The sequence below is a fragment of the Musca domestica genome, unplaced genomic scaffold (assembly GCF_030504385.1).
Source record: "Musca domestica strain aabys unplaced genomic scaffold, Musca_domestica.polishedcontigs.V.1.1 38, whole genome shotgun sequence".
Taxonomy (NCBI): domain Eukaryota; kingdom Metazoa; phylum Arthropoda; class Insecta; order Diptera; family Muscidae; genus Musca; species Musca domestica.
This window is the reverse complement of record NW_026712324.1, coordinates 4580079-4724257: the sequence shown is the minus strand read 5'-3', so window position 1 is coordinate 4724257 and position 144179 is coordinate 4580079. Positions and strand designations below refer to the sequence as shown.

The window sequence follows — 144179 nt, the reverse complement described above, 5'->3', positions numbered from 1 at the left end:
TGACAGCTCAATATATTGTTTACAAGCGTAAAAAGTTAATCGTGATGGACTTTAAGCGTGATAGTGTAATTTCTTTATATTTGGCTGAAAACCCACAAGTGGCTATCGTTAGAGGACTCCAGCATTTAAATGTAAATAAATCTTTTGTGTCTCGTACCATCGCTCGTTACCGTGAAACTGGTAGCTGGACGGAAGAAAACATCAACATCAGCAGAAATGGTTCGAAAAGTTTAGAAGCGACTTGATCGAAACCCGCGTCGCAGTGGCCGAAAAATGGCTCGTGAGCTGAACATATCGCAATATTCCATTCGGCAAATATTGAAAAATGAGCTCGGGGTAAAGCCATTGAAATTCCAAAAAGTGCAAGAACTTACACCGCAACAGAAAGGAAATAGACTCAAAAGAGCTAAAGAGTTCTTTCGCTTGGCCGACAGTGGTGAACTGCCGAATTTGGTTTTCTCCGATGAGAAAACATTCGTTGTCCAGCAATTTGTAAACAAACAAAATGATCGTGTTTACTTGCCAAGCTGCTGAAAATGTGCACCTTCGGTTGGCCACCATGGCGATGGTGTGTGCCGCCATAACAGCCGATGGTCGCTCTCCGCTCGTATTAGTCGACCGTGGTATCAGAATAAATGGTAACGTAGCCCGACGTCAAGGAAGTGGACGGAAGAAAACAGCAAAATCAGCAGAAATGGTTCGAAAAGTAAAGAAGCGACTTGATCGAAACCCGCGTCGTAGTGGCCGAAAAATGGCTCGTGAGCTAAACATATCGCAATATTCCATTCCTCAAATATTGAAAAATGAAATTCCAAAAAGTGCAAGAACTTTCACCGCAACCGCTACACAAAGAAAATAGACTCAAATGACCTAAAGAGTTGCTTCGCTTGGCCGAAAGTGGTGAACTGACGAATTTGGTTTTCTCCAATGAGAAAACATTCGCTGTCTAGCAGTTTGTAAACAAACAAAATGATCGTGTTTACTTGCCAAGCTGCTGAAAATATGCACCTTCGGTTGGCCACCAGAACTCAAATGCCGGTCATGGTGATGGTGTGGGCCGCCATAACAGCCGATGGTCGCTCTCCACCCATTATTAATCGACCGTGGCTTCAGAATAAATGCCGAATATTATCGCGAAAATATTCTGGAGGTTGTATTAAAGCCTTGGGCACGCAAACATTTTGGCCGCAGAACTTGGACATTCCAACAGGACTCAGCACCATCGCACTCAGCACGCGCCACCCAAGAATAGTTACAAAATGAGGTTCCTCGCTCCACAATGACCAGCGCACAATGACCAATAAAAAATTTCGGGATGCCAATCCGTTGGACTATTGTGTCTGAAGTATTTTTAAAAGCAAGGTTGGTACTAAAAAAAACACAAAGTCTCGATCATCTCAAGCAAACGCTTCGCCGAGAATGGGCCAAAATACCGCAGAGCAACATTTGGGCAGCATATGACGTTCTCATTGGCCGTTTGAAGACCATAATTCGTACCAAATGTGACCGACTCGAACAAATCTAAACTTATTCTAAAATTTGATCCTATTTCCGACATTTTTTGCTTTCATTGAAAAAAAAAATGTAAAAATTATGGCGTTTGACTTTGTTGCAGTTTTTTTTTATTTCACCCTGTATGTATCCTTCCGTCCGCCTGCCCATATTAATTTGTAATCATGCTACAAGTCGCAATTATGGACCTATCCTCACGAAATTGAAAATGGCGTTGAGGTTTGGGTCAGAATAGAAGACTATTGTTTTTGGAGATGGTCGGAAAATATTAAGGCGTTAAAATTGACCAAAAACAGAAAAATGAAAAATTTCCCGAGTTTGATGTTGTTCTACAGGCCACAATTATTAACCAATCGACGCATAATTGAGCATGGAGTTAGATTTTGGGGCTGGGCAGGAGCCCACCAATTTGGAGGTCATCGCACCAGATTTAGCGGCCATAACTTTCATTCAAAAAAATACAAAATTGTCTTTCAAAAAAATTGTCCACTAAACTACGAATATTTTTAATCCCGGGAAAATCACAAACGTTTTAAAGAAAATAATGGATCATTTCAACTTTTATTTGAAATAGTAGATTTTTAGGAATTTCTCTCCATGTTCTCCAGCTGACTCTCATTAAAACTTTACCCAAATATTGTTTTTTGTTTATGGCTAATTGGATTTCTGAACTCTTCGTTGAATTTAATTCCAGGAATTCTAAATGTGTTTCCAACTAAATTCCCTTTACATGTATGCATACGTATTTGTGCTGTGACGTAGTTTAAAGAAGTGAGATTTCATTAGATGTCAATAACTTCCGCTTCGCCTATGTTCGTCATTACAAATAGGCAATTTTTGGCTTTTAGCCTATAAAGCCAAAACATCCGAAGGGTAAGTACATCGTACATGCATGCAACATACTCACACCCACTCTCACACTTATGTATTTTAGGTCCTAACAAACATTTGCGATTAGATTACGCACTCACTTTGCTCGCTCCCGAATGAATGAATGAATTTTCGTCACTAATACATATTTCGGAAAAACGGATGTGTGACGTTGTCACTTGGTCTATTTTGAGTTAGATATCGAAATTGCCAAGCTGGTGGATAATAAGAATAATAATAAAGAGGGGAGATGGGTGGCGGAGTCAAATTTTTGTGATGCCACTCTGATTTTTCATTCAATCACTGCTTTTGTGTTTGTCGCCAGCCTAAAAGGTTGTCCATAAAACAATTGACGATATCTGGCTGTTTGTTTTATAGACAGGCAGGCCTACTTGTATGTATGTATGTGTGTGTGTGCGAATGCCGTGGTGTGATTCAATTAAACAGTCACTTTCAATTCAGGCCGATACGACCAAGAGGCAGACACAGACACTAATGGTGATGAACATTAAATCAGCAGACTGAGAAATATTTAATTAACACCGACCGATACCTGTTCATATTTAACATTCGATTAAACCAAAGTGACAAGGAGTAGGGATATCTACGGGTGTGTGTGTATGGGCTATATAATTTCATATGGAATGGTGTCAACCATTTAAGTGCACCAAAAAAAATCAGGGAAACTCATTATTAAGGCGTTAAAGTGATTATAGATAAACTTTAATAGAGTGGTAGGAAAAAAGTTTGCATGTAGGGGGGAAGGTATTGAAATCATTAGCATAATCAATAGATATTTATTTAAGAGGTAAATTTTTTATTAAATTACATTCTTTAAGTGTACATATATTTTAATACAGTCTTAAAACGAATGATAAAATATTATTATAAATCAATAAGAACTTTGTTGGGGCATAAAATATATTGTTAAAAATTACGATATTCTTAAAAATCCTCTGCAAGTGCTAATGGAAATTTGAACAAATATGCCTAAAAAACCATCTTCGTATGGTCCCCACTTGGGTAAAAAATGTTTTTTTTTTTGTCATAGAAGTGATTTTTAAAATAACTTCTGGGGAGAATATCCCAGGCAGAAAACAAGGGAACTGATGGGGATTGGTTGCTCTTTTCGAAACCTAGGTATTCCCTGCCTTACCCCCTGGTAAACATTACCATCTATCTCCACTAATAAACAAACGTTGTCTTTATAAAAACAACAGTAAAGGGATAAAGCCTGACCATTTTGCAACAACAAAATTCATTTTTTTTTTCTAATCGAGAATTTTTAAGAATATTTTCAAAGCCATGTGGAATCCAAATGCTGGATTATTTTACTTTCTTTTTTTTCTTATTTTGAAGTATTTTAGTGTTTTTTTCCTAACCTTGGGTTTCTAAAAATTGTCAATAATTCGATTAAAAAATATAAATTTGTTCAATTGTTCTGCCATAAAAGTGGTGCATATTACGAACCATAAACAGCAAGTTCATTATAAATTTGTTGAAGAAAGTAACTAAAATTATTAAAATACCGAATACTGGAAGATATCGGGAGCTACATAGACATTTCTATGCAAGGTTGTTGCTTACATGCTGTAAACACCTTAAATCTGGCAGTACAATGGAACTAAACCAAAACGTGGACCAACTTGGCTCATTTACAATACTAAAAGTCCTGGCGACATAAAATACATCTGAGTAAAATTTAATCAACCTACTTAATTCTGATCAAAAGCGAATCATTATCTAGAAAATTTAAATTTTCATATTAAAATTAATTTAGGGAATTATCTTAAATTGTCAACATAGCCAATGTAAACGTAGCTAAAGGCATTATAATTTATAGAGATTCGCAAGCAACTTTTCTATTTTCTCTCATATATGTCATGTACCATGACAGAAGAATACAGGTAGATGCATAAACGCTTGGGAGCATTGATATGTCAAAAAAATTTGAATGTTTTTTCAAATATAAGTAGATTTTTATATGTTTTCTTATACAACGTCATTCGGAGGCTTTTATAATTCGCGTTTTTCAACAATTTTTACAAATTTAAATAATTTTTCATTCAACATTTTCAATTCCAAAATTGGTTTGACAGTTCATTGTCCCAACAGCTGTGTCGACGCGTCTACCTATATTCTTCTACCATGTCATGTACTAACTATTTCGTTTAACAGTGGTGTAAACCCTACGAAAATAAACGCATCAACTTTACACCGATAAATGCAATCCACATTGTTAATCGGTTTTCGATTACAGTGAATTATCGATTAGTGCAACATTTTTTTTTTTGGCACTAGACAAGACAAATCAACCATCAGCGGCAGCTGTCATCACTAGCGTAGAAAACACCGACGAGACGCGAGTGAAACATATTTTTGAGTAAACAATTTCTCGTAAAAACTCAAGCCAACACCAACAAAGTTATCAATAACAAAAGCAACAGTAATAAAGTTTATGAAATAAAGTTAACATTAACAAAAAACTAAATCAGAAAAGCTATAAAATAAGTGTCAAATTTCATTGATAAAACTCATTTCGTTGTGGCTTTTTATCGTCTTTGTAAAGAAACATGTAGAAAAAATTGGGAAAATTGCTAGAGTGAGATAGAAATAGATGGACGTTAAGCCAACACACCGGTGTGGAGTGTGTGATTGTGAAAGAGATGCCAATATAGACGTGTGAAGGACGTGTTTTGTGTCGTTTTTGTTTTATTTCTGGTTCGTCTGCTGTGTTTATTTTATTTGCTTTCAAAGAAGAAACAAGAAGTTTCTTCCTTGGTTGAAATTGTGGATGGCGCGTTAAAAGTAAATGACAAAGAAACAAGTTAACATAAATGTAACTACAAAAACAAAAAAATAAATAAAAACAATTTTGTTATGAAAGAAGACTGTGTTAACTTAAAGTAAGGCGCATAGATATACTATGCAAAAATAATAAACAACGTAAAAAAGAAGTTGAAAGATATCAAAAACAACACAAATATTTGCCAAATTAAAAATAAATTGTGTTTGTATTTTGTGCACGCAATATTATTGCCAGTGCTAATAAGGAGATAAAAAGTGATTAAAAAACATTTATCTGGAGCAATAGTTGATTTAAAGGCTTCAAACTGGATAACATTATGGGCAGCTCAGATGATCGCGTTTACGCTGCGGAGCGTATTATACAAAAACGCATTAGAAAGGTAATGTAAACAAATTGAAATAAAGGTGTTTTAAAGAATATAAAATTATAATTTTTGCTTTTAATTTAGTTATGCCAAGTATTGGCTGATGAAAAGTACCTTTCTCAAATATCTACCTTGTAAAATTTCATGACATTTGTTGTCCTTCAGTTTCATAAATGACTTTGGAGTCCTTGTTGCTTCTTTCTGTTTACTGGTTAAAACACCCAAGGCATTGACAACAATAACAACAACAAAATCATCAGCAACACCACCACCACCATCATCATCATCGCCAACCAAACAACCAATTTGCCCTGCCAACTGTAATCCTCTTAACATCTGCTGGCAGCTGTTATTTTTTCCTTGCTTGTTCCTGTTTTGTGTTCATTCACAAAATTGCCCATGAACCGATGGAAGACAGCGACAACATGTAGGTTCTCCACCATGCCTGTATTCCTTCCTTATTTACGCATTACGTTACATGGTGTGTGTGTGTGTGCGTGTTGTCTCGTGCTCGAATTTTGTTGTTATTCTTATTATTGTTGCCTGTATGAAATTATGTTTTCTTCATCGTCATCTGCTATCATTTTAGTCGTTCGTTTTTACCTTTTTTATAATTTTTATATTATTCAAAATTAGTTTATTTTTGCGGTAAAAAATGCAACAATTGTCTTATCACTTTTGGAAATAGAGATAGTTAGTTATATGAAAGTAATGCTATTGCACAGTGGTTCGTTCCATATGAAATTTAGGTTTTGAGAATTTCTTTTTAACCGAACTTGCTGAGAAGGTCTGTACGCCGTTTAGGTTGATAAAGTTACTGTAAATCACTTTTGTTCTCCTGAGCTCAACAAAAAATTGTCTAGAGATTTGTTTTTTTATAGGTAATTAGAATATTTTAATACATGAATGTGTGATTTAGTTTGATGTAAAATATCCCCTATTTCCAATTTTGGTAAACGTCATTAAATAGTATAAAATTCCTATTTTGGTACTTTTATTCTTAAGAAGTTCGCAGCAAGGACAACTGAAAAGCAATATGAAGATATCGTAAAGTAAAATTCTAAGTAGAAAGCTATAGACTAGTCACTAGAAGCATATTGGAATGGTACAGAGTTGTAAGCTAATGTAGAAATTTTAAATCTCTTGAGGTGTTAATCCGATGCACCTATATTCTCAAGATTTAAAGAGATTCTTGATAGTTTTATGGCCATAAGAATATTATCCATGGTGTAGGGGTCATTCTGTACTTTCTTTTTTAAGGCGTAAATCATTTAGTTTTGAATTCAAATTAAATCCCATCCGAAGAAAATGCGGTCATGTTCCTTGTAAAATATTAACACAGAATTATATTCCTTGCAGAGTTTAATGCACCGTTATTTCTTCTTCCCTGGTTATGGAAGTTTGATTTTTGTTATCCATGTCAGATAGCACTAGCTATGGATTTCATGGCGAATATTTTTATATTCTGTAAAAGGGAGAATGAGGGCGCCTCTATAGTCGTTATTTGGTAATGTACCACCTTGGTTGTTCCTGTACCAGCTCGAATTGCTTAGGTCTAATCGGGATCTTTTTCCAACTCCAAGTTCAAAAATATACGACCTGTATGAGCTTGGTACATAACGATACTCTAGTTAGGTGAGAATGCGTAGCTTGACAGGTGTACTGTGAACTACTATAAATTCGGACCCTATTGGTTGCGAATGATCTCTGAGGATCACATACACTCTGTATTTCTTCATAACTTCTGTTTCCGATATAATTTTCTTGATGGTTCTATTGATTGACAGGGTCTCTTATATATCCGTTCCTTTCTCCCTAGATCATGAAGGTCTTTCCTTACAAGCCTGGGGAGAGGTTGCTTGTTCAGTAGATGGTGAATGTTATGAAGTGTTGCATCAGCAAACTCACGTAGATGGTCGATAGGTATCATGAGGATGCACCCTGTTGCAGTTCTAAGTGCGTCATTTTGACGGGACTGAATATTTTTCCATTGCGTAGCACTAACATGGACTGACCCCACCGGCGCCGCATAGTTACCATACACCTAAGACCTTGAGGTAGTTGGTGGCCAACTTGTCGTTGATACTTTAGCAGCTGAACTTACTACGGCAGTTAGATCTATGCTCAGGAACGACGTGGGGTCAATCCGGCCAGAATTTGAAGAAAGGAGCCCTATTTCCACAGGGAAAACGAACCGTGCAGTCACCCTGCTACAGCAACAACAGAGCCAGCGGTGCCATTTTTTTAATCAAGTTGAACTCGGAAAGTTGTTACTAACCAGCGGCATGTGACTAACTTGAAGTGACTAGATTTTAAACACTCTCTAAAGACGGTATGCCTGTCCTTTGCAGAGTTTTCTGCGCCCACTTTTCAATTAGTTATTCATACACGCAAAGTCTCCATACCTGATATAAATTTGGAGGCCTTCTTACTTGTCTTTTAATGGACCTAATTTATTTCTCGTCACCGAACTTCCCACTAACATGTACATACTGGGTTGGCAGCCGCTGGCCGAAACTGGGATCTTGATTGTTTCGGGTCAATCCGGTATCGTAGAACCCGCTGCCGTGGGATTGCTCGACCCCCCATCCATTGCAGCTGAAGAACGTCAGCTGCCTAGACAAAGTTTTGGCGCAATTACGTCCAGGATGGTGTAGTCGTCTCAATTCGTATTGGGCACGAATTGATGAAGATGTGCGTGACGCCTGCCCGGCGTGCGATACAGGCCCGCACAATACGCTACACCTCTTTAATTGCACAGCCAAACCTACCCAACTCACTCCAGAAGATCTCTGGCTACAGCCTGTTAAAGTAGCCGAATTTCTAAACCTGGAGCTGGAACCAGATTAGCAGAACGCAAACACATATATGTACTACTGCTACAACAACAACAACTTCCCACTGCACTATGGCCATTAATCCTACTTTTTAGGGTCAAGCATTCTCGGTTGCGCCATATTTTCGTCCACTATTACCCAAAAGCTGACAAAAATGGAGCACAATGCTAAAGCTAGTGGAAATTTTGCATTTTCAAACTTTAAATCCCGCTCAACTAGTTGTATTGTAAAATATCTTCGAATCTGCCACTCTGAGCCCTAAATCCAGGCTTATGTCTTATCATTGATTTTCCAGTTCATTTTCAATAATTTACTCTTACCAGTGTCTATATTCCAAACATTAAGATTAATATTTTTTATTTATATCCCCATATTAGTATTAGCGTTCTATATCAATTTCACAACTCTAATCCTGTGACCTACGTTTGCCAATTGTGGCTCGGTTATGAAAGTTTTTTGGAGTCGGAATGTGAATCGAGAAAATACAAAATTAATACATTTGAAAAGTACCAGTCAACATTTTACCCCCATTTTATGTATACATCTTAAACTCATTCATTTCATTTTTTAGTTTGAAGAATATCATAATTTCCTCTTATCGATGCGTTGAACATATTTTCCCCGACTGCAAATATTTGCACATTGTAGGGCAACTAATCCCCCCCATGCAACTAATTTGCTAGGTACGAACCTACCCATCAGCAAATAAACCTAAAGAATTTCCTCTTGTCTGTTTAGATAGTGTGTGTGTGTGTGAATGTGTGTTTGTATGCATTTAAGCCGTAGTATGTCCTTGAGCACGCATTGTCTAAACATTTGCTTAAACTGATCCCTATTTTTCTTCTTTAAATTTTCTCACTTTGATCCCAGGCTAGTAGGACGTTTCGTGTTGTTTGTACGATACCTGACAGTGTTTCATTTGAAGTGTACATTTACACAGCTAATGAGTTATTAGTTCTACCTCTATATATTTGCTTGTTATGCCATTTGTGTTGCGTTGTTTTGTGGTACATTTTTGTGTTTTTCGTTATTCATCATACAGCTGTTGTTGTTTTTTTAGTGCCTTATTTTAATAAGCATCCTTATTGTTTGGGCTCGCTGTCGACATTTGTATCTGCTTCTATTTGTTCCCAACCACCAGACACATTTTGTGTGTGCTGCACGAAAGTCTTTAGGTTGGCGACAGAAGAAATTACTTTTTCCAACTTCTGGTGTTCCGCATCATTTGTTTTCCAGCTCCTCCCTACAAACATATCCATCCCTACATCTGTAAATGCTGTAGGCACGTTCTATTTCATCGATGTATAATTTATTTTCTGTTTAAAACATTTGTTTTCCCCGCTGCCGACATTTCATTTTCGTTTTCGAATACGTTTTTATGCTGGCGTATGTTTTTGTTTTATTACCACCTTTCCCTTGAGATGTCCTGTTATCCTGATGTGTGTTTTGCTCAATATTAGTCGCATTGTTTCGATTACATTGGCGCCATTTTCAAAATTCAAATGCTATGTCTTCTTCGAAATTTCTGGAGAATTTATGTGGACTAATGAAGATGTTGCTGAAATGTCTTACCTGCGTAATAATTGTTACAAATTCCTGGTTAATGTAACCCTTATATTTGAAACGTTTCTGTCCTGCAATATATTTGTGGCACACGATACAAAAAAACTATCTGGCAAATAAATTTATAATACAAAATAAAATTGACTTCAAAATGTTAGCTTTTTTAACAATAAGACATAAAAGACTTGAATAATTTATATTGTACTTTCTACAAATTAAATACTTTATTTACTTCATTTAAAAATATACTGTGTTGTAAAGAATACATTCCGTAAGATCTTGTTTTTAGTAAGACTGCTTGATAGACGTATTCATGGATGGAAGACCCCATTAGCCCTTTCATATTAACAAAAATTTTTCCTATAGGATTTCTTTAAACAAAGACCCATTGATTTTCTGTGAATGGACTGAATTCTATGAACAGAAAAAGTAAAAATAATGTTGATAGGTCTTTGGGTAAAAATATCTTCTACAGGTCATTTATAAATAGAAGACTTTGCATGACCATAACTAAGTACCTTCATTAGTCCACGAATGGGGATATAAATGTTAGAATTTCTTTGAATTGACTCTCTTTTATAACATACCTAAATATTCGTCGTAGACCCCATGAAGTATATACAGGGTGAAATGAAAAAACTGCAAAAATGTTGGAAATAGCATCAAATTTTAGAATAAGTTTAGACTTTTTCGAATTGGTCACCTTTGGCACGAATTATGGCCTTCAAACGGCCAATAAAACCGTCACACGCTGCCGAATGTTGCTCTGCGGTATTTTGGCTCATTCCCGGCGAAGCGCTTGCTTGAGGTGATCAACACTGGTATTTTTTAGTGCCAATCTTGGTTTCCAAAATACTCCAGTCCAACGGATTGTGCGATTGTGCGCTGGAAATGAAGCGAGGAATCTCATTTTGTAACAATTCTCCTGTTGGAATGTCCAAGGTTTGCAACCAAAATGTTTGCGTGCCCAAGGCTGTAATACATACTCTAGAACATTTTCGCGATAATATACGGCATTTATTCTGATGCCACGGTCGATTAATACGAGCGGATAGCGAACATCGGCTGTTATGGCGGCCAACACCATCACCATGGCCGGCGCTTGGGTTTTGGTGGCCAACCGAAGGTGCAGATTTCCAGCTGACCTCTTTGGCAAGTAAACACGATCATTTTGTTTGTTTACTCGTCGGAGAAAACCAAATTCGGAAGTTCATCACTTTCCACTTGAATTCCATCACGAATAACTTTTTTCTGCAAAATTCTCACCAAAATGCTTTTGTACGCTTGTAAACAATATAATGAGCTATCACTGGAATAATTTTAACAGCTGTCGGACGAGTGGCTTAGGAATGATAGCAGTCTGAAGTTGGTTGTAGTTTTTTTCATCTCACCCCATGTAGTAGTCCTAGGTGTTAGGATTAGTTTGAGTTGACTTTTTTATAGACCCAAAGGTTTTCTCTTGATCCACACTTCTGTAGGTCTTTATAGACTGAAGCCATAGGCCTTCGACATTCTTTAAGCAGATTATTTTTTTGTGCATATAAGAAAATAAGACTTTCACTATATCCATGAAGGTGCACCAAAGGTCTTTTTTATAAGGAATCTACAATTGGCCTTCTATAAATTCTTCTGTTGGGTCTTCTATAGGGTAGAAACCTATTTTTTTTATAAAGAAAACCTAACATGGTATTTTTTTCTCGTACAAAACAAATAAAATCTTTAAAATATTGCCTATCATTTTCTAAATCGTCATAGAAACAAATTCACAATTTTTCTCTTAATTCCAGGGCGTTGTGGAATATCGTGTAAAATGGAAAGGTTGGAATCAACGCTACAACACATGGGAACCCGAGGTAAATATACTTGATCGCAGGCTCATTGAAATCTATGAACAGGGCAACAAGTCGTCAAATACACCCTCCAAACGGGGTCCCAAAAAGAAGGAAAAAGAACGTGACCCTGAACCAGAATCTGAAGAGGATGAATACACGTTCAATGATGATGATGGTCACAGCAACAGTCATGTGGGAGCATCATCAACGGGCCCGGCAAACTCCTCAGTGTCACAATCGATATCGGCCAGTTCAGCTTCACCATCAACATCTGCCTCAAATGATGCCACTCAACAGCAGCAACATCATCGCCATCACCATCACGAAAAGGACAAGGAAAAAGATAAAGAGAAAAAACATCATCATCATCACCACCATCATCACCACAAGGCGGAACGTTCTAATAGCCGGCGGTCAGAATCACCTCATACCCATGCGGAAAATAAACGACAGAAATCCGTTGAACATGCCGTTACAAATAGCACAAATTCCTCCTTGGCCTTTATACCAGAAGCTGATTCCAACTCGTCCAGCTCAGAGGACCAGCCATTAAGCCGAAAAGAAGTTGCGGGCACAAAGCGTAAGGCTGAAGTATTAAAAGAGTCGGGTAAAATTGGTGTTACAATTAAAACTTCGCCAGATGGTCCACCCCCTGCCAAGATCCATTGCTCAGTTGATACCGCAACACCGATTTCCACACCATTGAAGGCAGAAACTGAACCCCTCTCACCGGAAACACCAGCCTCAAGGCCTGAACAGGCAACCCCCTCAGAAAAACCTCAGCAGTATAATGGACATCAACAACAGCAGCAGCATCATCACCAGCAGCAAGATGATGATGACGATGAATCCTCATCACAGGCTGACAGTCAACATGAAGCGGAAAACAATCATCTGCCTTTGATTAACAACAACATTAATTCCAACAACCATAATCATCAGCAGCAACAGCAAAACCACCAGCACCAACATCGTCAGCAACAATTAGATGCAATTTTTGAAAACTCCCCTCCCAAACAAAAGTCAACCCCACTAACACCATTGTCGCCGCCAGCGTTACCACCACGCTTTTGGCTACCCAGCAAATGTAACATTTCCAATAAAGTTGTTATCACCGATGTGACAGTGAATTATGAGACGGTCACCATAAGAGAATGTAAAACTGAGAGAGGCTTTTTTCGTGAAAGAGATATGAAATCAAGTGATTCGGTAGCCTAATTGAATACCCTCACCTCCCTCCCCCTCGGAACCCAGAGCCAAATAAAACAGCGCTAGATGAAGATTGAAATGAAATTCACCAAGTAAAGGGATAAAGAAAACTTCCTATGAGGCACTCCATGAGACTAAAAAAACGTAACTGAATGTAAAGCAGGACTTTAAGTCAAGATTTGCTACAAACATATATCTACATATATTTTTATATACAAAAACAAACAAACAAAGAAACCCATACGAAAGAATGCTAAAAGGAACACACTATTTATTTTTCTATAAGCAAATTTTGACCCGAAAAGGGAGACATTTAATGGCGTTTTTCCCGAGAGTAATACACAACAAGCTAAAAGAAAAGAAGAAAAACATAAAACAATATAATGTAGTATTTGTTGCTTACTTAGATTGTATATAAATATTAAAAAGAAAAAATGGAAAACATAAATAATGTAGTAGTATCTATATTATGACGGAATTATTTACAAATTAAATATTTATGCAAAGAGAATACATTTAAACACAATAATATAGAATGAGAAATTTACGTACGCGTGGTATATATTATTGTCATGATATATTTTCTTTTGGATTGTAGTGCTTGATGAGATATTCAATACTAAAAGAAAACACTCAATACAAATTTGTAGAATATTTTTTAAAAATGATAGAATACCTTGTGCAAAAGAAATTGTAGAATTTCTGTTCCTCAAAATCAATTTTTTCTCGACAACATCAAAGAAAAGATTGCTGGACGATCAGGAGGTTTATCAGGCCGAAGGTCGGCTGATTTAATGGTAGCTGATGAAAAATATATCTTGGATACATTTTATTAGTCATTCTTACATGGTAGCCTTTATTTCTTACTTGGGTATCTAAGAGAGTAGTCGCTTTTAATGTGAAAACCTTCACAAAGGAATAAAGTCTCGGATTTATCTACTTCCGACAGTCACAAATTCAAAGTATCGCAATTTTTCAACTCAGCCATTAAACGTTGACCCAACAAATGTCTCATTTTCCGAGTTTAGCACAGTATTAATTTGGTCTAAAAGTTACAACTAGAAGGTTACCATGAGTACTTTTAGAAATAACCTTTCTGATTTGTTACACCAAATCTTTAAGTACTATTTGACGTTGTTGAAAAAAAAATGATTTTTCAAACATTCAAACTGAAGCCATTTAACTTAGAAACTTAATTTTATGCCAAATGGAACAAAATTTCCATATTTTAATTGAAGAAAAAATCGGATTATTCCGGGAAGATATGGGAACAATTCGTGAAATTTTTCCTTGTTTTTTTTTCTATAAAATTTTCTGAATCTCCAATGAGATTCACTCACAAAAGTTCCAAAATTTTGAAATCAAACGGAACTATGCATAATTTAAGGACTTGTTTTTCTATGAGGATATGAATTTAATTGCAGAAGAAAAACACCATTCCACATGAGTTTTGATGGAATTTTCTATTTTTGGCAGCCAAATTTAAATGTAATTAAGACCAATTTCCACATTCAATACCGAAAACATTTTAATCGAAATGAATTTGGGAATTTTGAGCTGAGGAAAATTTAATTTTTTGTTAAAGGAACTGGGGGTTAATCCAAACATTTGATATTTGGTTGTTTCTACCGAAATTTTCAATTTAATCGAGCTAACATTTACAGTGTGAGATAAAAAAACTGCAACAAAATCAAATGCCTAAATTTTACATTTTTTTTTTAATTTTATTGACTGAAAGCAAAAAATGTCGGAAATAACATCAAATTTTAGAATAAATTTAGATTTGTTCGAATTGGTCACCTTTGGCACGAATTATGGGCTTACGGCCAATGAAACCGTCACACGCTGCCCGAATGCTGCTCTGCGGTATTTTGGTCCATTCCCGGCGAAGCACTTGCTTGAGGTGATCGACACTTTTGTATTTTTTAGCTCCAAACTTGCTTTCCAGAATACTCGAGACACAATGGTCCAACGGATTGGTATTCCGGCATTTATTCTGATGCCACGGTCGATTAATACGATAATTTTGTTTGTTTACTGGAAATTTCTCACCAAAATGCTTTTGTACGCTTGTAAACAATATATTGAGCTGTCACTGGAATAATTTTAACAGCTGTCGGACGAGTGGCTCAGAAATGACAGCAGTCTGAAATTGGTTGCAATTTTTTATCTCATCTTGTACATATTCGAATTCCTTCCGGTTCGAATTTTTTCGATATTGAATACGAGAATTTAGTTTCTTTTTTTCAATCGTTCAACTTAACCGAAACGTATTGCCTATACAATTACAACTTTTGTTCCATTTGCCATAGCATGAATCCTATACAGCTTAGAGATTTGCACAGGAAGTTGTTTACTTTATTATTTCAAATATTTATTACAAAATTTATTTAAGAGAAAAATATTTAATTTCGTATATTATAATATAAATTTCCCAAAACAACACTATATCTCATTTATATGACAACTTGTAAATATATTCATTAAAAAGCTAATACATAAAAATACGTATCTCTTTTGAATTTGTATGGCAGCTATGAGTTGCCATATTTATTTAGACATTCTTCGATAATTTCGTAATAATATACAAACAAATGAAAAACCCTAAAGATATTGATTAGAAGCCCATTTTTCTTAATAATACAACAAAAAGAAGAAAAAAAAAACGGCACAAAAATCATTTGTTTTTAAATTGAACCAAAAATTATTTCTTAAAATCAATCTACAAAAATAAATACTTAAATAAAATACAAAATTTAAATTTATTATTATTAATAATTTAGATGCAGAGTGAAAAATAATTATTTTAGCTACATTTATTCATTGGAGATTATTTTAGTGCATTCATAGCATGTCTACAAGAAACGCAAATTACATTTACAAAACCCCAAAATTTGTAAATTTTATCTATATTTAAAACTAAGACAAGTAACAAATGCCTTATTTCATGTTTTAACTAATCTGCTGATAAATTTTTAAATATTTGTTTCTTATATTGTTTGCCTAGAGGCAGTATATAGAATATTGAACTTCTAAAAGCATAACTGAAAAGAATTAGAAACAGCCAAAAAACAAACTGTCACAATAATAATAAATAAATGAAATCCATTTAAAACTTAAACATATGTATGTATAAATGTATGTATATGGCATTGTTTAAAAGCATATGGAGTCTACCAATATAGGTAGATTCGCGTAGAAAGTATTGAAATCGTTCAAAACAAAACAGTTGGCCATTCAAAGCTTGAAACACGTAACATTTAATTTACAAGGGTTTTGAAAATATGGCATTGTGATGATTAGCATAAGGGCGTTGAAGGGAAGAATACCCTTAGGACGATTTAATAATTTTTCTTATCAATTTTACGAATCGACGAATCACAATTTCAAATCGGTCGCACAACGTTTGATAAGCTTTTCAAAAATTCACATTTTATTTTTTTCCGACCATGTGATATCCTACAACACTACAATATAAGCCCCCTTATGTCTAAATCCAAATTGGAACATTTCGCTTTTGAAATTATGTCAAAGAGCCCTGTCCCGATGTTATCCTTAGCATTTTGATCAGGGAAATTTGCCCAATATTTACGCACTCCGTCGTGCTGTAAGTTGTTGTGGTCCATTTTACAGCTAAATATAATCCAATGGTCATCCAAAATGCTAGAATACTTCCCTGTCCTTAACTCTCTTTCCAGGCGTGTCGATTGGCTTCAATTGTGTGATCAGGATTTTTTTTGTTTTTGGTTCATCTACAAAAGCAAGAGGTCCCTCTGTATCTCCATATTTAGACTCATTTATGTGATTTGCTGTCTACGATATTTGGCAATATTCGTCAACGAAATCAGCATAAAAAGCCAGAAGTTTGCCTTTATGTGTATTTTGGATATCGCCTGTAAGTTCTTTTCGGCGTTTCGGTAGAATGGAAATGTTGGTATTTTTTTCACACAATTTTACCCGCTGTCCTAAACTTTGTTTCTGTTGTTGGTCTAAGTTGTTGGTCCATTTCAACCTCTAAATATATTGCGGACATTTTTGAAAACAATAGGCCTATCCTTACCCTTGTGAAAATTTTCGTGATAATTGGACGAAAATTGTAATCTGTATATAATAACCTCAACCGGTGTTGTAAAGTGCCAAGAGGGCATTCTGAATTGACAAAATTTTTCAAAATCAGTCCAGCCATTCTAATATTTGCTCTGTTCCAGAACCTGCAATAATCTACTAGTTTTGAAAATTTTTCGATATCACAAAGGACAAATCGGTTGTAGTAGTAAGAACATTCTTGTCAGACCAATTGTCATTGGTGCAAATGTATTTTCAATAAATTTAGTGTAATTGAGTCTTGGAGAATATGAACCCTCCCTTCGGACAATTTTTTTGGTTTAGGCTTTGGCGTTTAAGTGTTAGTCTCTAATTCTTGGTATTATAAAGGTCCCAGTCTCATTTTTTTCCAAATGAATTACAAATGATCTGTTCCAGTACCTGTAAGAATCTACTATTTTTGCAATTTTCTTCGATATCATAGAGGGAAAATCGGTTATCGTAGTATGAACTTTTACATTCTCGCAGTTCTGGAACAGACCAAATTTTGTTTTTTAGGCTCGTAAGGGGAAAAATAATTTTAGAACTTTAAATTCTTTGGGCAAACCGAATTTGCAATAATTTGAAATTTCGAAATTTCAATTTTGGTGGGTAGATATACTTTTGGAGGTAGGGATCATTTTAGCACCAGTTTTGCAAAATTTGGCATTAGTGAATGGATGTTCTATTAATAGTAGACCTATGAATGTTTTTTTTTCATATAGAATTCTAATAACCCAATCACTGCGACGGCTCCAAACGGTACTATTTTTAGCCATATCTACTAATAATCTGCAGGCCAAAATTGGTGGGTGTGTAATGGTTAATTAAAATCGAAAATAAATTTTTACCGTAGTATGGAAGTTGTATTCATTTTTGATTTTTACTCTGTAATCGGTCATGTGGAACACCATAAAGTATATATTGTTAATCGAAACAAAATTCTAAGACGATCTCGCATTGACCGTCTGTTGTAATGAGTTTCCGTAGGAAATGAGGTATGGAAATTTTTTTCAAGGTACCTTCCAATATTAGTTTTTTTGACTACTTAGGAAAGATTTTCAACGGAGTTATTTGAAAATTGTTATCTGCAATTCGTAATGAGTGCCTTCTTTTTCATTTTCGTACACCTCCAATACAACAGCGCTCCCGACATTTGGTATTTTGCAAATTTTTTGCTACCTATTCCAACGAAATTGTGTGGCAGTAGGTATCATTACGCCTGGTAGAAAATTGTCCATATAGTTCAATGTTTTGCTGTATCGCTCCCGATTTTAGTTGTTTTTTCCGAACAAATTACAATGAAATTGAAAATTTGGTATTTAAAGTTCATAGTGGGTTCCAACATCTCTGAAAACTTTTCAAATGTCCATGCTATTATGGAATATTAGATATTTGGATGTCATAACGCTATTTTTAAGTGAAATTATTTGAATTTTAATATTTGATGTTCATGATGAGCGTACAAGCGTATTGACATTTAGGATTGTTATTAAGCAAGAGGTTATGTTGCTGTAATTTAAATCGAATCGAGGGGGAAAGTATTTGATGATCCCCTTAAAATAGTTAGGTTAATGAAAAACATTTCTAAAGTAAAAATTTATTCTTTCGTTGCTAATATTCAATAATCTCAATAACAATCAACTTAAAAGAAAATTCTATTTTTTAGAATGTCCATTGCAAATTTTATTGTACAGACCAACGTTTTCTTCGTAGAAACCAAATATTTCTAACCCTCATTGAAAGCCTCAATTTTCTTTAAAAAGACTGGTTGTTTGTTTTCTGAAATAGCAATTTGAAGTCTTGAATTGTCTAACAGGGCTTTTCTTGATGATTTAAAATTCATGTTTACCTTAAGAAATAGAAATCCTTCAGGCTTAGGTTTTGTTTTGTAATTTGCGTTTTATGTAGTTTTGATTTTGAAAACCAAAAGCTTAATCAATGCTTTTTTTTAGAACACAACAATAATTAATTAAACCTATGCTAAAGCAATATATTAAGGTGTCTTATTTAAACTGAAAAATCATAAATGTTCTAATTTAAAACAAAAGGACAAATCATTTTCAAAGAGTTTTAAGAAGCACCTTAGCATATAATAAATGATATAAAAAAAAACTAAAAAAACAATCTTGTATCAAAACAAGAAATGAGCTACAATTGTTGATTTAAAAAATAACACACATTACACAAAGCTCTATATACACCAAATAAATAATTATAAATAAAAACATTAATTGTTAATACTCTAAATTTTAACGTGAATATTCTTACGATATTCACTAGTGGGATTCTCTAATTAATTTTTTAATTACCGACAAAAATCGTCAAAAATCCAAGTTTTGTGTTTCAAAGTTACCGATTTTTGTCGGTAACTGAAAAAAATTAGTTGGAGAATCCCACTATCGAGAGAAATCCACTACAGGTATGTGATGATGAGCGAATTGATACTTTTACAAAAAAAAAAAAAAAAAAAAAAAACAATTTCAAAGGAGTTTTTGTTATATTTTAGATGTTTTGAGTTATTTTTAAAATTTTAAAACAGCGTCCCTGGAATAGTGTTTTTCTTCGTATTCATCATACAAAAACATGCCCTCAATATCAGTTGAAATAAAAGGGTTTCCAAATTTGATCTGAAATAAATCGACTTGTGAATGAAACGAGACATTTTTTTCCACCCCATACCTAATGTGTTCCCTATTTGGAAATTTTTTGTATTTAATATGCAGGGTGAGATAAAAAAACTGCAACAAAATCAAACGCCATTATTTTTTATTTTTTTTTTAAATTTTATTGAATGAAAGCATGAAAGCAAATGTCGGAAATAGCATCAAATTTTAGAATAAATTTAGATTTGTTCGAATTGGTCACCTTTGGCACGAGTTATGGAAACCGTTACACGCTGCCGAAAGGTTGCTCTGCGGTATTTTGGCCCATTCCCGGCGAAGCGCTTGGTTGAGGTGATCGACACTTTGGTATTTTTTAGCGCCAACCTTGCTTTTCAAAATGTTCCAGACACAATAGTTCAACGGATTGGTATCTGGAGTTTTTGATGGCCATTGTGCGCTGGAAATGAAGCGAGGAACCTCATTTTGTATCGTGCTGAGTCCTGTTGGAACGTCCAAGGTCTGCGGCCAAAATGTTTGCGTACCCAAGGCTTAAATACACCCTCCAAAATAATTTCGCAATAATATTCGGCATTCTGATGCCACGGTCGATTAATACGAGCGAAGAGCGACCATCGGCTGTTATGGCGGCCCACACAATCACAATGGCCGGCGCTTGAGTTCTGGTGGCCAACCGAAGGTGCACATTTTCAGCTGACCTCTTTGGCAAGTAAACACGATCATTTGGTTTGTTTTCAAACAGGTGGACAACGAATGTTTTCTCGTCGGAGAAAACCAAATTCGGCAGTTCACCTCTTTCGGCCAAGCGAAGCAAATCTTTAGCTCAATGGCTATACCCTGAGTTCATTTTTAAAAATTTGCCGAATGGAATATTGCGATATGTTCAGCTCACGAGCGATTTTTCGGACTTCGATCAAGTCGCTTCTTTACTTTTCGAACCATTTCTGCTGATGTTGCTGTTTTTTTTTCGTCCACTTCCTTGGCGTCGGGCTACGCTACCAGTATCACGGTAACGAGCGACGGCACGAGACACAAAGCTCTAACGATAGCCACTTGTGGGTTTCCAGCCAAATATAAAGAAATCACACTATCACACTTGAATTCCATCACGAATAAATTTTTTCCCGGAAAATTCTCACCAAAATGCTTTTGTACTCTTGTAAACAATAAACAATGAGCTGTCACTGGAATCATTTTAAACAGCTGTCGGACGAGTGGCTTAGAAATGACAGCAGTCTGAAGTTGGTTGTAGTTGTTTTCATCTCACCCTGTATATAATAAATAATTACAAGTATATATAAAAATCCAATGTTTGATAAGAATATTCACGTTAAATTTACAAATGAAATCTACTTATCAGTTTTAATTACAAATATCTCAAATGGAAACAAAACGTCAGCATATTACTACAAATGAAACTACAATGAATTTTGCAAATAATTGTGTCAAAATTAAGTACTATATATTGAACAAAAAGATAAAAATCACAATGAAAAACATTCCTTTGAACCACCCTGGGAATCTTCATATTTATTGATTATTATTACATTATTAATTAAGCAATGAACTATAATTATATATATTTACATCATAATCTCAAACAAGGAAATACACAAAACAATCGTTCATCAAATAAAAAAAAAACACCAATTTAAAAATTGTAACGAAAATAATACAAAGAAAACAAAAACGTATCCTATTGTCTGTCTGTCGTAAATTACAAGGAAAATCGTTTAAGAGGCATACATACATACATGAAAAAAAATCCCATTTTACATACCTGCTGCTTAATTGTTAAACATTGATTAATGTTTATTATTATTAGAATTATTAAGATTGTTGTAAATAGTTTATTTATAATTATATTATATATTATACATTTAACAATAAAGAAAACTCCCACAATTATAACGAGAAGAATTAAAAGAAATATATTTCATTCTCTGAAATAAAACCAAAAAACTTTAGAATTTGTTAAAGTATTTAAATTTAGGTTTTGTAAGCTTGGCGATATTTGCTTTTTTTTACTTTTACAGGAAATTTGAAGCAATTCAATTTCAAAGCTTCACATTATTCAAAAAAATTGAGATTCAAGACTCAGCCATATAGCTAGAAAGGGATGGGGTATATATCATTTAATACGGCCAAAACCTGCCTCACCGAAATAATGGTTTAGTGGATCAAATTCGCTTCAGGACATTTGGAGTCGATCTTGCGATGTCCGTCCGTCTGTCTGGCTAGCTGGTGTGCACGATAACTCCCGATGGGAAAATCCGATTTGGTCCAAACTTGATACATTTTAATATTATTATCAAACTTAGATCGAGTTCGGAGATGGACAACATCGGTCCACTCCTTCTGGTACATCACCCACAAAAGGTCGAAATTTTCGAAAAAAAAAAAATTACTGCACAGAAAGAGATTGCATAATTCGAGCTTGCTACATCCTTGCAAATCCTTATATTTGCATCAATTCTAGATCAGGTGCGAAAATGGAAAATATCGGTCCACGCCATCAAGTACCTCCCCCACAAAGGGTCAATCAATCCCACGGCAGCGGGTTCTACGATACCGGATTGACCCGAAACAACAAGATTCCAGTTTCGGCCAGCGGCTGCCAACCCAGTATATACATGTTTGTGTTTGTTTATTTTTCTGCATTGGGAGCAGCATATCCCGGAATGCTTGCTCCGGATTTTATTGGTCCGTGCCGGGATTGAGGAAAACCCCGGACCTTGGTTCTGCTCGGTTTGTCAGAACGTCATCCACCACAGATCTGTCTCGGTGCGATGTAATGGATGCAGAGAGTGGGTGCACTTCAAGAACTGTTCCGGATTAAGGCGTTTGCGAGACTACAGCGAAAGGGATTATGTTGCGACTTGCTGCAGTAACGTAGTCCCCAGCGAGTCCTCTTCTTCGTCGTCCTCGTCAGAGACGTCGTCGGAGTATGGCACTCCACCGCAGTCTCCAGAACAGCAACCAACACCGCAGCACCTAACGCCACATGTTGCTGTTCCAACTCCGGATTGTGCATCATTCTTGCAATTCAATTGCAACGGACTTCGAGGCAAAATAGATGAGATAGTGGAATTTATGAGTCGGAGGAATATTAAGATCGCAGCGGTGCAGGAAACCAAGCTGAATGAAAATTGCAGCCTACAACGTTGTTATGGTTACAACGTACTAAGGAAGGATCGCACCAGAAGTGGAGGTGGGGGATTAGCGTTCCTGTTACACCATTCTGTTCAGTACAGACCTATCTCGCTTGAGCTAGTCTCTAGTGACCCATACATGGAATGTATGGGGGTAGCAGTCAAGTGTGGAACTGCCGAGGTAGAGGTGCTTAATGTGTATATCCCGCCGATTAATAGCTGTGAACCGCGTTATTTGCCTGATATTAGCCCATTATTGGTAGGCAATAACCGCCTGGTACTAGGGGATTTTAATGCCCACCATGAGTTGTGGCATTCCGTCCTAGGTAATGACCAGAGGGGATCAGCGCTGGCAGAGCAGATTGACTGCTCCACATTTTGCACGGTTAACGAGGATGCCCCCACCCGAATAAGAGGAGAGTGTCACAGTTCGCCAGACTTAACCATAGTGTCACCCGGTCTGATAAATGACGTGACTTGGCAACCCGTCATTTCTCTTGGCTCAGACCATCTCCCGATAATCGTCTCCATAAGCAGGTCGCCCGATTTCATAACCTCTGAACGCCGCACTTTCCTTAACCATGGGAAAGCTCACTGGCCAGAGTTCAGAGAATTCACCAACCGCCGCTTCAGAGAACTGCCCAACCCTTCTGATGTTCGGGTAGCAGAAAGGATTTTCCGAAACATCATCAGAGCTGCAGCCGCTCGCTATATACCTGCTGGTCGAATACCCGAGATAAGACCAAACTTCCCAGCAGAGGCAGCGGGATTAGCAAACGAGCGTGATGATCTCCGTCGTACCAACCCTACTGATCCTAGAATCAGTGATTTGACAGTTGAAGTCAACCGGTTGGTACAGGAGCATAAGAGGAAAAAGTGGCTAGACCATCTGAAGTGCTGCAACATTGGAACCGATATGAGTAAGCTGTGGGTAACGGTTAAGTCGCTCTCGAACCCTGGAAAAAAGGATGATAGGACCTCAGTCACTTTTAACGACGTAACGGTGACTGATCCGAAGAGGTGCGCGGAATATTTTAACCGACAATTTGTCGAGCACCCCGAGAGTGATAGGGCGAAGCGAAGAGTACTACGTCGTATCAGATCTCTTCCCGCCGAGGAGGAACCACCACAGTTTACGATGGGTGATGTTGCAAATGTCATCCGTAACGCTAAGTCATCCAAAGCGTTGGGCCCGGACGGAATCTCAATGGTAATGTTGAAGCAGCTGGATACGCCGGGAGTCGAGTACTTAACAAAAGTTCTCAATTTGTCGCTAGCCACCCACATAGTGCCCGAAACCTGGAAAATGGGCCGGGTGGTCCCGCTACTGAAGCCAGGCAAGGATGCCAGTAAAGGCGAATCGTACAGGCCGATTTCGCTTTTGTCGCCAGTAGCAAAGACTCTTGAGGCTTTACTCCTCCCCAGCATTAGAGGAAGCTATGCAGTTGCCAACCACCAGCATGGATTCCGTCCACAACATAGTACCACAACAGCATTACACGCCATTTCCACACATATTAGTAGAGGACTAAACCAGAACAGGCCGTGTGACAGAACAGTGTTGGTAGCCCTTGACCTATCAAAGGCATTTGATACGGTCAATCATGCCACACTGTTTGAGGACGTACAGAGAACTACCCTCCGGCCAAGTTTGAAACGTTGGATAATCAACTATATGTGTGGACGCCAGTCGTACGTGGAATTCCGGAACAAGAAGTCCAAAGCCCGTAGAGTGAAACAGGGAGTTCCCCAAGGCGGGGTGATATCTCCGGAACTGTTTAACCTCTACCTTTCCGGAATTCCTCGCCCTCCAGACGGCATTGAGATCGTAACGTATGCGGATGATTGTACGATCATGGCGTCGGGTCCAGTGGTCGATGACATATGCGAAAGGTTGAACCCCTATCTCGCGGAGCTTGCCGCATACTTCCACGCGAGGAATATGAAAATATCCGCCACGAAATCAACGGCCACACTCTTTACCACATGGTCTGCGGAGATGAGAACACAGCTGAATGTTCAGGTCGAGGGGAATCTAATACCGACCACGAACTACCCCAAGATTCTTGGGGTAACGTTCGACAGCATGTTCAAGTCGTCCGCGCAAGCCACAGCTATCTGCGACAAGATGAAAAGTAGGAACAAGGTCCTCAAGGCGCTAGCCGGCAGCTCTTGGGGTGCGGACAAAGAAACCTTGTTGACCTCTTATAACGCGATAGGTCGGTCTGTGGTCAACTATGCGGCTCCAGTGTGGTCTGCGAATACTAGTGCTACGCAGTGGAAGAATATCCAGACCTGCCAGAACGCTGCCCTGAGAACTGCGACAGGGTGCCTCCTCATGACACCAGTGGACCATCTACATGAGGAGGCGAAAGTCCTTCCCTTACGTCAGCATAATCATATGCTTTCGTTGCAGTACCTGCTTGGGTGTTACCGCGAGAGTCATCCCAACCATCATATGGTGGATAACTCTCCCCCACCCAGGCGTGTCAGGAAGGACATACATGATCTAGAGAGGGAGGTCCAGCGCTACAAGAGAGAGCCTCTAGATCAAGAAGCCTATCAGGCAGGTCTGAGTGGCATTCACACCGATGCAGTCGCGGATGCTATGAGCAGTTATAAAGTGAATGCCGTCCTCGGAGTCCACCCCCCATCCATTGCAGCCGAAGAACGTCAGCTGCCTAGACAAACCAGGGTAGTTTTGGCGCAATTACGTTCAGGATGGTGTAGTCGCCTCAATTCGTATTGGGCACGAATTGATGAAGATGTGCGTGACGCCTGCCCGGCGTGCGATACAGGCCCGCACAATACGCTACACCTTTTTAATTGCTCAGCCAAACCTACCCAACTCACTCCAGAGGATCTCTGGCTACAGCCCGTTAAAGTAGCCGAATTTCTAAACCTGGAGCTGGAACCAGATTAGCAGAACACAAACACACACATGCACTACTGCTACAACAACAACAAAGGGTCAATATATTGATGAAATTACACAGATCACAATATTTTTATTAACCCAAGGTCTGGTGTGAAGATGAAATATATATCGGTCCACTTCTTCTAGTACCTCAACCACAAAGGGTCAAAATTTTGAATATCAATGAAGCTCATAAAACGCGAAAATAACATCCGATTTCATACAGACTTTGTACATCTTAATACTTCCATCAACACAAGATCTGCTATAGAGATGGTAGAGATAGGACCATTTTTTCTGGTACCTCCCCAACAAAGGGTAAAATTTTTGAATAATCAAAACAATTATAAAATCCGAGATAAGCATCCGGTTCTCTTTATATTTCACACATCCCATTATTACTACTAAAACTAGATCTACTTTGAAAATGGGATATATCGGTCCACTCCTTCTGGTACCTCCCCCAAAAAGAGTCAACATTTTGAATATTCATGAAGCTCATAAAAAGCGAAATTAACATCCGATTCCATTCCGACTTGGTACATCTCAATATTTCCATGATCACAAGATTTGATATGAAGAAGGTAGAGATCGCACCATTCTTTTTGGTACCTCCCCCACATAGGGTTTCAAGATTTTGAAAAACAAAACGCCCAAAGAAAGCGAAATAACTTAAATTTCGCTTTCACATGCCAAAATTTTTGCTAACAAAATATCTGTTCTGAAGATACTATACATTTGCGAAGCCCTTCTGATACCTCACCCACAAAGGGTCTCAATTTTCAATACTTTTGTCTGTCATAACTTACGAATCTAGTCAAAGATTCTTTACAACTTGCTAAATCTTAATATTTCTCTCAACCAGAAAACCTGAGATGAATATGGAATTTCGCATTTCTCATAAAATTGGATATAAATTTTCGATTTTCTTGTAACTTTGCCCATATTAATATTTTTATCTGATTAGATGAAATATGAAAATGAAATACTTCTGTCGATTATATCTATCACCTCAAGCGCATTTTAACATTTTCATAAAATTATCAAATATCTCATATAAAGTGAAGGAAGTAACCAATGTTGTCCAAACCTTTAATAAATATTTATTTAGGTCCGATACGAAATGATCTATATTGTCCCATTTCTTTCGGAATCTACTCAATACATGGTCAAAAATTTGAATAATCATTACAGAAGTCAAAATATGTTTAAATAATGGAACATTGGCTGAGGGTATACATCTGTCGGCAAAACCGACTTTAACTTGTTTTCGCTATAATTTTAGCAGTCAAACTATGTGTATAAAGACAAGCGAGGGCTGTTCTATCGAAGTGGTAAAATAGATAGACAATTTTTTAACGAAACTATTCAACATTGGCCCAGTATTTTGCATAGCCCAATATAAAGGTACCTACTGATTTTCAGTATTTTGAGGGTTTCGGTCCTAACAAAACGTTAGAAATTTGATATTTTGTTTTCTTTGTGAATATATTCACTCTCTCTCTCTCTCTCACTCCTCTCAAAAATATTCAAAGTTGGTATTCTCCCATATAACGAAACCTCCAAATTTGAGTTATTTTGAGAAAAGCCGATTTGGCCATAGGTTAAATTTTTACAGAGTGCGGAATGTGAAAAATTCAGCCCAGCAACACTTAATATCGTTGTAACTTGTAACAGAATTTTTGATCTTGTGTAAAGTATCAAATGTGAAATCGCAAAAGATATTCCACTGAAATTAAAAAAAATACCCTAAGAAATCTTTCAAAAATTCTTCTTTACAAAACATTTTTGAAAACAATTATTGTATATTTTGAATTTATTTATTTGAAGAAATCGTAATTTATTACTAACATTAGTATAGATTTAAGAGTTAAAAGAATCTCCTCCCCTATATCGTACTTACAAAAAGCTGTGTAGAAGAACGAATGTTTAGCATTCGAAATTATAATGTTAACAACAGATACAAAACAAATAAATCATTATACAACTATTATTATATGTGTAAATAAAACTCAATATGCTGAAAAATTAATTTTTTAATTGAGAAGGCATAAAGAAAAGGTAGTATTTATATTAAATGGATGAGTTGGAGAAGAAATGCAAGATTTTTTTTATTGCTGAGTAATGTAATTTGACGATCATTTTCTCTTTCTAATAAAAATCCAATATGTAAATATATATTTACTTGTGTTTATTACTTTATTATTGTATTTGGCATTTAATTATGTGTATAATTTTTATTAATATTATTTTTTTTTGTCAGTGTATATGAATAATTATTATTTTGTCAACTTCTAAGCTAAAAAATATTTAAAATTTATTTGGCGTTTATTGTTGCATTTATTTGGGGGTATTGGTTGTAATATTCAACTGAAAATTACCTAATTTTTAAAATGATGTATTTTTTTAAAATATGGGTTTTCTATATTTATTTTCCTTCAAAATATTAAATGACTTATTTTTTTTAAAATAACTTTTCTTGGACTAAATAATTTTTATTTCAATGTTTTCTTAAGAAATCAATGTAAAAATAAATTCGCCACTCTTTCCTAAAAAGTCTTTGCCAATGGAAACATAAATGTTGTTATGGTGAACATGTAAAAAAATATACCAATAAGACCTTTTGCTTAATGCAGTTATATGGGGCCATATCAAAACGGGAACCTCTATAGACAATTTTATACTTCAAGGATTGTCATCTATCAAATCTTCTAAAATGCCAAATTTGAAATCGTTATATGTGCGCTATAGGAAAACGTGGAACTAAATATTCAATGTTCTGCCACTGAACTAAAAATACTAGTTTTTATTAAAATATTGAATATCGGCAGGATCCGTTATACATACAATGTTTCGTCACACGAGCTACAACCCTTTACGAACTAAAAATACCGATTTTTTAGACAAATCCGTGAAAAAATGTGGCAAAAATCAACAAAATACCAACCAACCATCCTAGGCACATTACAAATTGTTCCGCTAAATTTTGACGCTCTACGTCAAATAATGTGATTTCAACAGACAGACAGACAGACAGACGGACATCGTTAAATTTACTTAGAATTTAATGCTGATTATGAATATATATACTTTATGGGATCTACGACGAATATTTAGGGTTGTTACAAACGGAATGACAAAGTTAATATACCCTCCTTCTAAGGTGGAGGGTATAAAAATGGATGTCGGCTAAAATTGTGAAGTTCTCAATGGTTCCCACTTATCACCTTTTAATTAAAAATTAATATTTTTTTTTTAGTTTTTTTTTGTGCTTCTCATTTAATAGTGTAAAATATATATAATAGTTTACATAAAAAGATATGGGTTCAGTGGTAAAGTTTCTACTTGGTGTTTTTATTAATTGAAAAAATTTTTGACTTTTATTTGTTTAAATAAAAGCGATTGACTGATGTAACAACTTAACATCAAATGAATAATAAATCAATAAAGAAAGTCTTAAAGTCAGGCGGGGCATAAAGTCGGCCCCACTACACCACTTTGTTAATTTAGCAGAACTCCACATAACAATTAAAAGTTTTTATGGGAGAATTCAATCATACACTGAGGGAAAAATCCCGTTGCGAAATCAAGCACGTATGTTGTCATTTTCGCAACGACCCGTTGTTATATTTTTCAACAACGGCTGTTGGTGAATTGTGCACGAACGTGCTCAAATTGACACCGAGACGTAGTCAACTTTCGGTACCAACAACAGCCGTGCTTAATTTGTCCACCGATGTGCTCAAAATGACAACTTTGGGTTTTTAATATTGGTAATTGCAGCCGATTACACACGAGTAAAAAATGACAACGGTGGTGCATGATTCACACACGGTCGTTGTCAATATGACACCGGTCGTGTATGAATTATGCACCACCACCTGCATAATGATGCACCACCGTTGTTACTTTGTACACCGACGTGCATGAATCGTACACGATCGTTGCCATTTTAGCAACTACCGTGTATGAATCATGCACCACCGTTGTCATTTTTTTTACTCGTGTGCAATCGGCTGCATATTTACCATTTTTTCCGTGTTATTGAAAGAGAAAGGACGCATTGTGCAAAAAATTTATTGAAAATGAATAATAATTCGCAAGATCCTCAAAATATCATTGGTGAGTTGTTAGAAATCGATGGCAATATTGTTGTGGTTCGCGATACAAACCATTGCAGCAGTCAAGATGCGGAAAACAATGAGGACGATTATATGTTAAGGGAGTTCTTAAAAGGAATAAATATGGAGTCGCTTTTTGAACAATTAAAAGGTAAGTAAATAAAAATGAATTTTTCAGTTAATCAGTGTAATTAACAAAGAATTTTCTTTTTTGTTCTTTTAGCATCACATGTAACATTTCGCAGTTTGCAGTACTTGAAAAAAGAAGATTTAAAGGAAGCAGTGCCACCATTGGGACTGCGAGTTGAATTCAGAGAAAAGCTCTTTGCTTGGAAAAAACGAAAGGTACGTATTATTTGTTTTACAGTGTTGAACTCAGTATTAATATTGTCATAACAATAGCTCGGGATTGATGACGAAACTATGTCAGTTCCATCTAAAATAGGTGAATGGTGGAAACGCAACGAGACACCTGCAAGTACTCCTGGTACTCCCGACACTACAGGTTCAAACTGCTCAAAAGCCAAAGGAATTTTGTCAGAGGTAAGGTAAGAGTAATATTTGTGTAAGCATAGTTAATGTAGTTTTTTTATTTAATATAGGATCTAACGGAATTGTTAACACATACCTCGAAGGGGAAACTAGCGCTTGAATGTAGTAGCGTTAATAAGAAATTAAGTGACGAGCAAAGAGATGATATAATTAATATAATTATTGAAGATATTTTAACCAACAATGTTACTCTTTACACTCAAGACTATATGCGCATATTGGATGAAATTTGTTCCGTTTTTCCTCTTGAAAACGAAATGAGGGTAAGATTAACAACGACAACAATATAAACAACGTATCTGATTATGTAGTTTCTTAACTTATAATATGTCTTTATTTTTAGGATTATTATTACATTTCAAGAAAAGGAAAGAACAACGCAAGCGGAAAACTTTATGCCAAGTATAGAAACAAGAAGTCCAAAAGAATAAAGCTTTTGATTTCCGAGCCTAGCACAAGCAAAGCAGCAACTCACTCATCTCCTAATTTTTGTAACAAAGATGTTCCCGAAATTGATGAATCAGTTGAAAATTCATTGAAAGCTTCCTTACTAAGAGAATGTAATGATTGGGGATCGATCTGCGAAAAATGGAAAAGATCTTTTAACATACGGCAAAGAGATATAAAAAATTTAAGTAGCCATACATTTCTCCTAGAATGGACGAAGTTGTCCGATGCAAGAGCTTCAGAATTGGTAAGTAGCCATGAGCTATTTATTTGTATATGGATACTAATGTTTCGTTTTAGGTCAACATTGATTTCGATATTATGTATCCACAGAAAGGCAATCTTCTACTTTCTAAATGGGACCAATTTAAGAAAAAAATTTACAATTATTATGGGAAAAATATTCATAACGAACATTGCAAACAACTCTTCGCAAATGTTTCGACGGCAAGCAGCATAGGTAAATTTTAATTCCTGATTTATCATAAACATTAAAAGTAATATTTATTTTATATTTCGGTTGCAGATGCTCAAGATTATATATACGCAATACTGTTGAATTCAGTTTTACCATCACCTGCTAGGTTTAAATGTGGAAACGGTAAATTACGAAAAAAAGTAACAATAGCCGATTCGCAGGAAAGTTTCGTACTGCGACTACCGACAATTAACGATTATAAAAGGCAAATTGATACAGTCACTGAAAAGTATTACAATGCTGGATTAACTATACAGCCATTTATAATTGTGGAGGGTTTGTCCGATTTCAATATAAAAGGTTTTTATGTTTTTTTTAACCACAATTTGTTAAAATTTCAATCGTTCCTCGAATGTTTAGATACATGTTTTAAAATTTTTCATGCACTTTCTTTAAAATATCCAAATGCCTGCCAAATTCCATGGATTTTTATCCAAAAATATTTTTATGAAATTAATACTGTATATGATATAAAATCAGTTAATTTGACTTCACTTATTAATTTCTGCAACAATAATTAAAGTTCAATTCAAAATGTATATTTGCTTTCGTTGCCGTAAGCATTTTGATAAGGCAAATCTTTTAATAGCTCATTTGAAAATAGACCATTTAATGTCAACTAAATTTTTAAAAGTACAATGCGTTCAGGACAACTGTAAGCAAACATTTACAAAATTTACGTCATTCAGAATTCATTTAGAAAAACTTCACAAGAATCACACAAAAGCTCCACCAATGGTTAAAGCCATTAATGTGCCAGTTGAAATGTCATCATCAAAAGAAAATGATTATACAAACAGTGAAACTGTTATTAACAACAATACAATAGAAAAGGATTTAAATGTTTTGAAAAAGAAAACCTTATATCTGTCTTTACAATTACATGGTCAAAGCTATATGCCAAGAAATCATGTTATAGAAATACAACATTCTGTTTCAATTCTGCTTTCATCCATTTCATGTACAATTGAAAAATATATAACTGATCATCCAAATTATGAAGACTTAAGGTACTTACTAAACTTTTGTAAAAATCCTTTCGAAGAAACTAGAACGGAATATAGACTTTTAAAAAATTTAAAAGAACTAAACTTTTATGATGATCCAAAGGTTTATGTAATTAGCAATCAAGTCTCGGAAATTGTTATCAGCGGAAATCCCAGTTTAGGTCCAAAGTTATCCAATATTTATATAATGCCACTGAAATTCATGATAAGTGCCCTTTTTAAAATTCCAAATCTCATAGATTTGACATTAGAAAACTCCAACAAATTCCTAAATTCACCTGTTTTACAAAATTTTACAAACGGTGAGTTATATAAAACTAAATTATTAAAATATCAGTACAATTTAGTTATTCCCTATGTCCTTTACATGGATGATTTTCAAATTAATAATCCTCTTGGAACCCATACATTTTCCATATGTGGTTGTTATATTAGCTTTCCTTCAATGCCACAGCACTTGTTGTCAAAACTTGATTATATATTAACTGCTGCGTTTATACCATCAAAGGATTTAAAAGAACGTGGAAATGAAGTTTCATTTCACAATCTTGTAGAAGAGTTAAAAATTCTAGAAGAAGGGGTTGAAATTTGTGTTCAAAAAAGTGTTCAGAAGGTGCATTTTATTTTAGGTGTAATTATTGGAGATAATTTAGCAGTTAATAGTATTTTAGGCTACGTGCAATCATTTAACTCTAAAAGATTTTGCCGGGTATGTAGAAGAAAAAAGTCCCAAATGCAATCCGACGCAATTCAGCATTTAGATAGTTTAAGAAACCAAGAGAATTACAACTCAAATGTATTGGAAAATAATTTTCAAGAAACAGGTATTAAAAACAAGTGTATCTTCGAATCTTTACCAAATTTTAATGTCACTGAAAATTTTTGTTTTGATATTATGCATGACATTTTCGAGGGCATTTGTGTCTACGATATGTCTAATGTAATTCTCGGGCTGATTCAAGAAAATATTGTTACGTTAGATTGTATTAACAGTATTAAATCTTTATTCCAATTTGGAGAAATTGAAGTGGGAAATAAATCTGGACCACTAGATTTATGTAGATTGAAAAACTATAACTTAAAAATGACAGCTAGTGAAACTATGTGTTTTACTCATTTTTTACCTTTAATGGTAGGTGATTTAATTCCTTTCTCCAACGATCACTGGAAAGTGTTTATAATATTATTACAAATAATCGATTTACTTTTAAGACCAAGTTATATAGAAGACGATTTAATAAAATTGGAAGAATTAATTAGAGATCACCATTCACTTTATATAACATTATACGGTTCGTTAAAACCGAAACACCACTTTCTTGTCCACTATCCCACTGCTATCCGAAAATGTGGTCCCCTTAAATATCTCTGGAGCATGAGATTCGAAGCTAAACACAAGGAAGCAAAAGCCTATTTAGGAAATACTACATCAAGAGTAAATCCCTGTCGTTCATTATCTATTAAGTCTGGATTGAAATTTTCCAATTTTTTATTAAAACACGAAGATAACTTAGAACCAAATGTTATCATTAATACGCATACCATCGAAGATTTGGCAAAAGAGGAATATTGTTACAAAAAACGTAAGCCAGTTTTAAATTACCAAAATTGCAAAGTGTCTGATGACATTTTTTTTAAGGGAACTAGGTATAAAAAAAACTATTATTTAGCAACAAATAATGCCGCAATTGAACTTTTCAAAATTAAACATTTAATAATTGAAAATGAAAATGTTTACATTTTATGTAACCAAGTAAAAGTTAAAAACTTTGATTATCATTTACAATCGTATGAAGTTGGTTCTCTGAATGAGGATACAATTTTTTTAATACCAATTTTAGATTTTATTACTTACCCATTTCACTTATATCCTATGAATAATGGAAAAGTTTATTTCAGATTTAAGTTAATTTAATTTGTTTCTATACATTGAATATATGTAATTCGAATTGTTTTGTTAAATCAAATATGTATTTATATTGAATTTATGTAATTGGTTTCGTTCAATAAAATACTTTTCAAAAAATTTCGTTTCTTCTACTAAGGGTATAAAATGGAAAAGGAACGGATATCAAAAAATGACCACCATTGATTTCAATCTGACAACGGGCGTTGACAATCCGACAACGGAGCGTTGACAATCTGACAACGAAGCGTTGACGATCTGACAACGAAGCGTTGACAATCTGACAACGGGGCGTGCTCGAAATGACCACGTATGTGCTCATTTCATGCACATCTGTTGTTGAAATCGTTGCCAAAATCTCGGTGTCAAAATGACAACGGCGTGCTCATTTTGACACCAAACGTGGTTGATACACTATCATACACGGATGTGGTCATTTCATACACGGATGTTGTCATTTTTTCTCTGGGTGTACACGCTATGATTATAAATATAATTTAAAGTTCAAAAGACTAAATATGCCGAAGCATTTGTATTTTTTAAATTCGACTTGTATTGCCCATTTGATATATATCGGAGCTATATCCAAATCTGAACCGATCTTGATAAAATTTGGCAAAGATATATCTGAGCTGTATTTCATATATTTCGCTGAATATCGTTGTTACGGAGTGCATATTACGGCTGTGGGTAACAAATATGATAAATCGGATGAACATTATATATGGGAGCTATAGCTATATCTGAACCGGTATTCACCAGATTTGACATACAAGCTTTTAGACTCAATTCGGCCGTAAGTGCCAAATTTCATCCCATTTGGGCAAATATTAGACGTTTGGTGCACAATAAAAGGTAAATCGGACGAAGTTATATATGGGAGCTATATCCAAATCTGAACCGATCTCGATAAAATTTAGCAAAGGTATTTCTGAGAGGTATTTGATATATTTCCCCAAATATTGTTGTTACAGGGTGCATATTACGGCTGCGGAGGACTAAAATAACAAATCGGATGAACAATATATATTGGAGCTATAGCTATCTGAACCGATTTCGATCAAATTTGGTATAATTATTTTCAGGCCTAATTTGGTTCTATGGGCAAAATTCCATACTATTCGGTCTGATATTACACGTTTGGTGCACAATAAAAGGCAAATCGGACGAAGATATATATGGGAGCTATATCTAAATTTTTACCGATTATCTCCAATTTCAATAGGGTTCTTCATTGTGCCAAACAAATGATTTGTGCAAAATTTCATCTGGATCGTGTAATAAATGCGAACTGTACTTGGTTCACAAAAATACATGGACAGACGGACGGACATGCATAAATCGACTAAGAATGTGATTCTATGCAGATCATCAAAAGGAACTATGGGTCTATCTCGTTTCCATTTGCCTGTTACAAACAAATGCACAAAGACAATACCCTGACCACCTTGTAGGGTAGGGTATAAAATGTCTATGCAAAACTTCAAAGCTCTGTCCAAATAGTTGACCTTATTAACCACTGGAACCGTTTTCATTAAATTTAACTTAGAGAAAATTCCAACAACAAAAATCCAAATATCTTTACCCTACTAAAATACGATTTGTTTTCAAAATATGGTTTCTATGACATTTTTGTTGAAACAGTTAAAATAAGGAAGGAGAGTCTACAGAAGGCACGCCAAAATAATTTACTTATTGAAAGTCCGCAATTTTAGAGAAAGGCAGAATCAGATTTACAAAATATACTATAAGGAATGCTCCACAAAGATTTTTTTATTTTTCTGTACATATTTCATAAACCAATATTAATAATATTTAAAACTATTGTATTTCTCTTGTATGTTCACAAAAACAATCTCAGCCTGCCATCTATTGTGGAACAAACAAACTGCGCTGTCACGTGGCTGTGCTGCATGAACAAATGAGCTGTGTGTCTTGGCTTGCTATTACATCTAAGTTACGAACCTTTAGTGGGGTACACAAAAAACAACCACTTACCAACACTGGCAAAGACATGAATTTAGCGCCATCTATTGATTGGGTAGATCGATTTTTGACAATTTTTTTTTCAAATCGCCAAAAATGATAGGTCTTTAAATGTGATTCGAATATTTCGAATATTTGAAATAAAAACTGTGAAATAAAGATCAGAAATTTGACGATAGGCGTTTCTCAATATAAATATACCAAAAAATACATCCTCTATCCAATAAAGCCGTCAGCAAATGCAATAAATATTACGATTGAAACAGGGACCAAAACCTCCACCTTGAAAAGCAGGATAAATTAACTTTGTTATTCCGTTTGTAACATCCCTAAATATTCGTCGTAGACCCCATAAAGTATATATATTCATAATCAGCATTAAATTCTGAGCAGATTTAACGATGTCCGTCTGTCTGTCTGTCTGACTGTTGAAATCACGATACAGCCCACATTATTTGACGTAGAGTTTCAAAATTTGGCGGAACAATTTGTATGGTGTCTAGGAAGGTTAATATTGAAGAAGAGATATATCGGTTTCTGTATAGCCCCCATATAACGGTACCTCCCGATATTCGGTATTTTGATGATTTTTGCAACATTTTTCCACGGATTTGTTTAAAAATTGCTATTTGTAGTTCGTAATGGTTTCTAGCTCCGTTGGTGGAACATAGTATAGCTCCCCATGTAACGCCACCTCTCGATATTCGGTATTTTGATGATTTTTACAATAATTTTCAACGGATTTGTCTAAAAAGTGGGTCATAATGGGTTCTAGTTCCACTGGCGCATTTCGTATAGCCCCCATATAACAGTATCTCCCAATATTCGGTATTTTGATGATGTTATCCTCAATTTTCTAAGGATTAGTTTTAAAAATTGGTATTTGTAGTTCAAAATGGGTTCTAGCCCGGTGTCTGTTTTCCTATACCGCATTATAACGATACCCACCGATATTCGGGATTTTTATAATCCTACGAAATGGTTTCAAATTTCGTATTTAAGAAGATTTGGTGGGAATCCTTGAAGTATACAATGTCTATAGTGCTTTCAGTCTTGATATGGCCCCCATACAGCGGCCTCACCCATTCTACGTTTTTTTTAAGTTAAACAGCAATATCCACACGGTCTTACTGGTATTTGTGGTTTAAAGTGGAACACGTTTGAATTCAGATAATTTTATATAAAAATATTTTCTTTACCCAAAGGTGGAGGGTATTAAAAGTTCGGCCCGGCTGAACTTAATGTTTTTTTACTTTTTTTTTTTTAATCGAGTATATCTTTAGCTTTTTTGCATGTAGTGCCGTTCTATTGAAACGAAATGTTGCCCAAGTCCTTTTCATAAAAAATAATAATAAAAATCTTATCAATATGGATCGATAACGTAACGGCCACTCCTTGCTCAGATTTCAAAATTATGATAAGTTTTTTTCAAACGTATTTAACAAAAACGCTCCCTTTAATATTAAACGCTTTGTGCCAAATTTTCCCTTGAAGCCCATTCGATTCGATGGATGCAATAGATGTGTTTTTATAATTTTGTTTGTTTATATATAATATCAACATGTTGTTCAATATGCAATATGAATAATTATTATTATTTTGTTTTGTGTAAATTTGGTTTGGTTTTAGTATATTTAATTTATTACTATAACAATATCATTATTTGCTGTGGGTAGTTTGCCATGTGTCTGTCTGTCTATCGGTTACTAGATAAAGTCTATCTAAATATATATGTTTTATTTTCTTCTCTCTACCAAATTTAAAACAATTTGCAAAAAAGAAAAAATAATATATAAAGAAAAAATAAAACAAAATTTATATATGTAAATGTTACTGTGTATATTTCTGTTGGTATATTCTTTTTTTGAAAATACATATGTTGGTATCATTTGTTTTTTTTATTATAATATGTATATGCATGTATATGTATATAAGAGTAAGTATACTTAACATTTTCTTATGTTGTAATCTCTTTTAAAACAGTTTAACTATTTTTATTATTTTGGTAGTTATTATTTTAATGTTATTTTTTAAATCCAGACTTTTCTTGGGGGCTAGGTTGGAATTTACTTAATAATTACAGTATGAACTTGATTGTTTCAATAGGTTTCTTAGTTTTTTTCCGGGTGTTCTAATAAGAGATCAATTTTATTTGAAAAAAATCTAAACTGCATTTTTTTTTCAAAAATTCAAAAAAAACTTGATATTTAAAAATAAATTTGAAGTTCATAGCATTTTATTTTGAAATGAAAGAAAAATGCTAAACCAGGGTGTTTTTTAACAATGGAAGAAGAATAGCTACAATCAAATGTAGGGTCTGGAAATATTACAACTTTACTCGACCAAGAACAGCCTTCTTAGCTCATTCCGTAAACACAATAATTGAGCAAATATAATGCTGGAAGTTAAAATAGGCTTGGACTAAGTAAGGCAATATTGGTCAGATCAAATAAACTCTCTCCACACATTTAAACAGATTTAAATTTGATGGGAAAAATTTTTTTCAAAATTGTTTTATACTTTGAGGCCGCCTAAAAAGTGGAGAAAGTAAGTATGAGTGATAGGTTCTGTAATAATAATCAATAGCTAATACAACAAAATTATCTTGTATTCAACATTAATGCAAAACAACAAATTTTAGCTCCTATTTCCCTTGAAAAATAGGGTAGGAGCTTCAAGGGCTACGAAAAAACCTGATACAAAATTGAGTATGTTTTTTTTTTTTTTAAAGAATTAAAAATAAAAATCAATTTTTATCGAATTCAGTGGAGATAAATTTTAAAGTATTTAAATTAAAAAAAAAAAAAAACATTTAATTTCAACAAAAAATTAACAATTAAAAAGCTGTTTCATTTACATTTTCAAAAAAAAAGTGGATACATAGATATTTTCGATACCATCCATTTTTCATCAAATTTCAGTATAATCCTTTAAACAATTATTTATGAACTCTAATTGAAAAACAAACAAAAACAAAAAAAAAAAAAATAAAAATTTGGAAAGGCACGGATTATAAAGAAATTTAGTAAAATGAGAATTAATATATTAAGAATATTTTTAATTTCAGCAAAAAATTAAAAAATTCTTAAATTTTCGTTTTTTTAATGGAAAACATTTGTTTTAATTGAAAACAAACATTTTCCAAATATAAAAAATGTAACAAATATTTTCAATCGATGAAAATTACCATATGTAACAATCTTGTTTTAAAATAAAAATATTGTTAATATTGGTTCTCATTAAAAAAAGAAAATTTTAATTTAAGAGCAATGAATTCTTACAATATTTCCAAACAACACTAACTTACTTAGTTAACATTTTTATTCCAAAGTAAAAATATTACGTTGGAATAACTTTTTTAATACCTTTTTTAAAATCAAGTCCATACTGTACTCCATTTGAAATGCTACAGTGAAAGTTAAATATTTATAACTTTTTATATTTATTTGTTAATGTCTTGTCTATTATTATTTTTTCACAAAAATAAATTTTTTGGAAATCGAATAATAACTCATTTTTTTAATATTTACAAAAAATTGCTTACTGTTTTCAATGTGTTAACATTTATTGGTTTTTCTATTTCACTTCAATACTTTTATGGGGCTCAATTAAAACATTGTTTTTATTTTCAATTTTTTGGTTTTTATTTTTTTTTTCAAAATTCTTGTTTAGTAACAATTAATATTAAAAAAAAGGAAACTTAAAGAAAAAAAAACTTTTGTAAAAATATATATTAAAAAAATAATATAGTACTAAAAAAAAAGAATACTTAATACTATAACGTCTTCTGGGTTTGTTTGCTGCTTTGTTTGTTTGTAGGGTTTTTCTTTTTTTCTATAACTACATAATTAAAATTTAACATTAAAATAATAAATTAGTTTGTTTTACGACTATTACTTAAAAACGAATAAAAAAACGTAATAAATATACAACTATACAGCTTAAATACAATACAATTCAAAATAAACATTGTTAAATTTTTTTTATCATTTTTACAAGGGTGTTTTATAATGACTGTTGATTTTTCTTTAAACAAAATGTAAATTTAAAAACAGTGTAAATATATATATTTTTAAAAATATATATTTTAAAATTTTTATTTCAAAAAATTTAATGGGATTTATACAAAAAAATAAAATTAAAAAGTGGGTTGTGGGAAATCAAATTCAACCAACTATTTTCATATTTCCCACCCATTTCGTTTTCCATTTCATTGTTCTATCATTAGCAAATAAAAATTAAAACTTAACAATTTCGAGTGTTATTTTTTCATAAAATATTTTGTTCGAAAAATATTAAACTTAAAAGAAAACATATTCTTCTTTTTAAATTTATAGTCTTGAGATTCAGGGATTTTTAAGGTTATTGTTTTTTTTTTATTCCTCTCCTTATACTTTTGCGAATTTTCCACTCTTTCCTTTAAGAACTCACACCTCCATTGTCTGCATGTTCGAGAACTGTATACGATTCATTGATATCACTGGTGCCGCTCAGCTGTAAATCACCGGTGGAATGTGCCGCTGGGGGATGAGATTTGTGGGTAGGCGATTGATTTGGTGTTGAGGCGGTACTTTTGGGTTTGCGAAACCAATTGCCAAGACGCCGCCTACCCAGCGATCCCGTCTGTGTTTCATTATTTGCTGTCGACTCCAAACGATGTGAAGACTTTTTGGGTAAGGTATCACTGTATTTAAAAGATTTGGCCGGTGATTCGGGTACTGAACTTTCGCCCGATGTATTGGTGTTGTTGCCATTATTCAAGTTAGCCTCATAAAGAAACTCTTTGAGTTTTTGTTGTTCATTTTCGGCTCCCTCATAGTCGGATTGATCATCGGAACAATCTCTTTCCTCAAAGGCATAATCGAAATTCATCATTTCCGAAATGTATAAAGACTTGCCACTGAATTGTCTTTCCAAAGCCAGGGTATTTAAAAATCTATGTTTACGATTGGCCGAACGGAAGCTGAAATCAAACCATTTCCCCCTGGATTCACAATAAATGCGCAACGAATTTTTAATGGTGTGGCCGAACATTTTACCATCCCTTACATTGACCACACGACAACGATCGAGGAAAATACGTCCCTTGTAAATGAAATTGGAACGTTTAATAATATCCCTTTTACAGTAGACCAGCTGATTGTCGAACAGAAACAATGTACAGCTACTGTTCCAGAGATTTTGTTTTTGGCGTGTTGCATCGATTTGTACAAAGAATCGGGTGCTGTGCAAATGCAAGGGAGGACCTTTGAAATTTTGAAAACTCGCCTGATGACGGGCAATGGTTTCACTGTGGCGTTTGCCTTCGTTCACAGCTTCGGTTATGGATTTCATTGCCTCCAGGGCCATGTCAATGGTCTCTGTGGTATCGGGTATATCCAATTGGCTAACATCGATTTGTTCGAATTCCTGTAGGCTAAATGGTGTGGGTTCTGAACCTTTGGCGGATGTTTTCATTATTTCAGCCAAATGCAGGGGATAGCGGCAGATACGTTGCACCGGGGCCAACAAGTGGGCGGATAAGGGTAATTCGGCCAGGTTTTCTGATTCGCGACAACTAAAAAAACGAAAAGAAAAATATATTTTAACAATTTGTTCAATTTGCAGTTGTTTTCTTTTGACTTACTTATCTAATATGGTGCGAGCATCCTTAACCCTTTCATACGATTCCAATTCAATCAAGGCCCTGGGATATGAGTTGCAATATGTTGAATAACATAAAAATCCTTTGTGCTGTAATTAAAATAAGATAACTTGTTAGGTTTTTGTTATAAAATATTAAAAAAAAATTTAAGACTTACCATTTTCAAAAATATCTTGCCAACTTGATTTTGTTCAATACCCTTGCGCAAGGCCTCCAAAAATCGCCTTTGAAACTTATATATAGCTGTTATGTTGGAGAAAATCAAGCGTATGCTGTTTGGTGAGAAGATATCAATGCGTTTGCTCATGGCGGGCAGATAACTGCAAATAATAAAAGAAAAAAAATTAGAAAACATGGAAAAAATAAATATATATGAAATTATTAACTGGGCCTAGTTTTTTTACCCTACACCATATGAAACTTATGTAACTTATGACCTATCCAAATTGGTTATAAGTAAAAGTTCTTAAAATTTTGAAAGTACCGTTATATGGGGGCCAATATTGGACCTATACCAAGAAAGGGACCTACATATTTTTTTTTGCGAGGAGATAAGACACCCAATGAGGATCCGAAATATCAAATAACAGTTCAGTTGCTTGAAAATGAGGACTCAAACTTTCAAAATACCGAAGAAAGTCGACCTACATTGAAAAATTTATAGGAATATTTAAACTACCAATTTAAAAACCGAGAAACCAGATTTGGCTGATCCGGTGGGTAAGTGGGACCAAAACCTTCCAAATACCGAAATACCGGAGGTATAATTATATGGGGACTATTCCAAAAAGTGGACCAAATGAACCACCTGGTAAGAAATGAGGACTTGAACTTTCAAAATACCGAAAATGGGCAGGTCCAAAAGGGGACCTACATTTAAAATATTTTAGCAAGAGTCAACAAGTGGACCTATAGTGAATCTCAAAGCTACTCAAATTGGGGACGACAATTTAACATATCAAAAATGAGCAGATAACGTTATATGGGGGCTATATCAAAAAGTGGAGCTAAAATGAATATGTACTGTGAGGGGGTAAACTACCCAATGAGAACCTCAAATATCAAGATACAGCTGATTTTGTTTAAAAATTGAGACCAAAATCTGCAACATTTCGAAAATCAAGAGCTGTATACGAGGACTAACCAAAAAGTGGACCCATGGCAAATATATTTTGCAAACCGAATGAAAATGTTAAAAACCCATTCCAACTTATAGTAAAAGGAAACCCCTAACGAAAATTAAGAAACTTTGAAGAATGTGATCCCAAAAGTGTGCTACAGTTTTCAAAAAATTGTAAAGCCTTTTTTTGACTTCACGTAAACTGACCTTTTCAACCAACTAAAAATAAACACCATCATACATATTCGATATTTCCCTATAAGAAATGATGCTGATATCATAAGCATCCTAGTATGCAACATATTTTAAATGCTCTAAACACATAAGATTATAGTTCAATTTAAATATGCAAATTTCGCCAATTGATAAAAATTAACAAAAATTACGAAATGTTGATTCATAATATGCAGGAATTGCTACAAATAGTAGGCAACAGGTTTTTTGTTTTGAAAAATTGCCGAATTTAATTTTTGAATTCAGATTAATTGATCTTTGTCATCCATCAACAGTAAACATCAAATATTTTCCCTTCGAGGAAGTAGAATCAAGTTAAAGAGCAAATAGCATAGATATCCTAGAAATATGCAACAAAATTTAAAATTAAAAAAAAGCTACAAAATAAAAACTACACAAATATAAAAATTTTGCTATTGATAAAAATTAATGAAACTTACGTAATGCTGATGCAGAGCATGTAGTATATGCTCCCAAAGGTATGCAACAGTTTTTGTGTAAAATCGAAAAAGGCAACTTTTTTGACGTCAGAACCACTCCATCCATCAAACACAGACATTCGAATGGATCTTAAACACATAACGTTTTCTACAGTCTATAATAACTGTTTAATCCTACCTATAACTTAATGAACTAACAATTTCGGTATCAACAATTTTGGTCGGGAGGAGCGCAGAGCCCTGAATACTAATCTAATTACAGTTGGGTTTAAAATTGTTCGAATATACTCTTAAAAATCTGAATGAATCAAAGACACAAGACCTGTGCTCGAGATGTTGATGGGTATTTAAAACAATGTGTATTGCAATGATAGCAACATAAATTCATAGGAGTAATTAATCCCGAATTCTTTAAAAAGTTGTAATTTTAAGTAGCCTTTTCTAAGTTTATTATTTGAAAAATCGTAGGTCTCCAAAATGTGTTCCCGAAAACAGCCTACTTTGGGAACATCGTTGTCTATTTGAATAAAACACAAAAGTCGAATTCACAACAGCAAATACTGAGCATTTCAGGTAAATATTGAAGAATGTAAGAAAATTTGAAGTTGTCCCAATCATTTTCATTTCTCCCATACAGATGTCTTTTCAAAAGCCCACCTTTAAGCAAAACAGTATTTCAACTTACCCCTCGCAGATAGCTTGCAGCAGCTTAACATAATTAACTTCGGTATCCAATAATTCCTTGACAGCACTACGACGTAATATTTCAGTACTACCCATTATGACATTAAGGCTTTGTGAGGTTGATAACACCGTTTGGCCATTGGCTGTTAGGGTGGTGGTTGTGGTTGATGTTGCATCACGTTGCTGCTGCTGCTGTTCATCCTGATCCATTGTCCTTTCGCTGCTTTGCTGCTCCAACAACAATGCTGTGGATGGCGGCGATGATGTTTCAATAACAATGGTTGTGACATTGTGCTTATCGATAATTGTGGTATTACAATTATCCTCTGAACTGGTATTAACGGGTGTACACGGAGCACTCGATGATGTATTCAACAACATTTGATTATCAACGCCCCCAGATGTTGCCGCCACTATCGAGGATGATGTGGTGGTAGTCTGCTGCACTATGGTGGACGATGAATGTTCATTAATTTGCATGTGGTTAATGTGCTGGTCTTTGTGCCGTTGTTCCTCGTCGGCTAGATGACGCAAGAAGAATGCATCTGTTTCCGGTGAGTGTATAACGCGTACAAACTCTTTGGGAAACCAGCCCAATTCCGGATCGAGAATTTCCTCCACTAAACTGGCATCCTCTTTTTTAATGCGTCCAAACCACCAGGGGCCGATTTCTTTGCGCAAAATCTCAATTAAGGTACCCTTTTCCAAGCCCAACTCTTGCGGTCCGGCAGCGGTGAAATTGTACAGAACTTCAGCGTAGATGGGATAGTAGCAGGAGGGGGCTAAAGTGGGGGAGAGAGAAAGAGAGAAAAATGTGATTATTTTTTGAACTTTAACCTTTAACGGGGTTTTTGCTTACCTTCTTCGTGTGAGGTAACACTATCACTGTCGCTGTCATCTAAATCATTACGTGTCATGCCACATGACTCTAGGCCATTGGGTTGACTCAACGACCTGGTGGGCAACGATTCGGGTGCCTCCCGTTCACCATTGATGTCCATGCGTTTTAGCATTTTGGCTTTGTTCAGAACCTCGGATACACTTTGATCGGTCATTGAAGTTACTTTGGCGGAATTTGTGCGGCGTACTTGTCGAAATCGGAGGGAATTCTAAAACGAAAACGAAACAATTTATATTAATTTTTAATGTATTTAAATAATAATAATTATAATTATAATAATTATGATAATTCAAATGTCACTGATAACTATTTTCTAACAAATGTTTAGTTAAAAAAACAATTTTTAAATAAATCTGGAAACATTTCTAAATTATCTAGATCAAACCACAACAAAAATTTGAGAGGTATTTTGTTATTCATTATTATTTGGATTAGAACATTTTTTTTCCTCTCTCTCTACCACTTTGCCTAAAATTAGGCAACATTTTAAAATTCTATTTAAGAGAGAGAAAATCACTTGAATTTAAAAATAATCCTTAGTCTCCCCATTCCCTAACCAGTACCTAAACGTATGCAACAATATTTTTAATTTTTTTAAAGTTTGGAAAAAATGCTGTAAGACAAATGTGCTTTTGAATTGTTAATAAAGAGTATCCAACTAGAAATACAAAAAGTACAAAAATTATCTGAATCCTATATTTTTCTATCGTTAAACCTCCTTCTGGCATAAACACCAATAAGTATGCAACGGTTATTTTTTAAAATAGTATTTCTAAAAAAATGCTCAAATAGCAAAACACCTTTCTATCCCTTACTAGTGCTTAAAATTATGCAGCATTTTTTTAAGTTTTTTTTAGATTTTTAGTAAAATATTTAAAAAATTTGATAGAATTTGTTCTCTAAAACAAATACAAAATTTACATAAAATTCTTTTTCCACATCCCTCGCAAGTGCCTATAAGTATGCAACGATTTTCAATTAACTTTTTTGGGTTTCTGTTAAAAAAAAATCTCAAAAAGTTAATGAATACACCGTGCCATAATCCTCTACTGGAAATACTAATTACAGCGATTTATGAGTTTCCGACTAAAAAACTCCCAGAAATTTTAAACTGTTTCTCGAATAGACAAAAAAAAAATATTGAGATAAAAATTTCTTAAAAAATTAAATTCGAAAAAAAGCGCCCTAAAGCATGCAACGTTTTTGTAGCTATTTTTTCTTTCTTAAATTCATTTGCATTCATCTTGAGAATATGTAAAAGGTTAGAGCCACCGTAAGTCTTCTATCTTTGGAGTAAGGCACAGAAAATTTTGTGAAAGAAAATCGGGGAGAACTCTTATAGTTTTCTTATAGTTTTATAGTTTTCAAAGTTATTGCATACTTTAGGGATACACAGGTACTTCACCTCTTACATATTGTTTTAGTTTTATGGCCCTCAAAGAGTACACCACAAATTTTACGAAAAATTTCTTATCACTCACCATTGCCTACTTTTAGGCTGCAACAATTATCCACTACTAAATCATATGCGAAAAGTATGCAACATATTTTATGTGAAAACTTACCAATCCCTCTGATTTACGTCCATTTGACATTAATGTAACGCCATTACTCGTATTCAGTGAACCATTCATCATCAAACAGCCGCCACTGCCACCATTGGCCGCTAAGGCTCGGGCAAATTGCTCATCATTTTCCAGTTCAATTTGTATGCCAGAATCACCGCTGTTACATTTATCACGGCGATTATATTTCGTCTTGCGTCGCTCCTTCGACGAACGCCATACCAAAGGACCAAATCTGTATTTATTACTCGTCGAATCGGTGACATCCGTTGACATTTCAGTATCGGGCATTAGAAATGTGCCACTGGCAGATGTTGTTGTTGTCATTGTTGCTGTTGTTGTATTGCAACAATTGTTGTCGCCGCCACTTGGGACTTGGGAGGAAGATGACGCTGCCGCTGAAGTTCCGCCGTGTGTTGCCTCTTGATTGGACTGCTGCTGCTGCTGATGTTGATGCTTATTGAAGTTGGTTAATGTACGTTTGAATTTCTGTAAAACTCCAACATTCTGGGTGGCCACCACCGGCGCGGATGTTGCAACATTATTTGTCGTATTCGCCCGACAACAATCTTCTTGACTAGCTGTTTGGGTGGTGGCATTATTCGTATACGATGAACTGCTCGATGGTACTCTTTGGCAATGATCTCCCATATCGGTGAGAGATGGACTGGAAACGGCACGCATTTGTTGAGACTGCAAGAAGAAGAAGAAGACGAAGAAAATAGAAAATGAAAATCTTAGTTTGGTGATTGAATTGCAATGCAAGTTGGAAAATAAATTATGATAGCCAGTGCTATTTTCGTACTTTGCCTTGGTAGATAAAAAAAAAATAATTGGATTTTTTAGTATTACTTTTTGGCCATTGATAAATGGGTTTCAGTTTTTTCCAGTTTGTTGGTTTAGGTTTTGCAATTTGCTTGTGCTTGCTGACAGAAAATTGATTCATTACTGTGGGTTTTTTTCATTTAGAGATATAATTTTTTTTTTAATTTGCAACGGAAATGTTGAAAGGAAATCAATCATGTTGCTAAGAAAAGAAATTACATGAATATTTAAATAAAAATAAATATAAGTGCAAATTTTTAGAGCTAAATACATATTGTGCGTATAGGAGGCAAATAAAATGTATAAAATATAAATCAATTTTGCCAAGAATTTATAAATATTACTTGAATATATAAGTATATAAAAAAATGTATCCTATCCTAATAGTATGCAACAATATTTCATTTTATGTACACGTTTGTATTTAGTACTCTTTTAATCAAGAAATATGCAATAATACTTTATCTATGATTGCTGCAATTGTTCTGAAAAAATCTAAGGAATTTTATTAAAATCGCCTAAAAGTATGCATCAACTCTTGTTTTTGGTATTTGTTAATAATAGCGGGGACTCCTCAAAGAGTGGAGCAACGTGAGAAATTGCTCCACTCTTTGAGGAGTCCTAGAACTATTAATAAATTAAATATGGTTCAGAAGAAATCTGTAGCATATTAACAAAAGCGCCTAAAAGTAGGTCTCAATGTTTGGTTTGGAATTTTTAATGGTTTATTTCAACAGGAATTAAGAATTAATAATATGAGAGGTTAATACTAGAAATGTTTATAACAAAATCTTTTAAAATTTAATTGATTCGTGAAATAAAAATCCATAAAATATGCATCATTTTACAATTTTATGGGTAAATAAAAAAATCATTGGGAGGAAGAGAGACTCGTGTAGAGAGGATATGAAGTTTTAAATCAATTTTTATTCAGATTTTTTTTTTGGTGAAAAATCAATTCAAAGCATTTTGCCTAAATATATGCAACATTTTTTATACCCTCAGCCATATGGCTACAGATACGGTCAAAACGTGCCTAGTCGAAATAACGGTTTTAGACCCTAGGTCTCTTTGGACCAAATCCGTTTCAGAACATTTGGAGTCGATCTACCGATGTCCGTCCGTCCGTCCGTCTGTCTGTCTGGCTGGTGCGCACGATAACTCTTGAAGGGAGTATCCGATTTGGTCCAAACTTGATACATCGTAATATTTTTGTCAAACTTAGATCGAGTTCGGAGATGGGCAATATCGGTCCACTCCTTCTGGTACCTCCCCCACAAAAGGTCGAAATTTGCAAAAAATTTATTTTTTGCACAGAAAGAGAAGCGATAAACCGATTTGGCCCCAACTTTGCAAATCTCAATATTTGCGTCAGTGTTAGGTCAAGTGTGAAAATGGACAATATCGGTCCACTCCATCAAGTACCTCCCCCACAAATGGTCAAAATTTTGAATAATTACAACTCTCATAATATGTGATGTAAGAGTCCGATTGTCTTCAAATTTCACACATGCCAATATTTATATTAGCCCAAGGTCTGGTGTTAAGATGGAATATATCGGTCCATTCCTTCTGGTACCTCCCCCACAAATGGTCGAAATTTTAACAAATATATATTTTTTGCACAGAAAGAAAAACGATAATCCGATTTTGCTCAAACTTTGCAAATCTCAATATTTGCGTAAGTGCTAGGTCAAGTGTAAAAATGGACAATATCGGTCCACTCCTTCTGGTACCTCCCACACAAAAGGTCGAAATTTTCAAAAAATTTATTTTTTGCACAGAAAGAGAAGCGATAAACCGATTTTGCCCCAACTTTGCAAATCTCAATATTTGCGTAAGTGTTAGGTCAAGTGTGAAAATGGACAATATCGGTCCACTCCATCAAGTACCTCCCCCACAAATGGTCAAAATTTTGAATAATTACAACTCTCATAATATGTGATGTAAGAGTCCGATTGTCTTCAAATTTCACACATCTTAATATTTATATTAACCCAAGGTCTGGTGTTAAGATGGAATATATCGGTCCACTCCTTCTGGTACCTCCCACACAAATGATCAAGATTTTCAAAAAAATAAAATATATAAAAAAAAAATATTTTCTGCACAGAAAGAGAATCGATAATCCGATTTTGTTCCAACTTTGCAAATCCTGATATTTACATCAGTTCTAGGTCAGGTGCAAAAATGGATAACATAGGTCCACTCCATCAAGTACCCCCCACAAAAGGTCGAAATTTTGAATATTCATCACGCTCTTAAAACACTTGAACACGATTCCATTCCAAAGAATCCGAAATAAACATCCAGTTCTCTTCATATTACACACGTCCCATTATTTCTACTAACTCAAGATCTGGTGTGAAGATGGGATATATCGGTCCACTCCTTCTGGTACCTCCCCCACAAAAGGTCAAAATTATGAGTATCCATGAAGTTCATAAAACGCAAAATTATCATCCGATTCTATTCAAACTAGGATGATGTATTTTATCTGTATTAGATGAAGTGTGAAAATGGAATACTTCGGTCCGCTGTATCTGTTACCTGAGGCATATTTCCATTTTCCGAAAAGGTGCACATACCTCATATAAAGTACAAGAAGTAGTCGATATAGTCCAAATCTGTCACGTTCGTAACTCAAGGCTGAGGGTATACATCTGTCGGCAAAACCGACTGATACTATTTTACTTGTTAATATTTGATAGTTAGCATGAAATCTATGAATTTTTTGTTAAGAAATACAGGATGAGATTAAAAAACTGCAACCAAATTCAGACTGCTGTCATTTCTAAGCCACCCGTCCAACAGCTGTTAAAATTATTCCAGTGACAGCTCATTACATTGTTTACAAGCGTACAAAAGCATTTTGGTGAGAATTTTCCAGAAAAAAGTTATTCGTGATGGAATTCAAGCGTGATAGTGTGATTTCTTTATATTTGGCTAGAGAACCACAAGTGGCTACCGTTAGAGCATTCCAGCATTTAAATGTGAATAAATCTTTTGCGTCTCGTACCATCGCTCGTTACCAAGATACTGGTAGCGTAGCCCAACGTCTAGGAAGTGGACGCAAGAAAACAGCAACATCAGCAGAAATGATTCGAAAAGTAAAGAAGCGACTTGATTGGAACCAGCGTCGCAGTGGCCGAAAAATGGCTCGTGAGCTGAACATATCGCAATATTCCATTCGGCAAATATTAAAAAATGAGTTCGGGATAAAGCCATTGAAATTCCAAAAAGTGCAAGAACTTACACCGCAACAGAAAGAAAATAGTCTTAAAGTAGAGTTCCTTCGCTTGGTCGAAAGTGGTGAACTGCCGAATTTGGTTTTCTCCGATGAGAAAACATTCGCTGTCCAGCAATTTGTAAACAAGCAGAATGATCGTGTTTACTTGCCAAAGAGGTCAGATGAAAATGTGAACCTTCGGTTGGCCACCAGAACTCAAGCGCCGGCCATGGTGATGGTGTGGGCCGCCATAACAGCCGATTGTCGCTTACCGTTCGTATAAATCGACCGTGGCATCAGAATTAATGCCGAATATTATCGCGAAAATATTCTGGAGGGTGTATTAAAGCCTTGGACACGCAAACATTTTGGCCGAAGACTTTGGACATTTCACCAGGACTCAGCACCATCGCACTCAGCTCGCGCCACCCAAAAATGGTTACAAAATGAGGTTCTTCGCTTCATTTCCAGCGCACAATGGCCACCAAAATCTCCGGATACCATACCGTTGAACTATTGTGTCTGGAGTATTTTGGAATGCAAGGTTGGCACTAAAAAATACCAAAGTGGCGATCACTACAAGCGCTTCGCCGGAAATCGGTCAAAATACCGCAGAGCTACATTCGGGCAGCGTGTGACGGTTTCATTGACCATAATTCGTGCCAAAGGTAACCAATTCGAACAAATCTAAACTTATTCTAAAATTTGATGACATTTCCGACATTTTTTGCTTTCATTCAATAAAATTAAAAAAAAAAGTAAAAATTATGGCGTTTGACTTTGTTGCATTTTTAGTCCACCTTGTATATATTATTTAAAAATTAATTATTAAAAAAATTAGTCATATTTTCAGGTTCCTAAAAATATGCTTTGAAAAAAATTCTTAGTATGTGTGCCAAAAAAGTAAACACTTTACAATTTCTGTTGAAACCCAAATTTAAGTATATTTTACGATAACGATAATCTTTAACATCCTAAAAATATGCACAACTTATTTATTTAACACGACAAGAAATAATAACATATTTTGACTTATTTTGAAATTTCCTAAAAATATACTTTTCAAATGTTGACTTATTTTGAAATTTTCTAAAAGTATGTTTTTTAAATGAAAATTTCTTAGCTATATTGTGTGACAAAATATATTAGAACTTTGTTCTATCCATTGAAAATGAATGAAAAATATATTATGAAAAGTAACTCCCCAATATCCAAATTTATTGACCTAAAAATATACAACACTTATTAAAATATTGTTTTATTTATATTTATCAATTGTAAATTGTTTGAGACAAAAATCAAAATGTCCTAATAATTTTATTCACATGTATAACGATCGAGGCAAACAAATCTCTAGACCCCTAAAAGAATGCAATACAAAGTGAAACAATTGCGATAGCCTCTGTTTTAATGGTTTAATCATCTAAATTATTTGCTTCCTATTTCATAATATCACAAATAAGAGTTTATAATTTAAAAATTATCAATGTCAATTAAATCTCCCCTTTAAAAAATAATTTCAGCTTTAATCAGAAAAAAATCTAGACCAATTAAGAGCGATTAAATATTTTTAACATTAAAAACATTTTTTATTTTCACAAAAAATAATTAAAATGGGTTATCGGGCTATTTTAAAAAGTGACGGATTATTCCTCTTTTGTGGTTGAAGGTGTTATTTTGATCTATGAATCATAAATCTGAAAATAACCGCCAGACAACCACTTTAGTAAACGTACCTTATAGCAACTTCTTAAGAATTAAGAATAGTATCATACAGTTGAACAAGCGAACTCTCAATACTAATTACCTCATATATATTTAATCTTATCTAAAGAATTCACAAGAATCTTGTGATAAATAGCCAAAGGAATGCCAAACCAAAAGGGGACAAGTAACAACAAAAAACGCCGCCCAGATAACGTTCACCTCCAAACAAAAAATTTCTCTCAAATCATAAATGAACAAAAAAATAACTGGTAATATTACAACATTTCTTACATCATCATCATGGGAGAGGGAAAGAGAAAAGACAAAAGTAATTTTCAAAAATTGAGAATATTACCCAACTCATTTGAAAAAAAAAAATACCAACCATGTTCTGTTTTGTAGCCATTGGATCGCGATGTCGCCGATCATAGCAATCATTGGCAATAAACCAATTGATGGATTTCTTCCAATAGGTATCCGATGAAACGGGTCGGGTATCAAAATCCCAAAATCTAACCAGACCATAGGTATCCATGAGCACAGGTATTATTGTTTTCTTCATTGTTGTTTTTTGTTTTTTTTTTTTATTATTTATTTTTTTTTTCTATAACTGTCGTTCGTTTAACATATCAATTAAATATTCGTTTGATATTTCCCAACACTTCCTTGATTTGCTTGTCAGATTCACATAATTATTTACTTTCAAACCACACAAAAATCACATTTAGTTTAGAAAATTAAACGTTATTCAAATGTTAGAAAATCGCTCGGTTTCGTTTTCAATACAACAGGTGTTGTCACCGTAAGCAACGATAGCTATTAACTGATTTTACCTGAGAATATGAAATATGCCGATAACCAAACGACAAGAACCTCAAACGACGAGACTCTTTTACATGCTTGCAGTTCTAGACATATGTTGAGAATTCAATAATAATAATAATAAAAAAAAAAAACAAAACAACACAAAACAAAAAACAAACAAACACATTGAGGCAAAGTTGGCTACATCACCCTGCCTTCCTTCTGCCCGCCCATATGGCAGAGGCAGCACCCCGGTTCAATAAAAACAAAAAGAACAGCACAGCAAAAAAATTGTGCGATTAACTCATATCACTTTCAATTGAGAATATTTTTTCTTTGCACAATATATGGTGCGGGTTCAAACAACAACAGCAAGAACAAACTATCGGTTATTGTCTAAGGCAAGATACTACAACAGGTATGACGTATTTTTTTATTGAAATAAATCATATACCAAAGAAACGAGGAAGGTATGGGAAGTATGGGAGACACCATTTTTAAATAAATAGTCTCAAATTTTGCATAATTTAGGAAATGGGCACCAAATTTTTAAGCTTTTAAAAAACTTTTTGGGAAATTGAAGATTTTTTTTTTTAAATTTTTTTGGAATTTTTTTTTGTGACATGGAAGATTATTGTGATCGAATTATGGCACACTTCCAGTTATGATTTAAAAAGTAGTGCATATTTTCAGGCTTGTAACAATTATTTTCTAAGAGAAAGACGGTGTGAATTTAGGAAATGCTGGGTTAAAAAAGAAATTTCCCGCCACTACGGTTTAGATCTTTGCTATACAAATTAAAAAAAAAAAAAACACAAAAATAAAAACAAAAATTAAAATAAAAAAATACAAAAATTAAAAAATACAATTTTCGACTGAAAAATGGCAAAACCGCAATATTCGGAAGGGAACTCTGGAAATAAACATTTTTCTATATAGGACCGTATGTAAACAAAGTTTTGGGAGTAAAATGGTGCATACTTTTAGGCGAAATAGTAAAAATAAAGAAATATAGCATAGTTTCAGGCTCAAGTGTATCAAAACATGAATTCTTGCAGCTGACTTTAAGCATGCTTGGAACTCTAATCAAAAAATCCTAACAAAGCTAGGGGAATTTTTACGAACTAAGGATTTTCTGTACTCGCTCCGCCTGGAGGGTAAACGCGGGAAAGGTAACTAAAGTCCCCTGCATCACTACCCAGATTCGTGTTAATTAAAAAAAGTAAAAAAGCAGAAGGTTCGGCCGGGCCGAACTTTGAATACCCTCCACTATTTAGAACAAATTTGGAAAATCTTAAGAATAAGAGTATAGGAAGTTACCGTTATATTGGGATCAATACAAAACGTGGTTGTGCCCAACCAATTTCTGTCACAGGCCCTTACAATATTCATATACGAAACTTGAATCAATTCCGGTGAATAGTGTCGCACAAACATTAAAATACCGAAAATAGGGGGCCTCAATTTTATAGGGTCTATACGAAGACCTGGACATGCATGACCAAGTTTCTGTTACAGGCCGGAGAATAATGTAGCTGAAATCATCAAAATGCCGAATATTTGGAGGTACCATTATAGGAGACAGACAATTTTCAGTGACATGCTGTAGTACCCATTTCGAACTTTTATTACGAAATTTGAAACGATTCCGTTGAACAATGTCGCTAAAATCATAAAAATACCGAATATAGGGAGAGACAGTCAAATGGGGGCTATACCTAAACGTGGGCCTATATAGCCCACTTTCAATACTAAAAGTCCTGCAGACCAAACACACATTTGAGTAAAATTTTATCTACTTATTTCAATTCGTTCGGAGGCTAGAGTGATTTTCACAGACGGATGGACGGACATCTCTGAATTCATAGAACATAGAATTTTATGCTGATCAAGAATATACATACTTTGTGGGATCTAAAATTTTTATTTTGAGGTATTACAAATGGAATGACAAAATTTATATACTCTCTATAATAATATGGTGGAGGGTATAAAAAGCTTATAATTTTTAGGTTAAACACTTCAAACTAAGAGAGAGTGCATAGTTTTAGGCTCAAACGCAACAAAACTTAGAGTCTTGATGTAAATTTTGAAGAAGAATAGATTTACATCTGTTCTTATTAAAAAACATTGCATAGTTTTAGGCAAATATAATAATAATAATAATAATAATAATAATAATAATAATAATAATAATAATAATAATAATAATAATAATAATAACAAGAATAATAATAATAATAATAATAATAATAATAATAATAATAATAATAATAATAATAATAATAATAATAATAATATAATAATAATAATAATAATAATAATAATAATAATAATAATAATAATAATAATAATAATAATAATAATAATAATAATAATAATAATAATAATAATAATAATAATAATAATAATATAATAATAATAATAATAATAATAATAATATAATAATAATAATAATAATAATAATAATAATAATAATAATAATAATAATAATAATAATAATAATAATAATAATAATAATAATAATAACAAGTGCACATCAAAACATGGACTAATGTCACTTATTTATAAAAATATGTCATAAGCACGTTTCGCACTCATGATTTACCAAAACATTATTAAGAAACTTTTAGGATGCAGGGCCTTTTATCCCTAGAAGACACTTATAAGAGCCAATGGAAGGTCTTCGATTTATTCGAAGTCTATGGGTCTTCTTGCTATCTTGCAAGTTCTTCTATATGTGGAAGACCCGTAAAATCTCTTTAATAAATACTAATAAGCCAATAGGTCATATTCTTCCCTTTCATGACCCCATAGGACATCTCTAGTAAGTCTTTAATCTATAGAATATCCAAAGAATACATATAAACCTTAAAAATATATGGAGAATTTAAAGAATATATTTCATATTAACGAGCCCTGAAAAGTTTTCTATCTAAGGAATATTTCTTCTACCTAAAGAATATATATATATAGGTATTTTGAGAAATCCTGGAAAAAGTATATTCCATTTGAACAAGAAAAACACTTAGGTTTTCCATTTTTTTAAAAGCCATTCAAGCTTTGCCATCCAAAATTTTAAAATAATTACATACTTGAGGCAAAATCTAATGTTTTGCCAAAAATATTATTTTTCATACCGCCCCTCTCATTTGAATACTAATATATAAAACTAGTCTTTAACTTATCTTCAGTCAAGAGTTCTCATAGAACCACTTTTTAAAACAAGCCTTCTAATTGAAAACATGCAAACAAATAAAAAAGACACAGCAACTACAAATCATGATTGAGTGGGTATTAGTTTGCACGACGACGACAACATAACTAACTAACATTCGAAGAAGAAGAAAAAAGTAAAAAAAATGAAAAACCAAAAACAAAATAAAATTCTTCATACCCCGATAAGATATGTACTCGTATGCAAATAAAGTGTAACATGTAAGCTAAAAAATCTCGAGGCAAATAAACTCAGTCAAGTCCATGGCGATTGAAATGAGGCAAGTTATGGCACGACTGTCCACCACCATCACCACCACCACCACCACACATTGAGATTTAATTACATATCTTAAATACATTCACACCAACCAACCAAACAAACAAAACAAATGCATTTGCTGCTTAATTGAATTGCAAGTTGGTTTAACTATCTCGTCGCGTTCAATGGAAATTGAATATTAGCGAGATGGCTGCTTTATACGGCATCTATGCGATTCAAAGAGACCAATGAATGTTCAAGATAGACTCACCGACCGACCGACCGACAGACATCAGACATAAAGCCTGATGATTAGTTTTCGATTTTTTTTATTGGTTTTTGGTAAACTGATATGTTATGTCATGCCATTTGTAACGAGAGGATATGAGAGGCGGGATACAGTTGTGGCAATGTTTGTTTTATTTCTCTTCTTCTTCATCTATCATATATAAATTGTTTTTCCCTCTGAGGTTCCCATGGATGCCATTAATATTTTATTTTGTTTGGTTTCCTATCCTTTTGATCGGTCATTACATCTTTACCACTTCTCATTTGTAATTATATAAGTTAATAGCATTGATGACAACATGTCACATAAAAACACCATATCGATGGGTTGGTGTTAACTTGATTATAAACAGATTTCCCCGATGGCAGTAAAGTACATTGGTGTAGATGAGGATCTAATGGAGGCAGGGAATACAGAAAGACAAAGGGCCTAATTTATGGATATGATGACAAAAAATGTTTCGAGGGAAATTAATTTGTTTAAATGCATTTTAAATTTATGAACTTTAATTTTTTTGAAGCAACTCAAGATCCTTTTCGAGAATAGTGCTCTAGGTCTTGGGCCTCAAACAATTCCAGTGTCTCTACTTTTTATTGCCTGCTCTGCAACCACTTCCACATCAATGTGTTCCCAATATATCCTCGCTCATTCATAACATTTCTTGTTTTATGGATATATTTTTAAACATTTGTTTTTCATGTCTCTATTTTATACTTTGTCCTGTGTTTTCAATTAACAAAATGTTGAATGTGTTCTTAATTGAAAAACTTTTCCATTGACTGGGTTTGTCCTTGCATGGGATGATCATATGATAGCATTTGTTTGTTTTCTGTCTATTTCTGGATTGGCCTAAAAATATGCTTTAAATTGCTGGATTTTATTTCAATTGTTTAAGGAACAAATTGCTTGGAACTTTTTACAACAATTTTTGTAAATCAAATAATTGGCATTATACTTATATAATGGAGTTGATGAAGTAATTCTACAGCTTCACACGATATATTGGATTTTTATTTAAATGTGAGAAGACTAAATTATTTTTATTTAAATGTGAGAGAATTATAAATTATTTATCATTTTCATAATTACTGATATTGTAAAAAAAACTCATTTGGAAAAAAATACATACTTTTAGGTTCTGTTCAAAAAAAGGAATAATTTATTTCAAATGTTGCATACATTTGGGAGCAACATTTAGGGAAAATATTCATTAAAATATGATTTTTTAAATTATATAAACTGTTTATAAAAATAAATTATTTAATCGAGATAAAAACTTTGCATACTTTTAGGAGAACTTTGAGTTCATTCCATGGAATTCTTGAAATCATTGGGTTTTGTAAATAATAATATAATATTGTTAGGAAAAGTTCATCTCAATCGGATAATAAATGAGAACTGAATATTGTTCACAAAGTATATGGACAGACGGACGGACTGACATGCATAAATCGATTTAGAAAGAAATTCTATGAAGATCCTCAAAAGTAACTATGGGTCTATTTCGCTTCCTTCTCCATGCAACAAACAAATGCACAAAGACATAATACCCTTACCGCTATGTGGTAATAATAATAATAATAATAATAATAATAATAATAATAATAATAATAATAATAATAATAATAATAATAATAATAATAATAATAATAATAATAATAATAATAATATTAATATTAATATTAATAATAATAATAATAATAATTAATATTAATATTAATAATAATAATAATAATAATAATAATAATAATAATAATAATAATAATAATAATATAATAATAATAATAATAATAATAATAATAATAATAATAATAATAATAATAATAATAATAATAATAATAATAATAATAATAATAATAATAATAATAATAATAATATTAATATTAATATTAATATTAATATTAATATTAATATTAATATTAATATAATAATAATAATAATAATAATATTAATATTAATAATAATAATAATAATAATAATAATAATAATAATAATAATAATAATAATAATAATAATAATAATAATAATAATAATAATAATAATAATAATAATAATAATAATAATAATAATAACAATAACCATATAAATAAAAAAAATTAAATGCTATATAAATAAGATAAGAAAATTATCTTAAAACTTGTGGTTTTTTGATTTATATTAAATTTGATTTTGGAAAACAAAGCATTTAAAATTAAAGATTTTGTGAATACAAACTCAAGTATTCTTCTTTTTCATCATCTCAAAACCAAAACTAAGGTTAAGGCTAAATCAGATATTTTTTCAAAATTACCAAAGGCAATTGAGCTTGTAACAGTAACCTTAACAATAGTCAATGTCAATGAACAAAACAACAGACAGATGAGACACAAAAATAATAACCAGAAACGAAAATAAGAAGCCAGCAACCAGTGGATTTGTAAATTTATTTCTTAGAAATAATGAAAAAAACCAATAACACCAAAATGTATTACGACCCAACAGGGTTTAGAGCTGCAAAGTAATTACATTCAAAACAATACCATCCAAGTCTAAGATATTCAGTTACCATAAAATTACATATAATTTGTTTTGGTATTGTTTTTCTTCTTTTTTTGCTGTATAAATTCAAAAACAATTGAAAATGTTGTTTAGAATACAAGAGGAGGAAAACAGTACATGTATGTGTATGCCATCATTAACGGCATTATACGATAATTATGTAATTAAAATTACTTGACAGCAAAGATGTAGAAGAAACATAACACAGAGAGAGAAAAAAAAAACAACGGATGAATCCCATTGTAACAACAAACAATTTAATTTTGTAAACATTGCATGCTGCTGTTGTTGTGTTTTGCCCGTTTCTGTTCTTAGCACCCTTAAATCATTCTCCTCCCAGTTTTTTTTTTGAATTCCGGGAAAATATTTCATAATATTTTAAAAACAATTTCGGAAGAGGAGGAAAGGTAAATGTGTGTGGGTGTTCCTAATCACCTCCCACCGTTAATTAGTCGCAGTATGGTAGCTTGAAATTCTGTTCGTTTTTCATATTCTGCAGATTTTACAATGTTGCTGTTGCAATACGCCATGAAGCAAACCGTGTTTTGTTGTCTTTATGCGTTAATTTGCCAACATAAAGTGAATAATGATAATTATTTCTTCTTGTTCTAAGAGCTTATTTTCGCACTCTTTTAAGGTAATTGTTAATTGGCTTATTAAACATAATTGAAAAATACTTCCAAGGCATTATGAAATATATTGATGCAATGAAATGTTTATGAAATGTTCATGTTAATTAGGGAGTTTTCAAAAGAAAGAAAATCAATGTTGAAATACAAAAACACAACAGAGATTTAATAATTAATGCCCTTAAAAATAGGAAATATTTTTTAAAATAATACAAATCCTCAATATATGCTATAAATTTTAAATATCAATTATTAATTTATCCATTTCGAAATATATTTCAACACCATTTACCACGGTTTCAATATTTGCTCCTAAAAATAGGCAATAATTTTAATTTAAATACAAATCCTCAAAGTGAGCTATAAATTTTAAATTGGTTTTCGCCAATTTTGGCCTTTAAAAATAGGCAGTGTATATTTTGTTAAATTAATGCAAATAAAAATAATTATTAATTTTTCAACTCCTAACAATATGCGAAAGAAAAGAAAATATGGCCATCCTTCCAATATTTTTATATATTGAAATGACAGAAATAAGAGAGGTTTGCTTACTTCCTAAAAGTATGCAACACTTTTAATAATCATAAAAATCTCCAAAAGTATGCAATTTGTTTTAAACTTTTTTTATCCAGATGCCAACTCCGTGAAATATGCCAAAGCTTTTACATTTCTTGAGCACCCCAAAAGTATGCAATCATTTTCAAACATGTCTTTAAAGCAAACTTTATTTCCTTAGTTTTGATTAAAGAAGGGAAGGGAAAATATATTATCGTTTTGTTTATTTTTTATATATTTTTAAAAGTCTTTTTTTTCAAGAATATTTTTCAAGGCATGGGCGGGATTCTTTTTCTATGAAAACATGAAATAAAAAATATTTTCTTTATAACCTGTTTCGTTTGACATTTGCTTCCTTTATAAAAGTTTTGATTGAAAATTTAATAAAAAGAACGAAAATTATACCCCTGGTATATTTTTTTAAAATTTGAAAATGTGGCTTTGGAGGATAGCAATTTTTAAAATATTTTAAAAGAAATAAGTGAGGTTTACTTAATTCCTAAAAGTATGCAACATTTGTAATATTCATAAAAATCTCCAAAAATATGAATTTTGTTTTGAACTTTTTCTTATTCAATTTGCAACTCCTGAAATATGCAAAACATTTTTAAAGGAAATTTATTTCCCTAGTTTTGATTAAATTAGGGAAATTCCTTTATATCATCGCTTTTTTTTTAATTTTAGCTTTCGTTTCAATATTTTACTTAATTCCTAAAAGTATGCAATATTTTTTAATATTCATAAATTTTGTTCTAAACATATTCTTATTCAATTTCCAACTCTGGAAATATGCCAAAGTCTTTACATTTTTGGAACATCCCAAAAGTATGCATTTTTTTAAAGCAAATTTTATTTCCCTAGTTTTGATTAAAGTGGGGGAAATTTGCGTTATATCATCGCTTTCGTTTTAATATTCGACGTAATTTTAAGAGCAATTCTTGATGTGTGATTTTAAGTGCTGTGATTTTTAAAACCCCTCCGCATACTTAATAGCTGACATTGCTAGATTTTTTATTACTGGTTGGTTACATTTCCTTCGTTCGACAATCGGACAAAAAAAAAATGACACAATACTTGCACTTTTATAGTTCCTCGAAATGACATACTTCATTTAGCTGATATAATTTCGGTTTTATGGCAGGAAGAATAAGAGCAGAAATCATGGAAGAAAGTAGCAAGAACATCAAAGCTTGCTGGCATGTTTAATGTTTTAGGTGAGGGGAAGCAAGAAAAAATGTGACCATAAAAACATAACCCCAATGCCAAGAATACATTTCCGACGAAAGGTTTTTTTTTTGAAAAAAAAAAAAAAAAATGAAGTATGAATGATGACATTAAATGCATTTATCAAACATTACTACGGGACAATTGCATTGGACAAGAACAAGACACACACAAGAATCATAAAAACGAGCACAAAAATATGTTTATCTTTTTTATGGAGCACAAAACATAAAAAATCTCATCATCAAAAACATAACCTTAAAAGTTATTGTGTGATTTTAGCGCCTCGAAATGGGGGCTTTTTGTTTAGAAACAAAATCCATATGATGTGTTAAAATGCTAGTGATTTTATTGTTATTTTTTTTTTTGTTCAAATAAAAATCTCAATTTTTATTTTTAGTTTTAGTCGAAACAAAAATGGAAATGAAAATGTTTAAATTTTTTTTATTGTCATTTAAGTTGGCTTCATGATGTTTTAATTGCCTTCTATTTTTGGGCTGGTTTCACACACACACACATGTGCTTCTGCATGTGTGTGTATGTAGCAATGTCATTACAATTTTTTATGGCTTGCAGACTGTTTTTATTATTATTGAAGGTGTAATTAATTGTTACTAAATTGAAATTCGAAAACCACACACACACTGAATATCTTTGATGGCAGATATTCAATTGTAGGCTGTCGGCACAATCTTTTGTCGGCATATTTTGAAATGTCCTTGGTTTTGAATAAAATTGTATTTAAACTGAAGATAAAAAAAATTGCTACTTAAATTATATAAAAAATTTGGTTTTACTATTTGAGGGACTCTTAAACAAAAAATCCCAAAGGTGATCTATTAATGGTTGACCTTTGTAGAAAATAATTTGAAGATCATCAGGCCTTACACGTGGATTTTTAAAACACTTCTCAAGGCATTTTAATGCGAATTTTTTGCAATATTACTCTCAAGAATTTAAACGAGGATTTTTTTAGAATATTTTTGCAAGCACTGCTAAAAGTAGATGATTTCAGACTATTTTTAAAAGAACTCTCAAAGGCTTAACGAAGGATATTTTTGCGAAGATCTTGAATAATTTAAGGCCCCTTAAGGTTTAAACGTGTTTTTTCGATAATTTTTCGTAAGAACCCTACAGGATTAAAACGTGAAAAGGATTCTCGAAAACTTAAATGGGAATAATTGAAAAATATTGTTTCAAGCACCACCCCCAAGGTTTTAGACATGGATTTTTGACAATATTTTTTAAGGATCCTCAATGCTTTAAATATAGAATTTATATTTTTGGAATGACTCTCGAAGATTTAATGACAAACCCCATTTAAAAATTCTTTTAAAGATGATTAAATTTCGATTAAAATTACTTTTGCAAGGACCATTGATGATTTAAATGGATTATTTGAGAATATATCTGTAAGGACCTTAAGGCCCATCATAAATTTTATGGGTTATCCGTTAAGGTTTCTATAATATTTTTCCGAAGATCCTCAAGGATTTAAATCTGGATCTATTTAAGATTTTTTTTTTGAGGACGTTCAAGAATTAAAACATTCAGTTTCCAATAATTATTTTTGCAAGGACTCTCAGGTACCTAGACGTTATTTTTTTTTAAATATTTGTAAGGACTTTCCAGTCTTTAAACTTGAATTTATTTAAGTATATTTTTAAAATGATCCTCAAGGCATTTAAGGTGAACTTTTAAAGAAAATTTTTTGTTAGGGATCCTCAATGCTCCAAACGTGAATTTTTGAAGAATATTATTACAAGTATTTTTTCAAGAACTTCAGACATGATTTTTAAGGATGGATTTTTTTATATCTTTCGAGGACTATTTGAACCACAAACTTCATTTTTTTAAATATTTTTTAAGGATCCCAAACGTGTATTTTTTAAAAAATATTTGTTCGAGAACCATCTGAACCATAATCGTGGATTTTTAAAAAATATTTGTTCGAGAACCATCTGAACTACAATTGTGGATTTTTTAAAAATATTTTTTCGTGGATTTTTTAAAAATATTTTTTTGAAAACAATCTGAGCCTCAATCGTGGATTTTTTCGAAGACCTGTTGAAGCACAGACGTGGATTTTTTTTAATATTTTCTTAAAGACTATTTAAACCACTGACGTGGATATTTTTTTTTTATATTTTCTTAAAGACTATTTAAACCACTGACGTGGATTTTTTAAAAATATTTTCTTAAAAAAATCTATTCTATATTCTTAAAGACAATCTGAGCCACAATCGTGGATTTTTTTTAAAAATATATTCTTGAAGACAATCTGAACCACAATCGTGGATTTTTTTAAAAATATATTCTTAAAGACAATTTGAACCACAGAAGTCGATTTTTTTAGAAAAATATTTGTTTATAGACCATTTGAACCAAAGACGGATTTTTGAAAAATATTTTTCCGAGAATCATCCGAAGCACAAACTTGGATTTTTTAAAATATTTTTTCGAAGACCATCTGCACCACAAACGTGGATTTTTTAAAAATATTTTTTCGAAGACAATCTGCACCACAAAAGTGGATTTTTTAAAAATATTTTTTCAAGGATCATCTGAACCACAAGCGAGGACCTTTTAAAAATTCTTTTTCAAGGATCATCTGAGCCACAATCGCGGATTTTTTAAAAACATTTTTTAAAGAAAATCTGAGCCACAATCGCGGATTTTTTTAAAACATGAGTAGCACCTGAACCCAAAAGTGGATTTTTGTAAGGATCATCTGGGGTTATAATTGGGAATTTTTAAAATACGTTTTCAAGGATCAACAAGGTCAAAATTATCGAATTTTTACAGAAATCAAAATTAAAACCTTTGCCAAACCCTAAAACTCCATTTACATTTTATTTCCAAAATCATTTTTGACATGCCATCAAAATTGATACCATTTACCTGACGACAGCGACGACGTGATGATGATGAAAACTCTTTTTTTGATAATTTCCTATTTTGCAAGTCAAAGACCCTCCCATGCGAACACAAATTACTTGTGTAAATTGCGTGGTATGTGGTGTAAAGGAAAGAAAAGAAAAACTATTCATGCGGTTAGTGATTTCAAGATGATGTCTATGCTCCATTTAGATATTTACTGAAAAAATTTATATATATATAGGAAAGTATCAGCTAAACCCCTGCAAGGTATGTAATTTATTTTGTGTTGTATGTATTGAATAAAAAAAAAATATATTGTCAATATTGATTTCACTTTGACAAAACCACAATTACATATCGTCAAAAGAAACCTTTAAAAGTTCGTTGCATGGGGAAGAAGAAATTTTGCAAAAAAAAAAACAATAAAAAACACAAACCCTCAAATGCTTCCTTAAGTATCGATTTAACCACTATGTTAGTTTTTTTTTTCTCTTTTATATGGCTGAAGTTAATCCACGCAAAACCGCTGCAACTCGGGCCAGACTTGATGGCCCTTTTTTATTGTGTTATGGTAACTCCTCTAACACAAAACGAGAGTAACAAAACTCCAACTGCCAGCGCTACCACAACTTGTAAACATTTATTTTCAATATCCGTCCAATGAATGAATGAATGACGAATTTCTTGTTGTTGTTGTTGTATGTAAATGAATGAACCATCTTGCATGTAACTAAATAATGATAAAAAATACGATTTCTTTTTTCTTGCATTCTCCCTTTATTGTTGTTGGTTTCCATTTCTTCTTCTTCGTCTTCTGCTATTTTGTTGTTATCGCCATTAATATATAATTTGATTTGTTGCAATCCAATGCATGACTTAATACAACACAAAAAAATTAATGTATTTTGTTACAAAGGAATTTTATCGAAAAACAACAAAATTTAAATTTAAAGTTTTATTCCACGTGAAGTTTGGAATTTCAAAAACAAAAAAAAAAAAAAAAAAAAAAGCTGCCACGAATATTATGCATGAAATTCATTTACTGCCTTCGCCGGCAATCCAGTGAATGAACCTGATGAGTAATGTGTTTTTCTGTTATTGTTGCTGTTGTTATGCATTGGTCACATTTCTTGGTAGCTGGAATGCATTACAACAATTCGCCATGGCCAATATGTTTCGTTACAGGGCTGTTTTAATGCAGGAAAATGCATTCGAGCATTTTTTTTAATAAATTTGAACATTTATTTTTAATTTCAATGAACTTGACATGATTTGTTTTAATTTTCTAAATAGTTTCTGTAATTAGGGGAGAGAAGACCAAAAGAGATTGGATTTTTTTAAAGATTTTAAAACGATTTTATCAGCTCAATAATTAAAATTCTATTCATATTACGGACCACGATCATTTTAAGACTAGACTGCTCAGAAATGTTGTCCACATTACTTAGGCGTTAAATAACCTAAAATATGGAAGAAAGATAGATTAAGGTGTCCAATCAGCGTATGACCTAATTGAAGCCACAGTGGCTCTCCCTATACTGCATGTGAGAAAGGTTGCCTTAGTAGCTCCTCCTAAAGCCCATATTTTAGGTCTTATAAATGTTTAGTCCGGTATTATCTCAGAGCACAAATTTTAGAAAAATTTAGCACTCAGAAATTTCGTAAACATGGGATGGGGTGTACAGTCACCTGAAATACAGGGTGAAATGAAAAAAAACTGCAACCAACTTCAGACTGCTTTCATTTCTAAGCCACTCGTCCGACAGCTTGTAAAATTATTCCAGTGACAGCTCATTATATTGTTTACAAGCCTACAAAAGCATTTTGGTGAGAATTTTAAAGAAATAAAGTTATTCGTGATGGAATTTAAGCCTGATAGTGTGATCTCGTTATATTTGTCAGGAAAACCACAAGTGGCTATCGTTAAGGCACTCCAGCATTTAAATGTGAATAAATCTTTTGTGTCTCGTACTATCGCTCGTTACCGTGAAACTGGAAGCGTAGCCCGACGTCAAGGAAGTGGGCAGAAGAAAACAACCGCATCAGCAGAAACGGTTGGAAAAGTAAAGAAGTGACTTGATCGAAACACGCGTCGCACAGGCCGAAAAAATGGCTCGTGAGGTGTACATATTACAATATTCCAATCGGCAAATATTGAAACATGAGCTCGGGATAAAGCCATTGAAATTCCAAAAAGTGCAAGAACTTACACCGCAACAGAAAGAAAATAGACTCCAAAGAGCTAAAGAGTTGCATCACTTGGCCGAAAGTGGTGAACTGCCGAATTTGGGTATCTCCGATGAGAAAACATTCGTTGCCCAGCAGCAGCCAAAGAGGTCAGCTTAAAATGTGGACCTTCGGTTGGCCACCAGAACTCAAGCACCGGCCATGGTGATGGTGTGGGCCGCCATAACTGCCGATGGTCGCTCTCCACTCGTTTTAATCGACCGTGGCATCAGAATAAATGCCACCCAAGAATGGTTACAAAATGAGGTTCCTCGCTTCATTTCCAGTGCACAATAGCCAACAAAAAGCTCCGGATACCAATCCGTTGGACTATTGTGTCTGGAGCATTTTAAAAAAGCAAGGTTGGCATTAAAAAATAACAAAGTGTCGATAACCTCAAGCAAGCGCTTGGCCGGGAATGGGCCAAAATACCGCAGAGCAACATTCGGGCAGCGTGTGACGGTTTCATTGGCCGTTTGAAGGCCATAATTCGTGCCAAAGGTGGTCAAGACGAACAAATCTAAACTTATTCTAAAATTTAATGCTATTTCCGATATTTTTTGCTTTCATTCAATAAAATTTATAAAAAAAAATAAAAATTAGAGAACTATGCTCCTCTTATTAGAACAGCAATTTTCAAGCGGAAACTCTTTGATATCTAACCATCTGTATCTTAAATCCCAAACTTTGGCTACCTCTCGATTAACCAAATATTTTTGTCTTTTGATGAGAAAGTATCGCAACAATTTTCTCACCCTGAAAATAAGGCATCCTTAATAAAGGACAACAACATAAAATGACAAAATTAGGTCAATTACCTACCAAACTTTCTCTTGGTAATAGCAACTTTAATGAATTGCCAAAAAGAAACGACTTGTCACCAATGATATTTAAACCCCCACAAAACATAATCAAGTCCCCTTTAAAGGATATTCACACGCCCACAAACATAATAAAGTCCCCTTTAAAGGATATTTTAAAGGAGTGAAATTATTAAAAGCTTTTATTGCTGTTGAAACTGAAACTGAAACTGTAACATAAAAGTAAACCATATGCAAGGGAAAAATTGAAAACTTCTTTATGTTCTTAATAAAAACAATCTTAAGAGTCATTCGAACGAACAACAGCTGCCAACTGCACTTAAAGATGTTGCTTTCTTTATTTCGACAGCAGCAGATTGTTTCGGAGAAATGAAATGAAATTTGATATTTTCCATTTTTTTGGGGTTTGTTTTTGATATCTTCTGCTGTACAAGAGGGTGTGAAAATATTGAAATTGGAATTTGTTAAATGAGAATCCAATGGCTAAATTATTTTCTTGCCTCTTACTTTCTTTCTAAGCTACTTGAGATAAAATTCGAGATTTTCTAGGAGGCCTCTTGTGAATTGCATAGTAAATTAAATTGATTTATTACACACAGCTTTTTGAAAGGGCCAAATGTCAAAATATGTATGTGTGTTTTTTTTGTTGTTGTAAAAATATCACATAGCCCAAGTAAGTCAAGATGCCTTAGTTTTTTTTTTGTGTTATAAAAATGTATCTATTGTTGTTTCTAGTCATTGCCAGGGGTGGCATAGTAGAGGGGTTGTCGAGTGTCTTCTGCCATCTTAAAGTGTTTGAAGAGCTTTGTGCTGGATATGTTGTTTTTAATTAAAATATGTAAAGGGAAATATTGTGTGACTAAAGTTGTATGGCAAAAAATAATTTCTATATTTCATATATTTAAAGAAAAAAAAATTACATCAAAAAAAAAAATAAAATTTTTATATTTGGAGAATTTTTAGAGGACATCTTGTTTTTCAACATGATGGGATTATTATTATTATTATTATTATTATTATTATTATTATTATTATTATTATTATTATTATTATTATTATTATTATTATTATTATTATTATTATTATTATTATTAATATTATTACTATTATCATTATTATTATCATTATTATTATCATTATTATTAATATTATTATTATTATTATTATTATTATTATTATTATTATTATTATTATTATTATTATTATTATTATTATTATTATTATTATTATTATTATTATTATTATTATTATTATTATTATTATTATTATTATTATTATTATTATTATTATTATTATATTATTATTATTATTATTATTATTATTATTATAATTATAATTATTATTATTATTTTCTATGGATAGTTTAGGTTAGTTTGGCATTTCTAAAAAAAATTATATGAAAGCTAGTTACAAATTCTAATCACAAACCTCGCATTTTATTAAAAAAATTAAATTTTTTTGAATGATTTGTATAATTCCCAACACCAACCTTTGGCGCACACAAAAATATTATTCCCCTAATTTTGATATTGTTTATTTTTCGGAGAATTGCAGGCGTTAAAGCAAATAAAACAGAAACATATGTTAGGGTGTGTCCCAAGTGCAATGGGGCATTTGCATGTTCTCCCCTCTCTCCCCGTCTTTCTCTTCAGAGAAAGTGTTAGTGTTGTTGCATACTCAACTAAAGAACTTCTGTTTGATGTTTCAATCAAACCAAACATCCATTGAAAGCTTTCATGTTGTAATTGTTATTAGCGATGACAGCAGCTTGAAGGGGAAAAATTAGAATAGCTATGTTGTTAATGTAAAGACTGACTGACTGACTGACAAGCTTCTAGCAGAATTTGTTATTGCAAGTGTTTCGAAACAGACTCATTGTATCCAGGGGAACATATGGTAGATATTAGAAATTTCTATTGAAATTTGAAGGTGTGGTGGGTGGTGTTTGGTTTTTGTTTTGGGCGCAGGGAGGGCACATGGATAATGAACTCATTAATAAACAACCATGTCTTTTGTTGCATGCCACAAAAGGTCAGAGAACTTTCCAAGAAATAGAAAATATTCGTTGAAGGAAAACAATTTTTTTTACCGAAACATGACAATGAACTGGCGAAAGCATTCATCAAATTAAATTAACATTACAATAAATACAAAAATATCATAGCAATTAATTAAAATATTAAAGTTTATGGTCATGTAGAAAATATAACTTAACGTTGGGCGCCAAATTTGAAATTTTATAATTATCCCTGAAAATATATGAAAATATAGCGACCCAGGTGAACACAGAAAATGGCTGCGATATATGCTATAATTTTATATGCTATAATTTTTTTAGGAAATAAAGCTGAAGGTTAACATTTACATTTTTTTTTCGAACGACGTGCTGAACGCCAATTTAAAAATTATATAAATTTACATGGAGTCCCAAACCCAAACATAGGTAAACATAGAAAATGGCTGCGATGGGGACCCAAACAAGAAATATGCTATAATTTATTTTAGGAAATAAAGGCGAAGGTTAACATAAACATTTTTCCTCGAACGACATGTAGGACGCCATTTTAAAAATTATAAAAATTTACATGGAGTTTTATAACAATTATGGAGGTAAAAATAACAATTATTAACAAAAAATAATGCAAAATTGTTTCCAAAACTACTGCTTTGAACAAAAAAAAAAAAGCTGGGCTATTTAAATCTAGAACTAAAAGTCTTTTAATAAAAATAAAATTCAATATAAAAAAAATTGAAAATCTGCCTGACTTACGATGGGCGCCACTTCTTTTTGTTATCCATTTAAATTGTTTTCCAATGCCAAATATTATTAAGGAATATCTAAAGTAAATCTTTCAAAAAAAAAAAAAAAAAATAGGGAAGTAGATACAGAAGAACCCACAATTTGAAGTGAGAACCCAACGTTGGGCGCCACTTTTTAAATGGTAGAATTTTATTCCAAACTGTAGTGTTTTTTTGGTCTCTGACTAAAAAATTTGTCTTTGATTAAAAACTTCGCCTCTTTAATTAAAAATATTAGATTTAGGAATTGAGTGTTTTATATTGGGCGCCACTTTAATTTTTTAAAAAATCTTCACTTCGTTAATCAAAAATATTTAATTCTGGAACTGAAATATAGTGAGCACCACTTACAAATATTGATCGGCATATGGGAAAAATATTTAGGATAAGCACATGGATCAGAAATTTTAAATTCGTTAACCGAAAATCTTATTTTGAGCTTAACATTTAATTTGAAGTAAATTAACATATTGACATTGGGCGCCACTTATTTTGGTCGTCACTTTTATTTTGAAAAGGCTAAACTTTTTCTATATCCAAAAGTTAATAAAATATCTGAAATACTCGGACGAAAAAACGATTCTGGATGAGAAAGTCGACAAATTTCTATTACGGTTGGGAGTTCGAACTCCATGCATAAATTTTGGAATAAAAAGCGTCAACTGGCATCAGTTATAGGTATTGGACATAAAACTGCTATGGCATCGGAAGTTACTCATCTCATGCTGAAGAAGATTATCGATTTCTGGTCTGTTCCGGAATTGACATTTAATTATTTTAGAATGCGGGCTTTATGTTGGGCGCCACTTTGATGTATTTGTTACATGAAAGGTGTAGGCGGGAGTCTTGTGAAACGTAATTTATTAGGGGAAAATAAAGGAAGCTCACATTGGGCGTCAAATTCGAGGATCAGAGGATAACAATATCAAATAAAAAATGAAATATCCTACAACTGCCTTAAAGCCCTACGATGGGTGCCATTTTCTTTAAGCGATTTAATTGCCTACAATTTTCCAATGACAAAGATCAATCAAATTAAGAATTATTTTTAAAGCAGACAAAACAGTCTCAGAGGAAAATTGAAAACATAAGTAACACTTGTAAATTCTTTACATTGATACAAGTAAACTTCAGTCCATATTGGACGCCAATTCGATTTGGAAAGTACGACACAATTACAGTTGTGTCTTTTATTTGTAGTGATGATATTGATTATGCAAGGTAGAGAACATCAATCAAATAAAGTAGAATAAGTATTCCTAAAAAAATAACTACAACATAATCCTTACGTTGGGCGCCATTTTCCTGATATTTGATTTGGGTACAAAATAGTTATTCATTTTCAAAAAAGAAGACACCAATTTTTTTTTTTATTTTTTCTTGGGCGCCATTTTAATTTCCGATGGAGGACAACATATTTTTAAACTCTAATAATTAATACAAAGTACCTAAAACCCACATTGGACGCCAATTTCCACATTCGGTTTGGAAAGTAGGTCTTAATTAATTTGGTGTCTTTAGATTTGGCATGTGCCACTCATTTATAAATTCTCTGCATTAATAATAAATGGCTTATGTTGTTTTAATAAATAGAAACGACATAAAATTCACATTGGGCGCCATTTTTATATCCAATTCGAAAAATAGAGCCCAACTAAAATGGTGTACTTAAATGGAAGTACGACGTGGTTATCATAAGGTAGAGCATATCAATCCAACAAATTAGAAGAAAATATATTCAAACTATTTGCTAAATAGCCATACATACATTCAGCGCCACTTTCTTTGCTGATTGAATGCTTAAGAAATTTCAATAAACTAAATTAAGTTTTTCAGATTAAATTTAAATTGGAAAATACATATTTAACATTTTAATTTTTAATCCCCACATTGGGCGCCATTTTTTATGTTTGATAAATAACCCTATTACTTGCGGTATTAAATGAAGTATTTACCTCAAATTAAGATAAATCTAATGACAGTTTAACAAAGTGTTCTCTTCTGTCTTCTTATTGATTCCTTTAGGAGACATGTGGCATCTGCCACACTCCCAACTTTTTTTCATTAACATTTTTTATCACTCAATCGAAAATTACCATAATTTAAAGGTGTTAACTTAAAAAATCTTTTATTTGTCTCGGACAAATAAATCCTCAGCTAATTGCTTGGGTTTAACAGAAACAAACCATTCCATCTTCATGGTTTTGAAGCTGTTATTATCTCCGAGGCCATCTATTGGCTTACTGTCGCATTGCGTTTGATTTTTTTAGGCTACCACTAATTTTGTATGCCCTGCAGCATTTGTGTCTTTAATTAGTGCTATATTGCCTTTAATTTATGCTCTATTAACATAAAAGAATTTTCTCAGAATAACCGGTCAACTATGAACGGGGCGGTGTAAACCTTTTTATTCTTTTCGGAGTTCATAAACATATTTTGTGGTTTCGGTTTGGGGGGTTTTCTTCCTATTATTTTTACTATTATCTTGAAAATGTATCTAACGAATATCAACACCCATGAAAATAAAACAAATTGTTGATATCTAAAAAGAAACAGAAACCCTATGGGCTTATCCTCAGCCCTGGCATATGTCAAATGTTAAATATCTACTCCATGTGGAGAGAGAGAGAGAGAGGAAGAAAGAGAGTGTACCACATAGAATTCTTGGGATTTTTTCGGAAGACTAATCAAATGTCTGGCTGACTGACTGGCTGGTGTGATTATTAATGAGTTTTCTGAACCCCTAGAAAAGCGACAACAACAACACCAATTTTGTTTATTTATTTTTTTTATATTTAGAAGAGAACAGAAATGTTTAAACAAAAAAATGAAACAGACGACCAAAAAGCAACACTAAAAATAATGCCAGGAAGGGACAGCAAAGTATGCGGACATGTAATGTCTGGTGGTGTATGTAGTTTTTGTTGTTGCTGCTATGTTTTTTGTCATCGTCGTCGTCGTCGTTTGGCCTATGGGTGTGTTAAAGTTCGCCCAATTGTCAGCTGTTGTAGCAGCGAGTCGAGTCAGTTATTCAAACATTCATCATGCACTGCTGCATTGTTGCTGCTGTCTGGTGTTGGGGCAGCTTGTTGCATTACCCTGATGTTTATCTATTTTTATATCCGCTTCTTGAATTTCGTTTTCTTCTACATGTTCTTAAGTGCATACATACACACAGACAGACTCGCTTTTTAATCACATCTATTTAATGAATACAAAGAAGAAAAAAAAATAGAAACAATGCATTTTAGAAATCATTTTCAAGACTTGAGTGCAGGATCTGTTCCTTTCCTAATGCCCACAGGATTCAATTTCCTGGAAACGCAAGAAAAACAAAGAAACAAAAAACATATGCCAACATAAATGCATTTAATATTCTTTTAAATGCAAACACCGCCCAGATTCAGGATGTTTTGTTTACTCAGTTCGACTCAAATGCACACATACATACATACATACATACATAAATCCATTGGTATTCATATACGTTGATCTGTGTACATAGGAAAACCACAAAACTCTTCAACACCACAAGTGTTATCTGCCAGGATATTTTTTTTGTGTTTTTGCCTTCATAGAATATGCTAATTCATTTGTAGAAAAAAAAAGAAATATCAAATAATCTCCAGGATTTTGGGAATTTAATGAAGAGGGATGGAAGGCAGAGAGATTTAGATAATTTTTTTTGTTTATATGAATAATGCAACAGTTATTCATATTATTTCAATTTATGAAAAAATATGGAATTCAAAATGAAAGGATATTTGTTATCAAAGATCTTATAAGGAAACAATGGTAAAGAGTCTTTAGGATTCGGAAGGATTTACAGGAAGTGAATTAAGATATTTGGAAAAATTACAAAAAATTGATCGTCGATGAATTAATAATATAATTTTCAAATTATAATATTGGGCGCCATTCTCTAAATTTGATTTTGGGAAAAGAATTTAATAATTTCTAAAAAAGTGCCTATATTACAAGTCAAGGTACATTTTCGGGAAGTAAGAAGCGCTTACTCACTTGACTCATTTGTCTACCTAGGGCGCCATTTTCCATATGCATTTCATTTTATTTCAAAAGATATTTTTCGAAGGGTACAACACTTCCCTTAAGAATATAGGGCATACGACAAATTTTGAAATTCTTTTCATTAGTACAAATACCCTTAAACACACATTAGGCGCCAATCTTCATATTCGACGCTCAAATAGACCGTTATGTTTAATTATAAGATGATGGAGACGATATTATGAGACAGCATCAAACAGTGAATTGGAATAAGATTTCCAATTATTTGCCAAAAACCCCCAAATGGGGCACCATTTTCCAACGAAAGTGGAAACCTATATCTTAAAGGAAGTTAATTTTTTCAGAATTAATAATACACTTCACATTTCAAAATTCTTTCCAATAACCTTTTAGTTGCGGAGATAATTTTTGGTCTGCTAAAAATGATTTGGATTAAGAGAAACTGTCTTAAATCCACATTGGGCGCAACTTTTTGTATTCGATGTGAAAAGTAAAGTCCATTTAAATTGTTGTCTTTTAATTAGAGAACGATTGCAAGCTAGAGATTTGAAACAAATGAATTACCAAAAAAAATCGTATGCTATTCATATAAAATGTTCTCCTTTGGCGCCACTTATTATATTCCGTTTAAATTTAATACAATTTAAAAAAATATTCAACGAATGCCCCACGTTGGGCTCAACTCAATACACATACAGTTAAATTATTTAGAAATACTTTTGAATGGATAATTAAAAAAAAATTCGAATTTTTTGTCCCATATTTAGCATCGATTTAAAGAAACCACATTACGCAGTTGATAGTCCAATTGTTTTGGTATTTTAATATTAACTCAGAAAAGAATCTCAAAGGCAGTAAAAAGCTTTTTAAAGAAATATTTATGAAGTGACCCATGTTGGGCGCCATTTTAAGGCGTAAAAGACTCCAAAAATCATTATCAATTAAAAGAGCTACTTTGAAAATACTGGGAGTAAACTTACCAAATTTGTGAGGAATCCATTGCGAACACCGATTACACTGACACCATCATTTGTTGTTGCGGTACGAGGAAATCTGTAATAAAAAAGGAAGAGTTAGAAATATAAAAAAATGTTCTTAACAATGATATCTAAAATTTTAAATTATATGTATAACAATTTTGAAGTTAGATGCCACGCGTTTTATTTTTGTTGAGATCAGAACCTTAGAGTTGTATTGTCATGACCTAAGAAAATTTATAATTTTAATTATGAAAAAAAATCGAAAATGAATTGCTTGCCTTCGGAACAAGGCCAAAAAATGTTTATGACAGATTTCCTTCTTCTAGAAACAAAGAGAAAAAGGAAACATGCAATTTTTAATTCCACCCCTATAAACTATGCGTTCCCATTTAAATCCAAAAGATTTCCTGTGTCCCATGTGCAAAATTGCAACACACCCTAAATTCGCATTTACCTGTCTTGGGTATTTTTTGAAAAAATCAGGGGTGGCCATTCATTTTCTTTAATCCCCTAAAAGAGTACCGCTCTCCGATTTTGTCTTATAAACAACACAAGGACATGACAGTTTGTCCTTTGCGAATAAAAATGAAACACAATTTTTGGGAAAACCATTTTCTTTGTGAATGCAAAGATGCCAACGGTGAATGATGTACAGGTAAAAGGAGATTAAACAGCAGGAAACTGATCTTTAAAATAGCCCAACGATTTGACGAATGTGGAAGATGAAAGACAATATCCACCATTGTTGATGGATTAGATAGTAGGGATAGAATGGATTTGTAGAATCTTAGCCGAAATAGAGAGAAAACGAAATTTAAATGAATATTGTCTTTTTTAGATGAAGGATAGATTTAATAACCTGGATAGTCAGTACCTGTCGCCATTTTATGGCATGTTGTATTTTTTTATTTTCTTTCTATATGGTCGCCATTTGTTTTTTAATTTATTTACATACAAATAATCCTTCCGATATTTTGACTACTTTAAGTGAGACCCACGTTGGGCGCCATTAATAAAGAAAATGTGAAGCCCTGATTGCGAAAAGTTTACGGTTGATCAGCATATGAGTTTTTTAAAATATATTTTTTGATTTGACTAAATGGCATCATGCTATGTAAAAACCCTATGAGAAACCCACGTTGGGCGCCATTAATAAAAAAAGCGTGAAGTCATGCTTCCGAACAGTTTACGGTTGATCAGCATATGCGTTTTTTAAAATATATATTTCGATTTGACTGAATGGCATCATGCAATGTAAAAAAACTATGAGAAACCCACGTTGGGCGCCATTATTGGGTAATGTATGAAATATTGATATCAAAGTGTCATAGTATTTTGTAGAAATCATTCTTCATTTCCATTACGCTTCTTAGCCCCTTATTCCACCGTTAGCCAACATCCCTCAGCTTTAAATATCACACATTCCCTCTCTCCGAAATATCGTGGAATTCAATTTTACCTTGACTTCTAGTGAGAACATTTTTAACTCAACGCCCACCTACTAAACCAATTACCCGAGCAAATGAATATGCAAACAACAATTACAAATATTCGTATCCCTGAATGGTGAATAAATATTCAACAAAAGTTACATACGATGTGACACATAGAGAGTCTGGCAGAACTTTTAACACTTTTGAACAATGTGTAGCAACCACAGCATGAAATTGTTTGCAACAACTAGTTAGAAAACCAACAACAACTATTACAGCAGCAAAAAACGAGGAAGCTAAAAGTACTAACTACGAAAAGTGATTTATGATGGGTTTGACAAAACTAAAAGGATTACAGGCAAACGTACACAGGGACAAAAAATTTAAATGAGACTTTGGGAAGAAGGACCACCCAATGTACTCTACTCCTTGCTTATCCTTTTCCTTATGCCACGGCCACATACTGTTGCTTCACAACTGGAATTCTTATTGTATGCGAGCATTGAATTCTTAGAATTCCTTTATTGTTATCCTTTCAGCTATGCGTCGTGTACTAACAATGCCAAGGAGACGAGCAAAAGAGAGCTGAAGGAAGATAGTGTATCAGTAATTACTGATGAAATTGTAGCATACATGGATTTCCTTTCTGTTTTTTCTCTGGAATCGCCCATTGTCTCCCGGCCAGGCCGCGCCATATGTGTGTGCGTGCCGAAAAATAATGAAACTCTGTTGCCATATGGATGCTGAGCGAGAGGGGGATTTTTATTGTTACTTGTTGAATTTTATGAAAAAATAAAACACTGAAACATTTTGAAAATGTGAAATAGAAAATAATTAAAAAGAACTACCGATAAGCCAAAGACTGGGTTGATGTGAAATTTATGAAGGTGGAAGGAAAAATCAAATAATATTGACAGGTGATTGCTGAGTTTTTTATTTGATTTCAGGTAAAAAACACCATTTCTATTTATTTAGAAGGAAACAAAGAAAGATTAACAGGGCATTACGGTTCTAAATGAAAGGCAATGTGATTTTTTTTGGGGAGGATTTGATTTCTTAGGTATCACCTCCAAGAAGCATTTGCAACAGATGTTTTAGGGGGTTTATTTTAAGTACCGAAATAAGAAGAACATGGGGGATCAGAAAATAATCAAAAAAGGGAAGGCAATGTTCAAGAGGATTATAAACAATATATTTTTACTTATTGCATTTATAATTTTTTCCCAGGCGGAACTTCATACAACCATAGGAGGAACTTGAATTGCAGCTAACTCTGGTTGGCTTCAATTTGGGGATTTCATTACTTGTGTGATGTACAAGAATCTGCAACCTGATATATGTGGCCAAGGATTGCAAAATTCCAAAACCTTGGCTCGTATACCCACAGCGAGAATATGTTCTACCTAGTAAATTGGACGGACTGACTTATAAGTGGAAGGCTGATATTGGAAAATTTTCATTAGAATCCAAATACTGTGGCCTCCACCGTAAAAACCATGATATATAATTGGCTTTGTATCAATACACCATTAAATTTAATTGTCACGGGATAGAATCAATTTTTCAAGGACGCTATAGGTTTGGAAAACTTGTCAAAAACATAATTCCTAGAGGAACTATCATGATTTTAATCCATATAGAAATAATAATAATAAGAAAAAGTATCTGCATTGAAAAAGTGGCGCCCAATATGGAAAAGGCAGAATACAAAATTATTATAACATCATAGAGGGAAAATTGACATTCTAATACCAATTCTAACCATTCAGTGAAACCCATCGGTTATACGATTTGTTTTCAATGTTTTTTTATTTTTTTTTTTTGTAGAAGGATATAAAAATATAGAAGTCACACTCAACATTAAAAGGGCATACTTGAGAATTATTCTCATATAAATTTGAGACGTGACTTTTATTTTTCGTAGTAAAAAGTCCTTTTTCAGTAAAATTCCAAGATTCTCTGGCCTAAAACACGGAGCTGATAAATTTTTTAATTTTTTTTTTAATTTTTTAAGAGAAATTTGCGATCAAAAGATATGGCGCCCAATAATTTTTGTCAATTAATTCTTCAGTAACATGCTTTTCCTGTATCATTCTGATATCAAAAACATGTTAATGAGGACGAATTTAAACATATATATTTTTTTAAAGTGGCACTCAAATTTCTATTCAGATTCTGGCTAGGTAAACCAATTTTCGAGCTTCTAGAATAAGAGCGTAAGGGAGCGACCAGTCACAGATTTGATATGCCTCCCATTGTTAGGAAATTTTAACGAGAGCCGTATTTAAAAATACATATATTTTAATATAGTGGCGCCCAACGTTAATATAGACCCAATTTTGATAAATAACCATATTAAGGTTCGAATTATAAATTATAAATTGATTTTTTTAACATATTTTTCTTATTTCGAATTTATATTTCGTTGATATTTTCGAAAAATGATTACATAACGTCGGCCAACGTTAAAAGTTCATAGAAAATTATTCTCTAATCTGTAATAGAAAAAATATAAAGTGGCGCCCAACGCTAAACGGAGCATAACAAAATATTATGGCGGCTCTTTGATATCTGGTACTTGTTTATATTTTTATAGCGAAATTAAAATTCTGACGTCTCTTTGGTATATGGTTCTGGTTTACATTTATAGCGGAATTTTCACTTTTCAACACAGATCCGGATATATTGGTTCGTAAATTTTTCTTTTTTTTATAGTGGCGCCCAACTTAAAGCATTGTAATTTTGCAATTATTGAAAATTTCGGCGAAAATAATGCTGAGTGCAGTCAACCGAAGGCACCCAACGTTAAAGGCTCATAGAAAATTATTTTTTAAAAGAAAAACATATAATGTGGCGCCCAACGCTTAATGGATAATTATAAAATGTTAGGCCATCTCTTTTATATTCGGTTTTGATTTATGTTTTTATAGCAGAATTACACTATTCAACACAGGATGGTAAATTTTAATTTTTTTGAAAAAGTGGCGCCCAACTTGGAGTTGGCAAAATTTTGCAAAAATCGATCGAAAAAGATTTTTGTTAAGTGGCGCCCAACCTTATAGGACCATACACTTAATTCTCCCTTCTCTTTAATATCTATTCTAGGATTTCAAAAGAAAAATCCACTTTTCAACCCAGATTTAGCATTTGTATGGGTCCACATTATTTTCCCGATTGATTTTCAAAGTTTTTTTTCGTGTGTTGCAAGCGGGATAGATAAGGACAATAACTTCTAATGTGAACGAAATTTAAGCAGTTATATATATTATATATATATATATATATATATATATTTTTTTTTTTTTCTTATTTATATGTTTTGTTTTCATTCTCAAATTTGTATTAGAAAATCCCATTCTGGATAATCCCTCAATAAAATCAAAAAAATCCCTTCTAATTTTTTTCTTTTTCATTAAATAACTCATTGTCGTGAAAACCCCACCACTAACTAGGGGTTTGGGAAATCCCCCTCTGCCCTCTGCATCACCTCCTGCTGCTACTAATTTATAATTACCTTTGACGTCGTTGCATGGCCGATGCAGCCGAGGCTGATTTGGCCAAAAGAGCTGTGCGTTTTTTTGTCATGGCCAGGGAGCTGGCTCTACGTGATGTCGCCAACGATGAGGGTGGTGATGTTGAGGCTGGGGATGGCGACTGACACGCTGAGGATAATGTAGAGGATGGCGATGGAGAACATGCCGGTGGCGGTGAAGATGTTTCCTCCATATTTGTGGTGGCTATAAATGATAAACAGGATGCGGATTCAATTGTTGACAACATTGTTGCGGCAGCTGCTGGCGATGAAGTCTGTGACAGTTTTGCACATGTTAGGGTATATGAACCTTTACGATTTAACATTTTATGGCAAAATGGTTGTTGTACAACGACAATGACTAAGATTACAATGAAATTGTGGTGTAAAAAGGTTGTTGGTGTTTTTGTTGTTGTTAAAATGACACATCCACTATTATTGTAGTTGTTGCTGTTGCATTGGTAATTTGAACACCTTTTAACGCTTATAAAGTTGTAACGTTTGGTTTTATGAGCACGTAAAACGTATATCCACAATTGCCGTATTATAATACGGTCCCCATGGGTTAGCATAATAACATTTCACATTGGGGGTATGCGGCAAATATTGTTGCAGTTGTTATTGTAGCCGTTGCAATTGCCAGTGAAATGCACTTTGGGAACACAGATAGACGACACACACAAACACTCAACAATTTAAATGCATCAAGAATTTGGGTTATTTAATTTTTTTTGCGTTTTTCATATATTTTTTAATTTATTTTTCTTTCTTTCTGTCGTTTTTCATAGAATGCACTTTTTATTATTTATTTTTTGGGAGGAAGTCACGCGCGTCTTTTTTTTACGTTTCATTTACGCTTCCAATTCATGAGAGCGAGATTTAAACATTAAGATCGCTAGCTGCTTCGTTAACGGTAATCCATTCTGTGGGCATAGTTCGAGATACGTTCCCGTAGACGTTTAGAGTAAGACTAACAAAACCCTGGTGTATGGAGTATAAACAACCATAGGATTTTTTCGGTGTTTGCCAGAGTATCTGTGTGTGTGTGCTCAAAGAGAGTGTGAGTAAAATTATGTGTGTGTGTGTTTGTTTGTCTGTTTGCGGTATGCCTATGCATGCATTTGATATGAAATGTTGAAAAAGTAACAGAAAAGGCCCTTAAAATATAAAAACATCACACTCTCGCACATAGATACACACGCACACAGATGCACACACGTACTTCTGTGGTCACCAATACCTACGCTCTGCATTTTCATTAAACTCTTCTTCTTCTGAACAAACAAACGAACGAACATACAGTATGCAGATACTTGTTAGGGAAAACATATAAAAACAACTCCGCACAATTTAAAGAGGATGCATATTTAAAAGCAACAACAATGACATTAACGCCACCAGCAACAACAACAAAAAATATTCATTGTGAGTAAATTTATTGTATTGTTGTGTCGTTATTTCGTTTTTTTTTTTCAATAAATTTAAACTGCCGGCTAAGGTCTTCACTCACTCTCTCTCTCATGCTTGGTTTCTACTATGTGGAACATTCATAAGATTCCCTTCATTCACAAAAATCAACAAAGAACCTCATACGAGGAAGAGAAAAAAAGCAGAAAAATATTAAGCACAACATTAGGGTAGGTAAAGTAATGACAACTGTCTGATAAAGTAACACGACAGACCAGACCGGTACGGAGCAGACGATGCAAATCTTTTACGAAGAACAGTGGGGGAAATTTTGATAAGATTGACAAATAAAGGGTTATAATATAGAATTACTTATTTTAAATAAACAAACTTCTGTAGATAAGAGGCCGTCTAAAGATATTTTATAAATTGGAAGTCTCCTGAAGGACTTATATATAAGGTCTTCCATCTATTAATCTTGATGAATTGCTTTTAGTAAAATTGATTATAATAACAAAATAAAAACCATAACAATATTTATAAATAAAAAAGCTGTAAGTTCGGCTGGGCCCAACTTTGAATACTCTCCAACATTTGGTACAAAATTGGCAATTTTCAAAAAAAAAAAAAAAAAAAAAGAAATAAATAAATAAATAAATAATAATAATAATAATAATAATAATAATAATAATAATAATAATAATACTAATAATAATAATAATAATAATAATAATAATAATAATAATAACAATAATAATAATAATAATAATAATAATAATAATAATAATAATAATAATAATAATAATAATAATAATAATTATAATAATAATAGTACTATACAAAATAATCTTAAAAAGGCATTTCCATTAGAGAAAATTTTTGGAAGTCCAGTAATTTGTGAATGTTTTTAAATAAGTGGCGCTCAACGTTAATGAGGGCATAAATAAATATTCTCCCATCTCGTAGATTTTTGGATTATAGAGGAAAGAAATGCAAAAAAGCCTCTACGATAAGAGGCGTTTTAAAAGTATTCTCTACAGAGAAGTTCTGTGTATAGGAAATCTTCCGATGGTCTTCTGCAGACAAAAGATTTTCTGGAAGTCTTCTTCAGACGGAAGATTATCTAAAGATTTGCTACAGACTAATATCGTTCTAAAGGATTCCAACAACAATAAAAACATAAAAACGCTTGAACAAAGCGAAATTACTTGGAAAATCATAGTAATGTTGCAGAATCTGTGAAAATAGCGTAAGGGTTTGGGAAGAAGAGAAGCATCGCCACAGTAAACCCGCACGCATTCATTGAAAAGCCGATGAACCCTAAATGAGTCACTTTTGTGCGAATTCTGGTCCAGAGGCATAATTGGGCTGTTTTTCTTCGAAATAGAAAAAGAGGTGGTCGTTTACTGGCCATGTTCAAAAATTTTTTTTGGCAAAAATTTGAAGTGGAGTTTATTGGCAAAATTTTATTTCAAAAGGATGGAGTTACATATTTGAAGGATCCCATGCAATATACCCTTCTTAACAAACCTGTGTAGACGTTTTGAAAAGCTGAATAGTCCTCTATAGATCTTATGAAGCTCGAAGACCCTATAATGGTCTTCGATAGGCACAAGGTATTTTGCATGTCCTTTATGGACAGCAGTAGATTTAGTTAAGATCTTCTTTAAACAGATCAGACCATTAATAGGGCTTCTATAGGCATTATGAAGGCAAAAAGCCAGAACCCTATAGACAGAAGGTCTTCTAAATATAAAAGACCCTCTGACGCCAAAAGATCTTCTTAAGGCCTTCTGCAATATAAACACATTGATGGACCTTCTATAAGAAGATGACCCTTTAAGTCTTTTTGTGATATATGACCCTCTAAAGACCACCTTTAGTTAAAAGATCCATAAAAGTTGTCTACAAATATAAGATTATCTAAAATTTTCTGAAAACAGAAGTCCCTTAGACCTTCATAAGGCCTCATGCAGGCAGGTGATCAGGTGAAGACAGGTGAAAATGCCTATAAACAGAAGCTCCATATGGCTTCCTAAGGTCCCATGCGAGGAGCAAAGTTAATCACCTTCTATGGACAGAAGGCCTTCTGGAAAGGATCTATATGGCTTAAAGAAGGCCTTTTAGGAGAAGAACTGAAGATTTCCAAGAGTAAATTTTCATTTGATTTTTTGAAGATATTTTTTGTGCCAATAGCTTTTCATGATCTCCTGAAAATTCCCGTTTTTCGTAAGGCTCTCTAGAAAAATAAGATCTTTGTTAGGGCCTTATAAAGGTCTTCTATATACCGAAGAGTTTTTGAAGCTCTATTATATACAGAGTACAGATTTGCCGAGAAACTCTGTTTATCGCTGAAGTACTGAAAGGATTGATCCGCACACTATACAATACTTATTTGCAACTTATCTCATTATTCACAACCTATATACCCACAGTGACCCGTATACCAAAAATCATAATTCCAATTATATTCCGATAATCTACACATAATTTAGTACCATTTAGTGCATTTCATACTCTATTTACTCGAATGTCCAAATCCACATCCTGATCTAAACGCTACACTGTGAGTGTAATCCCCATACCAATATTTACAATTCTATCCAGCGTTCGAAAATAAACAGTTTGGTACTGTACCGTAGTGTTCTGTACCGTTCCGAGGTGGAGTGGTACACTAAGATAATGTACCGTACCGGAGCACAACCCTTAAAAAATATTTTAGTGATACTGTACCGGAGCACAACGAGAATCGTACTGTACCGCAGTCGGAGCACTAAAAAACGTAGTGTTCCGCAGTCGGAGCACTACAAAATCGTAGTGTACCACATATGTGTTGTTTACGATTTGTGAGAAAATTAGATGTTTGATGTTTTTGATAATGCAAAAATTGCTAACACAATTCAATATTATGAAAATAAAAGTATAAAATATGGGAACAGGCAGAGAGATAAAAAAGGACCAAATCTGAAGTGATAATAATTTGTATTTAACCATTGAAAATTGAAATTTTTAATTTTTCGTGAAAAGGAGCATTTAAGTGGTTGTGTTGTAATGGTTATTATGCAAATAATTTACCTGCTATTTTATGGTACCGAAAATTCAATGAATGTAGGTGTAAAAACTGAATATTTTACAAAGTATGGCTGAGTGTTTAAAATCAGTTTTATGATTTCGATTTTTTTAAATGTGGTGCATGTGGTACACTGCGATTTTTTAATGCTTCGATTGCGGAACACTAAGTTTTTTAGTGCTCCGACTCCGGAACACTACGATTTTTTAGTGTTCCGACTGCGGTACACTACGATTTTTTAGCGCTCCGACTGCGATACACTACGATCATCGTTGTGTTCCGGTACAGTATCACTAAAATATTTTTAAGTGGTAGTGTACCGGTACACTACCGCTAAATTTTTTTTTAGTGATGCTGTACCGGTACAGTACACTATGTTAATGTACTGTTTATTTTCGAACGCTGATTCTATCTCAGGTATACTTCTCAAAATTGATTTTCATATAAAATTTCAATATTTTAGATATATTCTTTAAAAATGAAAACGATCATAGTGCCACATTAGTTCCCATTATTACATTTCGTTCACTTAAATTTCTAATCCCCTTCCACAGTTCAAATTTCAGAGTTCTAACTCTATCCGTTCGCCCAACTAAATGTAAATGTAAAGTACTAAAAGGACTTTTCATACCCTTCTAGTACACAAAGAACCCCCTTTTAATTTTTTTTTTTTCAAATCATTTTTAACCTTTTTTTCTATTTCCCCACTGTAACTCCAGAACGTAGCTGACAGAAAAACGACACACGCATAATGATATCGAACGAAACGTGCCCAGAGAGTTGTATGCGTGTTTTTTGGGGGGAAGATTCAACAACTTTTGCTTATGTGAGTAACACACATCTGTATCGGAGCATAGCTCTGGGTTGTGTGCAGTTGTGCGTCGGTCGTTCTGTGTCATCTTACAAATGTGAAGTTTGAAACAATTTTTTCCGTTGTTGTTTCTTTTGACACACAACCAACTGTCATTTTCAATTTACTTTGACGGCACAGAACAAGAACAACAAGAGGCAGTCACAGGCAGGCAGAGAGACAGACATCATAGTCTTCAGTACAACAAGTACTCCTCAGAACAACAGTTGCTTAAGGCTGATGAAGCTGCAAATGCAGGCACATACACTCTTACAGTTACAGATTTACACTCCGATGGCGTTAGAGATGGAGACAATGGAGTTGGTGTTAGTGGTTCAATGCTTAAGGTTTGAAGTTGCAGTTGTTGTTGTTGTTGTTGATGTTCAGACTGACAGATACTCATGTAATGATATTTGAATAAAAAAAAACTCATCTTTCAGATGAACATTGACTGTGTGTGTTTGTTTCAGTATCTGTGTGGACATATGACAACAAAAACTTGAAACATCAAAAGAACAAAATTAATTTTAAAATCGGTGGTTGTGGGCTTCGTTCGTTAATTTTTGAAACAGATGTTTTATATTTTGGTTGGCCTGCATTTTGATCTCTGCAAAGATTTACTGTACCCTTCACCCACTCCACCACCCAAAAGCTTTATAAATTGTAACTGATTATCAACAATTACAATTTGATTCACTTGAAATGATGGTGCATTTTAAAGGGATGAGTTTTCTCGCTGGGCTGGATAGTTGGTTGGCGGTATCTGTTACCACTTGGGCTGTTATTAATCCAATAGGATTATTTACACAAATTGTTGCAATCATTCAGTCAAAAAGGGAAAAGAATCCGAGGGTGGAGGGTGACAGTGTTTTTTTATATTACATTGTTTTGTCATTGTGGTTATGATGATGATGAGAAGCAGGAGGAGGAGGAGGAGATTGGTGATGATTGTGATAGTGAGTGCTACTGCTGATTGGTATTGATTTTCATATGTTGACAATTTTTGTAACCATACGTTCTGAGAGAAATGCCGATGATAAATGGACAATAGAGTGGGTAGAGAAATATTTTTTTTTTTTTTTTTGATTTTTAAAGGACTCTGATAGTGTAAAGCGTAAATTTAAAAAATATATGTTTTAATGATTTTTCAATAATTTTTAAAGGACAATGAAAACTGCAATCATGGACTTTTAAAAAAATATTTTTGAAAGGCCATCGGACACTAGCTCGATTTTTTATGTATCATTCAGGAGCCATTAAACGTGGATTTTTTAAAAATAGTTTTGTGAGGCATAAGAGAACCACAAACATGGATTTTTTAAGGACCACAAACCTTACACAAATCTGAGTAAGAATATCCTCTCATGCGCCTCAAGAGCCACAAATGTAGTTTTTATTTTAAATATTTTGTCAAGGACCTAGAGGGTCTCAAACGTGAATTTTTTCAAGACAATCACAGAAATAAACATCAATTTAAAAATATACAAATATTTAAGGACCAACAAAGGAACAATCGCTCTTTTTTAAGATAATTTTTTGGAGCATTTTTTGGAATAAATGTGAATTTTTGAGAATAATTTTTTCAGGGACCACCAAAGGAAGAATAATTTTTAAGGACCAACACGGGAATAATCGTTAATTTTTTTAAGAATAACTTTTTTCAAGGACCATCAGGAATAATCGTTAATTTTTTAAGAATAACTTTTTTCAAGAACCATCGGGAATAAACTTCAATTTTAATTTTTTTTATGGACCAACAATGGATAGCCTTTAATTTTTAAGGCAAATTTTTTAGGACCATCAAGGGAAGAGACTTGGATTTTGTAAGAATAGCTTTTTCAAGGAAGGAAGAAATGTAAATTTTTTAAGAATATTTTTCCAAAGACCATCAAAGGAAGAAACGTTGATTTTTTACGATTAATTTTTTCAAGGACTATCAAAGGAATAAACGTGGATTTTTAAGAATAATTTATTCAAGGACCATCAGAGGAAGAAACGTAGATTTTTTAAGAATAATTTATTCAAGGACCATCAAAGGAAGAAACGTGGATTTTTTAAGAATAATTTATTCAAGGACCATCAAAGGAAGAAAGGTTGATTTTTTAAGAATATTTTTTTTTTTCAAGGATCATCAAAGGAAGAAACGAGGTTTTTTTTAAGAATATTTTTTTAAAGGACCATCAAAGGAAGAAACTTGGATTTTTAAGAATATTTTTTTCAAGGACTATCAAAGGAAGAAACGTGGATTTTTTAAAAACGTTGATTTTTTACGATTAATTTTTTCAAGGACCATCAAAGGAATAAACGTGGATTTTTAAGAATAATTTATTCAAGGACCATCAAAGGAAGAAACGTGTATTTTTTAAGAATATTTTTTTCAGGGACCATCAAGGAAAAAACGTGGATTTTTTAAGAATAGTTTTTTCAAGGAACATCAAAAGTAGAAACGTGGATTTTTTAAGAATATTTTTTTCAAGGACCATTAAAGGAAGAAATGCAGATTTTTAAGAAAATTTTTTTCAAGGACCATCAAAGGAAGAAACTTGATTTTTTTAAGAATAACTCTTTTCAAGGACCATCAAAGGAAGAAACGTGGATTTTTTAAGAATATTTTTTTCAAGGACCATCAAAGGAAGAAACTTGATTTTTTTAAGAATAACTCTTTTCAAGGACCATCAAAGGAAGAAACGTGGATTTTTTAAGAATATTTTTTGCAAGACTATCAAAGGAAGAAATTTGTATTTTTTAAGAATATTTTTTCAAGGACCATTAAAGGATTTTCAAGAACCATTAAGATTATTTTTTTCAAGGATCATCAAAGGAAGAAACCTGGATTTTTTAAGAATATTTTTTCAAGGACCGTCAAAGGAAGAAACGTGGATTTTTTAAGAATATTTTTGTCAAGGACCATTAAAGGAAGAAACGTGGATTTTTTTAAGAATATTTTTGTCAAGGACCATTAAAGGAAGAAACGTGGATTTTTTTAAGAATATTTTTTTTTCAAGGATCATCAAAGGAAGAAACGTGGATTTTTTAAGAATATTTTTTTTCAAGGATCATCAAAGGAAGAAACGTGGATTTTTTAAGAATATTTTTTGCAAGACTATCAAAGGAATAAACGTGAACTTTTTTAAGAATATTTTTTTCAAGGAAACAAGTACTTTTAAAAAACTTGGATTTTTAAAAATATGTTTCAAGCTCCAACTTAGGCAAAAAAGTAATTACATTTTTTCATATACAGGTTTTAAAGACAATGAAAGCAATAAAGGAGATGTTTTAAGATTTTTATTTAAGAGACCATAAGGGGTTTAAATTTGTATTTTTAAAGAAGAAGAAAGAAGAAGAAGACCATCATAACCACCATTTCGAAGACCATCCCAACCACAGACGTGGATTTTTTAGTTATACTTTTCCAACGTTAATACTTTAAGAACATTTTTGAGAAATCGTGAAAAGCGCAATGTTGATTTTTAAGAAAAATTTTGAAGGACCATGGTAGCTGCAAACTTGAACTTTTTGAACATATCCTGTCAATAATAGTTTTTAAAGTACATCCGAGACACAAAAGTGGGGTTTTTATTCCAATAATTTTGTTGAAAGACGGTTTGAAATTGACGTTTTTTTGGAATATTTTTCAAAAAACTTTTTCTTTTGTCAACAGAAGACGTTTTCAGAATCCTTTGTAGAAGGTTTCCTGAAAGTTATTTGCCTATCAAAAGAAATATTCTAAAAAGATCTATTGTGTTATGATTTTCTCTCTGCAGGAGAGACTTTGAAAGTCATTCGATTGGCTTTATTCTGTCTGTAAAATTATTCTATCCACAGACGACCTTCTCGACCTCCTCTTCTATTAATATATATAGAGTATTTCTTCTATATAATACCTTTAAAATGCCTTTTAACCATGGAAGACATTTTGGAGGTTTGCAGCACACAGAAGCCCTTTTAAATGTCAAATGTTCAAAATGACGCTGGTCTATAGAAGACTTTTGAGAGGACATAAGGGTATAAAAAACATTTAGGTTTTATCTCCTTGAAAATCCTGTAAAAATTCTGCTATTAATAGGATAGGTTTCTGTCCGAAAAAAACCCATTGAAAAGTCTCCTGTTTATAGGGTACAAAATCTTAACGTCTACCCTACGTCTTATTCCCTAAAAAATCCAAAAAGTTAAAATGAGTCTCCCCATCTCCCCACATGAATACACATTTGAATATATCACCATTCTATTCAAATCCTTGGGGCATTTTTGCCCCATCTCCCTCACAACCATTCAATGGTATGCCATGATACATCCATATTGTTCACACACACCCGTTCACACATATCAAACGCAGCAATATAGTATCACCAGCAAAAAAAAAATAAATAAAAGAGGGTTCATTAGAAAGCCATCAAATTTTGATTTAATTTAAAATGACAAAAACGAAATACCCCCAACGATTCATGGCTTTGGAACAATAAACATGATTTATGAAAATGAAGGCACAAAACGAACCAAATGCATGCAGATATGACATATTCAATAGCTACGTACGACATGTATATATACATATGTAGAATGAACGATGGGATATGCGTGTGGAGATTTTAAAATGAATAGGGGTTAGAGAATCGCTGTATGGTAAATAATCAGTTTGAGTCATAGAGCTAACGGAGATGGCTGGTAAAAATTGTCATAAGTAACGAATGTTGAAAATCTCGAAAACGTTTAAAACCTTTCCGTTACTTTAGAAGAAAAATAAGGTTCCTTACAAAAATATCCTTACCTTTGTGCTCCTTAAACTATTGTTAAAGATCCACCTTTGTGGTCTTTGAAAAATATTCAAAAGTAATCCACATTTCAGACTTTTGCAAGGGTTAGCAAAAAATATCCATAACAAATCCAAGCTCTGGTGGTCCATGAAAAAAATATTCTTCAAAAATTCATGTTTGGGGGCTCTGAGGTCATTGAAAAAAAAAATTTTAAAAAATGCTATTTGATTTGAAAAAATATAGTCCTTGAAACAAATCCTTCAAAATAAATATTAAAGGTCCTCATACAAAATTTTCTGATATAAACATCATTGAAAAAATCTTTATAAAAATTTAGATTTAAATTTTTTTCCACGCCCGATAGAGACCCTGAAAAATATCTTTTAAAAATTTGTTCTTAAAAGAAATTTTGATAGTTCTTAAATATTAAAAAAAATGGCTCTGCTGGCCCTATAAAAAATATTTTAAAAAAAAATCTCACTTTTGGTAGCTCTGATATTTATTTTTTTTAAATTTACTCTTGAATTTTAATAGTCCATAAATATTTAAAAAAATCTTACTGTTGGCGCTCTGTTAGTTCTTGAAAATACATCTAAAAATCCTCGAACAAATATTATTAAAAAAATATAATAATCTATTGCGGTTCTGTTAGTCCTTGAACAAATATTTTTGAGGGTATAAATCCTGCAGAATTTCAATACATGTCATCACTAATGTCTATTCAGGAGTGGTAATGGAAATTATTGACATTTTGTTGAAAATTGGAAACATTTGATTGCATATTTTTGAAATTTGATTTTATCCTGTTGCGAAAAAGGTCGCCCAGTGATTGTGTGGTTGATTTAGGCTAAAATAAAAGCTATCACATTTTGTGGTTTGAAACAGAATTTTAGAACATTTTTGTGATTAATTTGAGTTTTACTTTTGTCGAGGTGAGGATGGAAATAAAAAATTTTAAAATAAAAAAATATATGAAATTTTAAATACAATGTATATTATTTTAACAACAGGCTAGATTTTGGGTAGAGAGAATATTTTTCTGCAGGGATTTCAAATATTAATACATTGTAGATAGAAAAAACCATGAAGACCTTATATGGGAAGACGTAGGGATCACCTATATAAAGAAGAAAATCTAAAGGTATTCTCTAAACAGAAGGATATGTGTATGGAATATAGACTACACAGTGAAACAAAAAAACTGCAACAAAGTCAAACGCCATAATTTTTTCCTTTTTTTTTAAATTTTATTGAATGAATGCGAAAACTTTCGGAAATAGCATCAAATTTTAGAATAAGTTTTGATTTGTTCGAATTAGTCACCTTTGGCACGAATTATGGCCTTCAAATGGCCAATGAAACTGTCGCACGCTGCTCGAATGTTGCTCTGCGGTATTTTGACCCATTCTCGGCGAAGCGCTTGCTTGAGGTGATCGACACTTTGGTATTTTTTTATTGCCAACCTTGCTTTCCAAAATACTCCAGACACAAAAGTCCAACGGATTGGTCTCTGAAGAATTTGGTGGCCATTGTGCGCTGGAAATGAAGCGAGGAACCTTATTTTGTACCATTCTTGGGTGGCGCGTGCTGAGTCCTGTTGGAATGTCCAGGGTCTGCGGCCAAAATGTTTGCGTGCACAATTTATTATACACCCTCCAGCATTTATTCGGCATTTATTCTGATGCCACGGTCGATTAATACGAGCGGAGAGCGACCATAGGCTGTTATGGCGGCCCACACTATCACCATGGCCGACGCTTGAATTCTGGTGGCCAACTGAAGGTGCACATTTTCAGCTGACCTCTTTGCCAAGAAAACACGATCATTTTGTTAGTTTACAAACTGCTGGACAACGAATGTTTTCTCATCGGAGAGAACCAAATTCGGCAGTTCACCATTTTCGGTCAAGCGAAGCAATTCTTTAGCTCTTTTGAGTCTATTTTCTTTCTGTTGCGGTGTAAGTTCTTGCACTTTTTGGAATTTCAATGGCTTTACCCCGAGCTAATTTTTCAATATTTGCCAAATGGAATATTGCGAAATATTCAGCTCACGAGACATTTTTCGGCCACTGCGACGCGGGTTTCGATCAAGTCGCTGCATTACTATTCGAACCAATTCTGCTGATGTTGCTATTTTCTTCCGTCCACTTCCTTGACGTCGGGCTCTCTTTCAGTATCACGGTAACGAGCGATGGTACGAGACACAAAAGATTTATTCACATTTAAGTGCTGGAGTGCTCTAACGATAGCCACTTTTGGTTTTCCAGCCAAATATAAAGAAATCACACTATCACGCTTGAATTCCATCACGAATAACTTATTTTCTGGAAAATTCTCACCAAAATGCTTTTTTACGTTTGTAAACAATATAATGAGCTGTCACTGGAATAATTTTAACAGCTGTCGGACGAGTGGCTTAGAAATGACAGCAGTCTGAAATTGATTGCAGTTTTTTCATCTCACCCTGTATGTATGAATGGAAGTCTTTACTCGAGCTACTTTTTCGATTGTGAGCTCTTTATGGATTTTCCATATGTAATCAAATTTCTTGAGCTTTCCTACAGATAAAGAACCTTTTATAGGTCTTTTGGATATTTGACATGATTTTATTGATCCTCAATTTTATAGAGAAGAAAGTGAAATAATTTCGAACCAAAATTTTCAAAAAAATGTTTTTCAAAGAAAGACCATAAAAACTTAATATGCTCCGTCTACTAAATTTGTTATTTTCTGAAAAAAATATTTCCAAATTCCATATGCTTTCGATTTTCCCATATGTAAACTGTTCCACATGCAGACACCCACCATTTACATATGGTATGTGTCTCTCTCTCTCCCTGCCCGCTTTCCAACAACTGCTCCCGCACATGTGTGTGTTTTATTTCATTCGAAGTACTTCCAAGCCAACTTCCCTTGTAGGAAAACAGCAGTTTTCCTTTTGCAAAATGTGTCCTCTCTTCACTTCCTCTTCGCTTGATTTCACAAATTTCACATGCCCAGGAATGTCTGTAAGAAATCACAGTAATTTGATATTCATTTCCAAATGAAGGATGGAATTTTATGAGTTTCCTCCTCTTGTGAGCCTAAATTGACTTAGGTTCGAAGAAGAAGAGGCTGGAGTAAGGAGAGTTTATGGTTATCATAGTTATTTTGCAGGTGTATGTGTGTGCGTGTTCGCCTCATCTATTTTTATTTTGATTGTAGATTTTTAAGTACCGGATGTGTGCATATTTGTGTAAGAAGAGGATCCTTTTACTGTGCCAAGAACGCCCGGCTGCTAGAGACTGGTGTTTTTTTGGGTTCTTTAAAGATGCATATGTGTGAGTGTGGAAGAAATATCTACGAACATCTAGGGAAGAGGAAGTGGTTGTAGCTAAAGTGCTATAGGAATACAAATCTATTTTTTTTATACCCTCCACCATACTATGGAGGGTATATTAATTTTGTCATTCCGTTTGTAACTCCTCGAAATACTCATGTCAGACCCAACAAAGTATATATATTCTTGATCAGCGTAAAATTCTAAGACGATTTAGCCATGTCCGTCTGTCTGTCTGTGTGTCTGTCTGTCCGTCTGTCTGTCTGTCTGTCTGTCTGTCTGTCTGTTGTAATCACGCTATCTTTCGAACAAATTGAGATAGAAGGCTAAAATTTTGCACACATGTATATTTTGCCAGTAGGCAGGTTAAGTTCGTAAATGGGCCATGTAGGTCCAAGTTATCATATAGCCCCCATATAACTGTACCTCCCGATATTCAGTATTTTTATGATTTTAGCGACATTATTCGCCGGAATTGTTTCAAATTTGGCATTTGAAGTTCGTATTGAATACTACAGCCTAAAACAGAAAATTATCTGTGCAGGTCCATGTCTTCGTGTAGCCCCCATATAACGGTACCCCCCGATATTCGGTATTTTTATGATTTTTGCGACATTGTTTACCGGAATCGTTTCAAATTTAGTATTTGAACTTCGTAATGGATACTACATCCTAAGTCAAAAAATGAGCCATGTAGGTCCACTTCTTCATATAGCCCCCATATAACGGTACCCCCCGATATTCGGTATTTTGATGATTTTAGCGAAATTATTCAGCGAAATCGTTCCAAATTTGGTGTTTGAAGTTCGTAATAGATACTGCAGCATAAAACAGAAAATGGGCCATATAGGTCCACGTCTTCATATAGCCCCCATATACCGTACCCCCCGATATTCGGTATTTTGATGATTTTAGCGACATTATTTACCGGGATTGTTTCAAATTTCGCATGTGAATTTCGGAATGGATACTTCAGCCCATGCCAGAAAATTGTCTGTGCAGGTCCATGTCTTCGTATAGCCCCCATATAACGGTACCCCCCCATATTCGGTATTTTAATGATATTAGCTAGATTATAAACAGATTTTTCTTCAAGTTTCGCATTTAAATAGTGTAATAACTTATGACAAAAGTTGCCTATGCTGGCCCACGTCGTCGTATAAGCATTCGGTATTCTTAAGATTTTAACAGAATTTTTAACGGATTTTATTTATTAGAAAATGCCAAATTTGTACCAAATGGTGGAGGGTATTAAAAGTTCGGCCCGGCCGAACTTACAGCTTTTTTACTTGTTCTAAAGTGCTTGCTTCCTTGGATAATGTTCATAAATATGAAATGCGTAGTTTTACTTAATTACTCCCTGTATTGAAACATTTCGATGCAATACAAAGGAATTTAAAATAGAAAAAATTAAGAGCCGTATTAAATATAGGGAAGAGTTTCCTAATGCATTTTGGGAAATTATTTGATATGGACAACCAGAAACATAATTATCGATTTTAACAAATATTTTATCAAGGATCAGTAGAAGATTTTTTTTGAACATTATTTAAAGTACTCTGACTGTCACAAAGGGGATTTTTTAAAGAATAATTTTCAAGTACCACCTGAGCCCCAAAACCTGTTTTTTTAGTATTTTCCCAGGACCATATTATTTTTTTAAGAATATGTTTACGAGGACAATTGAAGCCACCAACATGGATTTTTTAGAATAATTTTCAAAGACCCTAAAAACAAAGAGAAAATAAAATAATATATTCTCAAGAACAGCGGAAGCACAAAACCTGATTTGTTATAATATACAGGGTGAGATGAAAAAACTGCAACCAATTTCAGACTGCTGTCACTTCTAAGCCACTCGTCCGGCAGCTGTTAAAATTATTCCAGTTTGTTTACAAGCGTACAAAAGCATTTTGGTGAGAATTTTGCAGAAAAAAAAATATTCGTGATGGAATTCAAGCGTGATAGTGTGATTTCTTTATATTTGGCTGGAAAACCACAAGGGCACTCCAGCATTTAAATGTGAATAAATCTATTGTGGCTCGTAACATCGCTCGTTACAGTGATACTGGTAGCGTAGCCCGACGTCAAGGAAGTGGACGACAGAAGAAAACAGAAAAATCAGCAGAAATGGTTCGAAAAGTAAAGAAGCGACTTGATCAAAACCCGTGTCGCAGTGGCCGAAAAATGGCCCGTGAGCTGAACATGTCGCAATAATCCATTCGGCAAAAATTGAAAAATGTGCTCAAGGTAAAGCCATTGAAAGTACAAGTAATTACACCGCAACAAAAAGAAAAGCTAAAGAGTTGCTTCGCCTGACCGAAAGTGGTGAACTGCCGAATTTGGTTTTCTCCGAAGAAAAAACACATTCGTTGTCCAGCAGTTTGTAAACAAACAAAATGATCGTGTTTACTTGCCAAAGAGGTCAGATTAAAATGTGCACCCTCTGTTGGCCAGCAGAATTCAAGCGCCGGCCATGGTAATGGTGCGGGCCGCCATAACAGCCGATGGTCGCTCTCCGTGACCGTGGCATCAGAATAAATGCCGAATATTATGGCGAAAATATTCTGGAGGTTGTATTGAATCCTTCGACACGCAAACATTTTAGCCACAGACCTTGGATATTCCAACAGGACTCAGTACCATCGCACTCAGAACGCGCCACCCAAGAATGGTCACAAAATGAGGTTCCTCGTTGCATTTCCAGCTCACAATGGCCACCGAAATCTCCGGATACCAATCCGTTGGGCTATTGTGGCTGGAGTATTTTGGAAAGCAAGGTTGACACTAAAAAATACTAAAGTGTCGATCACCTCAAGCTAGCGCTTCACTGGGAATGGGCCAAAATACCGCAGAGCAACATTCGGACAGCGTGTGGCGGTTTCATTGGCCATTTGAAGGCCATAATTCGTGCCAAAGGTGATCAATTCGAACAAATCCAAATATATTTTAAAATTTGATGCTATTATGCATTTTTTGCTTTCATTCAATAAAAATTTAAAAAAAAAATGTCAAAATTATGGCTTTTGACTTTGTTGCAGTTTTTTTTATATCTCACCCGGTAATTGTTTTTAAAGGGCTTTTGACGCCACATAAAGATATAATCGAGGATTTTTCTAAGTAAATTTTTACAGGGACCATCACAAGCACCAAACTTGCAATTTTATAGAATACTTTCCAAGTTTCATTATTAAATATTTTTGAAGGTTTGTCAAGGACATAAGCGAGGATTTTTTTTAAAACGCGAATTTTTTTTTTTAATTTTTTCAAGGTTTCAAGGATTTATTCATAGTTTTTTTTTTTTTTTTTTTTTTTTTTTTTTTTTTTTTTTTTTTTTTTTTTGAAGAACCATCAGATCCAGCTTTGTTGATTTTGTTGATATATTGATTAAGGTCTATAAAGGACATACTGTTATCCAAAGACATTAAAAGCCGCAAAACGTTAATTTTTTAAGATTTATTTCAAGGTCTATCAGGAAATTTCGTAGATTTTATAAATATTTTTTTAAAAATCAATATTTATACCCTACAACACTATGTGTTGGGGGTATTATAAGTTTGATTGGGCCAGAATTTATGTAGCACCTCGAAATATTGGTTTCCCATATAGGAAAGTATATATGGATCTTCCTAGCTCGCCGAGCTGAGTCGATCTAGCTATGTATGTCCGTCCGTCCGTCTGTCCGTCTGTCCATGTTAATTTGAAATCACTCTACAGGTCCCAATTATGGTCCGATCTTCACGAAATTTAAAATGGAGGTGGGGCTAAGGTCAGAATAGAACCCTATTTCTTTTGAAGACGATCGCATATTTAGGGGTCGAAATGGACCAAATACTGAAAAATATCGGATTTTGCAGTAGTTATACAGGTCGCAATTATAGACCAATCGACGGAATTTCGTATGTAGCTAGAGTTTAGGGCGGGGAAGAAGCCTACCAATTAGGGTGGTCATCGGATAATATTTAGCGGGTAAAATAGACCATATATTTTGTGTTGAAAAAATTCAACATTTTTCATTAAACCGCAAATATTTTAACTCCCGGCGAAATCACGAAGCCATGATAAGGTTACTTCTGATCTTTACATTGATGTTAACATCCAAAAAAATCGGATATATAGCAAAATATGTGCGATATACTATATGTCTATCAAAGAGGATATGCTTGAAAGATCTCTTATATGTCGAGAATGGCCTCTTGGCAGGAAACAAAATACGTCTAAAAAAATCGCATAAAAATATCTCTCTAAAGATGCAAATATTAATTTTGTAAAATTTTCTCATATTTTTTCAATTTTGTCATAGTTTTGGCATATTTTCATTTTGAATTAAACATTTCGTAATATTTCTACAGCTAACAAAACTAAGTAGTTAGGATATCAGGATATCATATACAGATCACATTTATGGCCCGATCTTTACGAAATTTTGCATGGGTATAAGATGAGGGTCAGAATAGAAGCCTACACTTTTTGGAGATGATCGCAATATATTTAGGGGTTGAAATGGACCAAAAAAACTGCAAAATTGTCAGCAGGTCGTAATTATTGCCCGATCCTCACGCACATTTGAATGGGGGTTACGGGCATTGCAAAAAGCCAAGCAGTTTTGGATGGCCATTCAAAAATATTCAATGTGTGAAATAGTTTGCCAACTTTTGTAGACAAAATACGAAAATGTCCATACCAGTGACTCTTTGGAGAATTCTCAAATACAGGAAAGACGCACTTCTGACTATTTCGTTAACGCTGATTTCGTGGAAGAATATAGTCAAATGTCTGTATCTCATATAGATGCGTTTCAGTCAAAAACCAATAATAAATGTTAATCTTTTGCCACTTCTGAGAGATTATAGGCCTTTGGGAAATATTAGTTCCAGATCTAGGAAGACCATTTACGTGCAACATCTACCAATAAATTGGAAATGAGCAAATTAGTTTAAGTTGCTATTATTCGAAAATTAGAGAACGAAACCTGATGGTTTTCTTTTATAATTTGTCACAATATCTTGTGGAATTCTTTCGAGTATCTCGCCTTTATAAACAGTATCGTTTATTATAGTGTTGTAGGGTATTCAACGGTCGGCCCCGCTCGACTGTAGCCTTTGCTTACTTGTTTTCAATATTTTTAAGAAACATTACAGCTATCTGTCCCATTTATTATTCAAGATCATCGGAGCAACCAAAAGTGGATTATTTAAGAATTGTTTTTGTTTGCCAACAGGCCAGACCATCAGAGCCACAAACACTGCATTTTGAAAGCATTTCCAGTGCCACCAAAGTTGATTTTTTTAAGATTTTCTTTTCAAGGATCATCAGACCTGCCAATTGTGAATTTTTGAGAAAAATTTTCAAGGATATTTTTTGAATAATTTTCTAGAGTTTATCAAAGCCACAAGTATAGAGCTTTTGTAGGAATATTTTTTTAGTGACTATCAGAGTCGAAAATCGTGGATTTTTGAAGTATATTACCTCAAGAACCGCTAGGACCACGATTTGATTTTTTAGAAGGAGTTTTATGGCACTTGGTAACTTTTCTCAAGGACCAAATTATGAAAAGTGGATTAAAAGGAGCAAAAGTTATGATTTTTTTAGGAATAATTTTAAGCATGTTTAGAGCCATAGCAAACGACATTGAGCTCCATCTTGTTTGTATGTCAATTTCCAGCTTTTCTTGGTTTCAGTGGAGTATGGAGTATATATGATATATACATATGTTGTCGGATTTTATGTTTGACATGTTCAATTTCAGGAATTGAATTATAAAAATTCAAATCTCAACAAAAACCAGATTGAAGTAAAGAAAACGAAACGAACAGCTGCTCTTCATTAACGACTCAAAACAAAATTTAACACTTGTCCACAAAATTAAAAAAAAAAATCCCCTAAAAAAGTAGGCAACAAGTGTGCCTGATATAATTTGTTGTTGGCGTCGTTGTTGTTCGAAAGCAATGCCTGTCCATTACCATTCTAAAAAAAAACATTGGGATCGATTCCTATTCTCTTTTTTTTGGCGTATTGTCTACTTTTTATTGTTGAAGAACACGCGCCACATGATTTCGTTTTTTTTTTTCAAAACCCTTTAAGGAACAGCTGTCTGTTTTAATACAACAAAAAAATGAGTGTGTGTTGGTCATACAGAGTACTAGGTAATACATGTATGAGTGCTTGTTGTAGCTCTCGCAGTATGAATGGTGGCGTCCTTAGTGTAGAGCGGATTTTTTGTTTCTTCAAGGATCGCCTCTTAAGTGTGTTAACCATGTTTTGTGCAAACATTTGGAGGTAAATGGAAGTGTGTGTGTGTGTGCGGGGATTGTAAGGAGAGGGATTTTTTGGAGGAGAGCTCAACAATAATCACACACTGGGCTTGCTAATGCCCTTTAATTTTTTCGTTTTTCGTGTATGGGACAGCAGCAGATGTTTTTTTTTTTTTTTTTTTTTTTTTTTTGGAGAAATAATGTTCTGCAACACAAATGCCGTATTTTTTACTTTCATTCCAACAGCGAAACTAATGGAGTTGTTGATGTTCCCTTTTTGAGTGAGTTATTTTGAGTTTATCTGAAGGAGCCGCTCTCAAGGTTTTCCAAAATACGAAGATCTACTCAAGATATCTTTAATAGATGAAATACCTAGTAAAGGGGATCTATGTATAACGAAGCCTCTAAAGTCGTTTCGAGATTAAAGACTTTCCTAAGAGAATCAATAAATGAGCGATCTTCTTATTATCTTCCATGGATAGAGTTTCGGTCACTTATTGAAAATTTGATGATAGAGATTTACCCCATATAGAAGGGCTGTAGAGGATTATCTTCAACTCAACTGAACATTTATTTTCATTGCAAAAAGTTAAAAAGTATCATTTGGTTTTGCCGACAGGTGAATATCCTCAGCAAATATTCGATTATTTATACATATTTTGACTTCTGTTAAGATTATTCAAATTGTTGATCCTCTATGGAGTAGGTTTCTCAGGTTCTGGTTGAGAGAAATATTTAGATATTGCAATTTGTAATTAGTAGTTGATTTTTTTCGCCAGTTATGATGGATAATAGTATTGAAAATAGTGACCCTTTGTGGGCAAGGTACTAGAAGAGGTTCCCAGATATATACCTTCTTCAGAACAGATAGTGTGTTGACAAAACTGTTTGTATGTGTGAAATTTGAAAAGAGTTGAAGCCTATTTAGCTTTCCTTGAGAGTTTTTCACTATCTTGAACCCTATGTGGGGGAGGTGCGTTTTTTAAGCTTCACAGATATTCAAAACATTGACCCTTTGTGGGGAAGGTACCAGAGGGAGTGGGCCGATATATTCCATCTTCATAGCAGATCTTGTACTAATAGAAATAATGAGATGTGTAAAATATCAAGAGAACCGGATGCTTATTTCGGATTTTATAATAATTTTGGTTTTTCATAACTTTGGCCTCTTGTAGGGGAGGTACCAGAAGAAATGGGCCGATCTCTACAATCTTTATAACAGATCTTGTGCTGATGGAAATATTGAGATGTACCCAGTCTGAATAGAATCGGATGTTAATTTTGCGTTTTATAAGCTTCACGGATATTGAAAACTTTGACCCTTTGTGGGGAAGGTACAAGAAGGAGTGGACCGATATATTCCATCTTCACATCAGATCTTGTACTAATAGAAATAATGGGATATGTGAAATATGAAGAGAAACGGATGCTTATTTCGGATTTTATAATAATTTTGGTTTTTCATAACTTTGGCCTCTTGTAGGGGAGGTACCAGAAGGAATGGTGCGATCTCTACAATCTTTATAACAGATCTTGTGCTGATTGAAATATTGAGATGTACCCAGTCTGAATGGAATCGGATGTTAATTTTGCGTTTTATAAGGTTCACGGATATTCAAAACTTTGACCCTTTGTGGGGAAGGTACCAGAAGGAGTGGACCGATATATTCCATCTTCACATCAGATCTTGTACTAATAGAAATAATGGGATGTGTAAAATATCAAGAGAACCGGATGCTTATTTCGGATTTAATAATAATTTTGGTTTTTCATAACTTTGACCCCTTTGTGGGGGAGGTACCAGAAGAAATGGGCTGATCTCCACCATCTTTATAACAGATCTTGTGCTGATGGAAATATGGAGATGTACCCAGTCTGAATGGTATCGGATCTTAATTTTGCGTTTTATAAGCTTCACGGATATTGAAAACTTTGACCCTTTGTGGGGAAGGTACCAGAAGGAGTGGACCGATATATTCCATCTTCACAGCAGTTCCTGTGCTAATAGAAATAATGGGATGTGTGAAATATGAAGAGAACCGGATGTTTATTTCGGATTTTATAATAATTTTGGTTTTTCATAACTTTGGCCTCTTGTAGGGGAGGTACCGGAAGGAATGGTTCGATCTCTGCCATATTTATAACAGATTTTGTGTTGGTGGAAATATTGAGATGTACCTAGTCTGAATTGATTCGGATGTTAATTTTGCGTTTTATAAGCTTCACGGATATTCAAACCCTTTATGGGGAAGGTACCAGAAGGAGTAGACCAATATATTCCATCTTCACAGCAGATCTTGTGTTGTTAGAAATAATGGAATGTGTGAAATATGAAGAGAAGCGGATCCAATTTCGGATTTTAAAATCGTGTTCGTTATTCATAACTTTGGCCCCTCTGTGACGGAGGAACCAGAAGGAATGGCGAAATCTCTACTATTTTTATAACAGATCTTTTTTGATGAAAATATTGGGATGTGAAAAGTCTGAATGGGAACGGATGTTAATTGTGTTCTATATTCAAAATTTTGACCATTTGTGGGGGAGGTACCAAAAGAAGAGGGCCGATATATTCCGATATTTGAAGACAATCGGACAGTCTCAACACATTTTATAAGAGTTATAATTATTCCAAATGTTGAGCCTTCGTAGGGGATGTATTTTTTAGAGTGGACTGATATTGTCCAATTTCGCACCTGACCTGGTACAGATGCAAATATTAGGTTTTGCAAAGTTGGAACATAGTCGGATTTTCCTTTCGCTTTCTGTGCAGTAAAATATTTGTTGGGAAATTTCGACCCTTTTTGTGGGAGGTAGTAGAAGGAGTGGACCGATATCGCCCATCTCCGTACTCAATCTATGTTTGATAATAATATTATGATGTATAATGTTTGGACCAAATCGGATACTCCGTTCGAGTGTTATTGTGCGATCCAATCAGCAGACAGACGGACGGCCAGACGGATATCGCTAGATTAACTCCAAATGTCCTGAAACGGTTTTGGTTCAAGGAGAATTAGGGTCTAAAACCGTTTTTTTCGTTGAGGCACGTTTTGGCCGTATCAAATGATATATACCCTCCCTCTCTAGCCATATGGCTAAAAATATACCCTTTTAAAACCTTCCATCGGTGGAGGACCTTATAATGGAGGAGGAGAAGATTAGAATGATATGCTTTTGTGATGCAATAGGAGTTTAATACGACCCGGCCACTCATTAAATATCGGCTGGATATTTAGCCCTGTAAAAGAACGTGAAGAACTGTAGGCTATAGTCTTTGCTGGACGGAAGGCTTATTTTCATTGTAAGAAATTTATATTTTGAAGATATTAACGTTTGCAGATCTCCTCAATTTTTTATATAAAAATATACCCTTTTAAAGCCTTCCATCAATGGAGCACCTTCTAATGGAGGAGGAAAAGACTATAATGATATGCTTTTGTGATGGAATAGGAGTTCGATACAGACCCGGCCACTTATTAAATATCGGCTGTAGATTTAGCCTTGTTAAAAACTTGAAGAACTGTAGGATATCATCTTCGCCTGAACGGAACGCTTATTTTCATTGTAAGAAATTTATCTTTTGTAGATATTAACGTTTGTAGATCTTCTCCAAGAGGACAATTTTTTGAGTTTTTCTCAAACATACTCAAACTTGAGTCATATTTTTTGTTTGCATGAGTGAGAAGTTATCTCTTGAGTATCATGTTACATTTGCGCTCAACAATATCGATTTCAGTAGTTTTTACCTGACCATTTGGTTCGCAATCATTGTTATCGATCGGATCACCGGTGGTTTAGTTACCTGTCATTCATTTAATATTTATTTTTAGTTTTTTTTTTTTCATTTCTATATTTGCTCTTCCTCTCTCTTTATCTCTCACAAAAGAGGTGTTAGTTCCACCGGCCACCATAAATCATAAAATAATTATAACGAGCGGGCATTGTATTCCCTATATGGCATGGGTTTTATTCAAACATTCTTTGGGGTTTTTACTTTGAAACTTCATATCATCGAAAACAAATGGAAACCCTTTTCAAAACCAAGAAAATACCTCAGTAAATAAAAATTCTGGACGGACGGACAGACAAAATTATTTGTTTAATTTATTGCCCACCATAAAAATGTTATTACTTTTCAAAAAAATTGGAAATGAAAAAGGAAAGTGTTTCTTTGTGGAGGGAAATTTTATAGGTTATCGCACAAGGTAAACAAACACCGGCATAGACCGACATGCATGCAATATGGAGAGATTTTTTATTGGGAAATTAAAAAGGGAATTTTTCTTTTCGAAACTGTCATTTGTACTTCTTTGATGTGCAGATTCATTGAGAACTTCATCGAGAATGATTTATGGCCCCACTTTCAAACCCTTGAAAGCTTCAAGTGAAAAATTGTTTAAAAAAAACCACTTGACTTTTATGACTGGAACTTCATAAATTTCAACAATTAAATGATAAAGAAAAAAAAAAGATAGAAGCGGATATTGAAAGTATTATTGAAAATTCGTTTTATGATTGCTGCCAACCAGCATCGATTCTGCAGAAGACTGGAAAGCAAAATTGTAATCATTAAATATGGATAATAGAATCCATTATTCTACCGAAAGAAAAAAATTATAGACAGAAGGCCATTTAAAAGGTTTTCATAAGCTATAGAGGCAAACCCCCTTAGGCCTTTAATAATGTATTATTAGGAAAAAAGACCCTTTTCAATATGTATTATATAGATAGAAAGCTATTTAAAAAAAATGAGACCCCTTAAGGGTTCCAAAAAAATGATATGTTCCAGGTACATCAAAAGTTTTTTGAGGTGAGAAAATCTTATGAAGGCATTTTAGAAGAGAAGATATAGCAAGTAAAAAATCACCTAAGTTCGTCCGGATCGAACTTTTGATACCCCCCACCATTTTTAAGGAACTTGAGAATTAAAAAAAAAATCCGTCGAAATATACCGTTTAAAATCCTTTATATGGGAGCTATACGAAGACGTGGACCTGCATAAGAAGTTTTCTGACATTGGCTGTAGTACCGTTTCCGAACTTCAAATACGAAATTTGAAACAATTCGGTGAATAATACCGCTAATATCATCGAAATACCGAATAAAAGAAGGTGGGTTATATGTGGGCTATACGAAGGCGTGGACCCGCGTAAATAATTTTCTGGCATAGGTTATAGTACTTACAACGAGATTAAAATACATAATTAAAAAAAATCCGATGAACAATGTCGCTAATATTATCAAAATTCTGAATAAAGGAAGGTATCGTTATATATGGATAATACGAAGACGTGGGCCTGCTCACATAGTTTTTTTTTTGTTATGAGCTGTAGTACTGATTCCGAACTTCAAATACGAAATTTAAAATAATTTCGGTGAATAGTGTCGGTTATATCATTAAAATACAGAATATTGGGAGGTATCATTATGTGGGGGCTATACCAAAATGTGGAATGACATTACTTAACCTTCTGGACTGGCAAAATACACATGTGTTCAAAATTTTAGTCTTTTATATCAATTTGTTGGAAAGAAAGCGTGATTGCAACAGAAAGAGGTATTCTTAGGAGAAAAGAGCCTGAAGAGGGAAAGTTATTAAAAGGGTTTCTTCCTATCAATATACAGGGTTGCCCATATTCGACGGACCTTTTGGCCCTTTGGGCCCATTCCAATCGACGAGGCTTGTCCGCAGGCAACATTCTTTGCGTCAATTGAATTTTGTACGGGAAAAAATGCAAATCAATGCGAATAACCCGTTGTAAAGTGGGCCGAGTCATGCCCAACTGCTGAGAACGGCGTTTTTTGGGATATTCTTGGGGACCTCTCAACACTGGCTCGTACGGTAGCGATATTCTCGGCCGATCGCCTTGGTCGACTTTTATATGGCCTCTTCGGATTAGAAAGAGCCTTACACAATTGACTTCTTCTGTTGAATGTAAATTTCAACTATTTCAGAGCGCTCGCGTGGCGTGTATTGGTTCATGGTAAAAATCAGCTTGGACTGACGCTTCAAACGCAGTATGTCATTAAGCGATGTGAGATCTCTGTCAAAAGTTATGGCGTTGCCAGATGGGTCCGTCGAATATGGGCAACCCTGTAGATAGATACAGGGGACCCCTTTAATGTCTTTGATGGAGAGAAAACATTTGAAGTTCCATCAGGCCTTTTCGTGGTCTGCAGAGAGAGAACAAATCCAGTAAGATTCTTTATAGAAAAGAATACCCTTCAAGGGTGTTGTAAGACCGTAGACCCTTTAAAGGAATTTTGTAGAAAGCAGAATATTTTTAGATATTCTATAGTCGGAAGACTTTTACAGGGAGTGTCTCTGTTTTTAAACTTCCACACCTTTTTATACCCTCAGTCATATGGCTAGAGAGGGTAGATAAATAACGGTTTTAGATCCTAGGTCTCTTTGGACCAAATTCGTTTCAGGACATTTGAAGGACCTAGTGATGTCCGACCGACCGGCCGTCCGTCTGTCTGGCTGGTGCGCATGATAACTCTTGAAGGGAGTATTAGATTTGGTCCAAACTTGGTACATCGTAATAACTTAAATCCAGTACGGAGATGGGAAATATCGGTCCACACCTTCTGGTACGTCCTCCACAAAAGGTCAATTTAAAACCACTAAAGAAAGTCTTAAAGTCGAGCGAGGCCGACTTTATGATACCCTACACCACTTTGCTAATTTAGTAGAGCTACGCATAAAAATTAAAAGTTTTTATGGGAGAATTCAATCATACACGCTATGATTATAATTATAATTTGAAGTTCAAAGATAGAAAAGCCGAAGCATTTGTATCTTTTAAATTCGGACTTGTATTGCCTATTTGGTGCACAATTAATTTGAAATCGGATAAAGATATATACGGGAGCTATATCCAAATCGGAACCGATCTCCATAAAATTTCGCATAAATATTTCTGAGCTGTATTTGATATATTTCCCTGAATATCGTTATTACGGAGTGCATATTACGGCTGTGGTTAACAAATATAACAGATCGGATGAACAGTATATATGGGAGCTATAGCTATATCTGAACAGATCTTCACCAAATTTAACATACTAGCTTCTAGACTAAACTCGGTCCTAAGTGCCAAATTCCATCCCATTTGGACAAATATTAGACGTTTGGTGTACAATATAAGGTAAATCGGACGAAGTTATATATGGGAGATATATCCAAATCTGAACCGATCTCGATAAAATTTGGCACATGTATTTCTGGGCTGTATTTGTTATATTTCCCCAAATATTGCTGTTACAGAGTGCATATTATGGTAGCGAAGGATAAAAATAACAAATCGGATGAACAATATATATGGGAGCTATAGCTATATCTGAACCGATTTCGATCAAATTTGGCATACTTATTTTCAGGCCTAATTTGGTTGTATGTGCAAAATTCCATACTATTCGGACTGATATTACACGTTTGGTACACAATAAAAGGCAAATCGGACGAAGATATATATGGGAGCTATATCTAAATTTTTACCGATTATCTCCAATTTCAATAGGGTTCGTCCTTGGGCCAAACAAATGATTTGTGTAAAATTTCATCTGAATAGGACAATAATTGCGAACTGTACTTTGTTTACAAAAATACATGGACAGACGGACGGACGGACGGACATGCATAAATTGACTTAGAATGTGATTCTATGCAGATCATCAAAAGGAACTATGGGTCTATCTCGTTTCCTTTTGCCTGTTACAAACAAATGCACAAAGACATAATACCCTGACCACCTTGTGGTGTAGGGTATAAAAAAAATTGCACAGAAAGAGAAAGCATGATCGATTTTGTTCCAACTTTGGACATCCTAATATTTGCATTAGTGCTAGGTCAGATGCGAAAATGGATAATATCAGACTACTCCATCAAGTACTTTCTCCGCAAAGGGTCAAACTTATAATTATAACTCTTATAAAATGTAATGTAAGAGTCCGATTGTCTTCAACCTGCACATCAATCAATATTTTTATTAACCCAAGGTCTACTGTCCGTGAAGCTCCTAAAAAGCGAAATTAACATCCGATTCCATTCAGACTTGACAAATCTCAATACTTACAAACCTGACACGTTCTAATATTTTTATATCATATTAATTTAGGTCTGATTCGAAATGGACAATATTGGCGCATTCCTTCGGAACCTACACCAAATTTAAATAATCATAACAGAAGTCAAAATATATTTATTTAAAAGTACCAGTCCATTGGGTTACAAGAAACCAACCCAACATATGTTGGGACCTTAAAGCCAAATTTTTCCTATCCCTGTTCTAGCAAAAGTTCATTTAAAATGGTAATTAATTACCTACCCTCTAGATAATTCTGTAAAATTACTTTTATAAATTATTCACTATGTTCTACAAAATGCATCGATAAGATACCAAACGCCGCAATGCCGCTGCAGTTTAGCTGCATGGTGACAAAGAACCCAAAAATGTGAAAAATTTGAATACATTTTTCAGTTGTTCGGGCACGAAATTCTTTTGAAATTAACGACAGGTATGTACAAGGTATGGAAAAGGTAAAAACAGGTATTGAACAGTTTTTGCAACTGTCATCTTTGGACGAACATGTGGCTGGTTTTGCCCCGTTACAGATGCAGTTGCGCGCCATAGCCGTCAGTCGTCCTTGTAAAGTTAAAGACTTGAATAAACAGGTTTCACTACTGCCGCTGCCACTGCTGCAAAAAAAAAAAAAAAAAAATTACCATCATCAAACGACAATGACTGTGTCGTTCCATTTTGACCAACAGTCAAGGAAGATGCCAAAGACAGCAGCAGAAGGCCATACATGGCTGGCTGGCTGGCTTTGTTACACTTGCAATTGATGTTGTTTTTGGGGCACCCCAGAAGAATACCAAAGAAGATGCGCATTCATTTGTTGTTGTTGCAGCTTGTATCTGGCAGGTTGTTGCTGTTGTTGTATTGATTGTCCAGCGAGGGGTAATAATGTCGGAACGTTTAATTCTCGGTTGCATGAAGATATGAGAGATTCCAGGATAAGCATTCTAGAGAAGCTATAAAATGATGGGGGATAATGATTGTACCGACATTTCGGGAATGGAAATTATTCAGAATTATAAAACGATGAATAAATCAACCTGGAGAGTGAAAAGTTCTTTATTTTTTTCTTTGACTCTTCCTTGAAAACCATTCAAAAAAGTCCTTCAAAATATCTTTGGGTGTCCTTATTTTTTTTTTAAACCCTGATTAGTGGTTTTGATGAAGCTGGCAAAGTGTCCTAAACAACTTGACTTCTCTGGGCTCTGTCATTTTTCAAAGAGCCACGTTTGTGACTTTATATTCCTAAAAAGTCCACACTTAGTGGTTCCGAAGTTCTTTCGAATAATATTCTAAAAAAAGCCAACTTCTCTTTGGCTTTTCCTTGAAGAGTATTCAAAAAAGTCCTTCAGAATATGTTTCGGAAAGTTTTTTTTATACCCTATACCACAAGGTGGTCAGGGTATTATGTCTTTGTGCATTTGTTTGTAACAGGCAAAAGGAAACGAGATAGACCCATAGTTCCTTTGGATAATCTGCATAGAATCACATTCTGAGTCGATTTATGCACGTCCGTCCCTCCGTCTGTCTGTCCGTCCGTCTGTCCATGTATTTTAAAACAAAGTACAGGTCGCATTTATTGCCCGATCCAGATGAAATTTTGCACAAATCATTTGTTTGGCCCAAGGACGAACCCTATTGAAATTGGAGATAATCGGTCAAAATTTAGATATAGCTCCCATATATATCTTCGTCCGATTTGCCTTTTATTGTGCACCAAACGTGTTATATCAGCTCGAATTGTATGGAATTTTGCATATACACCCCAAGTAGGCCTGAAAGTAAGTATGCCAAATTTGATCGAAATCCGTTCAGATATAGCTATAGCTCCCATATCTATTGTTCATACGATTTGTTATTTTTGTTCTCCGCAGCTGTAACATGCACTCTGCAACAACAATATTTGGGGAAATATATCAAATACAGCTCAGAAATACCTTTGCTAAATTTTATCGAGATCGGTTCAGATTTTGATATAGCTCCCATATATAACTTCGTCCGATTTGCCTTTTATTGTGCACCAAACGTCTAATATTTGTCTAAATGGGATGGAATTTGGCACTTACGACCGAATTGAGTCTAGAAGCTAGTATGTCAAATTTGATGAAGATCGGTTCAGAGATAGCTATAGCTTCCATATATATTGTTCATCCGATTTGTTATAATTGTTACCCACAACCGTAATATGTACTCCGTAACAACGATATTCAGGGAAATATATGAAATACAGCTCAGAAATATCTTTACCAAATTTTATCGCGATCGGTTCAGATTTGGATATAGCTCCCATATATATCTTTATCTGATTTCAAATTAATTTTGCAACAAATGTGCAATACAAGTCCGAATTTAAAAGATACAAATGCTTCGGAATATTTAGTCCTTCGAACTTTAAAAGTCCTTCGGAATATTTTAGGGTGTCCGAAGTTCTTTTGAAGAATATGGTTAAAAAATTCAATTTTTTCTTTGACGATCCTTGAAGGAAAAAGGTCCTTCGAAATATTTTTGGCTGTTCTAAATTTAAGTTTTTAATCCTGATTTGTGGGTTTAATGATCCTAGTAAAAATATCCTTAATAACTCCACTTCTATTGGCTGTGGCATTTTCCAGAAAAATTGCATCAATGGAAAATACTTTGAAAATTATTTTCAATTTAAAACAAGTAAAAAAAGCATCGGTCGGTTTTGCCGATGGATGTATACCCTCAGGGATATACTCCATCATAACACCAGTCCTTGGGCTAATAACAGTATTGGCATGTGTGAAATTTGAAGACAATCGGACTCTTACATCACATTTTATAAGATTTGTAATTATTCAAATTTTTGAACCTTTGTGGGGGAGGTACTTGATGGAGTGGACCGATATTGTCCATTTCCGCACCAGACCCAGCACTGATACAAATATTAGGATTAGGATCAGTTTATTGTTTCTTTTTCTGTGCAGAAAAAAAATATATTTTTGAAAATTTCGACCATTTGTGGGGGAGGTACCAGAAGGAGTGGACCGATATATTCCATCTTAACACCAGACCTTGGGTTAATATAAATATTTGGATGTGTGAAATTTGAAGAAAATCGGATTCTTACATCACATGTTATAAGATTTGTAATTATTCAAAATGTTGACCCTTTGTGGGGGAGGTGGTACCAGAAGGAGCGGAGCGATGTGGTCCATTTTCACACCTGACCTAGCACTGACGCAAATATTTGGATTTGAAAAGTTCGAGCAAAATTGGATTAACCTTTCTCCTTCTGTGCAAAACATACATTTTTTGAAAATTTTGACATTTTGTGGGGGAGGTACCAGAAGGAGTGGACCGAGATTGCCCATCTCCGAACTCGATCTAAGTTTGACAAAAATATTACGATGTACCAAATTTGGACCAAATCGGATACTCCCTTCGAAAGTTATCGTGCGCACCACCCAGACAGACAGAAAGACGGACGGACGGACTTCACCAGACCAACTCCAAATGTTCTGAAACGGATTTGGTCCAAAGAGACCTATGGTCGAAAACCGTTATTTCGACTAGGCACGTTTTGATCGTATCAAATGACCCTCTGTAGCCATATGGCTGAGGGTATAAAAATAAAAATTAAAAAAGCTGTAATTTCGGCCAGGACGAACTTTATACCCTCCATCATTTGGAACGAATTTTGCAATTTTCAAAAAAAAATAAAATCTGTTTTTTTTTTTAAATTCTTCGAAATACCGAATGTAGCTGTTATATTAACGAAACTTGAAATAAAAATCTGGGAATAATGTCGTTAAAATCATTAAAATATCGAATATAGGGAGGTACCGTTATATGATGGCTATACAAAGAAGTAGACCTGCACAGACAATTTTCTGTCATAGGCTGTAGTACCGAACTTCAAATTCCAAATTTGAAACAATTCCAGTGAATAATGTAGCTAAAATCATCAAAATAACCAATATAGGGAGGTACTGATATATGGGGCCTATACGAAGACCTGGACCTGCATAGACATTTTTCTGTCATAGGCTGTAGCACCCATTACGAACGTCAAATACCAAATTTGAAACTATTCCGGTGAATAATGTCGTTAAAATCATCAAAATACCGAATATCGGGAGGTAGCGTAATATGAAGACGTGGACCTGCACAGACGATTTTCTGTCATAGCCTGTAGTACCCATTACGAACTTCAAGTACCAAATTTGAAACTATTCCGGTGAATAATGTCGTTAAAATCATCAAAATAACGAATATCGGGAGGTACCGTTATATGGGGGTTATACGAAGACGTGGACCTGCACAGACACTTTTCTGTCATTGGCTGTAGCACCCATTACGAACGTCAATGTCGTTAAAATCATTAAAGTACCGAATATCGGGAGGTACTTTTGTATGGGGGCTATACGAAGGCGTGGACCTGCGCAGACAATTTTTTGTCATAGGCTGTAGTATCCTTTAAGAAATTCAAATACAAAATTTTTCCGAATAAAGTTGCTAAAATCATCAAAATACCGAATATCGGGAAGTGCTGTTGAATGGGGGCTATACGAAGTGTAGACCTTCTCGGATAATTTTCTGTCATAGGCTGTAGTATCCGTTACGAACTTCGAATACCAAATTTGAAACAATTCCGGTGAATAATGTCGCTAAAATCATCAAAATACCGAAAATACGGAGGTACCATGATATGGAGGCTATACCAAAACGTGGACCTACATGACCCATTTTCAATACGAAAAGTGCTGCGGACATAATACACACTTGAGTAAGATTTTATCAACCTACTTCATTTAGTTCGGAAGCTTGAGTGACGGAGTGACACAGACGGACGGACATCGATAAATCGCCATGGAATTTTATACTGATCAAGAATATATGTACTTTGTGGGGTCTCAAATGTATATTTCGAGGTTTTACAAACGTAATGACAAATTTAATATACCCTCCATACTATGGTGGAGGGTATAAAAACGCATTAAATCCCTTTTGATGATCTTTAACAAACACATCTGCTCAAAATATGCCCGCACCTAGTTCGTTAATTTGTCAAAACTGTGTTGTAACATTAACACGCTCGTTATGGCGTAATTAAGTTATTGCAAGGTTATAATAAAACAAGCATGGAATGGCTGTCATCCTTCAGAAAGATGCTGCATACCGATCGCGCAATGGCAATGAAAAAATATGGAAAACATGCGTGCCTTCTGCCTAGATTGGCGGTAAAATATCTAGAAGGACGAATACCAAGCAAAACCATGTCCAGTTTCTTTTTCTTCTGCTTTGTCGTCGTTTTGTAGGTCGTTATGAGTTTTGTTGTCCAGCTTTGCAATAAATTTTCCCAGCATGCATGCATGTGCGGTGTTGCACACACACACACATGTATGATATTTAACAATCAACGAATTCTGTGTATAATCCGCAAAAAAAGAGGAAGGACAAGAGGAAGGACGGAAGGAAGGACAGTGGGAAGATGAAGTTGGAAGTAATAGTAAAATGGTGTAAGAATTGTAACCACATAGAGCGGTTAAAATTGCTTAATCCCAAGATTTAAAAATTGTTGTTGTCCACACCCAAGCGAGGCTACACAAGGCGGTTCCTTTCTTCCCTCGGTCGTTTGCAAGGCATGCTGCCGAATAAAGTTTTCCAACTACATTGTTGTTGACCATATTTTGTCCAGAGAACATGGAATGCCATAAACAACACGTCCACCTAAATGCCATGCACCAACAACAACAGTCTGCCACAGATGAAAATCGAAGGAACAATTCCTACTTTGGCATTTTGTGCGTAGAGTACGGCACATAATTACCTCCCAGGGCGGAGGTATAAGACTAGCTATTAGTTGTCACACACACACACAGATACCTCTTGTGTTTTGTTAATTTGAGAGATGGATTTGTAGGAACAGCAGCAGCGTCCGCATTTCAATTGTTTGCCTAGGCATAGCTTAAATACAGGTGATGGCTGGCGTTGGAACATGTGTTTTTTTTTTTCTTTCTTCTCTGGGCGCGAATTCTCTGCCCGAGATGCGATGAAACAACTCAATTTAGCCAAGGATTCAAAAATGTGTGAAATTTGTGTTTTTCAACAAAACGACCATTGACAATTTCCCTTTGGATTCATTTTCCCTTCTTGTTCTGCTCGCCTGCTTCCCCGTCCTAATGACAAACATATTTCACTTCACAAAGATTGAATTTTTGATGGGAATTTTTTTCCCAGCTATTTGAATGCCTCAGGTATTTGCCAAAAAAAAAGGATTTAAGACAAGAAGTTGTGGGAAACTACTTGAGTTACCCTTGCCATCAGGAGAAGGATTATTTAAACATGTGCATGCTGCTGCACATCTTCGAAGATGTTTTTTTTTTCGAAAATATATATATAAAAATATATAAACAAATAACAAGATGAAGAGAAGAGCAAAGTAAATAAAAGAAAAAAACTATTTAAAACAAATATCAATAAATGATATTTGTATTTTCCACCTGCGGGAAAATGTGAATTTTTACGTTTGGTAAACATTTAACGTTTGAGGTGAAAAGGCCAATGGAAAGTCTATTGTCTTGAAGAATCCACTAATGATCCTCAAATGGATATTCTTAAAAAAAAAGAAACAAGGTGAAAAGTATCAGTTGGCTTTGCCGACCATATGCCTTTGTTTGTTTTTCATACCCTCAGCCGTATGGCTACAGAGGGAATATAATTTAATACGGCCAAAACTTGCCCTATCGAAATAACAGTTTTAGACCCTCGATTCTCCGTTTCCATCTAATTTTGAGAAAAATTTGCAAATGCCCAGAAATTTGGGTCAATGCTATGTCTGGTGAGAAAATGTACAATGTCGGCCACTCCTTCTGGTACCTCCGCCACAAAGGGGTACAAATTTTAAATAACAAAACGCTTATAAAAATTTGAAAAGACCATCCGAATCTCTTTAAATTGCAAACATCCCAATATTTTTATTAACACAAGATCTTGCGTAAAAAAGATAGATATCGAACCACCCCTTCTGCTACCTCCCCCACAAAGGGTCACAAATTTCGATACTTATTTTTTACTCTCAGCCATATGGATACAGAGGATATATATCATTTGATACGGCCAAAACGTGCCTCATTGAAATAACGGTTTTAGATCCTAGGTCTCTTTGGACCAAATCCGATTCAGGACACTTGGAGTTGATCTAGCCATGTCCGTCCGTCTGGTTGGCTGTTGCGCAAGGAGTATTCGATTCGGTCAAAACTTGGTACATCGGAATATTATTATTAAAATTAGATAAAGTTCGGAGATGGACAATATCGGTCCACTCCTTCTGATACCAACCAACAAAAAGTCGAAGTTTAAAAAAATACTGCTCGAAAAGAGAAAGGATAATCCGATTTTGCTTCAGCTGCTAGCGAATTCTAATATTTGCATCAGTGCTAGGTTAGGAGCGATAATGGACAGCATTGGTCCACTCCATCAAGTACCTACCCCACAAAGGGTCAGAATTTTGAATAATTATAACACTTATAAATTGTGATGTAAGGGTACGAATGTCTTCAAATTACACACAGATCCCAATATTTTTATTTACCCAAGATCTGGTGTGAAGATGTAATATATCGATCCACTATTTCTGGTACCTCCCACACAAAAGGGTCAACATTTTCAAAATCCATTAAGTTCACAGAACGCGAAATGAACATCAAATTCCATTCAGACTTAGTACATCACAATATTTCTATCAGCACAGGATCTGTTAAAAAATTGGTGGAGATTAAACCATTCTTTCTGGTACACCCCCCCCCCCCCCCCACAAAAGGTCAAGGTTTTGAATAACCAAAATTATTATAAAATCCGAAATAATCATCCGGTTTTCTTCATATTTCACACATCCTATTTCTACTGACACAAGATCTTCTATTAAGATGGGATATATCGGTTGAATCCTTCTGGTACCTCCCCCACAAAGGATCAATATTTTGAATACCCGACTCCATTCAGACCTGGTACACCTCAATATTTCCATCAACACAAGATGTTGTAGAGATCGGACTGTGAAGATGGTATATATCGGTCCACTCCTTTTGGTACCTCCCCACAAAGGGAAAATATTTGGAATATCCTTGAAGCTCATAAAACGCGAAATTAAGATCCGATTCCATTCATTCTATCAACACAAGATGTGTTATAAAGGTGGTAGAGATCGGACTTCTTCACTGCTTCAAGTTTAAATGAATCAGATATTCCCTTCTAGGGTTATCGAAGATCGACTCCAAATCCCTCTGTAGCCATATGGTGGCTATATGTGAATGTCAGAGGCATTAGTACCACCTTCGAAGTACAGAGGCATTGGTACATATTACGAAATTGAAAATCGGATATTTGAGACAATTTCGTTGAAATCTGTGTCTCAAAGCATCAAAATATCGGATATATAAGGGTACGTTACACGGTCTTTACAACATCGTGAGCCGATATACCCCATCTTCTGCAGATAAAAGACAGTTCTGACCAAAACTGATTACAACAGATGGACGAACATGGCTTTATCGGCATACTTTTTTGGGTCTAATGTTATAAGGAGAACAAACTTATTACACCCTCCATACTAAATATATTGGAGGGTATAAAAAAGTAAATTTAGGGTTACCGATAAAAGGTCCTGTTGCCGTCTCATCCCGGCGAAAGCTGATCTGGATGTCTTGAATCATTGGTCCTCCAGTTGATGGGCTTGTCGAGATTCAAACCTTGACTTCCCCATACTAAAGTCTCAAGTACTTTAATCTTGGATTGCCATATCCTTAGGTCTCCTCTTTGTGGAAGAATTCCCATTAGTTCACAACAAATGACTTGTTTTGAAGATTAGATATTTTATTTCGTTCCGCTGCCTCATTTTTATACTTACCGGTCACAAAAGACTGGGCAAGATTGAACTACCTTGAGCTACACAGTCTGCTCCTCCCTGTATTTGCCGGTTACACTACCTATGATTGTAGGTGCCAAGACATCCATTTTATTCGGAGATTGATTGATTGAATAAGGGCGTGACTTGCAAATTTATCAGCGTTACTGTGTTATTTATGCCCTACACTGTAATAATTTCGCCATGGCCGGGTTTTTTCCAAAAAAAATATTTTTAGTTCCCTCGAATGCGCTCGGGAATATATGGTTCCAGAAAGTTTAAGAGGTTTAAAGATTTTTGACTTTCTAGCTCTACGATCCTACAGTACATCGGCATCTAGTTCCCATAAAACTGCAAAATTAGACCAATCCCAGCCCCATATAAGAAATATATGCGAAACCATGATTCACTCTAACCTAACATTTCCGAATTACAGTTTCCACATTTCAACATTGTGACATTCCAAAATATTGAGAACGCAAATGTTTAAAAATATTTTCTATTATTTTAAAATTAAATTAAATTTTGCGGTTGGCTTTATTCCAAACATCATCATTTTCATCAGCCAACAACCAAAAAAAAGTGAGCAACACCAAAATATTTATTCAACTTTATTAAAAAAAAAACAAAATAACCAAAATAAACATTTCGACAAACAAATGTACGAACGAACAAAAAAAAAAACCTGTGGTCTTACACTGTCATTGTGGTTTCGAGGAGTTTGGTTTCCAAATCTCTGCCACTCTCCGAAAAATGAATATCAAACAATTTTTTTGGTTAGTGTTTTTGTTGCTCCTCGTTTTTATACCCTCCACCATACTATGGAGGGTATATTAATTTTGTCATTCCGTTTGTAACTCCTTGAAATATTCATGTCAGACCCAACAAAGTATATATATTCTTGATCAGCGTAAAATTCTAAGACGATTTAACCATGTCCGTCTGTGTGTCTGTCTGTCTGTCCGTTTGTCTGTCTGTCTGTCTGTCTGTTGTAATCACGCTATCTTTCGAACAAATTGAGATAGAAGGCTAAAATTTTGCACACATGTATTTTTTACCAGTAGGCAGGTTAAGTTCGTAAATGGGCCATGTAGGTCCAAGTAATCATATAGCCCCCATATAACGGTACCTCCCGATATTCGGTATTTTGATGATTTTAGCGACATTATTCACCGGAATTATTTCAAATTTGGCATTTGAAGTTTGTAATGGATGCTACATCCTAAATCAAAAAATGAGCCATGTAGGTCCACGTCTTCATATAGCCCCCATATAACGGTACCCCCCGATATTCGGTATTTTAATGATTTTAGCGACGTTATTTACAGGGATTGTTTCAAATTTCGTATGTGAAGTTCGTAATGGATACTTCAGCCCATGCCAGAAAATTGTCTGTGCAGGTCCACGTCTTCGTATAGCCCCCATATAACGGTACCCCCCATATTCGGTATTTTGATTTTAGCTACATTATAAACAGACTTTTCTTCAAGTTTCGCATTTAAATATTGTAATAATTTATGACAAAAGTTGCCTATGCAGGCCCAAGTCGTCGTATAAGCATTCGGTATTTTTAAGATTTTAACAAAATTTTTAACGGGTTTTATTTTTTGGAAATTGCCAAATTTGTACCAAATGGTGGAGGGTATTAAAAGTTCGGCCCGGCTTACAGCTTTTTAACTTGTTTGTTTTCTTTTCCAAAAAGTTATGAAATGGTTGGGTGCATGGTTTTGGTTTTGCTGGTGTTCTGTCATATTTGTGTCTTTTTTCTCTCGTTTTAATTTTTTTCAATAACTGACTGACTGATGGTTTTTATGTTTGTTTTTGCTGGTGGTGGTGCGAGAGGGTTTTGAATGACAAAAAAAAAACTCAGAACATTGTTGAGTGTTATGGATATTCATTCATATGATGGTTGGTTGCTTTGCAATTTGTTTAAATATCTCGAGGTTTTTTCGAATCGGTGACTTTGTTTGGTGCAACCACCACACAAAGGATAAAGGACTCGTCTTTCAATCCTTTACTTTGGCCGCCAACAATGTAAAAGAAAAACAGGCAGGCAGCCAGCCAGCCATCATGTCAAAGGAGAAGTGGTAACCAATTTTGGCAGTGAGTTGAAAATTAATTTTATGCAGACATTTTTTTCTCCCATGATTTTTTGTTCTCTCTCCTCTTGAGGCTCTTGGCCGTTTGGCAGACGTCTGAAGTACTTCCATTGTCAAATGGGGAGAAATTCAAAATGAAATGGATTTCCAAATCCTTACAAATTTAAACAAGAGTCCATTAAAAGTAATGGACGTTTTTAAGGGTGCAGAGAGGGAGAGAGAGAAAGGATTAAATGCATATCTAATCAATGGTAAATAAGAAAAAAACCCCTCCAATCCATTAAATGCGACAAATTCATGAAGGTAAATATTTATCGAAATTGTTAAGGAGGGTCGAGGTTTCAAGGGTAAATTTAAAATTTGTTTTCTTAGCACAATAATGGAGAAAAAATGTATTTTAAAGGCAATGAATGGATTCACGAGCGTCTTTAAGAATTATTCTAAAAATATGGCCTTCTACTTATGCTGTAGATATAGATGATATTTTTTAGAACCTTTTTAAATTAAGGACCTGTAAAGGACTTCTATGCCCAGAGTAGTCTCTAGAGGTCTTCTATGGTACAAATCCATCTTCAAGTCTTCTATGGTCAGAAGACCTTCTAAAATTCATTTATGAGTCTTTATTGTTCAGGTGAGCTCCAATTGTTGTTTTGCGATCAGACGACATCCTACCGGTCCCCTATGACCTAAAAGCTATGGGTACTATATTGCCATATAATCTTCATTTAAGGCCAGACGACTTGTTATAGCTTTGTAACCAGAGTAACTGTTGCAGCGCTTCTATGATCAAGGACCCGTTACAGCTCTTTTATAACAAGAGAACCCATTTTAGCTCTTCTATTGCCAGAAGGCGCATTACAGCTCTTCTAGTTCCAGGGAACGGTGTTCTTCTAATGCCAGAAGATCCGCTTCAGCTCTTCTATGGCCAGACGTCCTGCTACAGCATTTCTGGGGACAGAACACCTGCTACAGCACTTTTAGGGGCTGACGACCTGCTTCAGCACTTCTAGGACGAGAAGACATGCTACAGCCAAAATACCTTTTACAGCTCTTCTGGGAGCAAACATCTGTTACAGTTCTTCTTGGGCCAAAAACGATTGTTATAGACTTTCTGGGGTCAAAAGGTCTTCTATGACCAGTGGACGTGTTACAGCTCTTCTGGGCCAGGAGACCCAATACAACACTTCTGGCTCCAAAAGACCTGTCACAGATATTCCAGGGCCAGAAGACCTGCTTTGGATCGTCTGGGGCCAGAAACCCTGTTACAGCTCTTCTGGGTCTAAAAGACCTGTTATAGCACTTATGGGGCCAAAATACTTGTTACAGCTCTTCTTTGACCAGAGGATCTGTTACAGCTCTTCTAAGGACAGAAGACCCGATTCAGCTTTCGTAAGGACTAAAGATCCGATACAGCTTTTCTAATGACAATCTTCTGGGACCAAAAGACATGTTGCCGTCCTTATTGGACCAAAAGACCTCTTAAAGCGCTTCGGGGGCCAAAGGACTTGTTACAGCTCTTCTATGGCCAGGAGACCCGATACAGCTCTTCTATGGCCAGGAGACCCGATACCGCACTTCTAAGGACAGAAGACCCGATACCGCTCTTCTAAGGACAGAAGACCCGATGCAGCTCTTCTAAGGACAGAAGACCTGTTATAGCTCTTCTAGGGCCAAAATACTTGATACAGCTCTTCTAAGGCTAAAGACGTGCTACAGTTCTTCAATGACCAGAAAACCTGTTACAGCTCTTCTATGTTAGCTCTTCTGGGGTCGGAAGACCTGCTACAGCTCTCAAGGACCTTTATTGCCATTCTCGTGAATTTTTTTCCAAGGTCCTTTGTGGCCACACTTGTGAAATATTAAGAAGCTTATTTCCAAGGACCTTTGTTGCAATTATTTTGGATTTTTAAACAATATTTTTTCGAGGACCTTCGGGTCAATCTCGTGTGTTTAAAATACGATTTTTTTTTCCAAGGACCTTCATGACCATACCCTGGAAATTTATGGAATATTATTTCCATGAAATTTCATGGACTTTTCAATAATTTTTTTCGCTAAGGATGTTTCTGGCCATTAGGACCTAAAACGTAGATATTTTGAGAATATTTTCAAGGATCATTGGAGCTGTAAATGTGTATTATTTAAATCTCTATTTAAATATTTTTTCCAGGACCTCCAAAGCTATTAAACTTGCAGTATTGCAAAAACTAATTTTCAAGAAATATAAGAGCCATTAAACGAGGATTTTTTTAAAAATATTTGAAGGGCCCTTAACGTACTGGTGTGGATTTTTTAAAAATATTTTAAGAACCCTTAACGTACTGTTGTGGATTTTTTAAAAAATATTGTTTAAAAACTTTTAGAGCCACAAAACGTGTATTTTTTAAAATATTTTTTCAAGGACGATAGAGCTCCACAGCGTCGTTCTTTTAAGACCATGAAACGTGTTTTTTAAAAATGAATGGTTAGAGCCACTAAACGTGAATTTTTAAAAATATTTTTTAAGGATGATTGGATTGGATTTTTTTAAAATAGTTTTCCGTTGACGAATAGTGCTAAGAAACGCAAATTTTTTAAAAATATTATTTTTAAGGAACTTCAACGTGCTCTTTTAAGGATTTTTCTTAAAAGACTGGGACTTTTTAAAATAGTTTTTGAAGGAAGATTTAATCCGCAGGTGTATTTACGAATTTTTCTTCAAGGGGTACGTGGATTTTTTAAATAATTTTTCAAGGATGCAGATTTTTTAAAATGTTTCTTCAAGGAAGATTGAAGCCACAAACGTGGATTTTTTTAATATTTTTTTCAAGTACGCGGATTTTTTTAAATATTTTTTCAAGAGCACGGATTTTTTAAAATATTTTTTCAAGAAGGCGGATTTTGTTAAGTATTTCTTCATGGACGATTAGAGCCACAAACTTGTATTTTTTAATATTATTTTGCAAGGACGATTAACGTGAACTTCTAAGAATTTCTCTTCAAGGGCCTCAAGAGACGCCAAACAATTTTTTTTTCAAAGACCGTTGGAGCAACAGATGTAGATTTTTTAAAATGATTTCTAAGGTTTTAAAAATATTTTTCAAGAATAACTAGTGCCATAATCGAAGATTAAAAAAAAACTTCTTTAAAGGACATTGGGACGCACAAACACAGATTTTTTATTTTTGGTTATGTTAATGGTGCCTTCACTTCATGAGCTAGAAGCTATCTTACAGCTCTTCTATGACACGAATTGCCTCTAATTTATATTAATTTTTGCATATTTTCACTTGCATTTAAAAGTCCAATTAATATTCTTTGCTCGTTGTTACGAATTTAGTCTAGAATTTAATACCATCTAAACTAAACTCTCATAAACTAGATAAATTCAAGAACATGCCATGTTCTGGCTGACCACGTCCATGGCAAGCTTTGGCAAAACAAAAAAAATTGAAAAATTTTAATGCCACAACAGTTTTCAATGCCGTTGGTGGTGGTTGGCTGAGGCAGAAATTTTCATTGCATTGCATGTTTGACGGCCGTAAAAATTCACATTCATATGTGAATTGTTCAAACATTGATTTTTTCATTTTTTTGGTTTTCCATTCAATCATCTATCCTCTATTTTAATGTCTTTCAGCGCCGATACACCTAATCGTGCTGGCCAATTAACTCTGTTCTAAATTCAATTGAGGCTCGAGTTTTTATTTCAGATGTTGCACAAAAGGCAACTATCTGTGGATGCAAGACAAAGAGAGGGGGAGAGGAGAATATTGTCTGCCAATATTATGGACAGTCATTAGCAGTTGAAATTTGGATCAGTACCGAATATCCTATCCACTGCAGTAATGGTTTTGGCTTGTTAGCTTTTGATTTGATTTATAAAATACTCTCTGTAGCGTTTTTGAGTATGTGTGTGTGTGTGTGTTTGAATTTTGTTTGTTGAGGAAAATAATAACCCGAAATCTCAATTTAACATTTTCAGTTTTCTCTTTTGTTTTGTTATTTTTTTTCTATCCATTTTGGCATAAGTTCTCAAATCACTTTGCCATCAATCCGTCGCATTCACATCAGAGTTTTGTAGTACCACCGACGTAAGTTGGTTTGTACATAACTTCAATAAGCTCAGGCATTAAGCCAACAAGTCATTTCAATTCAAGTCATTTAGAATGAGAAGCACACATACACACATGTGATACCAGCCAGCAAGCCAGTGCAAATAACATTAGAAGGTACTGTGGTATTAGGGAGATAAAAAGTGGCAAATTTAATTTTAAATAATTCAAAAAAAAAAAAAAAATGCAGATGAATGACTTCAGAAATAAAAGGCCTGTATGAGGTCTTCCTGGGACGAAAAACTTCTGAGAGAGGTTGTATGGACAAAAATCCTTTGTGAGGACTTTTTTGAGTGAAAGTTGTAGGATAGGTCTTCTAGGTATCGAAGAACTTGATAAGGTCTGATAACCTTTTAAAACAAGTAAAAAAGCTGCAAGTTCGGCCGAGTCGAACTTTGAATAACCTCCAACATTTGGAACGAATTTGGCAATTTTCAAAAAAAAAAATAAAATCCGTTAAAAATTCTGTTAAAATCTTAAAAATACCGAATGCAGCCGTTATATAAAGGTCTATACGACGACGTGGATCGGTATAGGCAACTTTTTTCATAAGCCATTACAATATTCAAATGCGAATTTTGAAACAAAAAATCGGTGAATAATGTAGCTAAAATCACCGAAATACCGAATATAGGAAGGTTCTGAACATAAAATTTTGTGTCACAGGCTGTAGTATCCGTTACGAACTTAAAATACCAAATTTTAAACATTTCCGGTGAATAATGTAGCTAAAATCATCAAAACACCGAATATCGGAAGGTACCGGTATATGGGGGTTATACGAAGACGTGGACCAGCACAGACAATTTTTTGTCATCGGCTGTAGTATCCATTACGAACTTCAAATAACAAATTTGAAACAATTCTGAAGAATAATGTTGCTAAAATCATCAAACTACATATTATCGGGACGTCCCTTTATATGGGGGCTATACGAAGACCTGGACCTGTAAAGACAATTTTTTGTCACAGGCTGTAGTATCCGCTACGAACTTCAAATACCAAATTTGAAAAATTTCCGGTGAACAGTGTCGCTAAAATTATCAAAATGCCGAATACCGGGAGGTGCCGTTATATGGGGGCTATACGAAGACGTGGACCTGCACAAGCAATTTTCCTTCATAAGCTGTATTATTTATTATTAACTTCAAATACCTAATTTGAAAATTTTCCGGTGAATAATGTCGCTTAAATCGCCAAAATACCGAATATCGGAAGGTACCGATATATGGGGACTATACGAAGACGTGGACCTGCACAGACAATTTTCTGTCATAGGCTGTAGTATCCATTACGAACTTCAAATAACAAATTTGAAACAATTCTGAAGAATAATGTTGCTAAAATCATCAAACTACATATTATCGGGACGTCCCTTTATATGGGGGCTATACGAAGACCTGGACCTGTAAAGACAATTTTTTGTCACAGGCTGTAGTATCCGCTACGAACTTCAAATACCAAATTTGAAAAATTTCCGGTGAACAGTGTCGCTAAAATTATCAAAATGCCGAATACCGGGAGGTGCCGTTATATGGGGGCTATACGAAGACGTGGACCTGCACAAGCAATTTTCCTTCATAAGCTGTATTATTTATTATTAACTTCAAATACCTAATTTGAAAATTTTCCGGTGAATAATGTCGCTTAAATCGCCAAAATACCGAATATCGGAAGGTACCGATATATGGGGACTATACGAAGACGTGGACCTGCACAGACAATTTTCTGTCATAGGCTGTAGTATCCATTACGAACTTTAAATGTCAAATTTGAAACAATTCCGTTGAATAATGTAGCTAAAATCATCAAAATACCGAATATCGGATATATATATATATATATATATATATATATATATATATATATATATATATATATATATATATATATATATATATATATATATATATATATATATATATATATATATATATATATATACTTTGTGGGGTCTAAAATATATATTTCGGAATGACAAACTTAATATACCCTCCATACTATGGTGGAGGGTATAAAAATTGAAAAAACACCCTTTTGCAAATCTTCTAGAAGACCTTTGAGGGGTCTCTTGGGAAAAAATCCACCTACGAGGTCTTATAGTCCTATGCTTTACATATTTATCTTCGATCACTACTGTGTGTTGGATTTCGCCCCTAAACAACCAACCACACTCAACCAAAACACATCCTCATCCTCCCAGTCATTAATGTGAAATCATCTCCAGTAATATATATTTCGATACTCTGAATACTGATGTTGATGCCAGTCGATGCTGTTTGGAAATGAAAGTCCGACGAAGGAACCAAGGAAGAGGAACGAAACTGTTGGTCGATAGAATAGCAAATGTTTTCGTTTGTGGAATGGCGGTTATAAAACCAACAATACAACATGAAAAGTATTGTCCGATATGACTGACACGAGGAGGGTAGATGGATGCAGCAGCAGCACCTCTTCCATTGAACATTGAAATTTCATAATTGCACTGACTGTGTAGAGTCATGTCTTCACCATCATCACCGACACCGACATATTTGCAGTCGTTCGATGTGTTCTTCATTTCACTTTGGCATATTTAGATTTGGGCCACAATGATTTGGGATGCGGACGGTGTGTGTTAGGAAATGAAAAATGCATTGAAATGCTCAATGAGTAACATGAAAAGAGGGAGAGAAAGATAAAATATTGATTGGGATGGTTATATATAAGATCCTCAAAAATAGCTTCAAAAATATCTTTAAAATATGAACGACTATAGAAATTGGATAAATGTTCAGGATTATAGATTTAGAGTCCTTGAAAAAATCTCCTTAACAATCTTTCGTGATTTACTTGCAGGGCATTGACAAAAAACAGCTTTAAAAATATGTTATATATGTTATTCTTTGAGGTCCATGGAAAACAACATGAAAATAGCCTTTAAGGAAACGTTGAGCTCCTTGGAAAACAATACGATTATAGCCTTCTGGAACCTTGCACGATTATAGACATGAACATCCTTGTAGGAAGTTATTAAAAATTCCATGATTGCAGACTTGGAGGTCCTTGAAAAAAAAAACTCTTTAAAACATTGACAATCATAGAAATAAAAATTCTCAAAAAAACCTTAAAAAATCCGATTGCAGACTTGAAAGGCGTTGAAAAAATTTCTTTATATAAATCAAGTTTAAGGACATGATGATTATAAAAACAATTTGTAAAAAGTGTAAAATTAAAAAATTGACGATTTTTGAACAAAATCACTAAAACATGAAATATTATAGAATTAAAGTAGCTGGAAAAAACTCGGCTTCTTTAAGGACATGACGATTATAAACTAGAGGGTTCTTGAAAGAAATTATTAAAAAGTCCACGGCTATAGGATTTAAGGTCCCTGCAGACAACTCTTGAAAACCCACCAATAAGGGCATCAAGATTCTGGACAACTCTTCTTAACAACTCCACCATTAAGGGCATGGATATCCTGGAAACATATCTTTAAAAAATCCACCATTAAGGGCATGAAGATCCTTGAAAAATCTCTTTAAAACCCCACCATTAAAAGCAAGCAGATCCTGGAAACATCTCTTTAAAAATTCAATATTATGGGCTCATGAACATTATAAATTTGGAAGAAATCCATAATTACAGCCTGGAAGGACCATGAAAAATCTCTTCGAAAAATTCACAATTATTGACTTGAAAGTCCTTGAAAATAATCTCTCTAAAGATCGCCCAGTATAGACTTGACGATCCTTGAGAATTTTTTTTTTGCAAAGACCACGTTTATGCTTAAAAAAAGTTCTTCAAAGAAATGTTTAAAAAATGTACTCGTATAACCTTGGTGACTGTGGGTCCTTGAAGGTCCTTCAAAAATTCTTCCAGAAGTTTGCTATTATAGCACTAAGGATTTTGAAAAGAAAATTGAAAGTCTTTAAAAATCCCTTTAAAAAAACCCAGGTTAAAAAAAAACGTAGTAGATACGAAGGAATTGAAAAAAAAATTTCAAAAAATGCAGGTTTAGACATTTTAATTTCTCTGATAATTTTTTTTTTAACTCATGTCTAAAAAGCCTGCAAGGTCCTTCCACAAAATTCTTTAAAAAAAAAAAAAATAATAAATAAATAAATAATAATAATAATAATAATAATAATAATAATAATAAATAATAATATAATAATAATAATAATAATAATAATAATAATAATAATTATTATATTATTAATATAATAATACAATAATAATATAATAATAAACAATATAATAATAATAATATATAAAATAAATAATAATAATAATAATAATAATAATATATAAGAATAATAATAATAATAATAATATAATAATAATATAATAAGATAATAATAATAATAATAATAATAATAATAATAAAAATATAATAATAATAATAAAAATAATAATAATAATAATAATAATAATAATAATAATAATAATAATAATAATAATAATAATAATAATAATAATAATAATAATAATAATAATAATAATAATAATAATAATAATAATAATAATAATAATAATATAATATAATAATAATAATAATAATAATAATAATAATAATAATAATAATAATAATAATAATAATAATAATAATAATAATAATAATAATAATAATAAAATAATAATAATAATAATAATAATAATAATAATAATAATAATAATAATAATAATAATAATAATAATAATAATAATAATAATAATAATAATAATAATAATAATAATAATAATAATAATAATAATAATAATAATAATAATAATAATAATAATAATAATAAATAATAATAATATAATAATAATAATAATAATAATAATAATAATAATATAATAATAATAATAATAATAATAATAATATAATAATAATAATAATAATAATAATATATATATATAATATAATAATATAATAATATAATAATAATAATAATATTAATAATAATATAATAATAATATATAATAATAATATAATATAATAATAATAATAATAATATAATAATAATAATAATAATAATTAATAATAATATAATAATAATAATAATAATAATAATAATAATAATAATAATATATAATATAATAATAATAATATAATAATAATAATAATAATAATAATAATAAAGACATATGAATAATCATAATAATAATATATAGAATAATAATAATATATAATAAATAATAATAATAATAATAATAATACATAATAATAATAATATAATAATAATCAATAATAATAATAATAACAATAATAATAATATAATTAATAATAATATAATAATAATAATATAATAATAATAATAATAATAATAATAATAATAATAATAATAAATATAATATAATAATAATAATAATAATAATATAATAATAATAATAATATAATAATCATAAAATAAAATAAAATAAATTCTCCACGATTATGAACTTGAAGGTCCTTAAAGAAAGTTAGGAAGGCGATTAATTACAAGAAAGTCCTAGAAAAAAACTGTATAAAAATTAACGATTTTAGAGTAGAAGATTCCTGGAAAAATATTTTTTTTTTTCAAAAATCGTTAGGGTTTTTGATCGTTAAAATATTTTTTGAAAATCCAAAAGCCGCCCGTTCTAGAAAAAACTGTTTAAAATTATACGATTCTTGTCAATAGGGTTCTACAAAAAACTGTTTAAAAATATACGATTCTGTACAAAAAGATCCTTGGAAATATATATTTTTTTAAAAAATTCCCTACCGCAGTATGAAAAAATATTATTTAAAAATCCACGAGAATGGCCATTCAGATCCTTGAACAAATATTCTTAAAAAATACAGGATTATGGTCATTCAGGACCTTGGTCAAATATTTTTAGAAAACCCAAAAGCCGCCCGTCCTAGGGAAAGCTATTTCAAAATATATGATTCTAGACAACAATATTCTTAGAAAAATATACAGGGTGAGATGAAAAAACTGCAACCAACTTCAGACTGCTGTCATTTTTAAGCTATTGTCCGACAGCTGTTAAAATGACAAGCGTGACAAAAGAACTTTGGTGAGAATTTTCCAGAAAAAAGTTATTCGTGATGGAATTCAAGCGTGATATTGTGATTTCCTTATATTTGGCTGGAAAACCACAAGTGGCTATCGCTGGAGTACTTCAGCATTTAAATGTGAATAAATCTTTTGTGTCTCGTACCATCGCTCGTTACCGTGATACTGGTAGCGTTGCCCGACGTCAATGAAGTGGACGGAAGAAAACAGCAACATCAGCAGTAATGGTTCGAAAGAAGCGACTTGATCGAAATCCGTGTCACAGTGGCCGAAAAATGGCTCGTAAGCTGAACATATTGCATTATTACATTCGGCAAATATTGAAAAAAATGAGCTAGGGGTAAAGCCATTAAAATTCCAAAAAGTGCAAGAACTTACACCGCAACAGAAAGAAAATAGCTAAAGAGTTGCTTCGCTTGGCCGAAAGTGGTGAACTGCCGAATTTGGTTTTCTCCGATGAAAAAAAAAAAACATTCGTTGTCCAGCAGTTTGTAAACCATCAAAATGATTGTGTTTGCTTGCCCAAGAGGTCTGCTGAAAATATGCACCTTCGGTTGGCCACCAGAACTCAAGCGCCGGCCATGGTGATGGTATGGGCCGCCATAATCGGCCGTGGCATCAAAATAAATGCCGAATATTATAGCGAAAATTTTCTGGAGGGTGTATTAAGGCCCTTGACACGCAAACATTTTGGCCGCAGACCTTGGACTTTCCAACAGAACTCAGCACCATCGCACTCAGAACGCTCCACCCAAGAATGGTTACAAAATGAGGTTCCTCGCTTCATTTGCAGCGCACAATGGCCACCAAAATCTCCGGATACCAATTCGTTGGACTATTGTGTCTGGAGTATTTTGGAAAGCAAGGTTGGCACTAGAAAATACCAAAGTGTCGATCACCTCAAGCAAGCGCTTCGCCGGGAATGGACCAAAATGCCGCAGAGCAATATTCGGCCAGTGATGGTTTTATTGGTGACCATTCGAACAAATCTAAACTTATTCTAAAATTTGATGATATTTCCGACATTTTTTGCTTTCATTCAATAAAATTAAAAAAAATTAGAAGATTATGGCGTTTGACTTTGTTGCAGTTTTTTTTATCTCACCCTGTACTTAGAAAATATGTGTTTACAAAAACAGCGAGTATGGCAATGAAGATCATCGAAAAAAATATTTTTTTCAAAAAAAAAAAAAAAAAAATGAAAATGATTATGAAGATCCTTAGAAAAAAATGTTTTTAAAAATCCATGAGAATAGCTACAAAAATCCTTGGAAAAAATAATATTTTAAAATTCATGGGAATCACAATGAAGATCTTTAAAAAAATAATAATTAAAAATCCGCGAGAATCGCAATGAGGTCCTTGGAAAAAATACTCTTTAAGAATTCACCAGTGGGGACTTGAGGTTCCTTAAAATAATTAAATCCAAATCCAAATTTCGGAAAAACATTCTTTAAATTCAATAAAAAAAACCTTAAGTATGTCCTTGAAGTTACCTTTAAAAAATATTCTTAAAATTATTTTTAAAAAATCTCGAGTATGAATGTTCTTGGGAAAATATAATCTTTAAAAAAATATAATTTTTTAAATCCACGGGTTTGACCATGAAAGTCTCTAAATAAAGATAATCTTCTAAAATCCTCGAGTAAAAAATAAGTTTAAAAAACATAAAGACGTCCATGAAGGTCCTTGGAATAAAAAAAAAATAATGATCCACTAGAAAAATAAGTTGAAAAATATTAAAAAATTAACTTATCTGTCAAAGAAATAAATATATTTAAATAAATATTTTTGAAAACCCCACGTAATGATAATATCCTTGAAAAATTAAATTTACTCTGGTTTCCTTGAAAAAATATTTAAAAAATAACGAGCATGAGCATAGGGCCTCAAACATAGTCTTAAGTAATTTAAGAGTGTTATCATCAAGGTCCTTGGTTCAAGTATTTTGTTAATCCGTGCGTATGTCCTTGGAAAATTATAGTTTGAAAATTCAGAAGTAGGGCCATATGACTGCTAAAATTTTGACAATCAGGTCAATGAACAAATATAAACAAATCCATATTTGTCATTTTGAAAGGGTTTGAAAAGTATTCATTCATAAGGACATATATATATTTGTAGCTTTGTTGGCTCTTAAACAAAATTTTGGAAAAAATCCAAGTCCTTGAAAAAATATTCCCAACGATCCACGTTTATGTTCCTGATGATCCTTGAATACATATTTTTTTGGAATCGGCCTTTACGACTCTAAAAATCCTTTACAAAATATTCTTAAACAATTAAAAACCATTACACCCTATTATACCCAAAAATTCCTTGCATTGAATTTGTCACTCCACAAATATGGACTTTGCTCCCAATATTTTCTCCTCTCCCCCACTAAACGTATTAGTCACTCTTAATTTAGGGAATACATTTTTCGAAAACTCGACACAGTGAACTAAAATGCATTTGCCATGAGTAAACACAACCCCTTCGACCCCTCTCCCATATGGGGGAGACAATTGCACTAGCTTCTGTTCGAAACAAAGTCACACAGACATTTTATTAGCCATTCTTCAATTTCCATGGTGATGTTTGGACACATAGCATACATGTGAGCTGTCATCCATTCCCCATTGCTGATGTTGCCATTGTTGTTGCTGTTCTTATTGTGGGTACCATCATAAACAGATGGGACTTAATTCACTCATTTTGGAGAGTATTACGACATGTCATCTGATATGTATTATGGGCTGGCTATGATCTGATGTTCGAATTGTTATTCTTGGCCAGTTGTTATCGGCGGCAATATTTTGGTGCTGGGTGTTGGGTTCCTGTTTTAAGTTGCTGATTAAGCAGCATTGCTTGCCTCCGGGTACATTATGGTGTTGCATTAAGAGTTGTAGAGGGCAGAGAATACTTTATGATCAGCAGCACAGTGCTGTGAAATGGTATTTTTGAGATATAAGAATACATTTTTACGGAGTATCATTGAGGGACATTCGAGTCGCAAATGAGAACTTTTTTAAAAACATTTCTTAAGGACCATCGGAGATACAAACGAAAATATTAAAAAAAGTAAGGACCGAAAGAATTACAACAGTGAATTTTTAATTAATTTTTCTAGGAACAATCAGAACCCCAAAAGTTTATTTTTTAAAGAAATTTTCCAAGGGTCCCAGAGGGGTTTAACCACAGGTCTTACAGAACCACAACGTTGATTTTTTTTAAGAATTTTTCCAGGGTCTAAAGAACCACAAACGTTTACTTTTAAAAATTTTTCTAAGAACCCCAAGACCCAGAAAGATAGATATTTCAAAGAGAAAGTTCCGAGGAAAATAAGAGCCATTAACATGGATTTTTTAAAGATAAATTTCCAAGGTCTAACAGAACCACAAACGTTGATTTTTTAAAGAAAATGCTGAAATGTTTGACTTTTAAAGAAAAAGTACCAAGTTATATCAAAGCCACAAACGTGGATTTAAAAAATCCAAGGACCATTAGAGCCAGAGATGAGCATTAAATAAAGATTTTTTCCAAGGACTATCAAAGCCATAAACATGGATTTTTTTTAAAGAAGAACAAGGAACATCAAAAAGTTCCAAGAAAAATCGAACCACGAACGCGAATTTAAAAAGGTCCAAGGACAATTAGAGCCACATATTTGGATTTATTAAAGATTTTTTCCAAGGACTATCAGACCCACAATCATTGATTTTTTTTAAAGAATTCTTCAAAGGACAATCAGTGCCACAAACATGGGTGTTTTAATTTTTCCCCTAAGTATCATCAGGACCACAATCGTTGATATTTTAAAAAATTTGTTTCAAGGACCTTTAAGCCACAAACGTTGATTTGATTTAAGATTCTTTCGGGGACCTTCAGAGCAACAAACGTTGACTGTTTTTCAATAATTTTTTCCAAGGACCATCAGAAACGTGAATTTTGTATACAACTTTTGTCTAGAACCAAACTTGGATTAGTTAAACATTTTTTAAAGACCAAAAAGAATTTGCCCAACGATTATTTTGGATAAAATTTCAAGGATTAAAATCAAATATTTTTTTTAGGGACACCCAAGAATATAACCGTAGACTTTTTTAGGACAATCCAAGCAATAATCGTAGATTTTTAAATCATTTTTTTCAAGGACCTTCAAGGTAATATTCATGGACTTTTTAAGCAATATTTTCAAGGACAATCCAGGCAGTTGTCATAGATTTTTTAAATTATTTTTTTCCAAATACAATTATGGCAATAGTGGATTTTTTTAAGAATTTTTTTCAAGGACAATCCAGGATATAAACTTGGTCTTTTTAAAGGATTCTTTTCAATGACCCGCAAGGCAATAATCGTGGATTTTATATAGAATTGTTTTCAAGGACAATACAAGAAATAATGTTGAAGTTTTTAAAGAATTCTTTTCAAGGACTCTCAAGGCTATTATCGTGGACTTTTAAAATTTTTTTCAAGGAACCTGAAGCCAACAACCGTGGACTTTTTAAAGATTTTTTTCAAGGACCTTCAAGGCAATATTTATGGATTTTTTTAAATATGGACTATGGACTTTTTAAGGACAATCCATTATGTTTTTTTCCAAATACCATCATGGTAATAATCGAGGAATTTTTGAAGAATTTTTTCAAAGACCCCAAAGCAATAATCGTGGATTTTTAAATTTTTTTTCAAGGACCTCCAAGGCAATTACTTTTGATTTTTTATAGAATTATTTTCAAGGGAACAACAGGAAATAATTGTAAATTTTTTAAAGAATTTTTTTCAAGGAACCTGAAGGCAATAATCTTGGACTTTCTAAAGAATTTTTTCAAGGAAAATCCAGCCAATTCTCGTGGATTTTTTAAAGAATTTTTTCAAGGATCGACAAAGCAATTCTCGTGGGTTTTTTAAAGAATTTGTTCAAGGATCCACAAAGCAATTCTCGTGGATTTTTTAAAGATTTTTTTCAAGGATTCACAAAGCAATTCTCGTGGATTTTTTTAAGAATTTTTTTCAAGGATCCACAAAGCAATTCTCGTGAATTTTTTAAAGAATTTTTTCAAGGATTCACAAAGCAATTCTCGTGGATTTTTTAAAGAATTTTTTCAAGGATCGACAAAGCAATTCTCGTGGATTTTTTAAATTTTTTTTTTTAAATACCATCATGGCAGTAATACCGGTTTTGGATTTCGTGGACTTTTAAAATAATTTTTTCAAAAACCCTCAAGGACCGTGGATTTTTTAAAGAATTTTTTTTCAAGGACCCCAAGGCAATGGTCGTGGATATTTTAAAGAATATTTTCAAAGACAACTCGGGCAATAATCTTGAAGTTTTAAAATAAATGTTCAAGGACAATTCAGGCAACAATCGTGAAATTTTAAAAGAAATTTTCATATATTTTCAGATGTTTTCCAAAGAAACTTAAGACAATAATTGTGGATTTTTAAGGATGTTTTCCAAAGAAACTCAAGACAATAATTGAGGACTTTTTAAAGAATAAGAATACAATAATTTTGAATTTTTCCAAGGACCCTCAAGACAATTATTTTTTATTGTGAATATTTTTTTTAAGCATTTTTTTTAAGGACTTTAGGGCTATAATCGTGAATATCATAAAGAATTTGCCCAGTACCATCGAGGCTAAACTTGTTGATTTTTAAAGAACAATTTTCAGGGTCTTAAACCCTAAATTCGTGGAATTTTTAAAGAAAATTTTCTAGGACCATAAAAGCTATAAGCGTAGATTTTTAAAGAATTTTCCCAAGGACCATCCAGACAATAATTATGGATTCTTTAAACATTTTTAAGGACAATAAACAATATAATATAGGATATTTATAAAAATGAACAACGTAAAACTAATATGTAATCTGGGAGATTTTAAAGAATCATGTTCTTGGAAATTACAAAAAAGGTTTAAAGTACCATTTTTAAAGAACTTGTTTAAGGGTCATTAAGCTTGTAATTTAAATTTTTTTCTTAAATGATTTTGTGATAATCATCAAAGCTATACTCTTGGATTTGTTAATAGGGTCTTTAAGGCAATAATCGATAATTTTTTAAATACTCGAAGATTTTTGAAGCAAATTGTGTAGGGACTTTCATGTCCATAATCGCGATTTTTTAAAGGAAAAAATTCGAAGGACTTTGATTTGGATTTTAATATATATTTCTTGAGACCTTTAAGGCTATAATTGCGGGATTATTTAAAAAAATGTTCAAGGTCCATTAAGACTGTAACCATGAATTTTTACAGACTTGTTGATGACCTTCAACTTTGTAATAATGATTTTTTAAGGGACGAAACCATGGATAATCACGTCTAAAATCGTAGATTTATAAAGAAAATATATCAAGGACCATCAAGGCTATATTCGTGGATTTTTTAACAATTTGTAGGGATCATCAACTCTATAATCGTGACTTAAGATTTTGTTTAGGGATAATTAAGGCTAAAATCGCGGACTTTTTAATGTTGTTTTGCAAAAAAAATCAAGGACCATCAAGGTAAATTTCTTGGATTTTTTAAGGATAATTTCCAAGGACATTCAAAACTAAAATCATAGATATAGATTTGTTAATAGGGTCTTTAAGGCAATAATCGATAATTTTTTAAATACTCGAAGATTTTTGAAGCAAATTGTGTAGTGACTTTCATGTCCATAATCGTGACTTTTTAAAGAAACAAAAATTCGAAGGACTTTGATTTGGATTTTAATATATATTTCTTGAGACCTTTAAGGCTATAATTGTGGGATTATTTAAGAAAATGTTCAAGGTCCATTAAGACTGTAACCATGAATTTTTACAGACTTGTTGATGACCTTCAACTTTGTAATAATGATTTTTTAAGGGACGAAGCCATGGATAATCACGTCTAAAATCGTAGATTTATAAAGAAAATATATCAAGGACCATCAAGGCTATATTCGTGGATTTTTTAATCAACTCTATAATCGTGACTTAAGATTTTATTTGGGGATAATTAAGGCTAAAATCGCGGACTTTTTAATGTTATTTTGCAAAAAAAAAAAAATCCAAGGACCATCAAGGTAAAATTCTTGGATTTTTTAAGGATAATTTCCAAGGACCTTCAAAACTAAAATCGTAGATATTTTAGAAAACGTTTTCAAGAACAGTTGTAGTTTTTAAACAATACATTTTTCCAAGGTTTCCTCAACGTAAATTATTTGTGAAATTTTACGGAAAATATCTCTGTCATTCCACTGTAAACTACAAATACAACATCAAAAAAGAAACTGAATTTAAAAAGTACATACAGACACCATATTGCTTCTCTTGGAGCTCCACAAAAGACTCAGTGTGTCTGTCATTTGTAGAACTTTAGTGAAATGAGGCCATTCTGTGCGATTAAATACAGTGTATGTAATACTGGAATAAGATAATAAGCTTATTAACTGATTACTCGCTTAAGAGTTAAAGCTATAAATGCTGGTGCTTCTGGGTCGGCAGCAGCAGCAGCAACACCAACCATGTGAATATCTCTTGGACAGCAGTAGCAGCAGACTGGGTGAGAAGATTTTTTGTTTTCTTTTTTTTCTTTTGGGTTTCTGTCCAGATGTTTGGAAGACGAAACAGCAAATGAAGACAAGAACGAGATTGCTGCTGATGCTGGTGATGATGATGAAGACGACTGCGACGGATAATCTACAGGAAATGGATAAAGTGTGTAAAAATGAAATTCTCATGATTATTACTGTACATGGTGATACGGATATCTTTTGCTGTTTTCTTCGCAAGGCAGACACTCACACACAGAAAGGGTGGGAGAGGACAAGGGGGAAAAAGGGATGTAATGTTTTTCATTGTCTGGACAAGCAAAAAAAAAAACAACACAACAAAATTGCCATGTGAGCTCTAGTTATTTGCGTTTGCTATAAACAAAGTCTTAGTGGAGAAAAGAAAAGAAGAAGAGTGCCATGGAAGAAAAGCGAATCAAAGGAAGTGGAAAAGCTATTGAAGTGCATAACATTACAGAGACTGACTACATTATTTGAATCAGACATTGGTACATTGAAATTGGAAAAAAACTGAAAAAAAAAAATCACAGATAAATTAGAAGCGAACAATAATGACAAAAGAAAAGAAGTAATAAAGTAGAGAATAGTTATTGACTTTGTGTAATTTTCTGCCAATCATCATCAGCAGCATCTAGAGTAGAGTATTGAATGGATGGATGGATGGCATGACGACAGTTGATTGATGTTATGGCGAGAATAATCCAAAGATAATTATTCTGTTGGCATGGAAAATGAAAGAGCCATTGGGGGTTTTGATTGGTGATATTGACATCATTGATGCAAAAAGAGCAAAAAAATAATTATTAGACAGTAATTAAAAAAATCAAAGGTAATAAGTTATGTATAGGGATTCTCCAGAACCCAGTATCTCAAATCCGAAAACCTCCAATTAAAACCACTCATCAAGATGAGTGGAAGTGAGTGAGTTCCGAGGCAAAACCCAAAGTTTTTTTTGGCAAGGAAAGTGAGTATTCTCTCAGGAACCAGAATCTTCTAACAACAAGTTAAAAATTGGCCAATATTGCCCATTTCCTATCGGACCCAAAAATATGATATAAATATTTCGACAGATGTGCCAAGTCTAAATGGAATCGGATGTTAATTTGGCGATTTATGAGCTTCATGGGTACTCAAAATTTCAATATTTTGTGGGGGAGGTACCAGAAGGAGTGGACCGATGTATTCCCCCTTCATTAGCCTTTCTCTTTCTGTGCAAAAAATATGTTTTTTTTTTTGAAAATTTAGACCTTTTATGGGGGCGGTACCAGAAGGAGTGGACCGATATTGTTCATCTTAACACCAGACCTTGGGTTAATATAAATATTGGGATGTGTGAAATTTGAAGACAATCGGGCTATTACATCACATTTTATGAGAGTTGTAATTATTCAAAATTTTGACCATTTGTGGGGGAGGTACTTGATGGAGTGGACCGATATTGTCCATTTCCACACCTGACCTAGTACTGACGCAAATTTTAGGATATGCAACGTTGGATCAGAATCGGATTATCCTTTCACTCTCTGTGCAAAAAATATATTTTTTGAACATTTCGACCTTTTGTGGGGGAGGTACCAGAAGGAGTGGACCGATATTGTTCATCTTAACACCAGACCTTGGGTTAATACAAATATTGGGATGTGTGAAATTTGAAGACAATCGGACTCTTACATAACATTTTATGAGAGTTGTAATTATTCAAAATTTTGACCATTTGTGGGGGAGGTACTTGATGGAGTGGACCGATATTGTCCATTTTCACGCACTGACGCAAATATTAGAATATGCAAAGTTGGAGCAAATTCGGATTATTCTTTCTCTTTCTGTGCAAAAAATATATTTTTTGAAAATTTCGACCTTTTGTGGGGGAGGTACCAGAAGGAGTGGACCGATATTGCCCATCTCCGAACTCGATCTAAGTTTGACAAAAATATTACGATGTAGCCAATTTGGACCAAATCGGATACTCCCTTCGAGAGTAATCGTGCGCACCAGCCAGCCAGACAGACAGACGGACGGACGGACATCGCTAGATCGACTCCAAATGTTCTGAAACGGATTAGGTCCAAAGAGACCTAGGGTCTAAAACCGTTATTTCGACTAGGGACGTTTTGGCCGTATCAAATGATATATACCCTCTGTAGCCATATGGCTAAGGGTATAAAAAATTTGTAACTAAAACCAGATCGGCTGAAAGTTACGTTTCCATTATCAATTGTCCTTCTTAGTTTTAGGGTGGCGGGACAATTTTCATACAATATCCTGGACTTATTATATGTATTTGATATGTCATATAACAGAGCAATGATATAATAGGGAGCTACCATCAGAATGATTTTATACAAGGCGAGGTAAAAATCTGTTCGTGCGGTCTCAACATTTGGAGGAACTGTGTAAACATTTTTAATCGTAGATGTTGGAAAAGTAAATCCGGAAATATATATTTTTCGAGGTCCATCAAGGCAATAGTCGTGGATAATTTTTAAGATTTCATTTTTAAGAATTAATAATTTAAGGGTTTTTTAGCATATGTTCTGACTTAATAGTATTTTTTTTTTCAAATACAACAACAATTCTTCAATTGTGGTCTGTTTAAGACATGCCTACAGGGATCGTCCAGGCTTTAACCGTGGAAGACTTAAATAGGCTTTTGAGGGACTTTACTCGACAAACGTCATGATTTAAACCGTCATGACAAACCGTAGATTTATGTTTAAAGAATTTATTTTTAAAGGACAATCATGGTTATAATCACGGAATTTTGTACAGGATTTTTCAAGCAATCAAAACACTAATCGTGGGCTGTTACTTAACTCTTCCCAAGAACCTTTAAAGAAAAACTCGTGGAATTTTTAAGAATTTTTTGATTTTTTTTAAGAACTAGCACGGCTATAATAGCTGAGCTCTTGAAACAGTCTGGTCAAGTACTTGAAAGTAAGAAAAGCAATACTCCGTTGTAAAAGTATATTTTTCTAAGACATCCATAATTTTGTGAAAAATTGGCCTTGAACGATGAAAGCTTTGATCGGAAATCATTTAAAGATATCTTTCCAAGGGTGTCGTGGTAATAATTCCGGAGTTTTTAAAGACATTTTTTCCAGTAATTGGTTATTTTGAGAGAGAGAAAAAATATGGGGGGTTAAAATATTGGATTTGTATACCCTCAGCCATATCTATATATTAGTTTATACGGCCAAAACGTGTCTCATCGAAAAAAAATGGGTTTAGAAGCTTGTTCTCCTTGGACAAAATCCGTTTCAGCACATTTGCAGTTGATCTAGCGATGTCCGTTGGTCCGTCTGTCTGGTTGGTGCGCAAGATAACTCTCGAAGGGAGTATCTGGTTTGGTCCAAACTTGATACATCGTAATATTATTATCAAACTTAGATCGAGATATCGGCCCGCTCCTTCTGATATCTCCCTCACAAAAGGTCCAAATTTTCAAAGAAAATATTTTACTGCACAGAAAGAAAAAGGATGATCCGTTTTTGCTCCAAGCTTTGCAAAAACTTATATTTGCATCAGTGCTAGGTCAGTTAGGAAAATGGACAATATAGGCCCAGTACCTCCCCACAAAGGATCAAAATTTTGACATTACACACATCACAATATTTTGATTAACCCAAGATCTGGTGTGAAGATGGAATATATCGGTCCACTCCTTTTGGTACCTCCCACACAAAGGGTCAAAATTTTGAAAATCTACGAAGCTTTAAAAACGTGGAATTTACATCCGACTCCATTGAGACTTCACACATCTCAATATTTGTATAGGAACAAGATCTGTTATAAAGATGGTACAGATCGGGCCATTCCTTCTGGTACCTCTCACACAAAGGGTCAAAGTTTTGAATAACCAAAATGATCATAAAATCCGAAATATGCATCCGGTTCTATTCACATTTCACACATTCCTTTATTTCTACTAACAAAATATCTGCTGTGAAGATGGAATATATAGGACCACTCCTTCTGGTACCTCCACCACAAATAGGGTCAAAATTTTGAAAATCCATGAAGCTCATAAAACGCCCAATTTACATCCGACTCCATTTAGACCAGGCAAATCTCAATATTTCCATCAACACAAGATCTGCTATAAAGTTGGGAAAAGTTTTGAATAACCAAAATGATCATAAAATCCGAAATATGCATCTGGTTCTCTTCACACTTCACACATCGCATTATTTCTACTAACAACAGATCTGCTGTGAATATGGTATATATCGGTCCACTCTTTTTGGTACATCCCCCACAAATCATCAAAACTTTGAAAATCCATGAACCTCATAAAACGCAGACTTGGCGCATCTCAGTATTTCCATCAACACAAGATCTGTTGTAAAGATGGTAGAGATCGGACCATTCCTTCTGGTAGCTCCCTAACAAAGGGTCAAAATTTTGAATATTCATGAAACTAATAAAACGCAAAGTTAACATACGATTCTCTTCAAATTTCAACATGATCTGCTGTGAAGATGGGATACATCGGTCCACTCATTCTGGTACCTCCCCACCAAAGAGTCAAAATTTGGAATACCATGAAGCTCTTAAAAGGTGAAAATAACATCCGTTTTAAAGATGGTAGAGATCAGACAATTTCTTCAGGTACCTCACCCACAGAGCGTTCAAATTTTTTAAAAACAAAACGCTCAAAAGAAGCGAAATAAGCATCCATATCTCTTATAAAATTTTACACACGCACACAAATATTTTTGGTAACACAAGATCTGCTACCTCAGCCACAAAGGCTCACAATTTTCAATTCTTTTATCTGTCATAACTTGCGAAACAAGTCAGCGATTCTTTACAACTTGCTCTATCTAAATATTTCTCTCATCCAGAAACCTGAGATGAACATGAAATTTATGATTTCGCATAAAATTATATATCAAAGTTCGGTTTGCTTGTAATTTTGTTATAACAATAGTTTTATCTGTTTTAGATGAAGTATGAAAATGGAATACTTCGATCGACTATCAGGGCTGTCATAGAATCCAATTTTGTCACTATTGGTTTTAAAAACGACAAGAAAAAATGCTTTGGTGTCATGAAAATCAATGTAATTGGTTTTATTTTCGAATTAGAATTTTATCGGTTTTGGTTGTCATAGAAGCCAATGTTATGGGTTTTGTTATTGGAAATAAACCAAGTTGCTTAGAGCTGTCACTTTTCATTTGCTTTGGATTTTTAAACAATTTTTAAAGGATATTCAAAGGACTAAAAATGTGGATTTTTTAAACAATTTTTAAAGGATATCTAACGGACTATAAACGTGGATTTTTTAAAGAATATTTAAAGGATATTTTAAAAACTTTAAACGACGATTTTTTAAAGAATTTTTAAAGGGTATTTAAAAAACTTTAAACGTGGATTTTTTAAAGAATTTTTAAAGGATATTTAAAAAACTTTAAACGGAGATTTTTTAAAGGATATTTAAAGGACTATAAACGTGGATTTTTTAAAGAATGTTTAAAGAATATTTAAAAAACTTTAAACGTGGATTTTTTAAAGAATGTTTAAAGAATATTTAAAAAACTTTAAACGTGGATTTTTTAAAGAATGTTTAAAGAATATTTAAAAAACTTTAAACGTGGATTTTTTAAAGAATGTTTAAAGAATATTTAAAAAACTTTAAACGTGGATTTTTTAAAGAATATTTGAAGGACCATAAACGTGGATTTTTTAAAGAATGTTTAAAGAATATTTAAAAAACTTTAAACGTGGATTTTTTAAAGAATATTTGAAGGACCATAAACGTGGATTTTTTAAAGGATATTTGAAGGACCATAGACGTGGATTTTTTAAACAATTTTTAAAGGATATTTGAAGGACCATAAACGTGGATTTTTTAAAGGATTTTTTGAAGATTTTTTAAATGACCATAAACGTGGATTTTTTAAAGGATTTTTTAAAGATTTTTTAAAGGACCATAAACGTGGATTTTTTAAAGGATTTTTTAAAGATTTTTTAAAGGACCATAAACGTGGATTTTTTAAAGGATTTTTTAAAGATTTTTTAAAGGACCATAAACGTGGATTTTTTAAAGGATTTTTTAAAGATTTTTTAAAGGACCATAAACGTGGATTTTTTAAAGGATTTTTTAAAGATTTTTTAAAGGACCATAAACGTGGATTTTTTAAAGGATTTTTTAAAGATTTTTTAAAGGACCATAAACGTGGATTTTTTAAAGGATTTTTTAAAGATTTTTTAAAGGACCATAAACGTGGATTTTTTAAAGGATTTTTTAAAGATTTTTTAAAGGACCATAAACGTGGATTTTTTAAAGGATTTTTTAAAGATTTTTTAAAGGACCATAAACGTGGATTTTTTGAAGGATTTTTTAAATGACCATAAACGTGGATTTTTTAAAGGATTTTTTAAAGGATTTTTTAAAGGATTTTTTAAAGATTTTTTAAATGACCATAAACGTGGATTTTTTAAAGATTTTTTAAAGGACCATAAACGTGGATTTTTTAAAGGATTTTTTAAAGATTTTTTAAAGGACCATAAACGTGGATTTTTTAAGGAATTTTTTAAAGGATTTTTTAAAGATTTTTTAAAGGACCATAAACGTGGATTTTTTAAGGAATTTTTTAAAGATTTTTTAAAGGACTATAACCGTGGATTTTTTAAAGGATTTTTTAAAGATTTTTTAAAGGACTATAACCGTGGATTTTTAAAAATTTTTTAAGGGTTATTTAAAGGACCATAAACGTGGATTTTTTAAGGATTTTTTAAAGGACCATAAACCATAAATCTGCAAAGCAGCTTTATGAGTAAGTCACAGGTGACAGCCCTGTATATCTGGTACCTCACGCTCATTTTAACATTTTCCAAAAATTACCACATACGGCATATAATAGTCGATATAGTCCCAACCTGGCACGTTGCAATATTTATGTCATATTTAATTAGGTCCGATACGAAATGGACAATATTGGCCCATTCCTTCGGAACCTACTCCATAAGGGGTCAACAATTTTAATAATCATAACAGAAGTCAAAATACATTT

At 33.5% G+C, this 144179-nt stretch overlaps 3 protein-coding genes across 4 annotated transcripts; 2 read left to right on the top strand and 1 right to left on the bottom strand.

Annotated features, from left to right (window-relative positions):
• The first annotated feature begins 4701 nt into the window (after nt 1-4701).
• LOC131804060 (polycomb group protein Pc-like) lies at nt 4702-19504 on the top strand. Its single transcript, XM_059126345.1, has 2 exons — nt 4702-5570; nt 11743-19504. The coding sequence occupies exons 1-2, from the start codon at nt 5508-5510 to the stop codon at nt 13003-13005; spliced, it is 1326 nt and encodes a 441-aa protein (XP_058982328.1). The 5' UTR covers nt 4702-5507; the 3' UTR covers nt 13006-19504.
• A 9825-nt stretch (nt 19505-29329) lies between these two features.
• On the top strand, nt 29330-33368 carry LOC131804081 (uncharacterized). The gene is made up of 7 exons (XM_059126432.1): nt 29330-30044; nt 30117-30238; nt 30296-30436; nt 30496-30708; nt 30789-31139; nt 31193-31352; nt 31419-33368. The coding sequence occupies exons 1-7, from the start codon at nt 29741-29743 to the stop codon at nt 31889-31891; spliced, it is 1764 nt and encodes a 587-aa protein (XP_058982415.1). The 5' UTR covers nt 29330-29740; the 3' UTR covers nt 31892-33368.
• Nucleotides 33369-40401: 7033 nt separating this feature from the next.
• On the bottom strand, nt 40402-81830 carry LOC101895828 (uncharacterized). 2 transcript variants are annotated; one of them, XM_011292924.3, is made up of 8 exons: nt 80818-81830; nt 75871-75943; nt 46858-47550; nt 45251-45500; nt 44393-45173; nt 42071-42233; nt 41896-42002; nt 40402-41826 (listed from the first exon to the last, which is right to left on the bottom strand). In XM_011292924.3, exons 1-8 carry the CDS (start codon nt 81405-81407, stop codon nt 40689-40691), a joined length of 3795 nt encoding a protein of 1264 aa, XP_011291226.3. In that variant the 5' UTR covers nt 81408-81830; the 3' UTR covers nt 40402-40688. The 2 variants fall into 2 exon arrangements, with proteins under 2 accessions (XP_011291226.3, XP_005180442.3); XM_005180385.4 differs by lacking the exons at nt 75871-75943; nt 80818-81830 and adding an exon at nt 53004-53325.
• Nucleotides 81831-144179: the final 62349 nt, after the last annotated feature.

Excerpts from the sequence above, each read along its gene's own strand:
- LOC131804060 (XM_059126345.1), top strand. The coding sequence starts at position 5,508 with ATGGGCAGCTCAGATGATCGCGTTTACGCTGCGGAGCGTATTATACAA. Across the intron at positions 5,571-11,742 it reads TACAAAAACGCATTAGAAAG|GGCGTTGTGGAATATCGTGT; the intron begins GTAATGTAAACA and ends TCTTAATTCCAG.
- LOC131804081 (XM_059126432.1), top strand. The coding sequence starts at position 29,741 with ATGAATCATGCACCACCGTTGTCATTTTTTTTACTCGTGTGCAATCGG. Across the intron at positions 30,437-30,495 it reads CCAAAGGAATTTTGTCAGAG|GATCTAACGGAATTGTTAAC; the intron begins GTAAGGTAAGAG and ends TATTTAATATAG. Across the intron at positions 31,140-31,192 it reads ATGCAAGAGCTTCAGAATTG|GTCAACATTGATTTCGATAT; the intron begins GTAAGTAGCCAT and ends GTTTCGTTTTAG.
- LOC101895828 (XM_011292924.3), bottom strand. The coding sequence starts at position 81,407 with ATGCTAACCCATGGGGACCGTATTATAATACGGCAATTGTGGATATAC. Across the intron at positions 75,944-80,817 it reads GCCATGCAACGACGTCAAAG|ATTTCCTCGTACCGCAACAA; the intron begins GTAATTATAAAT and ends TTTTTATTACAG. Across the intron at positions 42,234-44,392 it reads CTGCAAGCTATCTGCGAGGG|TTATCTGCCCGCCATGAGCA; the intron begins GTAAGTTGAAAT and ends TATTATTTGCAG.